General features: G+C 45.2%; 2 protein-coding genes across 7 annotated transcripts; one reads left to right on the forward strand and one right to left on the reverse strand.

Moving 5' to 3' along the window:
• Positions 1-4,034: 4,034 nt before the first annotated feature.
• PFKP (phosphofructokinase, platelet) lies at positions 4,035-81,821 on the forward strand. Of its 5 annotated transcripts, XM_075271616.1 has the most exons (23): positions 4,035-4,345; positions 16,412-16,485; positions 31,177-31,254; positions 32,889-33,078; positions 36,924-37,089; positions 40,961-41,005; positions 41,100-41,208; positions 41,963-42,058; positions 44,096-44,188; positions 44,880-45,005; positions 45,439-45,503; positions 47,814-47,883; positions 53,398-53,544; positions 55,070-55,140; positions 55,297-55,384; positions 57,857-58,009; positions 63,070-63,222; positions 67,091-67,255; positions 67,840-67,901; positions 69,666-69,777; positions 70,818-70,917; positions 74,475-74,580; positions 81,248-81,821. In XM_075271616.1, the coding sequence occupies exons 1-23, from the start codon at positions 4,261-4,263 to the stop codon at positions 81,390-81,392; spliced, it is 2,499 nt and encodes an 832-aa protein (XP_075127717.1). In that variant the 5' UTR covers positions 4,035-4,260; the 3' UTR covers positions 81,393-81,821. The 5 variants fall into 5 exon arrangements, with proteins under 5 accessions (XP_075127717.1, XP_075127716.1, XP_075127713.1 ...); XM_075271615.1 differs by lacking the exon at positions 57,857-58,009 and having other exon boundaries at positions 4,036-4,345; XM_075271612.1 differs by lacking the exon at positions 57,857-58,009 and having other exon boundaries at positions 4,037-4,345; positions 70,818-70,927; positions 74,479-74,580.
• Positions 81,822-83,576: 1,755 nt separating this feature from the next.
• On the reverse strand, positions 83,577-114,395 carry PITRM1 (pitrilysin metallopeptidase 1). Of its 2 annotated transcripts, XM_075271558.1 has the most exons (28): positions 114,313-114,395; positions 112,479-112,581; positions 111,900-112,006; positions 111,162-111,313; positions 103,729-103,843; positions 103,520-103,616; positions 102,065-102,225; positions 101,284-101,410; positions 99,369-99,457; positions 98,430-98,558; positions 97,448-97,561; positions 96,676-96,772; positions 96,418-96,552; positions 94,891-95,029; positions 94,239-94,355; positions 93,990-94,119; positions 93,384-93,504; positions 93,197-93,273; positions 92,782-92,947; positions 92,555-92,655; positions 90,960-91,080; positions 89,336-89,401; positions 87,866-87,978; positions 85,920-86,045; positions 85,693-85,838; positions 84,233-84,335; positions 83,688-83,818; positions 83,579-83,656 (listed from the first exon to the last, which is right to left on the reverse strand). In XM_075271558.1, the coding sequence occupies exons 1-27, from the start codon at positions 114,348-114,350 to the stop codon at positions 83,725-83,727; spliced, it is 3,084 nt and encodes a 1,027-aa protein (XP_075127659.1). In that variant the 5' UTR covers positions 114,351-114,395; the 3' UTR covers positions 83,579-83,656; positions 83,688-83,724. The 2 variants fall into 2 exon arrangements, with proteins under 2 accessions (XP_075127658.1, XP_075127659.1); XM_075271557.1 differs by having other exon boundaries at positions 83,577-83,818.
• Positions 114,396-144,179: the final 29,784 nt, after the last annotated feature.

Raw genomic sequence — 144,179 nt, forward strand, 5'->3', positions numbered from 1 at the left:
GCTGCAGCAAAGAACTGCTTGGTCTGTGAAAAGAGTTGGGTCCAGCCAGCAAGGAACACTGGTGACCCTGGGATCCTACTGAGTTGGGAATCACTACTTAACCTGCATTCTTGATTTTGATTGCATAGGCACAGCTCACATCTGCGTTCGGGTTTCTGTTCATTGTGTCCACTTTGGGAGCCCCTGAACAGAAACCTATCCGCATAAAAAAGCAGTAACCTTAGGAAACCAGGGGACTCCATAGATTATAATGGGGTCTGTGTGGTTTCCATTCGGTTTCTTCATAAAAAATGAGGAGAGAAAAGCACTGCTTGCAAAACTTTTCTCTCCACATATTTCAAGCAGATAGGGGAATGGAATGGCCCGAACACAGTTGTGAACTGAGCCTTAAACTAAGGAGCACTTTTTGTACTGATCCTAAATTACAGCCTTTACATTCCAGAGCTATAGTAACAATCCTGCTGGCTTCAGAGCTGACATCTCCCAGCACCCCTTGCTGGCTAAATGTTTTTAAGTGCAATTTTGATCACAATATAAGAGCTGGCTTTTGAAAGTAAAAAATGTGAGAAAGTCTGTAACTAAAACTAATACTGAGAACTGCTCATGTAGGTTTACAGAACTGGAGATCAGTGTTATAAAAATGGATCGAGGGACCAGATATTTTTATGGACTCCCTGTCATACCTCCTAACTGTCCCAGAATCTGTGTTCCAGCCCCGGATTGCAGGTCCTGTCCCGGATCCCCGTCGGTGGGAGGCATGTCCCGGATTCAACTCCTGACGCAGATGAGTTGAATACAATAGTGAATGAAGCAGGAGCTATCTGCAGACGCTCCCACTTCACCACTGTGCTCCCGTGCACTCCGGCCCCAGGAACTGTAGGCGCGATGTGATGACCACTCATATTGCGCCTACAGCTCCCAGAACACTACGCGGTAGAGGAGGGAGGAGAGGTGAGTATCAGTGTTTTTTATGTTAAACTTTGGGTGCAAATTGCGGGGGAACATTAAATTAGGGGCAGATGAAGGGGGGGGCAGATGGAGGGGGAGCATGAAACGGGGGGGGGGGGGGGGCGTTAAACTGGGGAAAGATGAAAGGGGGCAGATGAAGGGAGGACATTAAACTGGAGGCAGATAGAGGGGGGACATTAAACGGGGTGCAGATAAAGGGGGGACTTTAAATGGGGCAGATGAAGGGAGAAATTAAACTGGTGGCTGATGGAGAGTGGGACATTAAACATGGGGGCGATTAAGGGGGACTTTAAACTGGAGTCAGCTTGAGGGGACATTAAACAATGGAGGTCACTAGATGGCGACATTAAGCTGGGGGCCCCTGGAAAGGGACATTAAACTGGGAGCAACATGTCCGCCTCTAGTCGCCCACAGTTTAATGTCACCCTCAATCTACCCCCACAGTTTAATGTCCCCCTCCAGCTGCCCCAGTTTAATGTCCCATCCTCCATCTGCAACCAGTTTAATGTCCCCCTTCATCTGCCACCGTTCTAATGTCCCCCCATTCATCTGTCACCAGTTTAATGCCCCCTCCTTCATCTGCCCCGTTTAATGCATTATAATGTGTGGGGGCACAAAGAAAAATGGATGAAAATGGGTGGAGTCAATGTAGAAGTGAGTAGAGCTAAATTTGCTGCAGCATGTATAGCGCACATTTTGTCCCTCTTTCTGTTTTTAGAAAGTCGGGAGGTATGTAATACTGTTATCCTGGCGTATTCGCCCTAAAAGCAGGTGATGTGATAAAATGTAAAAAAAAATTGCCATTACCTGTTCCAGCACTGCTCCAGTGGTCCCTGCCAGACTTTATTTACTTTCCTGAAGCAAAGACGTACCATACATCCACATGACCACTGCAACCAATCATTGGCCTCAGCACTGGTGCTTGTATGTACGGCATGAGACCTCTGAGACCAGTGATTGGCTGCAGTGGTCATGTAGGTGTATATGATCTCTGTGCTGCAGAATACATAGACAAAGCTTAGCAGGGGCCACTTGAAGGGAGGAGTTAAAGAGAACGTGTCAGGTCAATTTGAGACACTGAACCACCCACAGGTCCTTATAGAGCCGGGGTTTAGTGTCTTTAATCGTCCTGTTAGGGCTCATTCACACGGGTACAGAGGGGGCGGATTATGGCGCGGAATCCACATCATAATCCGCCCCTTCACAATGGTGGTCTATGGAGATGGCTAGCGTTCTTTTTTCCACTAGTGGCATGTTGCTGTTAGCGGAAAAAAGAAGTGACATGACCTTTGTTGAGGCGGATTCCACCTCAGGAAGGCAATAGAAGTGAATGGGAGGCGGAAACCACGTTGTGTTTTTTTGGTAAAAACCGCAACGCGTTTTTTTACGGTCCATTCACTTTCCGGGAGGGGAAAACCACCTGGCGTTTTCTGAAGCGGTTTTTACCAAAAACAGCTCCAGAAAATGCTCCAAAAATCTCAAGGTCCAAATTCACGTGTGAACTTAGCCTTAGGGTGAGTTCAAACGGAGATTTTTGGTCAGGATTTTGAGGCCGTATCCGCCTCAAAATCCTGACCAAAAAGACGGCTCCCATTGAAATCAATGGGAGTCGCTCAGGAGTAGTTTCCGGGTGCCGGCTATCCCTGTGCGATGTTGCGGCCATGCTTCCGTGACTCCTATTCACTGAATGAATGGGGCCGCAGAAATATGGCTGGTGCACCTGTGCCATTCATTCATGGCTGGTGGCTAGCGCATGGCCGTAAAAACCGATCAGTGGGTCGAGTCCAAAACAGAAGACCAATGAAATTCATCCGTTTCTTTAACAGGCCATTAAAATTGGATGCAAAGGCGATGACATTATGACTCCGAAAACAGAAAAACGGACATGGAACAAAGGCAAAAGGGATTATACTTGGCTGACAAATATGTAAATGCAGTGGCGGATCCAGGGTTTGCGGGGCCCTGGGCAATTGACTTTGGCGGGGCCCTACGCGGCGCAGCAAATTAGGCCCCGCCCACTTTTATGTTGACTCCGCCCATTCTCATTCATTTTTCATGTGATTCCACACAGTATAATCCTCCTACAGTCACCTGTAAATTATATGTCCTCCCTCCATCTCTCCCCATTTCCATATACACCCTTCATCTACCCCTAGTTTCATGTCCCCCCCTCTATCTCTGTCCCCAGTTTCATGCCATTCTCCCTCTTTATCTGCCCACAGTTTCATGTCTCCCCCCAGTCTCTGCCCCAGTGTCATGCCGTTCTCCCCCCTTCATCTGCCCCAATGTCATGCCATTCTCTCCCCTTCATCCGCCCCAGTGTCATGCCATCCCCCCCTTCATCTGCTCCAGTATCATGCCATTCTCCCCCCTTCATCTGCCCCAGTGTCATGCTGTTCTCCCCACAAACCCTGGATCCGTCAATGTATTCAGCTCATCGGCGGACGGACGCCGATGAGCTGAAATCGTGACAGGCAAGTGCCGGGGGGCCCCCAGAGGCTCTGTGGGCCCCAGCACTTGCCCAACTATGCCGAGCTGACCGGGACCATTTTGTTAGGGCCGTAGTCCAGTTGCAGAAATTTCCGGAACAAATCTGCTGTGTGAATTCATGTTAAAACCCTTCTGCAGTGCCCATAGCTATACTGTATACCCTGTGGGGTGAGGGGCTGATTATTTATTATTTAGAGGGTATGTTTACAGCATTTTCCAATAGGCCAGTGACATACAAGCACATGTCCATATATGTCTCTACTAAGCCCTTCCATGTTCCCCTCACAAGACCTTCCGCATTTTGGGAGCGCTCAGCTGAGATAACAAGCGCCCTGTCCGTGTCCCCCTCTCTAAGCACAGCTGACTAGGAAGAGGCTCCAGGGATGCCGGCCCCGCCCACCGGTGACTTCCCGGTATTGACATCACCCTCTAGTCCCCGCCCACTTCTCATCCTCACGTAGCTCTGCTTTCGGTTCCTCTGAAGATGAGGGGCGTGGTTATGCCAATGAAGGGGCGCGGCTACGGTGGCCGTCACTTGAGCCCGGTTGCTGAGCTGCGGGAGTGTCACAGACTGAGCAGAGAAGAAGAGGGAGAGGAGGCGCAGAGCAGCGCAGGCCCCCGCACAGCCCAGGGCTCAGCACAGCGACTCTATGGACACACGCACATTGTCTTAGTGCATTTAGTGGAATGTATATTTATATTTGTAGCAGAGAATTTATTATATAGCTATATTATTATATACAGAGGAGGATATAGAAGTATATGTCTATTTATTACTAGAGTATATAGGGGATTGCAAACATGGCACAGCCACAAAAGTTTTTTGAGAACCTGTCTGGAGCTGGTAAAGCCATAGGGGTCCTGACCAGCGGAGGAGATGCCCAAGGTAAGGTGCAAGAAGCCATTGCCTGCTCACTGCTATTCATGTCTTGCTTCACTATATATATATATATATATATATATATATATATATATATATATATTTATTTATACGTATCTATATACTGTATATGTATACATTATGCAATACATACAGATAGATAGATAGATAGATAGATAGATAGATAGATAGATAGATAGATAGAGATATACAATGTTGTGCATTTAACCCTGGTCAGTGTGCGGTCAGGTTCGCCTTGCACAGCTCATTGACCACCCCTCACCCCCCTCCAAGACTCATAGGAACCCATAGTCTTGGATAGCCATGCTATAACCTTTATCCGATCCCCAGGGTGCATATCCACAAATTTTGCATTTAGCAAATGTCCACAGATGTAGCAGAGCTGTGTTAGTTGTGTGCCTACACCCAGCACTACTGTATCTGCGTGATGTAGATTCGCCCTGTATATTCTCAAGGTCAGGCCTCATCTGTCTACATCCCCTGGCGCTGAGCTGTTCTAGATATTATGTAACCATCATAATCATAATATTTATATATTAGTAACATTTCGCCTTGCTTTACTATGCGGGGTAGAGAGTATATCCAGTGTATCTCTTTAAGAAGACCACTTTTTATCCAGGCCAGATTTTTAGTTCCAGTATATATTTTGCGCACAGGTCATCTCCTTTAGCGTCCTCTTTAGAAGACCACGTTTCAATGCAATTTTTGGTGGTTGTCTTATATAATATCGCGTAGATGACCCATGACCTTGTCCATCACCTCTCACACTGTTCACATTTCCATTGGTGGCTCCATTGGAAATTCTGTCTTATATTCAGGGAAAATGCTATTCTTCTTGTCAATATGATGGACACAAGGACCCATAATAAGTCATTGGGGTTCGGTGGGCGCCACTAGTGTCTCTCCATTTTTTTCCCATTGGAGCCGAAAAATCAGAACAAAACTATGAAAGTGTGAACAGAACCTGATAATGGTAAACACTGACACTTGGGGTCGTTGCATAAAATCAACGGCAATTTATTGATGGACAGTACTAATAAACCACCTTCAGGAACGAGTCAGATAAAGCCCTGCCAGCTGTACCCATGCCAGCAGCCTAAATCTCTTCATTCCACTTACACATTGCAGCCCATAAGTCCCTTGGGGCACAAAATGCTAACCAGTTGGCTGTAGGCCTTGGAAAATAGTATGTGAGCCCTGACAGTAAGATCACACTCCCTTTCCACTTTTCTCCCCGAAGCTACCCATTAGTACATAGTGTGGGTGGACCCGACTGCACATTGCCCATTACTGTACAAGGGAAGACTCCTGGAAAATGGTGGGATTCTCCATGAGATAGCAGAGCAGGCGGGTCACCTATGACAGGAGGCAGCTCCTGGGCTGAGCCGTGCTCTCATGGTGACTCGACGCTGCTGCATTGCAGGGTTTTCATGGAATGACTACTCTGTATCTTCACATCCGCACATTTCTCCACCTCCCACACACTTGGCCTATTTACTATGAGAATCACTACTTACTCTAAGCAACACGTGCTCCTCCTGCTGCTATAGGACTACAAGGCACAGAGTATCTTTACTTGTGATGCTGGTGCAAACAGCAAACGCTGGAAGGTTCTCTATTTTTGGCTCCCGTGGTATTTCCTTTATTATAGGAAAGCTAAAGTCTGCAGTCTAAAACTGCTTCATATGTGTGTGAATGTATCCGTGGGTTATTAGAACCAGTATGTGTAAAATAAAGTAGAGATTATATACTGAATCCCATATACTGAATCCCTTTACTGGTGTGAAAAGGCTGATAACAGAGAACAATATATTGAATCTAGTGTAGATGATGGAGATGCAAATATACGTTATAGGCCCGGTTCACATCTGTGCATGGGTTTCTATACTGGGAGTCCACTTGGGGACCCACCAAACGGATACCTAATCCGCATAAAAAAGCGGTTACCATAGGAAACCCGCGGACCCCATAGACTTTAATGGGTCCGTGAGGTTTCCGCTCTAAAAAAGCGAGAGAAAAGTGCTGCTTGCAGGACTTTTCTCTCTGCATTTTTCATGCAGAGAGGGGAACGGAATGGCCCGAACGCAGATGTGAACCGGGCCATACTGATATACAATCACTGTCTGACTACATCTGACTATAGCTTCAGCGGTCCCACAGAGTTGAATGGAGCTGCAGGGTTACAAAGGGTCTCCATTCTCAGACCTAGTGGTCTACAATGTTTCCCATATCCTGTGCATTGGAGGTTAAGCATAAACCTAAGTAAGGGCTCGTTCACATCTGCGCCCGGTCTCCGTTCTGCAGGTTTCTGTTTCCTGCACAAAACTGAGCAGGAGACGGAAACCTGCAGGACTCTTTCATACCCATTCATTTGAATGGGTTTGAAAGGTGAGTGCCGGTGAGCGTTTTATGCTCTCCGCCGTGAAACCGTTTTTTTAAAACTGGACACAGAGTCGGACATGCAGTACTCTGTGTCCGGTTTAAAAAAAAAACGGTTTCGCGGCAGAGAGCATAAAACTCACCGGTGCTCACGGCCGGACCCGGTCTGACAGCTTTCCATCTTCTGTATGCAGAAGACGGAAAGCTCAGAACGGAGTCCGGGCGCTAGTGTGAACCCAGTGTAATAAAGCTTACCAGTACGTTCCCTGAACTGGATAAGCATTATTAAAAATATATGCCCCAGTCCCTGTTTATTACCTGGGGAGGCCAGAACTCCAAAACTTCTGCTGACGCTCTAACTCTCGGTCACATGACTGACTCCACCATACTCAATGGACCCGCGACCTGTGTAAAGGAAAGTCGGTGACGCCAGAGAGAGTTGGAGCGGCTGCAGGGGAGACAGAGGAGCATGAGTTTTGGCCTCCCCCTTTAGAAAGGTAGTAAACAGGATTCTGGATTGTCGGGATGTAAATTAGTAATTAAGTTTATCCATTGCTGGGAATTCACTGGTAAGCTTTATTACACCCCAGATATAAGCTGGTCATACATATCATGTCAGTGTTAGCTGAGCCCACTAATTTCAGGAATGTCGGGTAACTATTTAATATGTATGAGGACACCCCGACTATTCGTGACGTGATGTTCGGGAAAGTATCAGGCATGTTGAATTTTACACTCCCGATCCTTTTATTCTTATAAGATAAGATATAAGCTGACATTGGAGACGTCTGGTAGCTCTTTACTCTTCCCTCCCAATTCTGAACATGTATACTTGGCCGAGTCGAACGTATAGGTGCATAGGGGGGTTGAGAAGAATTAGGCGTGTTCTACCAACATCCATTGATGTGGGGGACGTTTAGCAGTAAGTTTCCGCACAGTCCTACTAAATCCACATTGATATCACAAATTGTGCCGAATGACAAACTCAACTTTGCTACATCTTGATATTATTGCACATTTGCAACCATGCGATCTAATCTTTCATTCCGTCATAAGAACATTTAGGATGCTTTGTCATCTGTAAGTTGCTATATCATCCTGTATGAGTTTCCATGACACCTGTGATGATGAAGATGATGGCGATGAGGGTCAGCGTGCTGTCTCTTCTATCCTGTAATCCCTCCCTGCTCTCCTTCTCCTCCCAGCCCCTCTGGATGTGTGTACGTGCAGCAGTCGGAGTCCTTGCTGAGCTTCCTCTGAGTCACGTATTCTGGGAGGAAGCTCTTGTGGGCAGCATCACCCTCATCATCTTCACCTCTAAATGTACTTCAAGGTCTCACCAGTGTACAGCACCAGCCTATGTATTGCATAGGACTGTGGGTAAACCTACCAGTTTGAGCCCTAAAGGGTTAACAGCGGCGGCGATGATCATGCATGTAGAGGCAGAGATGTATGCAGCCAGGATATATTTAGATGGAGCACACGTGATCTATCATCTAGCATATACCATGATGATCCCCGCAAATATTCATCGCCTTAAGAACATTATAAATGAGTATTTATGTAGATGGAGCAGAGCTCAATACGACAAGTGCAATAAAGCAGTAGGGGTAACGCTATATTTAGGAAACTTCACACTAAGCATGAATATCTCTGCATGTGAGTGTATAGAAATATACTGCATGCATAGGGGTGACTACCAGGATGGCCGGCATAGAAGCCGCTATAGGGTCCAATATATAGGGGAGCTCACACCTACTCACTCAGGCATATGGGCAGCCTGTCATGTCTCTGGATGATGGAAGGGAACATTTATTTTTGCTGTATTTTTCTCTCATGTGTTTATTTTTCCTGCATGGTGACATCATTAGGTTTTTCTTTGCTGTGCACTGATGTCATAGTATAAGTGCCATGCTTTATGTCTGACTCGTAATATAGCTTCATTGTGTGCATTATAAGTACAGTCACATCACTGTGTGCACGCAAAGTATAGCACTATTGTGATGTCTCTGTGTAGATTATTTCACTTTTCATGTTACTTAGTGTGTTATCTCGTGACATGACTGCGTGCATTACCCTGTACTGCGACATTACTATGTGATTTATCACACTGTTGTGATGTCACTATGTACATTTATTCTGTACTATGACTTTACATTGTACATTGTCAGTGTGTGCGTCATCTCTGTACTATGACATCACATTGTGCATTATTCATGTATTATGGCATAACTTTGTGTATTATCCATGTACTACGACATCACTGTGTGCATTATCCATGTACTGTGACATCACTGTGTGCATTATCCATGTACTGTGACATCACTGTGTGCATTATCCATGTACTGTGACATCACTGTGTGCATTATCCATGTACTGTGACATCACTGTGTGTATTATCCCTGTACTGTGACATCACTGTGTGTATTATCTCTGTACTGTGACATCACTGTGTGTATTATCCCTGTACTGTGACATCACTGTGTGTATTATCCCTGTACTGTGACATCACTGTGTGTATTATCCCTGTACTGTGACATCACTGTGTGTATTACACCTGTACTGTGACATCACTGTGTGTATTATCTCTGTACTGTGACATCACTGTCTGTATTACACCTGTACTGTGACATCACTGTGTCAAATATAAGAGGATTGTGATGTTACTGTGTTCAGTATTTCAGTTCTATGACTTTACTATGTGCATTATCTCTGTACTATGACATCAGCCTGCGCACTATGTCTGTCTGTGATATGGCGCAAATTCAGGAATAATGTTGTCTTTTAATGACCCTTCCTCTATCAGGCTGTGTAACTGCATAGGAAATCTACACAAATCATCTTTACGGCATTATTCACGCATAACTGATGATAAATCTGGTGGGGTTAATGGCTCTGCCCCCTGCATGCCTCCTTTTTGGGAACAAGACGGAAAAAATAAAAGTTGCAGTCATGACTTGCTCAAACAATTGCAACTGCTCCAGTTGGCGGGTCAGATTCTAGGTGGGCGTGAGTTATCAGTCACTGACTGGTGTAGATCTGATATAAGGTTCACCTACATGCGATAGAATTACTGCTGTACCCTCTTAGTAATCCTGACCAGTCATACGCTTGTCGGGAAATCCATTAAGACTGGAATAAGAATCTCCAGTCTTAATAAATTCATCCACTTGTCCCTGTACCGTGCTATCACCTTATTGCCTTCCTATGGGCCCCAAGGGGACATATTATAACATTTTATATTATTATTATTCAGTTTTTCATATTTTAATATCATATCTATGGGTGGAAACCTCCGTAATCCTACACATTAAAATGCGGGTTTGGAGGAAAGGCCTGGTATACTGGTATTATGTATAGCATGCAGTATGGATATCACATCCTTCCCCCTTCCAGTGATTCAGTCATTGAGCCTGTCCTTGAGGGAGTGACATAAGACCGGCCACAATGATGAATTGCTGAATGAACCTTTCTTTTTCTATAGATTGGGAAGTGTAATTGCTATATCATTAGCTTTGGCTGTAGCTATACATAGTCCTATCAGGCCCAGGCGACATATCACTACCTGTTGGCAGGTGCATAGTCATAGTGGGTACAGTGGTAGCAGTCACTACTGGGCCCTGGACTGTAGGGGGGCCAAAAGTCCCTGTGCCACATAAAATATACTACTATTCTAAATGGCACCAGGTAGATAGGGGACCCCTTACAGAGTTTTCATTGGAGCTCAGGAGCTTCAAGTTATACCTCTGCCTATTAGGAATAGTAAATTAGTAAGATGGCTGCACAGTGATCACTGCAGTGAAAGCACACGGACCCCATAGACTATAATGGGGTCCATGTGCTTGCCGCCAGATCTCCGCAGGACTCATGCAGACAGGAAAGCACTTCACAATCTACTTTCCATGCCCGATTCATGCAGCCAGCGCACGGCAAGCACACAGACCCCGTTATAGTCTACGAGGTCCGTGTGCTTTTACTGTATAGCGCTTGCAATTGCGTTTGGTATTCTGTTCGGGGGGGTCCCCATGCAGACTCCTCAAACAGAATACCGAACGCAGATGTGAACAAGGGGTAAGGCTCAGTTTACATCTACACTGGAGGATCTTTTTGCATTATCCATTGCAGATTTGATCACATTTGATGTAAAAAAAAAAAGCACAACACAGTAATGAATCTGGCACAGCAATGTGGGGGCCCTTAATTTAACCACAACACAGATGTGAACAGGGCCTTACATGTATGCAAGTGTCGTGATGAGGACAGATTCACATAGGAAATGTTATTATATTAAGAAATTAAAATAAACATACACTTAGAAAACCGAGTATTCATATTCATGGATATCTTATAGAATCAGTTGTATGTTTGTGGCCACTTTATCTAACCAGTTTTGGGTAAAAAATAAGGGTACAACAACATGCCTTACTCCCTTTGCAAAGAGATGGCGATTATAACTATATAGTGTCACATATTTGCAGAACAGAAAATTAAGACTTAAGAAATTAAGACACAAATAATTACATTATTGACGTAAAGACAGAAAAATGCAATTGATGTCAGGAAGGGTCCCTAAGGATTTAAGGACTGTGAAGGTGAATTGAATGGCGCTGGAAGGGCACAAGTGTGCTTTAAAATAGCCCTGGAGCATCAGGTGTGACCTCAGTCCAACCAAGCAAGGTCATTAGAGGGAATGCATTGAATATTTCGAAGAGATTGCATTGTGGAGGTGGGGCGGGCGCTGTCATTGGAGCCTGCAGGGAAAGATAAACCAGCAGACCCTTGGCTTGAAATAGACCTTTTATCCTCCACATTTAGAATAAGGAATATGGTTCTGTCCTTCAGACTCTGAAGATGTAAGCAAAGGTCCCCAGGGTAATTGTTAGTGTACATCGATGGAGGCATGGCCAGCGTCCAGACAGTGCATTTATGCAATGTACAATATGTAAGTGCTTATTCTCTATGGAGCCATAATCGTACCATAGTCTAAATAAAGAATTCCCAACAAAGTCATATGCAAAATACAGATAATGTACCAGCATGATATGGATAGATAGATAGATGATAGATAGATAGATGATAGATGTATGGATGGATAGATAGATAGATAGATAGATGACCATCCCCTTAACCTCGGCTCCCCTGATATCAGTAGGACATAAAGTTCTTACCTGTACAATCTGTGCATCTAAACACTGCCGAAAGTCAAAGGAATTCTGCAGATATCATATAAAGGAGGCCAAACTTACAGTAACATTTTTTAAATTCTGCATCCATGTGTGTTGAATCACCAGATACTGTGGGGAAAATGATATAAATCTCACCTAGCTTTAATATATGTTATCACAGATTTGTGCTTGTATCACAGACGAGTGTTCATGGCCACCCCCAAGTCTACCGCCGCAAATACACAGCTTTATAGACAACCTCGTACATCTGAAACTGGCCTTAGGATATATTCACATGGCAGGTTTGTTGCATCATTTCTACAACTGAATGGGTCTTGGAGAAAACCATACACATGCTGCAGAAACAACCCCATTCAGATGTATGCGACAAATCTGCCCTGTAAATATATTACAAGTTTGTATCAGGTCTATTGGCATGTCGTTGCATCAGGTCTATTTGCAGGCGTGTGATCTCAGTGACACACAGAGGCTGCATCTGGACCTATTACTTTTCATCACGGAAAAAGAACGATTGTGGGACGGTGATTGGGCAGTGCCAGATAGTGCAGGTTCACGCCTACAGCTGGTAACACCTAATTGTCAATTTATTTATACATTGCTAGGAGGAATAAGAGAGCAATGGCACAACACAAAATATTAAGTAAGGGCTCGTTCACACGGGCACAGAGGGAGCAGATTATGGCGCGGAATCCACCTCCACAATGGAGGTCTATGGAGACCGCTAGTGTTCTTTTTTCCGCTAGTGGCATGTTGCCGCTGCCAGAAAAAAGAATGGAGCTGCCCCTTCTTCAGGCAGAATCCACGGCTGATTCAGCTGCGGCATCCGCCTTGTGGCAGCACTCTCCGGACTAGACCCATTCATTTGTACCTAATCTGGAGCGGAAAGCTGCTACTGGATGCTGTGCACTGTACCAGCATCTCATCACGGCTGCCGCGGCGGAATATGCACACGCAGAAATGTGAGTGAATTTAGCCTAAGATGCCCAAGAATTGTTATTTCACAAAGAATACAATACTATTTACTAAAATAGACATGTGAGGAAAGATGGCACATTCCCTTTAAGGGCTCGTTCACACAGGGGAAAGAGGGGGCGGATTTTGGCGCTGCATCCTCCTCAAAATCCGCCCCCTCACAATAGAGGTCTATGCAGATCGCTAGTGTCCTTTTTTCCGCTAGCGATTTGTTCCCGGTAACAGAAAAAAGAAGAGAGCTGCCCCTTCTTCAGGCGGATTCCGCGGCTGATTCAGCCCCATTGTCTGCTTCGCGGCAGCACCCTCCGGGCTAGGCCCATTGTTTGGGCCTACTCCGGAGCGGAAAGTCGCCACTGTTAGAAGTCGTGGTAGGCGCATTTTGGTCTTATTTTGACGCGGCTTCCCGCGTCAAAATCAAGACTAAAATACGTGGTCCCGTGCCCTGTGTGAACGGGGCCTATGGCCCCTTTATACCTATGGTTTCCTCTGCGTCCACCAGCATAGATATAGAGGGGCGTTCACACTACCGTTGGTGACCGCTCAGCAGTGTCCGTGGTTATTGTCCGTACAAGATTTTAGCAAAGAACACTAGCTGGTCCGTTTGCAATTTCCATTCATTTCAATGGGATTTTATCTTGTGCCCTTTAGTGTCCGTTTACACCCATGTCCTTTTATTTCAAGTGGACGAAAAAATCCTACATGCAGCAAGTGTCCGTTTTTTTTTTAACATTAAAGTCTATGGGCAACGGACATATAATGGGCAGTAACTGATAGCCATCAGTTATTATCCGTCTGTGTCCTTTATGATAGGTGTCCGGTTTTTTTTGTGTGTTTTTTAAATGGACACCTTCTGTGTGAACTCTACCTTATTGACATGCTGCCATTTCCAAAACTGCAACGGTTTTGGATATCGCAGTATTTCCACTGCGCAGGTTGGGGCCCCGGCCTAAAGGAATTTTATCATATCATGCTTCAAATAAATGCCATATAATGAAAAAAATAGATTTATTTTTTTATAGACACAGTAACTTTGTACATTTTATATGTTTTTCCCTTTTGCCTGACATCACACTTTGTATCCTATGAAGCCCCCTGTTATCTTTGACTTCTAATGATGGGTATCTGATTCCCTGTATACTGCTGGACACCTATATCCTCTGTATCCTTCCATGATCTGTATTCTGAGCCTCATTGCTTTATTGGAGCTTTTTGGAGAACACAAAGATCATTACAGTAATCCCTAAAACAGTGACCTAGAGGATTAAAGTGTAACTGATGTTGTAAATATGTGGGTCTGTGGGTGCGTGTGGGGGTGCCTGTGTGTGTGGGTTCATGTGTGTGTTTGCCTGTTTTATGTGGTTGTAATTTTAGGTGTGCTTATTTTAGGAGTGACCTGGGAGGGTCCATTCGCTTTCTGATGAATGAAGAAAACATAAGGCCCCCTGTAAATCCTCTAAGCCTATTACACAGCTATGAAGCTCATCTTCGTAACTACCTAGGATACAGTGCATGCATATACAGGCGGGCAGGTTTACTGATACTGCCTAAGTTTTAGGCTTTTTTGACTAAATGCACACAAACATGTGCACCTGCAGGTTCATGGTAAACGGCGCAGATGGCTCATCGATGACATTCATGTGCTGCTCTTGCCCTTCACGGACCCATCATTCTTGCAGTGAGACCAAGCTGTTAGGGTAAGTTCACACGGGGTTTTTTGGTCAGGATTTTGAGGCCATACATGCTCATTGTTTCAGGCGGATTTGCCTCGTGAATCCGCCTGAAGACACTCCCGACTAGGCCCATTCATTTGGGCCTAATCCGGAGCGGAGTGCACGACTGAATGCCGGTGCACTGCACTGGTATCCAGTTGCAGCTACCCGTATTTTGGTCTGGAACCTGAGGCAGAGGCCTAAAAAAACCCCCATGTGAACTTACCCTAAAGTGGAGAAGAATAGAACCTTTTCTGAGTTTTGCCCTGGGTTCATGGACCCCAGCACGGACCTGTGATAATATGCAGGTTTCGTTATGGTGCCTAGGAAATAATAGTCCAGTGTGCTAGCATTAAAAACTTGGCTAGCACCTTACAAGAACACATTTGTGTGCATGGAGCCTTAGATCTGGTACAAAGCATGTAAGCCAGTTTTTTGGTGCAAATTATATCCGAATTTTGACCCCCTCTTTCTTAGTAAATCTCCTCGGTATCTCCTGAATTACCAGTTTTTTAGTGTCATCTAATGTGACAGCTCTCACAATATCAAGTATTTCCTGGTTGTGAGATGGCCATGAAGGGAGAAGGAACTTTCCACAAAGGCTTGAGCCAATGAAACTGAATGGACTGCTAAGGCTAGAACTACATGGCGACTTTGGCTGCGACACTAGGATTTCAGCGTGCCCGATCCTTTTGTTCCTGGGAAGATAAACCAAAGGGGTCATACACAGTCCAGTAACATTAATGTGACCACCCGTCAAAATCTAGAATAACCACCTTTGGCAGAGCGGACCTCTGCGAGACGTGCAGGAAGAGAGGGGATGTTGTGATGATGTCACTGGGATGTTGAGCCATGCCGACTCCAGTGCCGCTGCCAGCTGCGTTAGGTTACGCAGTTGAGCATCCATGGTGTGAACAACCTGATCGAAGTGGTCCCACAGATTCTCGATTGGGTTCATGTCCGGGGAATTTGCTGGCCAAGGGAGTATGGTAAACTCATCCTGGTGCTCCTCGAACCAAGCACGTACACGGCGAGCTTTATGACACGTCGCATTGTCCTGCTGGTAGTTGCCATCATCCTGAGGAAAAACAATTCGCATGTAGGGGTGAACATGGTCCGCAAGGATAGATGCATACTTGTGTTGATCCATCGTGCCTTCCACAATGATGGCTGATGACACGTGCCTTCTGCGATTGGTTATTTAAGGTTGACGTCAAAAGTAGTCACTGGTCACATTAATATGGCTGGACTGTGTATATTTGCTTTTTCCTCTCTCCCCGTAGAAAACACATGAATGGTCATCTGAGCTGAACATACATGGGGTAGTCGGGAGAGATAGCTGTCAGCTCTATAATGTATCTGGACAGCTTTATAGCCTGATCTCAGTGATTTACTACATTATTGATCCTTCTCTAGATGACCCATCTCTTGCCTAATGAATGTTAGAAGACAGAAGTGAAGACATGTTGCGGCGCCGGCGGCACGCTGATCCATGCTCTGGTGTTGACAATTACATTTCGTCATTTTATTTGATTATTCCTTGTTAATAGCTGCCTGGTTTTATAGATTTACCCCTTTAGGCCTAGGCCACACAACAAAACGGACTTAAAAACAGCAGTGGAAAAAAATTCATCGAAAATATTTGTGTTTTTCACTAAAAGATGAAAACCTAGCAATATATTTATCTCCCTGCTGTTTCTCTTGCCTTTGCCCCAATGCCAGGGTGCTTCCTCCTCCAGTACCCTTTGTGCTTTCTGACCATGGTCTATTGTCATTGCACTAATAAAGTCTGCTTTTTCTTGCAGGTATGAATGCAGCCGTCCGTGCTGTGGTTCGGATGGGAATCTATGTAGAAGCCAAAGTTTACTTCGTCCATGAGGTAGGTTTCATCTCTTCTGTTTGATTTTTATATAATGGATTCTATGGAATCATAAAATATTCTTTCATGTGATCAAAGTCCAGTGATTGTTTAGTATTGCAACACACTTTAATATCTAAGAAGCACAGAGGTTGTGAGTTTGGAGTTCTTGAGATTTTTTTAAAGGGAACCTGCCAGGATTTTTATTTTTTTTTTCATCTCAAATGGACCCCTGAAACTGTAGCGTCATTTATTCACTTTTCCAGATGACTGATAAAACACTAGTTATAACATTATTTTGCATGTTCATATTTTCCTTAATGGGGCTTTCCTAGACTTATTCATTGATGACCTGTTCTTAAGATAGTTCATCAAATAAAGTTTGTCAGGGCTCCAATACCTGAGCCCCGGGCTGATCAGCTGTTTGGAGAGGCTACATCACTCAGGTGATCATTGCAGCCTCTTCCATACTTACTAAGTACAGTACTGCACATTTCAGCAGACGTTGTGCCTGGTGTCTCAGCTCAGTCCATTCACTTGAATACAACTGAACTGCGATCGACAGATGAACATAATGACACATGACCTGTGATGCTCCCACTTCAAACAGCTGATCCATGGGGGTCCAGGGTGTCAGACCTCCACCGACCTTCAAGTGATGACCTGTCCTAAGAATAGATCATCAATTACAAAGTCCCAAAAAAAACCTTAGGCTCAGTTCACACATAGTTTTTTGGTCAGGATTTTGAGGCCGAATTTGCCTCAATATCCTGACCAAAAAGTCGACTCCCATTGAAATCAATGGGAGACGGTCAGTTCTTTTTTCCGGGAGCCGTTTCTTCCGGCTCCTGAAAAAAGAAGCAACATGCTCATTCTTCAGGTGGATGTGCCTTGTGAATCTGCCTGAAGACACTCCCTCTTCCCGACTAGGCCCATTCATTGAGCCTAATCCAGAGTGGAGTGCGCGACTGCACCGTACTGCACCACAATCCAGTTGCAGCTACCCTTTTTTTTGCTTATAAGAGTTACAGAAACAGCGTAGCAGAATCTGCTAAACTGTTTCTTTCCATCCCAAGGTATGGACTCTGTATAGCTTTATGTGCTATGTAATAGAACAACTGCGTCCATGTTTCTTTAAAGGGAGTCTATCAGTAGGAAAAACATGATTAAACCAGCCCCAGTACCTGATAGTGCACAGACTCCTGATCACAGTGCTATACTTTGTCTGCAGAATCCCCACTTCATGTTCTTGAAAAACAGGTTTTTATTCTTATGCAAATGGACTAAGTGCATGGGGAGGGGGTGCTAGAACGGCTGAGCATTGCCGCTAAATCTTCCCCTCGTTCCGTCACCCTCTCAGCAACAATGATGTCAGTGGAGCTCTCCCCCAATTCTAAATTGCTTTCATTGCCAGCTTCAAAAATTTACACTAGCTAACATGAAGGGCAGAACCTAATAAATATATCTGCACACATTAATAAGATTAGTCTGGGCCGCCAGCCAGGAGGTAAAATGATCTTTGATGAAACACTGAATAATTGTGCATTCTGCAAAGCTCAGAGAGATAGGTGATATGAAAGACATTCCATGAGAATAACCGTATGACCACACCAAATGCAGATATACAAGGAAAGTGAGCGCCATACAGCTGTATCTAACAGCTTATATGATGTGACTGTCAGGGTTATACTCTAGTGGCCATAAACAGGCCTATGTCTTATCACCACTGAGGCAACTTCCCTTTCTTTGCCCACTATACATTAATCTTGTACATCTTGCTACCATAACTCAAGCAGTGAACACAGTTATTTCCTGTTTTTGTCAAAAATGGAGGAATCGACGTTGCAGGGATTTTCCTTAATGGCTGCCATATTGCACAAGACTTACAGGTTATTAATACGCCTTGAGGCTGAGGCCCCACGTTGCAGAAATTCAGCGCTTTTCGTTGCAGTTTTTCGTTGCAGATTTTTAAGCCAAAGACAGGAGCGGCTGCAAAAGGAATGGAAGATATAAAGGGAGATGATGGACACATAAATGACAACTAGGTTGCTAACTAATAAACTTTTAGTAAAGTTTTTAACATAGTAAAGCAGTGCACGTTTTGCCTGTGCAAAGGGAGTCTCCTTCTTCATATGAACGCAGGGATGGAGGTAACTGGGAATTGCGTTCATCTGTAGCTCCCTTCATCAACTGAACTCTCCGATCCTTAGGATAGCCCTCTTATTTTGTGTGGTCATTTTCGGCTCCTCACCAGAGCTGGCTCCATCACCATTGTCAGCGCTGTTGGGTCCAAGCCTACTTCATGAGCAAGAGCTTGGTCCTCTTGCCATGTCTCTGGGACCACTAACCTGGTCCACCTTAGGCCTGAGCTGTGATTCCTCTCTGCTATCTGTAGACAAGCTGAATGTGGTTTACCCCAAAGACAATGTGGTCTTCTGTCCGTCTTCCTTTGGTCCCAGCTCCTGCCTGGCCACCAATTCTTTTGAGAACGCCTCCATTTAGCAGACCAGACGTGAGAACTCCACCGCTCATTCCTGATAATTGGCTTATGTGATTATGTTGGTGATTAACTGACAAAACAAACGATCACTGGGTGATCAGAGGATCGCATTTATGTGACACAAAAAGATCACCATTATTGTCTGGAAATCATCTAATTGTACCGGGGGTGATGATCGCCAGTGAATGTTCCTCCACAGTGTAGTTCCGATAGAAAAGGCTGATGTAATCAAGTGCCAATTGACATGTTATATCATCGATCGTTATGTGTGGGCAGCACGGTGGTTCAGTGGTTAGTCTTGCAGTGCTGGAGTCCTGGGTTTGAATCTTGCCAAGGATGACATCTGCAAGGAGTTTGTATGCCCTCCCCATGTTTGCGTGGGATTCCTCCGACACTCCAAAGGCATACTGATAGGGAATGTAGAACGTGAGCCCTATATGGGACAATGTCCATAAAGCACTACAGACTATGATGGCGCTATACAAGTAAGCATGATAAATCAATAATAATAACAATACTCATTGTCCCCTGTATTGGACTGTGTAATAGCACTTTTCCTGTCATGACCCGTTTCACTTCAACATATCCAGTCGTGCTGAGTGGATGAGAAAATCCAATGAAATACCAATTAATTTATTTAGCACAGTTTACTGTAATTAGAAAATAATTGGAGATAAAGAGAGCAGACCATCGTGTACCGAGGAAAAATGGGTCATCTCCAAAGCTGCGCTCTTCATAATATGCTTCATGAGGCTTGTGATTGAATAAGACATTGCATTATTATTCTCAAGACTTGATACAAGGAGACAACTGACTGAGATATAAAAGGAGGGGTAAATAGGAGGCTGGGAGTAGTCTGAAGGTTGCAGGTCACTGTTGAGAATGTAATCTGGACATTGAGGATGTAAAGCATGGAAAAAAACATGCTGAGCTGGTACTAACTTTTGTTGAGCTGGTGGAGGGCTTACGCTTATACAGAACAACTTGCTTGTAAAAGCAGAGCTTCAGTGTAAAGCATTGAGGAGGGTTCTCATCAAGGAATTTTTAGCAGAGCTTAATCTGACTCGGAACGCGGTTCAACAATGATTTCCAAACACTACCCCTTCTAGCAGGGTAGCTGATGTTAGTCTCACAGGGGCGAGACCTAACTCCCCCGATGAGCACCCTTTGTTAGGGAATAACATTAGGGACTTCCTAAGGACAAATGCCCTTGTTAGGGTGGGAGTCTTGGATTCAGTAGTGTAAGGGTCAATATTCGGGTCCCACTACTCTCTATTCCTACGTGCTGAACCCCTGAATTTCTTGGTGACATTATATCCTTCCCTTATATGTGATCATCAACCCCTTTAAGCATACAGTGGGATATACCACAGCCTCCGGTTGGAGCTGTATGTCAGGAAATCCCATGTAGGTTCTAAATAGGATATGAACAAAATGAGCTGTAAGTAGTGTGAACATATTGGCCCTCATTTGCTAATCCTAATGCGCCTATAAAGTGGCCAAAAATGCGCCTCAGCTTGGCACACTTGCGGGACATTGTGCCAGTTTCTATAGGGTGTAAATTTGCAATGAGGTGCACCTACATGTGCAAGAATTACCAAGACGGCAGACCCTTGTTAAGTCTGGTGCCAGTCAAGGAATCAATTAAGATTGGTCTAAGGGCCCGTTCACACGGGGCAAGAGGGGGCGGATTTTGGCATGAATCCACGTCAGAATCCGCCCCCTCACAATAGAGGTCTATGTAGACCGCTAGCTTCCTTTTTTCCATGAGTGGTATGTCCCCGCTCACGGAAAAAAGAAGCGAGCTGCACTTTCTTCAGGCGGATTCCGCGGCTGATTCAGCCCCGGCGTCCGCTTGGCGACAGCACCCTCTGGACTAGGCCCATTCATTTGTGCCTACTCCGGAGCTGGAAGCCGCGACTGTCAGAAGCCGCGGCAGTCCTGGCAGGTGCATTTTGGCCCTATTCTGACGCAGCTGCCTGCGTCACAATTAGTACCAAAATACGTCATGCCATGCCCCGTGTAAACTAGCCCTAAGACTCGCCGGTCTTAATAAATTCCACACATAGTATCTACTGTAGGTAGAGAACTGCATTGTACTCATCCATCAACAAGGAATACCAGTTCTCTTGGACTTGCCTGTTGTATTATCAGATCTCTCGGCCCCCAGCTATATTACCGTATATACTTGAGTATAAGCCGAATTTTTCAGCACAGTTTTTGTGCTGAAAAAGCCCCCCTCGGCTTATACTCGAGTCAGCAAAAAAAAATATTTTTTTTCTCTTTTTTTTTTTTTTTTTTTTTTTTTTTTTTTTTTTAGGGTGGGGGGGGGGGTCTATGACCAGCTGCAATATCAATGTATAGAATCTCCCATAAAATAGTGGAGAGAAAAAAGAAGCTTTAAAAAAAATAAAAAAATAAAAGTTGTAAATCCCTCCTTTCCCTAGAATACATACAAAAGTAGAAAATGACTGTGACACACATACACATTAGGTCTCCCTGTGTCTGACAGTGCCCGGTCTACTGAATATAGGGGATCTGCAGTGCTCCTGCTCTGTCAGGAAGGGGTTAATAGGAGCACTGCAGATCCCCTATATTCAGCCAGACTGAATTCCACGTGGAAGGAAAAACCCCAGTCCTCAAGCTCAGGGAAGGGGCAGACAGACAACCAAAACACCCCCTCCCCAGCACCCAGCATCTACTACACCCAAAAACTCCGACCATTTTAATTTTTGAAATTTTCCAGTAGCTGCTGCATTTCCCCCCCCTCGGCTTATACTCCAGTCAATAAGTTTTCCCAGTTTTTTGTGGTAAAATTAGGGGCCTCGGCTTATATTCGGGTCGACTTATACTCGAGTATATACGGTATGTCATTGTATAAGCAATGTCCTAATATACAGAAATAAGATCACATCAGTGGATCATTTAGTAAGCCTGTTTCCATATTGTTGGCTGTAGAAGGATCACATTGACTTTAGGGTTTTCTAGATTGAAATGTAAGCAAAAACAAAATGCCTTAGTGGGATTGGGTCAGCCAGGGTGAGAGAACAGTAAGAACACACAATCAGCTGTTATAGCCGAAAATGTCAAAGCAGATTAACATTCAGACGTCCAAGCAAGAATAAAATAGGCCATGTAAAATTAGAAATCTGTGTTTGGATGTTACTGTAAATCAGTGTATATGAGATACGTATTGAAGAATGCATTCATGCCTATAGGCCAAAGAGGAAATGCTCCTTCCTGGGGATTTGTACTAGTGGGATATTGTTTTCTTTCTCCGGTTTTAAAGGCGTCTGTCATGTCCAAAATGTCTCCCAGACCAATTATAAACCGACGTAAAGGCCTTCAATAGAAGCAGAAATGTACAAGTGTGGCCACAAACCAATGAAGCAATGCAGAAATAATTATATTTTTAGGAGTATGCAAATCAGCCTGCAAGTGCATTGGAGGCGGGGTTTACAGATAACTACAAGTGTTAATGCCCAACCATTGTACCAAGAATGCATGAATGGGACTTAAATAGGAGTAGTAACATATATGTATGCCAGATTTCCCTACAGACAAATGCTAATTCTCTGATTCTTTAGCCGTGATTGATATTTTCAACCTATGTCTGCATCACAGTTGTCTGTAGGCAAACCTGGTAAGTCAGGTCCCGCCTCTGATGCACATCATCCAGTCTGTCTGGGATTATATGAAGAGATAGAAGGATTGGGGCAAGCCTACATCCACAGAAGATCTGTTCTTAGCTCTCCAAGATGGCGGGAACAACCTCCCTGCCCAGTTCTGCCATAAACTACCTGCAAGTACCGAGAATAGCTGATGGAAGGCAAAGGGCAAAGGTCACACCAAATATTGATGGGATTTAGATTTCTCTCTTATTCATTTGCTTCATTTTGTTAGCTATTAACACTTCTCTTTTTTAAAGCATTCTTACTTTGCAACATTTTTATCACATCTGACTCAAACTTTTGCAGTACGGTAGCTGACCTAAATATAAATAATCCATATAACCCAGAGCGTATAAGCATGGATTTCTGCTTGCAACTTTTAGCAAGGCTTCATGTTTAGACAGAGCTTGGCTCCAGGGCTTACATTCCTAGGAGTCTGGCAGAACTTTACTACTATTGTAACTGAATGCAAATATCTGATATTAGTCTTAGCCGAGCACCTTTACACAGCAATAACCTGGATGTCTGCTTCCTGTAAGGAGATTAAAATAGTCCATGTTATATAAACTATTTACACTGATGTTACACTGAGAATATAACAGTAAGACGCAGGACTGTTGCTGCTTATTCTTCATTTTTATATAATACGTATTGTAGAAAAAGCAACCCTGATGTCACGTGATAGGCGATGATGACAGTGATGATGACAGTGTCTGTAAAGCCCTGTGGAATATGTTGGTGCTATATAAGCAAGACAAATAAATAAGGCTGGATTCACATCTGTGCCGGAGTCTCTGTTGAATACTCCATTGCAGAAATTGAAGAAAATTGTCAGAGAGAAAAGTTCTGCGCGGAGGATTTTTCTGTTCACCACTTTTAGTTTTGAAACAAACCCAACAGACACCAGGCAGACCCCGCTATAGGGTGAGGCCCGGTTCACATCTGTGTTCAGGTTTCCGTTCAGGGAGTCCACTTGGGGACCCCCCGCACGGTAACCTATACGCATAAAAAAGAGGTTACCTAAGGAAACCAATTGACCCTATAGATTATAATGGGGTCCATGTGTTTTCCACTCGGTTTCCGCATGAAACATGCACAAAGAAAAGTGCTGCTTGCAGGACTTTTCTCTCCGCATCTTTCGTGAGGAAACCACACGGACCCCATTATAATCTATTGGGTTTGCTGGTTTGCTTAGGCAACCGCATGTTTATGTGTATAGGTTTCCGTTTGGGGTCTCCCCGAGCGAACTCCCCAAATGGAAACTTGAACACAGATGGCCTCACTGCTGTTGCCGCAGACTGTGAACAGGTCATCATTATGAAAAATCTTTTTGGAGCCAGACATCCCCTTTAACAAATGCAAAGAGTTGGAGTTCTTGTTGGTGGTGAAAGGTCCCCCTGGGCTGTGTTCTTGATCATGTTTCCATCTCATCCTCTGGAGTATTGCATACTGACTACTTTCCTAGTGACGGTTCCAGACTACACTACTTCTCCATTAGCACTGCTGCCACCAATTGGTGACTATTATGGGAATCCTATAGCAAAATCCATACCTCCTTGCAAGGGTTAAGGGTGAGGACCAGGGGATCTCTTAGACTCTGTACCCGCAGTCCTAGCCAGTGCCAACTAGACTATGTTGTGAAAACCCATATATCCTGGACGCCACCCTAATGAGGTTCCCTTCTCGGACTTTCACCCATAGTAATTGTCCATATAAATAATCAACGTGGAAAATTAAAAAGAACCTGAACGAAAACAAAGTCCCATTATACGATAACACAACGTCCTATCTGTATGGAAACAGAAACATTGCAATAGTAGTAAATAGGAGATGGTGTTGACTCAGTTCATGTCATAAACCTTGTAGGCCACAAGCTGCACATTCCCCTCCGTATTTATGAGCATTACAGCCTCTAATGAACTTGTAGGCCATAAATAAGCCGTGTGTATCCATAGCTCCTTGGAAAGGGGGCAGCAGCCACGATCCTCAGTGACGTTGCCAGGCAAATAATTCCCCATACGGAACAACCATGTCTGTGTTTTCACTGTAAAGTTGCCAAGAAATGTCTCAGGAAGATGAAAACCAGTGAAACGGGTTCTGATAAATACAGCGTAAGACTCACCAGTAAGACTGAGCCGTAACTGGAGAACATAAAGGTTTTCAGCACTTCCTGAACCGGTCTGAGGGACCAAACAAAGAGTTGTCTTTGGCATTGTAAATTTTTCAGCTTTGGTTTCCTCACTCGTAGATCTTCTGCTCTCAGTTTTGTAGAAGAATATAGTTGGATCCGCACCAGTTATGTGTGGTTCAGATCAGAGATGTGACTGGAATCTCCTGGACCCCAATGCAAAATCTGTATGTGCAATTTATAATATTCATGTCTCCTTATGGTGGTCTTCGGGCCCCTTGAAGCTTCTGGTTCCGGTAGCAATTTCTCTCACCGGTTCAGATGCTGAATTTAGTGTAGCCTAAGGTGCCAATAGACCTTAGGCTAGGTTCACATCTATGTACGAGTCTCTGTTGTTTGGGTCTGCTGGTTAACAGTGGTTACCCGTAGACTATAATGGGGTCCGCTGGGTGTCTGCTATTTTTATCATGAAACCGTGAGAGACAAAAGGCCTCCGTGCAGGATTTTTCTCTATGCCGATTTTCGCCGGTTTCTGCAGCAGGGTCTCTAATGGAGACTTGGAGATATGTTGGCTGTCTCCAGTGCTCCCATTGAAGTCAATGGGAACAGGGGCATGTCTCTGTTCTCTAGGGGTTTCGGATACTGGATTTACAGTAAAAAAAACCCCATTTTTAATATCATTGAGGGGTCTCAGTGCTCTGACCCCCACCAATCCAGAATGTATCCTCTATCCTCGAGATAGACTTGGAGTTGGGCTGTGAAAAGAAGGAAGAGTCAAAGTCGGTGACTTGGCCTACCAGCTCTATAGGTCTATATCCCCCTCCTGTCCTAAATTAAACACATGCACGCTCGACTAAACTGAGAGTGCACGTGTTTAGGGTAGTTGAGAGGAATCACTGTTGGAAGGTATGGGCACCTTAAGCATACAGTCTGTGTCATGCCAGTCAGATACCATACATCTAGTGTTCTTCTCTAGAACCTCTAGGCCAAATATGGTTTGCAATGTGGTTCCGCAGTGAGTATTGTGCGTCGGGCCATGCCATATGGTGGGACTTTAAAGAGGGCAGAAGCAGAACAAGTCATCTTCTCAGAAACGGGGGACTTTTTAAAAAGATACTGGGCTGTATATAGGGTATACTTTAATGCTTTACTGGATTGTCCAGGGGTCCCCTGTAGTAGGAGATATCTTCTACACTTCTGGCTGAGGATTCAAGTCCCCCACAGAAGGCTCTTTGCAGTCGCCACCAGGCACGTTGTGACATATACATTTCTATTGTTCCCATTGAGATAAGCAGGGACATGTGAAGCATGATACATGTCTAGTCTCCCTGGAGATAACCTTTAAAAATAGACAAGTATGCTATAGGGATGTGCGCTACGTGACCGTTCTTCTGCTTGGACGAGAGGGCTTCTAGTGGGGAGGTCACCGCTCATACACTTCAAGATACTTTACATTCCCAAGTTATTAGATTAATAGCCCTTGTAGTTCACTGTCACTATGGCATCTAATGTAAGAGACATGTACAAGTGTTCTATATCATAGACGGTATATACAGTGGGCAGCCATAGACATCTCTCACTGACATGGACATGGATACTTATCTGCCTGCACCCAGATGATCCGCCATGATGTACAGGGTGGCCATAAAATAACCTCAGGTGTTTGGAGTCGTGTGCAGGCTGACCCAATGGACGGAATTGCCTGAAAATTTGTATGTGTGCTAATCAAGGCATAGGGAAACGGCATGAAAAAAAAATTAATACCAAAACGCCCCACCAGGGGATAATGCGGCGCTGTACAATGAGTGCACAGCGCAAAACCCGTCTGTCGATACTTGGGGATGTCCCATTTGGACCACCGACTAGCATGACTGTTCAATGTGGCCGCCATCATGCATGGTGAGCATGGTCATCTTATGCAGAACGTGCTCGACGCTTGCGTGTAACGTCTCTGGTGAGATGCTGCGCACTTCCAACGTGATGCGGTCTTTGAGGTCAGGCAGGGTTTCGACATTCCCCCGATAAACACACTCCTTCAAGTGTCCCCACAACCAGAAGTCAATTCCGTCCATTGGGTCAGCCTGCACACGACTCCAAACACCTGAGGTTATTTTATGGCCTGTATTAGTAAATATTCATTTATAAGGCCCCTAATAGCGACTTACTGTAATATCAGGACATATTTCTGACATGTATGACACGTATCTTTAATGATTATATTATATTTGTTACGCCACGTTCACCTCTGCACAGTCACATCCCAGAAGAACACAATAATGGACACCAAGGGATGCCTAAAGGACAGAAATGGACCCCATTGACTATATTGGGGTTCTATTGGCATCTGCTTTTTAACTGAAATCTCTGTATGGAAAAGTTGGGCTTGCAATTTCTGCCCTATCTGCAGCAGACGGACACCAGGAGCACATGTACATGTAGCCTTACTTGTGTTATTTCACCAGGATTTTCACCACTGAATCCACTGCACTATTTGATGTGGGATGAAATATCCTTTTTAGCTTTCTCTCTATGTTAAAAATTGGGGTGAAGAAGAGTCACAGTGAGAGGCTGAGGGAGAAGAACCTCAGATACCAATACATTGGGCTCTATAGCATTTAAAACCATGGTTCTGGTGTCATTCAAAAGCAGAGAATCTCAGCTTAAAGGGGTTGCCCCATTATGAATACTTATCCCCTATCCAATACTCATGCGTGTCCCACTCTCCATTTGCTTCAATGGGGTTGCCGGTATTGTACTGTCCTTCAACACCCTCAGCACCAATGAAGTGAATGGAGCGCCAAACTTCTGAGATGATTTTTATAGGTAAATGAGTGATTTTTAACATACAGAGAGAAAACTAAAAAGGAGATCCCCTGCCTGGCAATGGTGAAAATCGCAGTGACTGGTTCCCTTTAAGACTCAGACATCCATGCTCAGTCCATTGTGTACACTGCTGAGCAGTCAGCCTGTGCCGCTCATATCTAATACATTATGTATACAGCTAGACGGCCGTTTTCACCCCCTACTGTTCACCACAGACTGCATGTTTTATTGATAGTTCCTGTTATTAAAGGGAACTCGTCACCAACAAAAATCTTTCTCGTGTACTCTTATTACATGATGTAGCCGAAGAAGATGAGCAGACTGATATATCCTTGTGTGTAAGGAGGCTTTTTATGACTTGTAACTTTTTTTGTATTGAAGTCCCTGCTCTTTCTAGGCTTAGGAGTCCAGTGGGCGGTCTCACTGAAGAATGCATATTGAGATAGCTGTCAATCACTGAGTAGGACCGCCCACATGACTCTTACACATAGAAAGAGTCTGGATTATAATATATAAGTTACACGTTATACTGTATCTCATTACACAAAGTATCTAAGTATCTTAAGTATCTATCTGGGCAGATCCTCTATAACATAATATAATAGTACAAGAAGTGGAATTTTTATGATGACAAGTCATATTGGACTTATTTACACAAAACTATATATATATAACGTGTATACAGTATATATATATATATATATATATATATATATATATATATATATATATATCTGCTCATCTCCTCCTCTATAACCTGCTGTTGAATGATCCATGTTAAGCATGATGATGATGCAGCTTGTATCTTCTGTTGGGTTTCCAACCTCTTTTCTCCTGACCACATAAATCATTCTTAATTCCACTTTTTGTCCTTTATACATTTTTTGGAGTTAAGTTTATTACATTAACCCGCTACCACCATTTTTAACCCATTACCCCCAAGATTTGACCATCTGGTATACCATTTTAGGCTTAAGCCTTAAGACTACTACTTAAGGATGGCGACCCACTTAGTATAAGCGCCTCAAAAAAACGCTACGTTATTTGCAAAGTGAATTTAATTCTGGCTAATGCCATGCACACATTACAGAAAAACATCCTGAGCGGAAAAGCTGTGTTTTCAAAAATAGCAGTATGTCAATAATATCTGTGAAAACTCCGGATTTTTTGTATAAGTATAATAATGACAGATAGTCTTGATTTTTTTGCTCCATTTCGCTATATGGGACCTTAAGGCATATACACTTCGATTATCATTTCGCCAGATTTCTGACGTAAATGATGATAAATCTGGTTGGGCTGATGGCATTGACACCTGCCCGCCTACACCACACCCCCTTTTTGGAAAAGTGGTGGCACACAATTTAAAAAACCATTTTTAATGCCAATAATTGCAACTTTTTACACTTTGTACACTAGAAAACAAAACACAATAAGTGCGGGTTCACTCCTGCGCCTGCTCTCCGCTTTGCAGGTTTCCGTCTTCTGCCCGAGAAACTGGACAGGAGACGGAAACCGGCGGTCAGTTTTCAAACCCATTCATTTGAGTGGGTTTGCAAAGTGTCCGCCCGTGAGCGTCTTCTGGTCTCCGCGGCCAAACCGTTTCTTTTTTAACTGGACACAAAGTTGGACATGCAGGACTTTGTGTCTGGTTAAAAAAAAAAAAAAACTGTTTCACTTCGGAGACCAGAAGACGCTCACGGGCGGACACTGACTCCTGGTTTTCGTCTCCTGTCCAGTTTCTCGGGCAGAAGACGGAAAGCCACAAAGCGGAGACCGGGCGCTGGTGTGAACCCGCCCTAAATCTGTATACTATAAATAGGCCGTTACACAACCATTTTTGCTGTGAATAAGGTTTATGAAAAGTCCTAAATTCTATGAAATTTTGGTACTGACCAGCATTGTAGACATGGACTAATGTGAGCGTATTTTCGTTGTTTTTCTAACTTATAGCCCGCATTGTTACAGAATTGCTAAAAAGTAAAAGTAAGAATATAAAAAACTAAATGAATAAACTGAGATGGTAATAATAGCTATAAAATGCTTATTGTCTCCATTAAAGAAGACGTCGGGGAACTCAGTATCTAAGCTACTGTATCCAGGATCTGGTTACTAAGCAGATAGTAGCCTGTGTTCACACATCTGCAAATTTTAGATATTCAGCATTGCACATTTTTCACTATACACTAGAAAAGACCCTGAAAAACACAAATACGCTGAGCACAATGGTCAATAGTTTTGTGGGCCAATGGAGATCATCCATACAGGTCTGTACTGCATTGTGTATAAAGCAATAATAATATAGTAAAAGGGACAGATGTGTCCGTAGGAAATAGAGACTGGCCAAAGAACGGATATTTTTTATTTTTTTTGTAGATTGTGAGCCCCACATAGAGCTCACAATCTACATTTTTCCCCTATCAGTATGCCTTTGGAATATGGGATGGAAATCCGTGCAAACACAGGGAGAACATACAGACTCCTTGCAGATGGTTTTTTGCCCTTGGTGGGATTTGCACACCAGGACTCCAGCACTGCAAGGCTGCAGGGCTAACCACTGAGCCACCATGTGGCCCCCAAAGAATGGATATTTGAAATGTCCCTCAATCTATTCACATGGGACACTTGCAGACCCCCTTTCTACCTATCGGACCCCAAGTTCAGTAAAATTTCTTTAAAGAGGACCTTTCATCAGATTGGGCACAGGCAGTTCCATATACTGCTGGAAAGCTGACAGTGTGCTGAATTCAGTGCACTATGGGCTTTCCCGATCTGTGCCCCAGGTAAAGTGCTATCGGTCCCGGTACCGTAGCGCTTTATAGTCAGAAGGGCGTGTCTGACAGATAGCCAGGGACGTCCTTCTGCCCAGCAGCGCCTATCGCACTGTGCTGTGTGAGCGGGGAGGAACGCCCCCTCCCTCTGCTCACAGTGCTCGTCCATAGACGAGTATTATCAGGAGGGGAGGGGGGCGTACCTCCCCGCTCACACTGTACAGCGCGATAGGCGCTGCTGGGCAGAAGGGCGTCCCTGGCTAAGTGTCAGAAACGCCCTTCTGACTATAAAGCGCTAAGGTACCGGGACCGATAGCGCTTTACCCGGGGCACAGATCGGGAAAGCCGACAGTGCGCTGAATTCAGCGCACTGTCAGCTTTCCAGTAGTATATAGAACTGCCTGTGCCCAAATCGGTGAAAGGTCCTCTTTAGCCCAGGATCTGATATCGGAAAGTCAAATAATCCGTTTCTTGTTTCCTGCAGAGAACTGCAATATAATAATGAATTTCACAAGATCAGAAGAAAACTAAATAGACATAACCAATTAGGAATTCTAACAAGCAAATTTACTGTTTTCTTATGGGCATTTGTCTTGAAGATTCTTTCCTTGTACCGGTATATACTTTCTGAAAATAGGGACTATTTGATAAATTGGGTCCCATTGGTTCCAGATTAAGAGAATTTTATTGTGTATTGCTTTGAAGTGTTTTTTCAGTGTTTTTTTCAGAACTATAAAACATTACCTATTTAGATATATCTCTAATGTTTGAGTAAAATAAAATACTACTAATGTCTTTTATAAAATTTTTGTTTTTAAGGGTTATCAAGGAATGGTTGACGGTGGAGACAATATTATTGAAGTGTCATGGGAAAGCGTATCTAGCATTTTACAAGTGGTAAGTGGATTCTTTTATATTAATTCATTGTGCATGCATAAAGGCTGGATTCACGCTAAAGCAGGAGACACCGCTGCAGAATCTGCCTAAGGCTAAGGACCCACATTGCGGAAATGCAGCTTTTTTGTTGCAGATTTTGCTGCGGTTTTTTGAGCCAAAGACAAGAATGGCTACAAAAGGAATGGGAGATATATAGGAAGTTCTTATACTTCTCCCTTCTGCTCCCTTCTTCTCCTGGCTTTGGCTCAAAAAACTGCAAAATCTGCAAAAAAAGGTATGTTTCCGCAATGTGGGGTTTCAGCCTTTGGCTACGGACCCACATTGCGGAAATGCAGCTTTTTTTTGTTGTTGCAGATTCTGATGCGTTTTTTTGAGCCAAAGCCAGGAGTGGATTGAACAGAAGGGAGAAGTATAAGAACTTCCCATATATTTTCCATTCTTTTTGTAGCCATTCTTGGCTTTGGCTCAAAAAATTGTTGCAAGATCTGCGACAAAAAAAGTTGCGTTTCCTCAAAGTGGGGCCTTAAGCTAAAAGCGCAAGGAGGACTTTTATCTCCCTGGTTTTTAAGCGGACAGGGTCTCCAAACACTAGTGTGAACCTACAATAAAATGGCACCCATAAAAACTACAGCTCGCCCAACAAAAAAAACAAACAAAAAAACAAGCCATCACACAGCTTTGTCCACAAAAAATAAAGAAATCTAAAATCTATGGGTCTCAGAATAAGGCCAATGTTGTAAAATTAGTAAAACTAACTGTATAAATTTGGTATTGAATAAAGTTACCCGGTCATTTTTACTGCACAGTGGTTGACAGGAAAAAAAAAACAATGGTGTTTTTTTTCCATTCCACCCTACAAACATGTCTTACCGTTATATAATAATATACATTATATGCTATATTAAATGGTAGCAAAATGCAACTCATCCTGCAAAAAACAAGCTCTTATATGACTATATCAATGGAAAAAAAAAAAAAAGTGAAGGCTTTTGGAAGTTCAAGGGGAAAAAAATGGCGGCATCAGGAAGAGAATAAGCTTTAACTAAAGTGTTGTTCTATCCAATGCCACACCAATGGATCATACAGTAATGTCTGTGGTTCTGATACTGTAGACGACCCATAACCATCAATTGCTAGGAGAATTTCTTGGAAACACTGAATGGAAGTGAGATGCTGACAGTCTGGCCTTACCTCAGGAGACTATATATGCTCCTCCTGGGATGTACTGTATATGTCTGGTGCTTTTTCGAAAAATGATGGCTTTATGTAGTGCTTTGGTCTTGCAGGAGTCCCAGTAGAAGCCTTCTTCTGCGGAGTTCTTCTTTAACTCTTCGTGGGTATCTTTTGGATGTACCTACTGACAGTGTCCTTTTTAACAAATGCATTCGTTTTCCGTGGATTAGGAAAAAAATATCCACCTTTCATGACCATAGACTATATGTCGCTCAGTCGCAATACCAGCCAAAGCCTTAGATAAAAGGAGCAGTGTTTGTAGAGAAATGGAGACTTTTTTTAGTCCTTTAAGAAAATGGAAAACGGCACAACCTACTCACACTTCTAGACATATTGATTCCTTTACAGTGTTTTATCCTATAGTCTATTTTGAGTATTCGCTATCGTTTCTTCCATTACAGGGTGGGACAGTCATTGGTAGCGCACGTTGCAAAGCATTTCGTACCCGTGAAGGCCGATTGCAGGCAGCTTACAATCTGATTCAACGTGGGATCACAAACCTGTGTGTTATTGGGGGAGACGGCAGCTTGACAGGGGCTAACCTTTTCCGGGAGGAATGGAGCGGACTTCTGGAGGAATTGGTGAAAAATGGTAATTCAGATGTCGCTGTTGTCTCCATATCACATATCATTGTCTAACCTGATAGTCCACAGACTGCGGAATATGGAATATAATACACACCAGGCAAATGTGATTGTGCAAAGAGCCAGTTTAGTATGGTGAACACTACATCTCCTAACACTTTACATGATACCATGGGCTTTATGCAAAAAGTTCTCTAACAGGGGCACCATGGTGGCTCAGTGGTTAGCACTGTAGTCTTGCAGTGCTGGAGTCCTGGGTTTGAATCCCACCGGGAACAACATCTGCAAGGAGTTTGTATGTTCTCCCCGTGTTTGTGTGGATTTCCTCCCATACTCCAAAGACATACTGATAGGAGAAAAAAATGTGCATTGTGATCCCTATATGGGGCTCACAATCTACATTAAAAAAAAAAAGTTAGAAATAAAAAGTCCCAGTGTCGGTCATGGACAGATTCATGCTTTTATTTTTTTAGCAAGTTTGGAACCAAACAAAGAGATCTGATTGGTTGATATTTGCAACATTGTTATCTTGTTCTAGGAGCGATCAGGGACCCTTGGTCATCAGATTGCTCCATCATTGGAAGGCCTATTTTCTTGGTATAAAAAGAAATTTCAATCCAGAGACATGGGAAGAATATGCAAATCTGACTTCCATGATGTAATTAGGATGTCAGTGCCACAAGTATTCACACCAATAGAGGGCGCTGACTGAGAATGTGCAAGTTTATCTTCCATGATGTAATTAGGAAGACAGAGTCTCAGTCAAGCAAACCAATAGAGGGCGCTCCCTTTAACAACATGCCGACCTTCTCACCCTGTCTAAGCCTCTCACCTCTGCTAGGTCAGTCCTCTCTGCGCCAAGCTGATGAGATGCAACACATTGAAACAGCTGTCCTTGGCTGAGAGACTGTATCTGGTATAATCCCAACATCATTGCAAACAAAGGCCTCTGAGAAGGTCGGCATGATGTTAAAGGGAGCGCCCTCTATAGGTTTGCTTGACTGAGACTCTGTCTTCCTAATTACATCATGGAAGACAGACTTGCACATTCTCAGTGAGCGCCCTCTATTGGTGTGCACACTTGAGGCACTGGCACTTCCTAGTTACATCATGGAAGTCAAATTTGCATATTCTTCCCATGTTCCTTTGCACAGTGGAGCACTCATGGCTTTATAAGACTCCACACACCTAAATGGTGGTTCTCTCCCTATGGAGTGACGATATCCCCTCAATCCAGAGACAGACATATCTTATTTCTGACATCCAGGCTGGGATAAGCTTTTGTAGCTGCGGATATAGGCCATGCCTCCATGGCAGTGAAAGGATTAAAGAGGACCTGTGCCCAGGTCTGAAAATGCCAATGATATAAGTCAACTAATCGGCGCTGTCATCCTCAGCATTTTGATGTTTTGTTTATCCAAAACTATTCAGCCATTCCAGCGCTATAAGCCCTTTTAGTGTTTAGTGCCTATTAGGATATATTAGCCAAGTGGGCAGTAACACTGCAGGACATACAGCAGACAGAGACCCCAACACAAAAAAAAACTGTGTTACCGCCCACTTGTCTAGTATACCCTAATGTGAATCAACACTGAAAGGTCTTATATCTTTGGAATGGCTGAATGGATTTGGTTAAAGGAATTACAGGGGACAGCCATAGGCGGTGTAGCCTTCCATATAGACTTTCTTTTATGTTTTCACCATTGTGTTTCTTGGCTATCATGTCTCACACACATCTGATCTTATTGTTCGCTTGAGATGTCTTTCATGTCCTAATATTGAGCATTAGACAATGAGTTTATTTGCACATCAATGTGAATTCGCCGCCATGTTTTATGATACTCCTTAGAAGTCAGTATACAGCATGCCCCATCTGATGTGATATGACGCCTGAGATCTCACATACAAGGCAGTCCATACGACATGTGCATTACTGATCATAAGGTTAGGACTACGGCTGTATTCACATCACTGTGTTTATTTCTTGGCCATAAAAAATGGACAAATTGTTTCCTTTTTAACATCTGTTTTGTGTCTGATTGTTCATTTTTGACGGTCAAAGGTGATCTGTTTTCCATCTGTTTTTAACAGGCAGTTAAAAATACGGATGAATTTCCATTGGAAGACAGGTGAAAATGGACGATCATTTTTCTGTCTGACCAAAAAAACATATATGTGACTACTCATTCACAAGTCATGTGAATAAGGCCTGAGCATACAAGACATGGGAACAAATATATTTGGAATTTGTGACCTGCGGACGCATTATTGTGTGACTAGTGTATGGTGCGAGTTGGGTGTGATTGAAGTTGACCATACATGCTAGATTTTCCTCGGCCAAAATGGCAGATTTGGCTATTTCGGCTACCTATGTGTTCTATAAATCCTGCAAACGGTTGTTCCCGGTTGGCAGACGGCAGGGCTCAGACAGCCAAAAGCAGATCGGCCATACTGGATACTTTTGTCCAGCTGTCGGCTGAAAATTGTACATGACAGCTGTATGAGATCTGAAGGGGCATTCACACGGAGTAAAATGGCACTGATTCTGTCACAATAGCACACGACAGATTCAGCGCTGATAAAAAAGACTCCCATTGACTTCAATGGGCTCCATTACGCACAGAACACATTAAAATCAATGAGAGGCTTTTTTTTAGCATTGATTCTGCCGCGAGTTATCGTGCCGGAATCAGCGCCACTTTACTCTGTGTGAATACCCCCTAATGTATATGGAAGCCTCAGGCTTTGCAACCACCGTTAGATGAACAACCTGCTAGAAAAATCAGCATCATGCCCTAAAAGCGGCCTAGAGATTTTCCCCATGCTGATATAATCATTGAATCTATGGTACAGGCAGGGGCATAGTTATAGGGGCATAGTTATAGGGGCATAGGTATAGGGGCATAGTTATAGGGGCAAAGGTATAGGGGCATAGGTATAGGGGCATAGGTATGGGGGCATAGTTATAGGGGCATAGGTATAGAGGAATAGTTATAGGGGCATAGTTATAGGGGCATAGGTATAGGGGCATAGGTATAGGGGAATAGTTATAGGGGCATAGGTATAGGGGCATAGTTATAGGGGCATAGGTATAGGGGAATAGTTATAGGGGCATAGGTATAGGGGCATAGTTATAGGGGCATAGGTATAGGGGCATAGTTATAGGGGCATAGGTATAGGGGCATAGGTATAGGGGAATAGTTATAGGGGCATAGGTATAGGGGCATAGGTATAGGGGAATAGTTATAGGGGCATAGGTATAGGGGCATAGTTATAGGGGCATAGGTATAGGGGCATAGTTATAGGGCATAGGTATAGGGGCATAGTTATAGGGGCAAAGGTATAGGGGCATAGGTATAGGGGCATAGGTATAGGGGAATAGTTATAGGGGCATAGGTATAGGGGCATAGTTATAGGGGCATAGTTATAGGGGCATAGGTATAGGGGAATAGTTATAGGGGCATAGGTATAGGGGCATAGTTATAGGGGCATAGGTATAGGGGCATATTTATAGGGGCATAGGTATAGGGGCATAGGTATAGGGGCATAGTTATAGGGGCATAGGTATAGGGGTATAGGTAGAGGGGCATAGGTATAGGGGCATATTTATAAGGGCATAGTTATAGGGGGTGCAGCTGTAGCATTCGCAACCAGGCCTGGGCCCTGAAAGGCCCATCTGCTACATAGCAGACCACAGCGAAAAAGTGTGACGGGTAAAACCATAGCAGAAAAGCAGTGCATATCAGTGACCCTTTTTATACATGTGCTCCATTCGTTTTTCTGACGTGTCTTCTTCTGATCTTACAGTTATGGCTTAACGACTTCTTTTTTTGTCTTTTAATTTTTGTATAGGAAAAATCGAAGCTGCAGCTGCAAAGAAATATTCCCATCTAAATATAGTAGGAATGGTGGGATCCATAGACAATGACTTTTGCGGAACTGACATGACAATCGGAACTGACTCTGCCTTGCATAGAATTATTGAGGTTGTGGATGCGATCATGACCACCGCTCAGAGGTAAGACGCTGTCCAGACCATGTGGTCTTTGGCAAGATGGAATGGTGCTGTGCTAGCATCATGCACACAGTTTAATAAGTATATCGAAAAATCATATCCATATTTACTATAACGTGTAAGTATTGAGATTTAGATAGTTGAAATGAGGATTTTTTTTTTATCTTTAGAATAGGTCCTCAATCTTAGGTCAGTAGGATCCGACACCTGGTACTCCCCCCCCATCAATCAGCTGAATGAAGCAACCACAGCATTTCGACCATCACTACAGCCTCTTCACTGGAAATCTAGCACAGCGCCTGTACAGTGGCTTTGCGTGGTATTGCAGCTCATTCACTTGAATGGAACTGAACTGCAAACAGGCCGCGTGACCGATGAATGTCACATCACACTCACAGATTGTTGCTGTGGCTGATCCGTGGGGGGTCGGAATCTGCCAATCTTCAGTTAGTGACTTCATTGAGGTTGTTTCCGTAATTATAATTGACATGTTGTGATTTCCAAAAACACAACGTTTTTGGAAACTGCCGCATGTCCACTACGTGTATTTTCCTGTACTGTGTGGATAGGATTGCCTACAATCTCATCCCCTTTGCAGAGACTGTAATATGCCTTAAGGCTTAGCCCACATTGCGGAAAAGCAGCTTTTTTGTTGCAGATTGTTATGCTTTTTTTTTTAACTCACCCCTCATTCATATCTGTGTTGGTATTCTTACCGGGGAAGTCTGCATAGGGACCCGCCGAATGGAATTCCAAACGCAATTGCAAGCGCTGTGCAGTAAAAGCACACGGACCCCATAGACTAGAATGGGGTCCGTGTGCTTGCTGCATGCTATCCACATGAATCATGTAGACAGAAAAGTAGATTGTGAACTACTTTCCTGTCCACAAGATCCCTGCGGAGATCTGGCGGCAAGCACACGAACCCCATTCTAGTCTATGAGGTCCGTGTGCTTTTACTGCACCGCGCTTGCAGTTGCGTTCAGTATTCCATTCGGAGGGGTCCCCATGCAGACTTCCCCGGACAGAATACCAATGCAGACGTGAACCAACCCTAAGACTTGAGTGGATTGAACAGAAGGGAGAAGTATGAGAACTTTCCATATATATTTCCATTCCTCTTGTAGCCAGTCTTGGCTTTGGCTTAAAAAAAACTTCAGCAAAATCTACAACAAAAAAAGCTGCTTATCCGCAACGTGTGGCCTCAGTCTTATGATCATTGCTGCCTACACCTTTATATTTGGACTCCGCCACTATGTAAATTGCCAGCCGAGTCCAACAGTCTGTTATTTTTCTGGACATCCATCTGCACAGGGCCAAGATGTATTCTCATACCCGCAGCCAAAAATGTCTTTCACCGTTCTACTGCTTTTAGAAGTAAGGCTAGCAGACACACGTATGAAGTGGAAGTGCTTTCTATTATTGCCATGATGTGGAATTCCTCTAGCACTACCAATGACTCATGTGCTTCAGCCCAAATACTTGAATGTCGCCCAGCTGGCACAGCCGTATACATGTTTGACGAAGTGTTAAATATTAGCACAATGTGACGGTCGTGTCCTGGAGCGTCAGTAATTCCTATCTGGCACCTGCTATTAGGATTGGTACTCTACTGAAAGGATAAGTGATGGTTTCTATATAATTCGGAAGATTTTCATTCAGTGGTGCCAGTCGTCCCAGTGATCAGATATAAGGTTACCGCATGGCCAGTAATAAGGGAAAGCCCAATTTCAACTAGTGCTTTCACTTATTTGATAGCCAGGATGGCCCTGTCATGGAGTTTGGCTACAGCTGGTACATTGTGCGGCAGCGTCACTTGGCTCGGAGCCGTTATTCTCATCTCAATAGCGATTTGCTATACTGGGAGTAACCCTTTAAGCCTCAAGTCATGTTACATCTGTTGTGCGCTCTCCACATGCACTTTATACCAGGAATATCTCCTTATGTAAACTAGGGTTTGCACATAGATTTTGATGGCCAGACGTATGTCAATTGGCTGAATTTTTAGGCTTCATTTACTACATGATTTGACAAGTGTATTAAAACGTGCAGTCAATTTTCAGAATAACTGTATACAAGAAGATATATCAAGCTGTTTATATTTTTATTTTTTTGGGGGCATGGCCAAAGGCATTGTCATCTAAGTCTGTAAATATACAGTATACGTAATAATACTGTAACAGGGGGGTTTGCAATGGTTTTAGCCCACACCATTGTTAGTCCGCCTCTGTTATGGAGACACACTCTACAGACGTCAATATCTGTTGAAATGGAAATGGCCCTGGGCTGTGTGTGCAATGAGGAAAGCTCCATTAGCTAACCAGAAAGGACAAGTCAGGAGATGGTTCTGGTGTTACCGTATAACAACAGGCCCATACACATGGCCTGAATATCAGGATGTCATGTAGGAATCACAGAAGGTAATATCTATGACTAGCACTCAGAGTTTTCTTGCAGGAAACTTGACTTTTATGCAAGTTCTTCAAATTCTACGTATTATTTTGTTAGTCACAGCTGCATGTACCACTAGGATCCTCCTGGTTCCCATAATACGACTTAGAACGGTACATGCAGAGACTATGGAGATATCCATGTGCCTTCATAGGAAATCATAGACACGTCTGGGGTACATTATGGTCATATAGCAGGCTAGGAGGTGTTATAGGATAGAACTAGAATATGACGTAAAAAAAGGACATAAAACTCCCCATAAGCATTGGATAAATGTTGGCCCACTGTACGGACATGTTGTAGCTGGGAGAAAAGTCCTGTTTATGATCAGTATAATGGAGACCTACCAAAGGAAGTGTATTAAAGGCCCTCTAGTGCATCTATGTTGGGATAGAATTGCTTGAGGTTATAGACCCCAAACTTGAGGCTGCACTGCTGAGAGATTTCAATGGTCCCATGCCTCCTTCTGATCTCCGTCTGGTGGAGTGTCGTCATGTAGATTGAGTACCTTGTGTAGATTACAGAAAATTTGTCAGGTATATGAGAAAAAAGCAGAGTAAAGGTAAGTTCACACAGGGTTTTTTGGACCGGAGGCTGCCTCAGGTTCCGGTCCAAAATACGGGTAGCTGCGACTGGATGCCGATGCAGTGCAAGGGCCTAGTCGGGAGGGAGTATCTTCAGGCGGATGTTGCGAGGCGAATCCGCCTGAAAGAATGAGCATGTCGCTTCTTTTTCCGGGAGCCAGAACAAACCGGCTCCCGGAAAAAACTGACTTGCTCCCATTGATTTCAATGCGAGCCGTCTATTTGGTCAGGATTTTGAGGCGGATACAGACTCAAAATCCTGACCAAAAAACCCCATGTGAACCCTAAATCCTGACAGAACTCCTAGGAAAGACAGGGGGAGTCCTGATTACCTCGCCCACATACAGTGATTGATAGGTCTCCCTTTATCAAAATGGATATAGAGAAGGCTGGCATTGTGTCTTAAAGCAGCTTGTCTTGCTTTGTTCTTTGTTCCTGTTCTCGATAGGACAGAAGAAATCACTTGACATCTTCCCTTTAAATTCAGTATCTGCATCAATATCAAAATCCTCACTGCTTGGAACTGGTATGACAAAACTCAGACAAACCTCGTATCCTCACATGTACCTATAAGACATTAGGAGATTATTTTGATAGTGTTTCATACTTCCCAGCAGTCCAAAATGTGATGTGACAACCCCACAAAACAGACCTCAAAATGGTTGGAGGTATATGCAGACTCCACCTAAAACTGGGTGTTTGGGGTATTCTTAGGGGTAGGCTCAAATGGCTCAATTTTGGTGGTTTAAATATTTGATACATTTGCTAGTTGTATGTTGCTGTGATATTACCGGTAGTTGTTTTGTCATTTTGATCATTTTGATATTTTTTTTTTCCAGTCATCAAAGAACCTTTGTTTTGGAAGTCATGGGAAGACACTGCGGGTACGTCATGTTAAGATTCCTACAAACTTCCAAAAACCATAATATCATTCAATGGAGATGATTGTCATAACTCTTTCTGTTTTATTATATACAGGTACCTGGCATTAGTCAGTGCCTTAGCGTGTGGAGCTGACTGGGTGTTTATTCCGGAAAGCCCTCCAGAGGAAGGATGGGAGGACATTATGTGTGGTAAACTTTCTGAGGTAAATGAATATAGATGATGTAGATAAGCCCTTTACCAGTCCACTGTACGAAGTTGCGTCCGGCGCCTATACACTACACAATACACGGCTGGGAGCAGAAAGCTCCTTTCTCTGTATTGCGGCCCAGCACCATCGCTGACTACAATGGGATCTGAGCTGCAGTGAAGGCGCTGGGCCGCTAGACAATGGGCAGAGCTTTCTGCTACCATCCCCGAATTGTGTACTGGATAGGCACAGATGACTGGGTATAGAAGTGGCACATCTTTAGTGCATGGCCCTCATACGCCTCACCTCGGCCTGTCCAATATACTATAATTTATGTTGGAAAACTGGCATTGAGTTATAGCTCAAAACTAGGCCAGGTTTTAGTTCTGGTACATGGGACCACACAAGATGCACAACAATTATTAAGCCTCATAATAATTCTAACGCATTTCACATCATCATGGGAATTGCTTAAGACTAACGTAAGAGACACCAGTCTTAATAAATGGTTGTACAGGTTTTCTTGTAGTTGGTAACCATGTAGGTACATTGCTCTTCATAGGCGCTGTGGACACAAAACACGTTTTCAATGTCGATTTGCATAGTTGCCTCATTTTAAGTTCTAGACAGTTGTGAAAATGTGCACACCCTATGAACTGCAATTCTGTAAGGGGAACCCATTGTTAATGCAGTAATACATTGAGGCATTGGAAAGTGTATAACATGGCGTAACACGTAATGGTATATCAAATTAATTTTACTTTCTTAGAACCGTGCAAGAAGGAAGAGACTGAACATCATTATCGTCTCAGAAGGAGCCATCGACCGCCAAAACAACCCAATCACTTCAGAAAAGATTAAAAGCGTAAGTATCAGTGTTAGATGGGAAATGTGTCAAACTGATACCTTACCCAGAGCCAACTTTTATCATCACAAGTCACATATCAGTGTTTTGCAGTAAGTATACCTCCAGTTATATAGAACTATTATTATAATGTAGGAGTGGGCTCAATAATGGCTCCCTCAATTCATTGAATACCAGATTCATCTTATAAATGGCAGCATGGACCGATCACAGGCCGCACTAGGAGACAGAGCCACCTGCATTGAGTCTGAGGATCCTATATCCAGAATTACATTACATCCTATAGCACCGGTTCCCATACTAGATTTAGGATCCTAGGAGACAATGCAGGACACTCTATCTCCTAGTGGACAGATATAAGCACTGTATACATGTATTTAGAGAAACTATTATTGTGCACACTCCCAGATTATCCGGTAATCACTTTTGTGTAGAATAGGAGCTACAGATTAAATAATATATTCACCAAAAAGGCAAAAAAAAATTAAAATGGAGTTTACATTCTTAAAGGGGTTATCCAGGTTCCCAAAAAAAATCTGAAATACATCCACAGCAGTGCTAACTCTTCACTGTTCCCTTGTGCAGCTTTTTTTGGCTTTATTTTACTTGCTGCTCCTTGTATCACTGTTATATACATTCAGTGAATCTGTGGACAAACTACATTTCCCATGATCCATCTGCCTGCTCTTACTCTGGGTACTTCTGCCTTCTCTAATCTCCCCTGCAATGAAGTCAGGCTCAGGTCACATTTGCGTTCGGGCCACTGTTATTTATATGGAGTGAACCTGTGAACAAACTACATTTCCCATGATGCATCTCCCCTTCAATGCTACCAACTCCAACAATGTACAAAAAGTCCATTAAAGACTTCTCCAACCACCACTGATGGTCCAGAACTATTCAGGACTCCTCATGGGAAGAGATGCTAATTGGGTCAGAGGTTGAGGGCTGTGAACCTTGTTGCTGCAGATAAGACGGCTTGGACACAGCAGACAGGATATATTGCATTATCCAATTAGAATGATGCAGGTGAAGCGTGGTTCAGAAGATGTCATCATCCCATGCTTTGTAGCTATAGACTAAGGCCATGACTATACACTTTCATTAGTCACAGTCTGTGATCTGTAGCTCTGCCCGGATTAGTCATATGTTCTAGAAAGACATTAATAAAGGTTTTTATCTAGGAAACTGTACTGAGTCTCTATCGAGGAAAATACCTGACACATAATTTCATCAGTAGGTTAGGACGGGCTTATCATGTCACGCCATCTGGCTGCCACCACCGAGGAGAATTATGTATAATCCGCACTCCTTAATTAGAATGAGTGCAGTTAACCATTGTGCGGGTTATGTGTGGTATGTAACCACCACGTACATCGCAGCAATATAATCAGTACATTATAAGGCAGGGTATTTTGGACCGGAATTTGATACAGAGGCCACCTCAGGTTCTGGTCCAAAATACAGGTAGCTGCGACTTGATGGCGGTGCAGTGCACCAGCATCCAGTCACGCACTGCACTCTGGATTAGGCCCAAATGAATAGGCCTAGTCAGGAGGAGGGAGTATCTTCAGGCGGATTCGCGAGGCCCTCGACACCAGAAGTCCTGCATCCCACCAAGACAAATTAGTGGTTTCATTGGGCACTGGAGAGCCATCGGTGATGTCACTCACATACGCCACCGAATCCTTTCAGGCGACCACTGAGACCAATTAGTGGTCACATGGGGCACAGGCCTTCTGGCGACAAGGGCTCGGCACAAGACCACAAAAGACTGAAGTGATATTGTCTAACGAAAACAGAGCGCCGGGGACAGGTGAGTATGATTTTTTCTTTTCACACCGTTACAGCATTTCCAACCTCCCCTGTGGTTGGTCCAATTTCCAGACAACCTCTTTAAGATGACTTCCTCTTCTTTATCTCTATCTTTTGTATCTGCATTGATTTAATTCTAAAAACTAAAGAAAAATTGTATGTACAGTATCTATTTATCAGTAAAAGCAATGAACTAACTGGGCACAATGCCTTATTTTTCAGCTCGTAGTCTCGCGTCTTGGATTTGATACCAGAGTAACTATCTTGGGCCATGTCCAGAGAGGTGGAACCCCTTCAGCCTTTGATCGAATTCTAGTGAGTAGTTTGTCTTTGTTTTAAAACTTTTGCATCCACTATCTGTGTATACAGTGAATGGCCACTTTATTAGAGATACCCATCTAGTACACATTCGACTTTCGAACCTCAGAAATTTGTTGTGGCATATCAACAGATCAAGACCCAGAGTGCCAAGAAAACCTTCCCCACCATTACTCCACCTCCACCAGTCTGACCTGTTGATACTTGATAGGAAGGGTTCATTGATCCGTGCTGTTTAACCCAATTTCTGACTCTTTGATTAGTATGGTGCCACAGAAATCTTGCTTCGTCTAATCGGGCTAGGTTTTTCTACTCTGCAGTGATCTAATTTTTTGTGCTCTTTTGCCCGTTGGGTTTTACCTATCTGTTACTCTTAGGGTGAACAAGCCCTTATTCAGCAGTGACTGTATCATTTCCAATGTGGAATCCACACCATGTGGGGCATTTTTTTTTGCCATGGCAGAACAAATCCAGTGCTGATTTCCTACTTTCCTGGAGCAATAACAGATAAAAGCACAACATAGACAATATTTTTGCATATTTATATATGTAGGTGAGCTGTCCAGTGTCCGGTCCTCTTAGCCTTGTCTTGTCTAAGTGCTGTTTATTGCTCTTACTGTTGTATGTTTATTGGACGTATGCTATGTATACCTGTAGCTAACACTTCTGGCTCTTCTCCTGTCTACAGGCCAGTAGGATGGGAGTGGAATGTGTCTTGGCCCTGCTTGAAGCCACACCAGAGACGCCTGCCTGTGTGGTATCGTTATGTGGAAACCAAGCCGTGCGCTTACCTCTCATGGAGTGTGTGCAGATGGTGAGTAGTTGAGCCAGGTATTAGCTAAAGCCATAGGAGACAATCACTGCGTTGAGTTTCAGGACTTGGCAGGTGTTCTGTGCCATGACAGTCTCTGCTGTAAATACTTCCATATGCCACGTGTGCTGTGGGCAAAATAGAAATGCTGACCACAGGTGTAACCTAAAATCCTGGAACAACCACTTAACAATAATGTGACAAACTGGTGGACACTTACCGAAGTATCAAAAACTTATAGTTATCTATTATAAGGGGAACAGTGAGCCAACCTAGGTTGAGGACTGGTTCTGCATATGTCTACAACCCGTATAGCTATAGACTATGATGTGGTCAGTCTGGACAGACAGGAGTGTTTGGCAGAGTTCAGTGACTTTGGTGAAACAATTTTGAGAAGTAATCCAGCATCATATTATGTTTTTTTATTTTTCCGAAGACTCAAGAAGTACAGAAGGCGATGGATGAAAGAAGATTTGAAGATGCTGTAAGACTGCGTGGAAGGTACATTTTATTCCCCACGTTTGTCTGTTGTTTTTTTTTTTTTTTTTTTTTTCATTATCATAAATTAAAGGGATTACTTGACATGTCAGGGTAAGTTCACACCAGGTTTTTAGGGTTAGGGAAGGGAACATCATTAGGGTGGCGTCCAGGATATATGGGTTTTCACAACATAATCTAGTTGGCACTGGCTAGACTGTGGGTACAGAGTCTTAGGGTAAGGGCTCGTTCACATCTGTGCCCAGGTGTCCGTTCTGCAGGTTTCCGTTTCCTGCACAAAACAGGGGCAGGATACGGAAACCTTCAGGAGTCTTTCTCACCCATGAGCGGCGGTGAACGTTTTATGCTCTCCGCCGCGAAATTGGGTTTTTTAATCCGGACACAGAATCGGACATGCAGTACTCTGTGTCCGGATTAAAAAAAACGCTCACCGCCGCTCACAGCCGGACCCGGTCTGTGGTTTCCGTCTTCTTGCATGCAGAAGACGGAAACCACAGAACGGAGACCAGAACGCAGGTGTGAACCTAGCGTCAGTTCACACTGGGTTTTTTGGTCAGGATTTTGAGGTCGTATCCGCCTCAAAATCCTGAACAAAAATACTGCTCCCATTGAAATTAATGGGAGCCAGTCAGTTCTTTTTTCCGGGAGTCATTTCTTCCGGCTCCGGAAAAAGAAGCGAGCTGCTCATTCTTCAGGCCGATTCGCCTCGCGATTTGGCCTGAAGACACTCCCTCCTCCTGAACAGGCCCATTCATTGAATCCGGAGCAGATTGCGCGACTGGATGCCGGTGCAGTGCGGATACCTGTCTTTTGGACCAGAACCTGAGGCGGCCTCCACCTCAAGTTCCAGTCCAAAAAACCCAGTGTGAACTTCCCCTCAGACATCTCGGGTCACAGTGGTGGGGCGGTCTATGGGCTGGAACCTCTATCACTGTCTGTTAATACCTGTCTTTTAGATGAAAGATGGCCACATCCACCTCTTCACTGAAAGTAATGGGGATTTAGTGATGACAACATTGTAACCAACTATTACGTATACAATATATAATTCTAGCTATAATTCTAAGTGGAAACTTCAAAGGTGTTGTCAGGATGATTAAAATGAGTGAAAACAGGCTGAGAATGGTAAAAAGTAATAAAACAAGTACTACTTATATCACCGATCCTCTGTTGGCAGGTACGCTACCTGGTCCCTGGCAACAAAAAAGGAAATACTTCAGTGGTCACTTCCTGCTTTATACCATTCTCAGCCTGTTTTAAAACTTGAGTAACCTACCGCTATAACAATAGTACCATCACCCTTCATGGGTTCTCCAGGACTTTTTAGTTGATGACCTATTCTTGGGATAGGTCATCAATTGAAGATCAGCAGGGGGTGACACCCAGGACCCCCGCCGATCAGACATTGGAAGCAGCAGAAATGCTTCTTCTTCATGGAGGATCCACAGGGGGCCTTTCTGATTTCCAATTGATGATCTATCCTAAGAATAGGTCATCAATTATGAAGCCTGGAAAACTTGTTTAATCCGCCTGGGGAGGCTGCTGTCAAATATATCACAACCTTTTATTTGTAAGTTCATGTGACCTTATATCTGCAATGCTGTTCCCAATCCCAATCATAGGGGGCTTGTTGCTAAATATAAGAGATGATCTCAGTAGAGCCTAGTACATGGTGCTCAGTGCATAACTGATATGATGGCCTTTCTGCTTATGCCCAGATGGCTTTTCCCTGCTGCCCCACTATACTGTCAGTAACTGTAAGTAGAAGTTGCATGGAGGAGAAGGCTAGATCTATATGGCGTAGCCTTAACTCAAAGTATGCTAGGGAAGCATGTTCAGCATACAACGCTACTGTAGTGTGAACTGTGCTGCAAGGTGTTATGCAAAGCTCTATGGAGAAGAGCTTGCCGTGCGGTAGGATCATTGCGTCACATTACATGCTATCATGTCCCATCAACAATGCATTGTGTTGTAGCCGCTGCCTAAAGACAAAGTAATATTTGGTTTCAACCCAACTCTCTGCAATACCATTGAAGAGCTGTTAATGGTGAAATTTGTTGTGTTGGTAAAGATGAATTGTGTCTGCATAAACCTCAGCCGGGAATGTGTTTGGATTTTTTGATGGTAAAACTATTCTGTTCTTTCCCAAAATCAAAGATGGTTCACTTAGGCGGTATAATATGCATTGGATTTAGGAAGACACTGTTATGTAATTGCATTTTTTTTGACCATTTCTTCTCTTCTTTTATTACAATTGTGATCTAGATGAATGTTTCGACGAAAAAAAAATTTAAAATTCTGTTCATATTTTAGGAGTTTCGAGAACAACCTCAATACGTACAAACTCCTCTCCCATAAGAAAAATATTTCCGAACTTCCAAAGGTAAGTGACACTTCTGTATTTGCTATCGTGCTATATTCACATGACTACTACTGTTGTTACGTACCGCATTCACGTACACATATCCTAGACGCACTGACAATTTGTACTGTGTGCATTGTACTAACACTTTTTCTGAGATTTAGTTGTCTCAAAATAACTTTTGCTTCGATATACTTAAAGGGATGCTCCAGAATATTTTTTTAACATGTAGGGAAGCCATTCGGCCAGGGATCCAGCAGAGAGTCTCTGTTTGGGTCCCTGGTTTTCCTAATCTTTGTTGCACCAACCAATAAAAGTCTAAGTAGTACTGAACGGAGACTCTTCACTGGATCACTGTCCAAACTGATAGATCAGTATATATTGTTTGTTATTTTAGGCCACCCTGTGTGTTAAAAAAAATGTACTGGAACACCCCTTTAAGTTGTCTGTGGTGCATCTGTGAGAACATTGGAAAATACAGTACATCTTTCTAAGGGAAGGATACTTTTCATGGACGAATGGACCCTAGAAGCAGACACTGCGGCTACTATGAAGCCCTTATCCGAAGGGAGCATCATATCAATTCCTCGTGGGTGGGGAATATAAAAGGGAGGAGCCATGCGCTGGTTTAGGTCAACAAACCCTAACAGGTTTGAAGAGCCAATCCAAAGAACACACCAGGCAAAGTAGATTCATAGTGTTAGAGAAAGAATCCCACCCCTCACACCCTGCACTGGGTATAACACACTGAATCAGCTTTGTCTGCACTGTTCCTTTACAGGCAGTCTGTTACCAGAACCCAGCACATAAACCCAGCCCTGCAGATAGATACAGTGCCTACAAGTAATATTCAACCCCCTGCAGATTTAGCAGGTTTACAGATTTGGAATTAACTTGGCATTGTGACATCTGGACTGTAGATCAGCCTGGAAGTGTGAAATGCTCTGCAGCAAAAAAGAATGTTACTTCTTTGTTTAATTTTTTTTTAAATTGTGAAAAGTTTATTCAGAGGGTCATTTATTATTCAACCCCTCAAACCACCAGAATTCTGTTTGGTTCCCCTAAAGTATTAAGAAGTAGTTCAGGCACAAAGAACAAGGAGCTTCACATGTTTGGATTAATTATCTCTTTCTCCAGCCTTTTCTGACTATTTAAGACCCTCCCCAAACTTGTGAACAACACTCATACATGGTCAACATGGGAAAGACAAAGGAGCATTCCAAGGCCATCAGAGACAAGATCGTGGAGGGTCACAAGGCTGGCAAGGGGTACAAAACCCTTTCCAAAGAGTTGGGCCTACCTGTCTCCACTGTTGGGAGCATCATCCGGAAGTGGAAGGCTTATGGAACTACTGTTAGCCTTCCACAGCCTGGACAGCCTTTGAAAGTTTCCTCCCGTGCCGAGGCCAGGCTTGTCCGAAGAGTCAAGGCTAACCCAAGGACAACAAGGAAGGAGCTCCGGGAAGATCTCATGGCAGTGGGGACATTGGTTTCAGTCAATACCATAAGTAACGTACTCCACCGCAATGGTCTCCGTTCCAGACGAGCCCGTAAGGTACCTTTACTTTCAAAGTGTCATGTCAAGGCTCGTCTACAGTTTGCTGATGATCACTTGGAGGACTCTGAGACAGACTGGTTCAAGGTTCTCTGGTCTGATGAGACCAAGATCGAGATCTTTGGTGCCAATCACACATGTGATGTTTGGAGACTGGATGGCACTGCATACGACCCCAAGAATACCATCCCTATAGTCAAGCATGGTGGTGGCAGCATCATGCTGTGGGGCTGCTTCTCAGCCAAGAGGCCTGGCCATCTGGTCCGCATCCATGGGAAGATGGATAGCACGGCCTACCTGGAGATTTTGGCCAAGAACCTCTGCTCCTCCATCAAGGATCTTAAGATGGGTCGTCATTTCATCTTCCAACAAGACAACAACCCAAAGCACACAGCCAAGAAAACCAAGGCCTGGTTCAAGAGGGAAAAAAATGAAGGTGTTGCAGTGGCCTAGTCAGTCTCCTGACCTTAACCCAATTGAAAGCTTGTGGAAGGAGCTCAAGATTAAAGTCCACATGAGACACCCAAAGAACCTAGATAACTTGGAGAAGATCTGCATGGAGGAGTGGGCCAAGATAACTCCAGAGACCTGTGCCGGCCTGATCAGGTCTTATAAAAGACGATTATTAGCTGTAATTGCAAACAAGGGTTATTCCACAAAATATTAAACCTAGGGGTTGAATAATAATTGACCCACACTTTTATGTTTAAAATGTATTAAAATTTAACTGAGCAACATAACTTTTTGGTTTGTAAGATTTATGCATCTGTTAATAAATCCTGCTCTTGTTTGAAGTTTGAAGGCTCTAACTTATTTGCATCTTATCAAACCTGCTAAATCTGCAGGGGGTTGAATACTACTTGTAGGCACTGTAGGTTAGGGTCACCTGAATCAAACAGTGAATTCACCTTGAGAATTGCTTCCTCTTTTTCCAAGGTACTGCTGTTTTAGTCAATGTGCAAATGAGCTCTTTGGGGGCAACAAGGGATTTGTCACTTACCTATTTGGAGCAATTACAACTTCCTATTTCTCCTCAAAGCTCATTTGCCTATTGACAAAAAATACTTGCAATACTTTGTAAATGGAGGCAACAATTCGCAACGGGAAAACACCATTTCATTTAGGTGACCCTAAACTATCTGTCTGTGGACTGGGTTGCTCTGCTGGGTTCTAGTGACAAACTCCCTTTAAGTGAGCATTTTAAAGGCATTGTCCAGGAATCAGACAAACTACAGAGGAGCCTGTGAAGGGTAACATAAAAAAATAAATAAAATCATACCTGTCCCCAGGATTGTTGTTCACCATCAATCTCCTAGGCCGCACATGACACTAGAAAGTAACCAGTGAATTATTTGTGTGTCGTCACTGATTCCTTTCTAGCGACCAGTGACTCCTCTGAGTAGCCTCAGGGTTGGTATTCCGTTCGGGGGAGTCAGCATGGGGACCCCCCAAACGGAATACCAATTGTAATTGCAAGCGCTATGCAGTAAAAGCACACGGATCCCCATAGACTGTATGTGGAGAGGAAAGTATTTCACAATCTACTTTCCTGTCTGCATTATTCATGCGGGCAGCGCACGGCAAGCACATGGACCCCATTATAGTCTATGGGGTCCGTGTGCTTTCACTGCACACCGCTTGCAAATGCGTTTGGTATTCTGTTCAGGGGGTCCCCATGCGGTCTCCCTGAACAGATTACCAAACGCAGATGTGAACAAAGGGTCAGTGGTCACGTGGTGTGCGGGACTTCCAGTGACATAGGCATGGTTCACCCCCAGATGGACAGAGATGTCAGACAAAGGAGTGCCCCGGCATTCCCTGTCGTTTGTCAAATTTCTGGACAACTCCTTTAATTTTTTTTTACCATTGGATTTGATTCCCTGGCTCAGCATCCCTTACCCTTATGTGTATGTTGTATTCTTCACATCTAATAGATCACTAACCGATTAAAATAACGTGATAATTTTCTCTCCTTCCTGACAGGACAACCAGTGTAGTGTACGTAATTTATATTATTAGTGCTTAAGACTGGCCAAAATTTCCAGATGATTTGCTTTAATACTGCATGTGTTATGTTTGTGTAGCCTGCACGAGTTCCTACAGCATGAGCGAACTAGACTTGTACTTGCCGTTTCCCTGCTACTATAACAATTGCTAAATCTTTACCGGCTTCTCTTCTCTTTGTTTTATCTTCACTGATAAACTAACACATTTCCTTCCATACACTATTGTGTGGCCATTGATGACCAGGCGTACTATGACAAAAAGAAATATAGAATACAAGGTTAAAGAGAGCGTTCAGCCTTCACAAACATTTTGCTTTTTTCAAGGGAATGTGTCATTGGAAAATGAGCTATTGTTTAAAGGCAACCTATCACCACCAAGTCCATTATTTAATAGTCACTACTGCACCAGTTCTGGCCTAGTTGGTATTTTTTCTCTAGCCCCCACCATTCCTGAGCAGTCAATGCTGTTAGTTTTGGTCCCTGATATACTATTTAGTCTCTGTACTGTCAGGAGGGCGGTGTCAGGCAGGAGTAGACAAAGGGATGTGATTCTGAGATCTGACACTGGCTGACTCTGATTGGAGCTCCAAATCACACCCCCTGCCTGACACCGCTACCCACTGAGTTATGGTGACAAACACCCTTTAAGGCTGAGTTCACACAGAGTTTTTTGGTCGGGAATTTGGTCTACTGAGAGGCTTTTTTTGGAGGCTGATTTTGAGGAGGGTAAGTTCACAGTGGGTTTCTTGTATCGGAACCTGAGGTGGAGGCTGCCTCAAATGTGCTCTGGATCAGGCCCTATGAATGGGTCTAGTCCGGAGGGAGGGAGCGTCTTCAGGCTGAATTGCGAAGCGAAACAGCCCGAAGAATGAGCATCTCGCTTCTTTTTCTGGAAGACGGCTGATTTCAATGGGAGCCATCTTTTTGGTCAGGATTTTGAGGCGAATACGGCTTCAAACTCCTGATCAAAAAACTCTGTGTGAACTTACCCTTAGGCTGAGTTCAGACAGGTTCATTGGTCTAGAATTTGACGCGGAGGCCACCTCAGATTCCGGACCAAGAAACCAGTAGCCGCGACTGCATGCCGATGCAGTTCCCTCTGCTCCGAAATTGGCCCAAATGAATGGGCCCAGTCGACAAGGAGTGTCTTCAAGCGGAATCGGCCTGAAGAAAGGGCATGTCACCTCTTTTTTCCGCGAGTGGAAATGACCGGCACCCATTGATTTCAATGGGAGATGTTTTTTGGTCAGGATTTCCGTGTCAAAATCCTGTGAACTCAGCCATTCACACGGAGGAAAATGGTGAGGAATTTGATGTGGAATTTCAGGACTTAAAAAAAAGCCTTTTTTTTCAGCGCTGAAATTCCACACCAAATTCCTCACCATTTTCCTCCATGTGAATGGACCCTAAGTAACATTATTTTATTACTTTTCATGTCACTACTGTATCTATATCCATGTCTAGATCTGAAATCTTGTAGTATTCCCTCTGTTCAGAAGTCTAATAATAGTCTGACACTTCCTGTTCTGCAGAGTAGTTATTTCTTATTAGCAGCACAGGTAGCAATACAATGAAAGATAACACCTACATACAGATAACATAGGATCCAACATTTATAATAGAAGATAGACAGCCTCTTCCCCTACCTGCACAAGTTACAGAACCCTCATGCATAGAAGTCAATGATCAACCCCTACACTACAGGTTCGGCTTGTTCAGGGAACCAGCTGTCTAAAGTGTACAGTGTTACTCCAAGAGAAAGGACTGCTTTCGTGGAAGGGCTCGCTTGGGTTCTCTTATCACAGACATTGGTTGCAGTTTTTTATACAATAATAGAATTATTGAATCCAGTTTGGCCTTCAGATTGAGCGAGTAGCGGTGCTTTGACTGTGTTGTGGTGATTTGTGTTTTTTGCTCCTTTTCCATCATCTCTTGTTACTGTAGGGTTTATATCACTCTCCATTCTTCTTACTAGAGTAACTTCAACGTGGCCGTATTAAACGTGGGAGCTCCTGCGGCTGGAATGAATGGCGCCGTCCGATCCGCTGTGAGGGTGGGAATTACTGAAGGACACAAGATGTTTGCCGTTAATGATGGCTTTGAGGGATTCGCCAAGGGGCAGGTGAGAATGATAAGTGACATCATGATAAATTACAGGTCCAATGCCTGAGCAGAGACCCGAATGACATAATTTTCTGTTCTTACTTGCTTGTCCCGGAGACCTTGTGAATCTATATCAAATACATGAACATCTAGATCCAAATTATTCTGAATAGTGGTAGTTTTGTGTGTATGTGGGGACAGAAATGTGTCTGGTGACCTGGATTTATAGAGGAAATGTCTTCAGAGCCTCTTTGCAGGCTTTAGGGTCCATTCATATGGAGGAAAATGGTGAAGAATTTGGTGTGGAATTTCAGCGCTGAAAAGAAAGCCTCCCATTGACTTCAATGGGTTCCTGAAAACGAACCCATTGGGAGGCTTTTTTTCAGCACTGAAATTCCACGCCAAATTCCTCATTTTCCTCCGTGTGAATGGACCCTTTGGGTATGGTGTAACAGAATGGCAAAAGCTCATGGCTGAAGCCTCACCTACCTATGGCATTTAACAGTCAAATCATTTTGCAGGCAACACTGGTATAACTTATTCTTACCTGCAAAATGGTGCAGCTATTGGGCACCGCAGGTGGGCAAGGTTTTGGTCTGAATGTGCCCTAAGGACTAGTTCAAAATCCGCCTGCAAAAAAGGCTCCCATTCATTCCAAAGGGAGCCGCTCACTTATTTGTCCCGCTAGCGTTTTTTTTCAGCTAGCGGGAAAAAGAAGCGACATGCCCTATCTTCCCGCGGATTCCGCAGCTGAGTCAGCCGCAGCGTCCACGGTGTGAGACCCACTCCCAATTAGGCCCATTCATGCACTGCATCAGCATCAGATGTGCCTCTGGTTTGTGTACTATACAGTGCAAGGAACCAGAAGGAGTTGGCTCCATACACTGTATAGTGTGGCCAGGCATCGGTACTGCCACTCAGCTCCCATTGAGGTTAAGCTGTTGTACCACATCGATCAGCTGTTCAGACTTGTGTCTGATCTGTGTCTCATACAATGCACAGAGCTGGAAGCAATTGACCCGCTGCCTTGTGCAATGGCTGGGCGCTGATAATGCTCTTCATCTCCCATTGAAGTAATACTACCCCCATCTACTTTACTGAGCACAGAGCAAACTGCTTCTGGCTCTGTGCACTATATAGTACTAAGACTGGAAGCACCTCCAGACAGCTGATCTGTGTGGGCGCCAGCAGATATTTATTACCTATCCTGTAGACAACCCCTTTGATACAAGTACAGGTATATAAATTGTTTCTTACTGGGCTTTTTCAAAGCTATCCATTGATGACTTGGATGGGCAATAAGGGCATGATTGTGGGGAGGGTAGAAATCAATGCCCAGGACCTCGATGATCAGCAGGATGAAGCAACCATGGTGTTGCTTGGTCTCTTCAGTATATTACAGACACATCAGTGCATCTTTAATTGCTGTCAATAGATTTTTGGGAACACCCTTTTATCCCACCATGACACCTTGGCCCTCATGAAAGCTGAGAGTTGGTTTAGTTGCAGACTAATGCAAATCTAATGTTTATGTCTCTTTATAGATTCAAGAGATAAAATGGGGAGATGTTGGCGGCTGGACCGGCCAAGGGGGCTCTCTCCTGGGAACCAAAAGGTAAACTTTCACTGCGGATATTTTCCTTTATACAGTAATAATAATGGTGGATAATAGAGCATTAGTAATAGGACAATATCTGTTTCAGTTGCCTGGCTGGAGACTTGGCCGACAGAACAGCTATACAATAATTCAACTTTTCTTTTCACATTTCAGAACTTTGCCTGCAAAGTATTTTGATCAAATTGCGGACCAGATACGTGCAAACAACATCAATGCTCTGCTTGTGATCGGGGGGTTCGAGGTACGTGTCTGACCATTCACGAATTATTCATTTCTTTCTCAGTTGTAGTTCACTCTTCTTGTTTCTTTCATACAGTAGGTACACAGCTGACAATAAGGGTTCATTCACACGGGGCAAGAGGGGCCGGATTCTGACGCTGAATCCGCCTCAGAATCCGCCCCCTCACAATAGAAGTCTATGTAAACTGCTAGACTCCTTTTTACCGTGAGCAGTATGCTCCAGCTCACAGTAAAAAGAAGCGAGTTGCCCTTTCTTCAGGCAGATTCTGCAGCTGAGTTAGCCCCGGCGTCCGCCTCGCAGCAGCACCCTCCGGACTAGGCCCATTCATTTGGGCCTACTCCGGAGCGGGAAGCCGCGTCAGTCGCGGCAGGCACATTTTGGTCCAATTCTGATGCGGCTTCCCGCATCAGAATCAAGACCAAAATATGCGGTTCCGTGCCCCGTGTGAACGAGGCCTAAGGGTTTACCTAGACAGATTATAGAGCATGGTTGCCCTGGGTGAATCTACACTAATATATCTGGTAATGGTACTTCTAAGTATCTCAATATCTTCTTTTAACTGCTGGAAAGTTCCATAAGATAATAAGGAATTAAAGGGTATTTCAGCCCAGTCAGTTCATTTTATATGGAAGACCTATACACAGGATGGGGTATCTGTATCAGATTGGTGGGACTGCGACACCAGGATTCCTCATCGATCAGTTGATGAGCTAAACTCTTGGGGCTGTGAATAAGGCCAGATGACGCTTTGCACCTATTACTTAAAGAAGAAATTTCACGTCCTCTGGCACTGGTGGTATTCTATACCACTAGAAAGCTGACAGTGTGCTGAATATGCCTAGGGGACATTAGTATCGTCACCGATATCCCTTCACTGTCATAAGGGTGGGCGTTACTGCTCAACATCATCGCTGTGTGATAAGGAACCCTCCCTATAACAGTATAACCCCTCGTTCACATCTGTGTTCGGTAATCCATTCGAGGAGTCTGCATGGGGACCCGTGTTTTGCAGACCATAAAACAAAGGATGTCCTAAAGAGCATCTTGTATTCTGCAGAGTATATTGGAAATCCCTGTATCCCCTTCAGCTTTTTTTCAGAACACTTGTATTGTCAGAAAATCCTGATATTACAATTTTTTTCTGCGATAGACATGTAAGGCATTACCACAGCATTTGCCATAAACACCCGATAGGTGGGGGTTGTAGAAATGGTCCCTTGACCTCCATTTCAAGGTCCATTCACATAGAGTTTTTTGGCGCTGATTTTGCCGCTGAATCTGCGTCAGAATCCACGTGGAAAAAAAGCCTCCCATTGACTTCAGTGGGTTCCTTTTTCTGCTAGGAAAAAAGAACCCATTGCAGTGAATGGGAGGCTTTTTTTCCCACGTGGATTCTGACGCAGATTCAGCGGCAAAATCAGCGCCAAAAAACTCTGTGTGAATGGACCCTCACAGGTGAGATGGCTGCGGCTTTCAGGCTGAGATTGACAGGCAAGTTGGCTGCACATGTCCGTGGCTCGCTCCGTTCTTGTATAAGAGAGCTATAGAACCAGCAATTCACCTTATATATTAGTGTAAGTCCTCCAAAGGTAAACCTGCACTTTCATAATAAAACAATCTTGTGTATATTTCATATGATTTCTAAGAGTAAGTTCTCACAGCAAATTTCGAAGTAGGATTTGCCATGTAAAATCATTGCTGGAAGATTTCCTACTCACATTCACTTCAATGGGAGGTTTGGCCACAATCTGGCCCATGATCAGGCAGGACACTTATATTTTCCACTAGATGATTTTTTTCAGCTAGAGGGAAAAAAAAGAAGCGTCTTCTTCCAATTGAAATGAATAGGCGGTGGATATTATTGCGGTCAATTCTGCCACAAAAATTCCACCGTGTGAACATACCCATACTAGAGATGAGCGAGTACTGTTCGGATCAGCCGATCCGAACAGCACGCTCGCATAAAAATGTAGCCAGCACGCTGGGGGTTAAGCGGTTAAGCGGCCGGCCGACGTCAAAGTGGAAGTACCAGGTGCATCCATTCATTTCTATGGAGCGGGCTGATCCGAACAGTACTCGCTCATCTCTAACCCTTACCCCTTGTTCACATCTGCGTTGGTATTCCATCCAGGGGAGTCCGCTTGGGGGGGGAGGTCCCCATGAAGACTCCCCCGAACAGAATACAAACTCTGATGTGAATGAGGGGTTAGTGAGTAAATCTTTTTAGCTATCTTAGATAGTTACCGTATTGTGTCACTTGGTGTTTCCAGTTGTTTTACTGTAACATTTCTATTTAGCACTATGTATCATTATGTCTCGTTCTGAATGTTTTATTTTACTATGTGTAGTGGTTCCTTCCCAAGTGTATCTGTGTGATGTGGCTCTTCCCGTGGTCCCTTAAGGTCCTTTCCCCCCTCCCCTACAACGATTGTGTCTTCTTTTTCCTCCCTACAATGTGCCTGTGCTTCCCAGGCCTACTTGGGACTGATGGAACTGACTGTTGCCCGAGGGAAATATGAGGAATTCTGTATCCCAATGGTTATGGTTCCTGCTACTGTCTCCAACAATGTGCCAGGTTCAGATTTCAGCATTGGCGCAGATACTGCTCTGAACACTATAACAGATGTAAGTTTAATAAGACTTATTTGTGTGCACTTACTAAACCCTCACATCACTATCATCTCAGGACTGTGGGATTATTTATCAGAGTAAAGAATCCAAATGGGATGTCACAGTGCAACACTATGCTACAAATATAGCCTAATAGGACTCCTGGCAGCGATAGTAAGAGTCCTGCTTACCCCATACACTCACAGAGATATACAACTCCTCTTGTATCTGTGTATCATTCAGTGAGTATGGCGAGATAAGCAGGACTCTTGCAGTCACTCTAAGGCAGGGGTAGGGAACATACGGCTCTCCAGCTGTTGCAAAACTACAACTCCCAGCATGCATACTTGCTCTGCTGTTCTTGGAACTCCCATGGAAGTGAATGGAGCATGATGGGAGTTGTAGTTTCACAGCAGCTGGAGAGCCGAAGGTTCCCTACCCCTGCTCTAAGGGGTCAAGTCAGGATTTCTAAATGTGATACAACCACTTGACTTCCCGTGTTAGTGATCACCTGCAATTTCCATGTAACTATATGTATAGAAACGATTGCAGGGTGTTCTGCTTACTCTGCAATAGACGACTTCTTCTTCTTCACACGACACAGACTTTATTTAGACCCACAAGAGAGATCATTTCTCTCGTGCTTACCCCGCCACCCATGTGTAATTTCGCAACTTAGGATGGCACGGGTGATGTACTTCATAAGTGCAAAACCATTAAAGAAGATGTTACAACACCTCCACCTCCTCTTAAGTCTTTGCATCCTTCAATAGGTACTGCTCCACCGATTTTGACTCAGTTTTGCATCTAATATGCTAATTATGTTCTCTATTGTCAGGTGGGCGGTGCCAGGCTGTCTGCTGTGTTGGGCCTGGGATAGAGCAGACAGCTAGGGACCACCCACCTGACAGTAGAGAGCATGTTTAGCATATTGCGTGCTGAAATTTAATAGCAACGATTGCTCAGGAATGGTATGGACTGGAGAAATTCCATTTGCATTGGAATCGGTACAGTAGCACTTATTGAAGGGTGCAAAGACTTAGGGTAGAGGTGATGGAAGGTCTTCTTTACGCAGACATTTTTATAGTAACAACCTACAACATTCCTGTCCTAATTCTATAATGGGTCAGCCCCATTTTCCATAATCGATTGCTCAATTGGAAATTTAGTTCTTTGCAAACTCTGATAAATAATCCCACAGGTAACAGCCAGTACAGGTAAGTATTGCATGCTGCATGCTGCCTTAATGCTTTTTGCGCTTTATTTAACCCACTCTCCTCCTTGCTGCTCATTTTCACTTCATGACTGCACGTGCCTTGTAGCGTCAGCTTAGTAGCCATCTAGACTGCTGGCTCCTACCTAGTGTTTATATGCTGCAGCTAAAGTGCTTGCCATTAGTAATACCGATGAATGCTGCTCGGTGGCATTCTGCTGGAGAGATCCTGTAAAACCAGTTGTAAAGTAGAAGGGCATCGAGGGAAAAAGTAAAATGTGACATTATTAAGTGACCTGCTCATTGCCACTGTAAACAGCACAGAGCACGGCTTCTCCAGGAGCAACATTACCTTTACCCAGACTGTCTCAATGAAACAAGGTCACCCTATGTGTGACAAGACTCCAAAATGTCACTTGTATTCTTTGTGAAGTAGAAGAGTCCAAGGATCCAACAAGCCAGTGGTTAGATGGGTCTCATCTGTGGTCTTGGAACTGCATTTGGTTTGTGTTGTCCACCTTGTACAGGTATATTCTTTAGCACAGATTTTGTTTTCAGACATTATAGCTACTACAAAGTCTTTTAAGCTGAGGTCCCACTTTTTTTGTTGCAGATCTTGTTGCAAGAATGGCTACAGAAGGAATGGGAAACATAGGAAGTTCTTATATGTCTCCCTTCTGCTCAACTCACTCCTGACTTTGGCTCAAAAAACCGCAGCAAAATCTGCAACAAAAAAAGCTATGTTTCCATAAACTTGAGCCTTAGCCTTAAGGTATCAAGCCTTTAGCTTATGAGGCCGTATGGAACTAGAGGAAACTGCCTTTTCTATAACATCACAACTCTTATCCACAGATTGTGTCTGACATTGCAGCTCAGAATTATTCAAGTGAGTGTTGCTGAGCTGCAATACCAGATAGAGCTCATGAATAAGAGTGGCGTTGTTTCTGAGAAAAAGAAGACCACTTGGCCTAATCCTATGAAGCCTTGTTTAAAGTGAAGATTTCGGGTTATTTCTGCTGCCCCATCTTTAGAGCAGGATATGGTAGAGCAAGAAAAACTGAGTTTTCAGACATATAGGATTATGTGATTTGGAGCATTTCTGAAAAAAAAGCAAAATAATTCCAAATGAGATTCCTAGGAGAGACAATGAGAGTCCTGTGTACCCCACTTACACACAGTGATCAATAGCCTTCTGTGACTATACATTAATACAGGGAGAGCTGTCAATCACTGTGTGTGGGCGGGGTGATCAGGACTCTCAATGTCTTTCCTAGGAGTCCTGTCTGGATTTACTTATCTTACTCAACTTAAATCATGCTCCAAATCATAAAACCTATATATCACAGAGCTCAGCTTCTCTCCTCTGTTATATAACCCTATATATCACAGAGCTCAGCTTCTCTCCTCTATCATATAACCCTATATATCACAGAGCTCAGCTTCTCTCCTCTGTTATATAACCCTATATATCACAGAGCTCAGCTTCTCTCCTCTGTTATATAACCCTATATATCACAGAGCTCAGCTACTTTTAGATTTTGGTAGCTGCAATTCTAAGCTGACTTTTTTAGGGCACAGCATATAACAAATATACAGAAATATAACAAATCCTTGTGCAGTCTCCTTTATAAATCTTATGACAATGCAACTGTATCAATAAAGCGGCGATGGGCCCCTTGTGGTGCCTGATAAGTTGTGTTGTTAGCATCAGCAATCGATACCAGACCTTTCTATGCTCTTACTTCTGCTACTCTACTCATAACATATTTATATATGGATGCAATCTGCATTTATGCATAAATATATAGCATATGGAGGATACAAGAAGAAACTATTCTCCATAATGCCCTTTTCATGCTTCCAAAATTACCATTACTATTCCAACTTGACTCTCAAAAAACAAAATCATTCAATTAAGTTTTTATGAGAAATATTTTTAATTCTTATTAATATGCAATACTAAAATTATCCACATAATATCCTTAACAGTAAAATGTACACTTCAAGGACGAGTAAAGAATTAAAATGTCATGATTGACGTAAACAAGATAGAGACCAGAGGAAGGATTATGTAATAGGGAACCTTGTAATCATTAAAGGGAACCTTTCACCACCTCCCCCAACTCCAACCCGTGACTCCGATGCAGTTGGAATTTTCTCTCTAGCCCTTGTGGTTCCTGAGGAATTAGTGGTGTTAGTTTTGGCACCCGATATGCTAATTAGACTCTCTACTGTCAGGTGGGCAGTCCTGATCTGGAGCAGAAAGCCTGGGACCACCCACCTGCCTAATTAGTATATTGGGTGCTAAATCTAGCAGAATAATTGCTCAGGAATGGTGTGGTCTAAAGAAACAATTCCAAATGTGTCAGAATCAGCGGAGCGGCGTCTACTTAAAGGGATTCTACCACTAAAGCAACATTTTTTTCTAATTATCACGTCGGAATAGCCTTAAGAAAGGCTATTCGTCTATTACCTTTAGATGTGGTCTCCGCCTCGCCGTTCCTTAGAAATACCGGTTTTTAAATGTATGCTAATGAGAAAAAACAGCATTTTAGTGGTAGAATCCCCTTAAGGATATAAAGAGTTGGAGTTGGTGAAATGTCCATTTAAAGGTCATCCCAAGTTGTTTGCTGGGTGTCCCATTATTGGGACTCCCACTGAACAGTAGAATTGGGCTTCTGTGTCCTCCATTTAATTGGAAGTGGACCTCCATCCTCGTGATTGTAAGGCCTCATCAACATATGGCAGACTGCAAATAATTTTGAGCATTCTGTGATTTCTTAAACTTAGTTTTCTTGTTGTTCACCTTGCACTAGATAACAACTAACCAGTTTTTAATAACTAAAGGTGTTGTCTGGTTTCGAAAGTCTGTTTACAAGGTTCTTATACTGGACCTTTATCAGTTATCCAGAGCGAGTTACTACAAAGAGGGTCTTTCTCTGGACAACCCAATACTTCCATGGATTACATGGACAGGCCATTGATTGCAGTGGGCACCATGTAATGCTTCATTTCTCCAGTGCTGGTGCTGCAGAGAAATTAAAGACTTGTTACTATATTCCACAATAGATTTACACCGCTCATAGGGGAGGGCTTGTTATTTTTTTAAGGATATTTTCATATCGTAAGAAGCAGACAACTCCTTTAATTGACTAACTTTGGAAGTAGTTGATCTGACTACATCATCTAACCTGACTATCAATTGCAAAGTAGAATATAACATAGAAAGAGCAGCTTTTAACAATGGGTACAATGGGTGGGCACCTAAAAAAGAGCATGGCCCAGTGTTGTCTAGTGTGACAATGAAGGGTGTGCATTAGTGAAAACGCAGGGTGCCAAGTGTCACCCTGCCAGGATACAACCATGCCAGCTATTAGAAGGTAATGAATGGCGCCTTACAGCATATCTCTTCTCCAAAGGTCTGTAGAAACGGACGATTTTAACCCTTTACTCGCGTCCTCTGTCGCTGCCCACCAGTTAACCAATTATAATCTGATGTTCCTGCTCTCTTAAAACTAACATCGCTTTTCTACTTCTGCTGATCTCTATGCTTAAAACATCGTGACCTTCTCATAAGCATTTATTTTCTGCTCTGTTTGGGGTAGCCTCCTAAAAATTCATTACAGAACTGCGCCAATGCGACCCCAGTGCACATAATATTTTTTTAAATTAATTTGGACCCCATCAAACATCATCAAACTATTAACAGGAATGGAGTCAACATTGAAGTTCCAAAACACCATCTAAGAGATTCCCGTATTCCCATGACTTTTGGGAAGCCAAACCTCCCAGCACAGAGAAGGAGCCACTAACACGCATACATTAACCGTCCGCTAAGCACATATTCATACTGCCACCGCAGGCTTTTGAGAGTATGCTGCAGTTAGCTGAGGCTCGGGGCACTTTTGAAGAATTTTGCATTCCCATGTGCGTTGTGCCCGCCACCATTAGCAACAATGTCCCCGGCACTGACTTAAGTCTTGGCGCTGACACGGCACTCAATGCCATTATGGAGGTAAGATGTCTTGCTTATTCAGACTATCAATTGCTATTGGATGGCGTCATGCACGTGATCATCGCTGAACGCATTTCCGTTATATGAGTCAGGAATGACTTGACTGCAAATGAAATGTAATGTGTTTTTCTGCAGGTTCATTAGAAGAGAGCCTATAGAAACCTATAGCTAATATAGGCTCCGTCTTGTAGAGTTTTCTGTTTTTACGTATTTCGGTAATCTAGAATTCAGGGTGCACCAACAAGCCTAGATCACACGTCAAAGGGTTTGTCCATGGGCTTCAATTTAGCTAACTTTGTCGGGGTATTTATTGAAAATGGACCTGGGGGTTCTGGGCTGGGTACAAGTCACATGATCAAGACCAGCCCCCTGTCCCTTTGGTGAAACGGGAAAGGAGGTAGGAGGGGAAGCGACTGGGTTGATGTGGGCTGGTTCCAGTTTTATGACCCAGTATTGGAACTAGCCCAGATCCTGCAGGTCCAGCTTTAACAAATGCCGGGAGGAAATAAGTTAAAGTCCCTGGACAGACCCTTTAAAAGCAGCTCCCAAGGAAGGTGCCGCGACCGTCTCCTCGATATTTCACAACAGTCGTTTGCTGTCTCCTGAGGGGAAGCTAACATAATTGAATTTGGAGGCAGATTTGGGATGGTTTTTAGAAAATATTTTGAGGTGAAAAACGGCTGCAAATGCCTCTCCAAATTCCGCCCTGTGAATATACCCTTAGTGCGTCCCTTGGCTCAGTATGCTAAGGCACAGTATATTAGGACTGATTATAGTAGTGGGGTAGCCCACGGTCCCAGGGGTTGTACAGCAGGGAAATATTTTTGCAAAATGGGTTACAAAATACCTGTCTATCAATCACTCCACCACTGCCATTCCAGTCCTTAGGCTGGTCTTACACGACCGTAGTGGTGTTTGCGGTCCGCAATTTGCTGATCAGCAACACTTTACTACACTCCAAAAAGTCATTCCGCAGACGTCCGTGTCCAGCCGCACGCGCCCATAGAGTTCTACGGGACAGTCCGTGCCATGCCGTGCTGTGAATTCACAGTCTTTGCGGACCTGCAGTATTCAGTGCGGACCTCGGTCACGGCACGATGCACCACGGGTAAAATATACGGTGGTGTAAGAGGCCGCACTGAATACAATGTGTCTGCAAATGGTCCGCAATTGAGAACCCACAATTGTGGACCATTTGTGGACTAAACTTACTGTCGTGTAAGACCTGTCTTACTGGACCCCACTGGTCTCTACTTCCTGGTATCCAAAATGCCTGTACCCTTACACAGAGACATAACCTGAAACTCCTAGGCCCCAATTGAAAATCCTGGGACCCCACTTATCATTTGCTGTCTGTAATACTTGTGGTTTTTATGTTGTAAAGAGGCCTGTGAGTGCCCTCCAGGGCCCGGTGGCAGCACCTCCTATAGCTATACCCTGCCTTTACATCACCTGGGCAGCTGTAACGCCATGCATGGAAACATTCAGGAGAAGCCACAGAGCCCCTTCACCACAGCAGTCCCAACAGGATTGTGGCTACTGTTATAGGCTTCCACTTGCCCTTATTTACCTCTGTAACCTGGAGCCTGCCGGACCGACTGGCACAAGAAAATGACAGCGGAAGTCTTAATAATCAGTATTGGCTATAAAGACCCGCCATACCATACACTATTATTACCTTCTACACATGTATGGAAATACAGTCAGCATCATTGGGGCAGCATTGACTCAATACAGCACTACGGGCTCCACAAAGATATTATACTAGAGACAATATGGCGACAGAATTCACAGTATGAAGAAGCTGCTAAAAGTGCGATCATGACAAGTCTGCGAGTCAGTGTGTACTGGTGTGTAAGAAAGTGATGAAAGAGCCTGAAATGAGAGAATTGCAGGAAAGTGATAAGCGGCCGGATGTTGTCACAGTGACTCAGACGGTTTTCAGCATTTCATGCGGTTACATCTCGCCTTCCTCCTCCGCCTGAGATCAGACATTCATTCTGTACAACACTGAGGCATTTCCACTCCATTCACATTCCTGTTCTTGTTAGGTGACATTGTATGTGATTTGTAGGTGGTTCATGCTGGAATCTCACAGCTTGCAGCACATTGCATGTTATCTGAATAGTCATAACTGGTGCAGAATACTAGATCAGCCCAGTTCACATTTGTGTTCCTTTTGGGGTAACTTTTTTCCTATTTTGTCTACCAAAGGCCCAACATTAAAGCTGATCTATCACCTCTCCTGACAGGCCTGTTTGAATAAATACTTCACCATGAAAAAATAGGGCATCTGTTCTTATAAGTCTGTGTTAGGGTAAGGTCGCATGGTTTTTTTTGGACCAGAACCTTTGGCGGAGGCCGCCTCAGGTTCCGGTCCAAAATACGGGTAGCTGTGTCCACTGCCAGCATCCAGTCACGCACTCTGCTCTTTATTAGGCCCAAATGAATGGGCCTAGTCGGGAGGGAGTGTCTTCAGACCAATATCATGAGGCGAATCTGCCTGCAGAATGAGCATGTCGCTTCTTTTTCCGGGAGCCGGAACAAACAGCTCCCGGAAACAAAGAACTGACCGGCTCCCATTGATTTCATCGGCAATTGGCCATATCTGCGTCAAAATCCTGACCAAAAAACTGTGAACTTATGCTGTTCCTCTGTTACTCCTCTTAGAAATGTGTGAATAAATTGGAAACCCAGTGCTACCAGCTGGGGGTGCATCTATGTACTTAGACTGTCCAATCAAAGCTGACAGCACCAGGCAGTGTAAGGCCATGTCCCCTTAAAGGGATTGTCCTGACTCAATTTATTTATGGCTGACACCAGTCCCTATGACCGATCAGCAGTACGGAGCCGCTTCTCCATTCACTCCATTAAAAAAGAGACACAACCTTTCTTCCGTCCTGTTTCTGCACTTTTCAGACAGAAGGAAAGGTCCTGCAGGTCACGACTATTTCTTCTGGGAAAAAGATTCCATCTTGTTTTTTTACAAGACATCTAATGGAGACGGAATCAGGAAGAGAGTGCACTGTCCGCATCAGTTACTCTGCTGGCATTTCAGTCTATTGCTCTGATCCTATGACTTTAGTGATAGCAGTGTGAACATTCTCTTATTCGTACTGTGAATTTTATAGGAGGAATAACTGAGGATTGATACAGTACAGAGATAAGATGCTGCAGAATTGTGAGTATTTTGATGGGTGCAATGATACAGCTGAGCTGTTGTCACATATTTGGGCCTTATTCACACATCAGTATTTTGCTTCAGCATTTGTAAGTCCAAACCAGGAGCAGAGACTACACAGAGGTATAATGGAAAGATTTGCATCAGTTCTGTGTTTTCAGCCCACTTTTAGACTTACATACAGTGATCCAAAACAATGATGTGTGAATAAGGCCCAACTATGTAACAACTCCATCATTGCGCCCCCACCGCCCATCAGGTCATTGGTAACTGGGGTTGAGCCGACCTTGAGATTTCAGGATCGATTTTAAAATCCGATGTAAGGATCATTTTCCAGCCGATCGTGAAATTTGCTCGATCGCCAATCGGGATCCGAGTTTGATCACTCAATCCTATTGGTAACAGTTTCCACGAGTGAACTAAACACATCTCCAAGGAAAAAACACAAGCCAATGCCTAAATAAGTTAATTTCGGCATCACTTTGAGACCCCTAGAAATGAATAAGATACAGACGTCGATTTACCTTTTTGAAAAATATCCATGTCAGAATCCAAAACCTTAGACAACGGGGCTGGGATGATGAATAAGGCCAAAAATACTGAAATCTATCGCAGCTGATTATTACAATGTTTCTTGGATTTCTGTGTGACATTGTGATGTATTTGCATACCGTGCATTGTCATTAGACCTGCGATCGCATCAAACAATCTGCCAGTGGAACGAAGAGGCGCGTCTTCATCATCGAAACAATGGGAGGCTACTGCGGCTACCTGGCCAACATGGGAGGCCTCGCCGCCGGGGCGGATGCAGCTTACATCTTTGAGGAGCAATTTGACATTCGTGAACTCCAGGTAATAACAAATATATGTGCCATGATGGGAATAGGTGAAGGCAAAGTATTGTGTCATTTTAGGCTAGGTTCACACTAGCGTTGCGCTCTCTGTCGTTTAGGTCTCCTGCCAGATCCGAACAACAGCTGGACTGATAAAACAGCGGACACTGGCAGACCACGTTCACTAAAATGAGGTCCACCGGGTGTCCTCCGTTTTGTGATTAGGTCATCAGTACAAAAAACCCATTTGGGGGACAGAAAACCCCTTTAGGTCGGGGCCCCACGCTACATATAACAGTAGCGGCAAAGTGGATGGGACTCTGGTTAAACCCATCCACACATTGCAGAAAAAAATCTGCAGCAGAAATGCAGCGATATCAAAAACATTGCATTATTGTAAATCGCAGCATGTCAATTATACCTACGGAAACGCTGGCGTTTTCTGTATAGATGTAATAGGGGCTGAAAGTCCGCAGAAGAAAACGCCTTTCCAACGCATTCTTTTCTGCAGCATTTTTGTACATGGGGACTTAGCATTTTATATTTATTTTTTTCCATAAAATGAATACTTGTATATAATGCTTGTTATATCTTTTCACATAGGCAAATGTGGAGCATTTAACAGAAAAGATGAAGACAAGTATCCAGAGAGGCCTCGTCCTCAGGTACAGACATCACACGCCACTGCATGGCCCTCACAGTCTGTATTAAGGCACTTGCATTTCTTAAACTTTGTCCATCCACGTTCAGTAATCTATTCGGGGAGTCCGCATGAGGACCCCCCCCTCCCCTCCTGAACGGACTACTGAACGCATTGATAAGCGGTGTGCAGGGAAAGTACACGGATCCCATAGACTATAATGGGATCCATGTACTTTCGGCGCGCTGCCCGCACGAGTCATGCAGACAGAAATGTAGATCGTGAAGTTCTTTCCTGTCCCCATGTTCCATGCAGAAAGCAGACAGATCCCATTATTGTCTATGGGGTCCGTGTTCTTTCACTGCACACCGCTTGCCAATGCGTTTGGTATTCCGTTCAGGGGGTCCCCATGCGGACTCCCCAAATGGATTACCGACGCAGATGTGAACCAGGCCTCAGTTACCCAACAGCTATTCCCCAAACTCCTCATACACATGCACACTCGGCTTGCCTGAGCAGAGAAGGGAGTAAGGCATTCCAGACACCTCCATCTTATTTCCTGTGAGAATAAAGGATCAGGCATACCGAAATGTGTCTGATACTGTTTGATAACTTGGCGTGCTTTTACACTGTCTAGTCTAAATTTACGTCATTTATTAGTTGGTTTCATTTCCAACAAAATTGTGGCACAAAAATTTGGCACAGTGGCCTATCATGTGATACAACTTCCAAAATGGTGGTGTAATGTCTGGTTCACTGCCCTGTCCACATGTTGTAAAGGCGCACAAGCTGTTAGAAAGGGTCTAAAACACATAGAAAATGAGGTGCAAAGCTTTTTGGAGCAAATTACTCCATAATTCTGCTGCATGTTTATTGCCGTATATACTCAAGTATAAGACAAATTTTTCAGCACAGTTTTTGTGCTGAAAAAGCCCCCCTCGGCTTATACTTGAGTCAAGCAAAGAAATTTTTTTTATTTTTTTTGAGGAGGGATGGGGGGGGTCTATGACCAGCCGCAATAGTAATGTATAGAATCTCCCATAAAATAGTGAAAAAAGAAAGAAGCTTTAAAAAAAATATAATAAAGTAAATGAAAGTTGTAAATCCCTCCTTTCCCTAGAATACATATAAAAGCAGAAAATGACTGTGAGACACAAACACATTAGGTCTCCCTGTGTCTGACAGTGCCCGGTCTACTGAATATAGGGGATCTGCAGTGCTCCTTTTCCGTCCGGAAGGGGTTAATAGGAGCACTGCAGATCCCCTATATTCAGCCAGACTGAATTCCAAGTGGGGGGAAAAAAAACCCAGTCCTCAAGCTCAGGGAAGGGGCAGACAGACAACCAAAACACCCCCTCCCCTTCCCCAGCAACTACTGCACCCAAAAACTCCAACCATTTTAATTTTTTAAATTTTCCAGTAGCTGCTGCATTTTCCCCCCTCCCCCCCAGGCTTATACTCGAGTCAATAAGTTTTCCCAGTTTTTTGTGGTAAAATTAGGGGCCTCGGCTTATATTCGGGTCGGCTTATACTTGAGTATATACGGTAGTTGCCCCCCACTAGTGTCACTAAGGAGGCACATAGTGGCCAGAATAGGAATTGCCGATTACTTTGACTTCCACAATGCACTTTCTATTATCTAGCGTCTGGAGTTTAGGGATCATTGCTCCTTAGAAAAGCTTCCATAATAATATTTCTATAGTCCGCCCATGTACGTCTTGTATAGTTGTATTCTGTAGAACATTGTATGTTATAGGTTTATTGTATACTTTTATATTTACTCTCCCAGGAATGAAAACTCTAATGAAAACTACACAACGGACTTTATCTATCAGCTCTACTCCGAGGAAGGGAAAGGAGTGTTTGACTGCAGGAAGAATGTACTAGGCCACATGCAACAGGTAACGTATGGGAAAGTAGGGTGAAGTGCATACCGTAGGCTCCAGAACACTCTGCCCCGTCCTCACCCGTCTTTCGCATACAATATGTAGAACTTGCCTTAAGCTTGGGGCATCTGGGGCAGACTGGATCCACTAAACCAGTCCTGTCCAGGCCTATAAGACAGTGACATCATCAATCTACAGTAGGATGCTATCACTCTTCAGGGAAACCTTGAATCCTGGTCACAGGACGTCTCTGAAGATGCCGTTCAGCCAATGACTGGCTGACAATGGTCGTGCTCAGGCCACGGCATCTCAAGATATTTCCTGTGTAAGTCAAGACACAAGGGAACCAGGCATCATCAAAATGGGAGCAGGTACTAGCATAACTGTAGGGGTCACAGCTGCGAGTGGGCCCAGAAGCCATTGAGGCCCACAGGTCATCCTCAACACACTAGGGCCAGATAATGGTTTATTTCCTTTGATAACTGGCAGTCCGTGCATTGTAAATGTATTACCCCTGCCCTCTGGTACTCTGGAGAGAGAAGAGTTATTATGCACAAACTTCCACTGTCAGAAAGAACAAAATGTAACTTTTCATGTCACAAATAGTAGTTCGTTTGCAGCATATAGTTAAAGAGGGATTGTGTGGAGGAGGCTGTAGCATGAAAGGGGGCATGATTACTATGTGGGGGGGCATCAGATGGGAAGAAAGACTGGTTGTGAGCAAGTCTTCATGGTGGTCTGGGCTGTGATACAGAAGAAGAAGGAAATGTAAATGCGGCTAAAACATACAGATGAAATGCAGCCGATGTTTGTCAGAAGTTGCACAAGGGGGCCTAAGCTAAGATTTTGCACCAGGCCTATGACCCTTTAGTTACTCACCTGGCAGTGAGTTAGGACCCCATGTTTGTATCATGGCCAACCCCCAAAGGAAATAACTTCAGCGCAGCTACACCACGTGCCCATGATCCAGGGTCAGTTAATGATATGGTGACTATAGGGCAGTGCAGACACTATAATTCTTACCTTACATTATAAATATTAATGTCTTCCTGTAGGGCGGCGCTCCCTCACCTTTCGATAGAAACTTTGGCACGAAAATCTCAGCTAAAGCCATTCAGTGGATCTCAAGGAAGCTGAAAGAGACCTACAGAAAGGGTAACAGATGGTTAACACTGCATAGATCTATATATACACATAATGATACAGGAAAGTAATATCCCTGGGTAACAGAGTCAGAGGAATCCGATCCTCCTATCCACCTACTAATATATGAATGAATGATAAATGAAATAATGAATGAATGAATGAAATGAAATATATCATAAATGTGAAAGTTTGGATGTTTGTTCTTCAATCACGCAAAAACGGCTGAATGGATTTGGATGAAATTCAGCACATAGATAGATTGTAACCTCGATACTTTTTATCCTAGTAAATGACATGGTTTCATGACTGTATGAATTTATGTTCACATACTATATTACACTGCTCCTGTAGCAGCCTTATTTCAGGTCCCAGGGCTGTTATCTCTCTGTGTAAACACTCAGCTAACCCTCAGTGGATTGTGTACACACATTTGCATATTATCTGATCTGCTCCAGGCAGGGCTGAAAAACTGACATAGGCAAACCCACTCTAATCCATGTTGTCAGTTTGTCAGTTTTAAACATGCCTGGAAAAAGAAAATCTAATTTGTTGGAAACAACGAGAGCTATGAAGGAAGCCAGAGTTCTCCTCAAGTGGAACTAAGGGAGATTATCGATGCCGAAAACATGCTCATTATATGGATTCCCACCGAGCTGCTGAGATGCCGGAACAATCGCGGGCACAGTGCGAGGAACACGTTCAGTGACAGACCAGCTTGATAGCTGTCGAAACACCGGAGCAGGTGGATCATCAACACCAACAACACGCTCATTATATGGCCTCCCAGTAAGCTGCTAAGATGCTGGAACAATCACAGGCACGGTGCAAGGAACAAGTTCAGCAGCAGGACACCTTAAGAGCTGTCAAAACACCGGAGCAGGCAAACCATCAACGGCAGCAATTTGCTGAATATAGGCGGATCATCAACGCCAACAACCTGCAGATGAAGTCGGGGCGGAGGCTAGTTGTCTATAGTAGCCAATCACTTTACATGTGGAAACGATGGCGTGCATTAAATACTGTGTATGGCACATGGGAAGACTATCTGGGGACTATATCTGTATACGGATTTCTTCAGGTCCCCCATCTAGATGTATTATAGATATTCTGCACTGAATGTACCTATATTGCACTGTATATATTTATCATGTTGTATTGCCACATTTTGCTTTGCGTTGTAGAGTGGCTTGGCGCACAGTGCATGCCGCTTCTTTGTAGAACGTAGAGGTATATGTAGCTAAATATACTTTCTTTTTTGCTTTTATATTTTCTTTCATGGCTACTCGGGATACTTAGAGGAAGGTAATGTCTCTATATTACTTGATGTAAATCTTCTCCTTTCACATTCCTGTGATTTTGTTTTACATTTGCTATTTCCTTCCACTAACTAGGTTTTCTGAACATAGAACTAACAATTGCTTTCCTATTATGGTGGGCTCCGTTCCTCACACATACACACGGAAACAGACATATTCTGGGCCCAAGATAAATTCTGCTGGATTATTGGACTGCTCGTAGGATCAGCATGCCTTAAAGGGGTTCACCAGGACTATAAAATGCTGCTGCTAGTTTAGGGGTCCCAAAACTGATGCTCTTGATCTGATGATAGCTTGTCAATATCAGATCGGTGGGGTCTGCCATCACACCATCATACACAAAGAATGATGCAGGAAGCAGACAGCGCTGTTCTCTGTGTAGTGGTCAAACCCAGGTACTGCAGCTTAGCTCCCATTCAAGGAAAAGAGAGCTGGTCTGCAGTAACCTGGTCTCACCACTACACAGAGAACAGCGCTGTCTGCTTCCTGCATCATTCTTTGTGTATGAGCTACGACAATGGTTACTATATTGAGACTACTGGTATTTACTGAAACAGACATGTCAGGAGTGGCGAGAGGACATCTTGAAGCCCAGAATATGGCTGCTGTCTGCTACTGTAGGTGTTGGTGACAACAAGTGTCCTTATAGGGGATGTATCACTGGGTTCTCTGCAGTAACCACCAAATCCTAAACAGGCGGTTTGGTTTGCCTACTTAGAAAGTGTCCAGTGGTAGCCGCAGCGAAAAACCGCAAAACCTCAGCTGTTACCTCAGTCAAAAGATACAATGGCAAGAACGTCTTTATTACATATTGCATCTTGGGGAGAGAAAGTTATTCCCACTTGTAGTTGTAGTATGATTTACCTTAGAGAGGACCTTTCATCACCTCCACTAACTCCAGTTCTTGGCATCTGTTAATAGTCGCTGCTCCATTGTTTCCGACACAGTTGGAATTTTCTCTCTGACCCCCACCATTTCTGAGTAACATGCACAGGTAGTTTTGGTGTCTGATGTTCTATTTAAGCTCTGTAATGTCAGGAGGACGGTGTCAGACGGGGCGGGAATCAGAGAGCCAATCAGAGGCAGCCAGTGTCAGAGCTCAGAATCACACCCCTTCTCTGCTCCTGCATGACAGGACAGAGTCTAAATAGTATATGAGGCACCAAACTAACTGCACTGATTACTTGGGAATGGTGAGGGCTAGAGAAAAAAATCCAATTGTTGAAGGGAACCTATTAAATTATGTAAAGGGCTGGACTTTTTGTAGGTGGTGAAAGGTCCTCTAGTGTCAGAGTGTCACTTCCTGTGTCTGTCCTTCCATGACTATTGTGTTATACAGGGATTAGCGGAGGCAGATCACCGCTAGCATGTAGAGAACATCAGGGGGCCTGCGAAACTTCAGAGAGGGAGTACAGGGTAGTCCTGGTCACAGTGCAGGGCTAGGTTTCTGAGGAGAACCCAGTTTGCTCTCTTGCAGGTTTGTGAACCTGTGGTGATGGTTTCCATAAAGGCGAGGGTTACATGGTAGCACCTTCTATTACATAACTGAAGATCTGTCTGTCGCCCCTCACTAATGTAAGAGAATGGAGTCGCCCTGTGACTAATGACTTCTTGATCAAGCACTACTGGATTTTCTTGCAACTAGAGGTCACAGTTTCCGCCCATCCCCTTCCTCCCCCCCCCAGGTCACAATGTGACTCCATTAGCTTACATTAGTGACGGAGTCATAGGGTGACACATGGGAGTCTCCACAAAGCTGCTCTCTAGCCCTAGCCTTAAAGTATTGGTTATGGATCTGTGCAAGATGTATCTGCTGACTGACTGGTGTTTGCTTGCTTTTTTGGTTTATTTTTAGTAAAGTAGGAAGACATTGCATTTCACAGCCTGCACTGGTGAACTTAGAAAGTAACAGCACCTCCGCAGGCTGTCAGCGGTACTGCACCTCATCAATGTCAGCGCAGCCTAGTATTGCAGCGTATCATGACATTTCCAAGTCAGACAGAAGTAATATTCTGTTTGGAAAAAATAGGCTAAAAAGTCAGTGCTATGGGACCTCTGCTTATGTGATGTGTGAACTTTGCCCTTGTCTTGTGTTTTGCTGTATATCTCTCTTTCTTGATAAGAACGTGTTAGATAAACCATCCAGCAGATCACATTAAAGCCTCAGGATAATGACTAGGATTGACTTCCCCGATAACAGCCCAGGCTGGAGATACAGCGTACTAATGAATATTATTCTACCATTTCCAGGCAGGATATTTGCTAACACAGATGACAGTGTCTGTCTATTAGGGATGCGCAGACGAGCCCTTGTCTTCCAGCCAGTTATGCAACTCAGAGACGAAACCGATTTCAAGTAAGTACTACTGCAATCAAGAAGCCTTCGCCCATCACTAGGCCATGTCTTGGTACCTGCCACCTGCAGGGGTCCTTATACTGCTAGGGTTTAGGGTCCTAACTGTGGTAAAGGTCCCCTTTAAATTACAGATGTGTTCTTCCTTACTATTCCTCTTAGCTCAACCTATGTGGATTCCATAAAGCGTACCTTCAACTACAAAACCAATTTTCATATATGAACAGTACAGGTGGATATAAGAAACTTTGTAATATATCTTATCAAAAATAGATTTCCTTCTTCACTTATTAGTCCACCCTCCACATTCCCTGCACTCAGCCTGTTTATCTGTAAGGAATCTGTCTCCATACTCACCTTACACACAGAAGTCTATGGAGAGGGGAGGGAGGAGGAGAAGGATGTTGCTTCTAGCTATTTAACTTATTTATTGCCTCATTCTGTGCAGTGGTAGAGTCTAATCTTGAAGATACAGCAGTGTTAAAAGAGTTCTCTCACAGTGTAGCAGAGCAGCCCCCTCCCCTCTCCATAGACTTTTATGTATTCCTTCAGATAAGTAAAGGAAATGCGATATATTGCAATGTGTCTTATATTTCCATGGACTGTTCACTTTTGAAGGTGCACTTTAAGGAAATAAGATTGGACACATCTTTATGACATGTTAATACAATTTTTTATGGGTATTTCTTGAGGTTGGGGTGAGCCGTGCTCAGGTATATAATCCAGACATCGAGTGTGCAGGCCGACATAGGTCAGATTATTTTAGTGGCATGCACTAGGGTGACACTCATGGCATTCCTTCCTGCATTTTCAATGGTGGTTCCGTTCCGGGATAAGACCTGCTCTGTAATCATCAGAAGTCTCAACCACACACGAGTCCTTAGTGTACATGTGCCACTGAGTGCAATATACTGGATGTACCGCAGCACAGGAATATAAACACAAAACCTGCTAATAACATGCAGGAATCTTTCAATTTGGGAAAAGCTGCATATCCAGACATACAATGATTTATTTTTCACATAAAGAAGACCTTTCCCCCTACGCCCAACAGCAGCACAACTGGGGTATTCCTGCCCCTATGAGCTGTTAGGACAGGTGGAATTTTTAATTACCTAACAGCTTTTGACCTCTATAAGAGGCCGGAAGACCTGCTCCTCCCTTGTGTTCTGATGTTCTGACCTCCTATAGGGGTCCACTACTCTCCCCCACCGGTACCTGACAGCAGAAGATCTTTTTCTGGACATCCTCTTTTTTCAGCAGAGGTCCCCTTCTCCCGGCGGGGACCCTGCCGGCTCGTGCACGCTCCTGTCCGGCTGGGGCGCCGGGTCGGGGCTTTCCCCTAGGAACGCTAGACCTAGGAACCTTTCTCAGGTTCCTCCGGTCCGCCGTCTAACAGGGTCCGCCGCACATGTGCAGTGCGCGGGCCTCGCGGCGGACGGGAAGAGAACAACCCCTAGACACGAGCATTGCACGGTAGTTCGGGAGGGGGGTCCCCCGGTCCTGGGGACCATACCTGGGTCAGATCCCCCTCCCCCTGTCTTCTCCCCTCCCCTTTTTTTTTTTCATGAGATTCTGGCTCCGTTGTAGCCCCTACCCCTTGGGCGGGGCTCCGGGCAAAACCCCGCCCCCTGGCCTATTTAAGTCCCCTTAGAGCTTCAGTTAGTGCTTGTCGCTCCGGTTGCAAGCACATCAGTTGGTGAAGCTCCCTGGTCAATTTCTGTGCTGGAGAACTGTCTTCATTGACTAAGGTTTGGTGGACATGGCCGGGGGAGGGGGGAAGTTGGAGAGTTGCATCTCTGAGTGCAGTAAGTAGTTAGTGTATCCTTTTTCTTCCTCCTCAGAATGTCTTCTTCTTCCTCCACTGTTCCGCCTAGAAGGAAGGCTACTTCCAAAAGGAAGCATCTGGCGTGCGCTTCTTGTAGAGTGCCGCTGCCTGATGACTCCCAATATCGGTTCTGTCAGGGGTGCAGGGCCCCCTCTGTTGAAACAACTCCCATGCGAGAGATGGTGTCCTGGGTGAAGGGGTACGTCCAGGACTCCATGAAAAGAATGGAAGCCGTCTCCCTGGCCAAGAGGCCACGGCTGGATTGCGAATTGTCCCTGCCGCCTCTGGAAAAGCTGCGCCTCAGGGATGTGGAGTCGTCTTCTAGTACGGAGGAGGAGAAGGAGATTTTTCCCCTGGACAAAATGTCCAGAGACCCTAAGAATCAGAGACCGGGAAGGCGGGGAAGGCTCTAGCCGTAGGTCTCGTACCTTCAGGCCCTCTTCGGAGATGCTCCGCCTGATGGAGGGCGAATGGAGGCACCCGGAGAGATCCTTTGCGCCATCCACACGCTTCAAGGCACTTTTTCCCATCTCTGAGAGTCAACTAAAGGCGTGGGGTCCCCCCGCCAAAGGTGGACGTCGCCGTGGCCAAGTTATCAAGGCGCTCCATCCTTCCATCAGAGGACGGCTCGGGCCTCAGGGACCCCATGGATCGCCGAGTCGAAGGATCTTTGAGGCGTGTATATTCGTCCGCCTCTGCCCAGGCCTCTTTGGGCATGGTCGCGAATGAGGTAGCAACTGGCTTACGCGCAGAACTGTCATCCCTGGCCAAGGACATCGATTCCGGTGTGGATCGTGATGATCTCCTCGCGGCAGTGTCCGACATCACACTGTTGGTGGATCACCTGACAGAAGCTACCCATTTTCAGACCCGTCTGGCGGCTAGATCCATGGCACTGGCTACTGTGGCTCGCCGACCCCTATGGCTGAAGCCCTGGAAGGCTGACCTTACTTCCAAAAATAGCCTCTGTGGTCTCCCCTTTGAGCCCGGACGGCTGTTCGGAAGGGAGCTCGACCACATCATGGAAGGCTGGGCCGACTCTAAGAGCAAGAACCTGCCACAGCCCCTTGAAGGTCGGAGTACCTCCTTTCGAGGAAGAGGCACTCGAAGAGGCACCAGAGGCCAGCGGCGATCCGGGAAAGGAAGAGGTCGGGGCTCATCTCGTGGCCGTAAGAATGCCCCTTTCTAATTCCCTCTCAGTACACACCCCCCCTTCCTACTCCCCCCCCCCCTCCCCTGGGGTGGGCGGTCATCTTTCCCACTATGTGGAGGCCTGGCGGCAGAATATTCGGGACCCCTGGGTCATCTAGATGATCCAGGAAGGTTATAAAATTAATTTTGTTTCCCAGCCGCCAGAGAAGATGGTAAGAACCCGCCCTCTTCAGGGCCCCAAACAACTTCATCTGGAGAGATTGATTCAGGAGTACGTGGACAAGGCCGCACTAGAGATGGTTCCTCGCGCAGAACAAGGCACAGGCGTCTACTCTCCAGTCTTCTTGGTCCCCAAGCCATCAGGCGAGTGGCGTATGATCATCGATCTCAGGTATCTGAATCACTTCATCCGCAGGCTGCGGTTTCGCATGGAAACCATAAGGTCAGTACTACCTTTCATGCACCCTGGAGATCACTTCGTCACTCTGGACCTGAAGGACGCCTACCTCCACGTACCCATCTTTCTGGCACACCGAAAGTTCCTAAGGATTGCCGTAGACATACAGGGGAAAGAGGCGCACTTCCAGTTCGCAGCCCTCCCGTTCGGCATATCCTCCGCCCCCCACACCTTCACAAAGGTCATAGCTCCGGTCGCTGCCGCCCTGCGCCTTCAAGGCATATTCATAGTCCCGTACCTGGACGACTGGCTTCTGAAGGCTCATTGAAAGGAGGTTCTTACCACGCAGGTGCAGACCGTCGTAGCTCTACTAGACAAGCTGGGGTGGCTGGTAAACTGGCAGAAGTCAGTGATGGTGCCATCAACACGAGTTCAGTTCCTGGGACTTATTCTAGACTCTCTCAACATGACGGTCTCTCTACCCTCTCCTCGCAAAAGGAAAATTGCTCGGGCGGCACATCATTTGTCTTCCACACGGAAGGTCACCATCAGGACGGCGATGAAGGTCCTCGGATTGATGTCCGCTGCCCTAGATGCAGTTCCTTGGGCCCTATGGCATATGCGCCCTCTACAGAACGAGATCTTGAGAGTCTGGAATCACAGTCCTTCAGGTTTACAGAAGCCAATCCAGTTAACCATCAGCACCCGGCAAACCTTGCCCTGGTGGACCCATCTGCGAGATGGGAAGTCCTCGGTCCAGCCCGCCTGGACCCTGTTGACTACAGATGCCTCCCTCACAGGCTGGGGAGCTCATCTGGGGGAGACCCCGGTTCAAGGTACATGGAATCAGCGGGAGAGGATGCACTCATCCAACTGGCGCGAGCTTACCGCAGTTCATCGAGCCCTTCTGTCATTTGCACCACTTCTACGAGGGAAAGCGGTCAAAGTAAGATCAGACAATCTGACGACAGTCCACTATATCAACAAGCAGGGAGGAACCAGGTCCCCCTCGCTCATGCAAGTCACCAACCTGATCTTCTCCTGGGCAGAACGAAACCTCTCCCAGCTGGCCGCGGTACATATCCAGGGCCGCCTGAACATCCTAGCGGATCAACTCAGCAGAGGCCGGCCGACCGCAGGCGAATGGTCCCTGAACCAGGACATCTTCCACTACCTGACCAGGAGGTGGGGTCTCCCCGAGGTGGATCTGATGGCCACCCAACACAATGCCAAAGTAGAAAGGTTTTGCTCCCTGTACCGGGAAGACAACCCTTTGGCTGTGGATGCCCTGTCAATACCATGGAGGTTCGAACTGGCATACGTGTTCCCTCCCATCCCGATGATACCGAAGGTATTGGCGAAACTCAGGCAGGACCAGACTTCGGCAATAGTGATCATGCCGTTCTGGCCAAAAAGGGCATGGTTCACCGACCTTATCCTTATGAGTCGGGGGAACTACTAGAGGCTTCCACCAGTCAGGAACCTGGTGTCACTGAACAGTCGGCTGTGCCTGGGCCTAGACAAATTCAACCTCACTGCCTGGAGGCTAACCGCGCCATACGCGCAGACAGAGGATTGTCCCAGGGAGTGCTAAGTACCTTAGCCCATTCAAGAGCAGAGGCAACCAATCAGAGCTACCAAAGGATCGCCCGGATATTCCCAGATTGGTGTACAGGCAGCCACCGCGATCCAGACAGAGATGCAGTCCTAGAGTTCTTACAGAACGGCTTGGAGAGAGGACTAGCACCTGCCACCCTCAAGGTTCAAGTGTCAGCTCTATCTGCTCTCCTGGAGACCCGGTTATCACAAGATCCTCTTGTCAAACAGTTCCTTAGGGGGGCTGCCAGGCTCCGCCCCCAGGTACGGCCCCCTGTCCCCAGGTGGGACCTGGCCGCGGTTCTACAAGGGCTATGTGCGCCCCCCTTCGAACCATTATCTGAAGTGGACTGGAAGTACCTGTCATTTAAAGTGACCTTTCTGTTGGCAATAACCTCCGCCAAGAGGGTTGGCGAATTGCAGGCTCTAGCAGCCTCCGAACCTTTCATAACTTTCTTTCCTGACAGAGTACAGCTAAGGTTCGTCCCAGGATTCTTGCCGAAGGTACCCACACTTCAGAACACCAATCAAGTGATCACCCTACCGGGCTTCTTTCCCTCCCCTGCCACTGAGCAGGAGGAGAAGCTACACACACTGGATCTGGTAAGAGCACTACGTATCTACCTGGATCGTACAGCACCGTTCCGAAGATCAGAGAATCTTCTGGTTAATGTGTTTGGCCACAATAGAGGCGCTAAAGCATCAAAGGTAACCCTGTCTAGATGGATCAGAGAAGCTATCAGCTGTTCCCTACGGGCTCAGAATCTTCCTGTTCCAGATTTCCTACGAGCCCATGCCACCCGAGCAGTGGCGACATCATGGGCAGAGACACGGTTCCTCTCTCTAGAGCAGATATGTGCTGCAGCCTCTTGGAGCTCACAGCTGACTTTTGCCAAACACTACAGATTGGACTGGCGTACGGCCGATGCTACAGCATTTGGGCACTTCGTCTTGGCATCAGCCTGCCAGGAGGTCCCGCCCTAGGGGAGATAATACTTGCTAAATCCCCAGTTGTGCTGCTGTTGGGCGTAGGGGGAAAGAAAGATTATGAATGATAATCTGTTTTCCCTTAGCCCAAACAGCAGCACAAGGCTCCCTCCCTAAGAGGTGCTATTGTACAGATTTTGTGTATGTGTGTGTAGCTTTGGGCATAGATTGCTCTGTATATCATACTTGTTACTAACACAAGGGAGGAGCAGGTCTTCCGGCCTCTTATAGAGGTCAAAAGCTGTTAGGTAATTAAAAATTCCACCTGTCCTAACAGCTCATAGGGGCAGGAATACCCCAGTTGTGCTGCTGTTTGGGCTAAGGGAAAACAGATTATCATTCATAATCTTTCTTTCATGTCCTTGCAGATCAGCGGTATTATATACTGCTAGTAAGCTGACTGGGCTGAATTCAGCTTTCCCAGTACACGCCCCGGTTCTGGAGATATCAGTCCTAGTTTTGTCACCGCTATCCCTCCACTGTCAGAAGGGCGGGGCTGTGAGAAATTCCCTCCCTGACAGTATTCAAGGGAAGGATGTTCCTCATAACCCAGAGATGATGCTTAGCAGTAAGGCCTTCTCTGAAAATGGTGGGATATCAATGCCGAAATTAACCGTGTACTGGCAAAGCATCCAGCTTTCTAGCGGTGCAGAATACAACCCATCTGTACACGGAAACAATAATGTTTCGTTCTTGCTTTCCAAATCTAGACACAGAATTCCCAAGGAGCAATGGTGGCTGAAACTGAGACCTCTGATGAAAATCCTGGCCAAGTACAAGACCAGCTATGACATCTCCGATGCCGGGCAGCTGGAACACGTCCGCGTGCCCAGACCAAAAGAAGAAGGCATCTGAAGCCGCAGACCATCACCACGCCTCGTGTCATAGCCTGTCTCCATCTCCATCGTGTGCTTTACTGCTATATAATGGTTATCCATTCTATCTTTTGTAATTTATATTATATCGTTCCAGCACTTTACGTCCTCACAATTTCCAGGTTATGAGTAGTAATATGACTATTACAAGGGAATTGTATGAAGAACACACATCGCAGTGCTCGCTCTCCACGCGTTATTTTTCTTTCCAGTCGCATTGTCACAGATGTGAATGGGCCGCAATGTTCCCCGTATGTCGTGTGTAATTACGTTCTATGTTTATTACACGTGTATTGGAGATGTTATGGATTCACATTTCTATATGTTACGTCTGTATTTTTTTTTCTCTCCCAGTGACAAGTTGCAGGATACATTGATGTGCTGTAATAAAGTAAGGTTGCAAAACAAAGTCATAGTCGTCTCTGTGTTATATTACTATATCCAGTGCGATAATGTGGAGTATGGTAGTAGGGAGGGTTGCTACTGTCTTATGGATATAAACCAGACACAGGCTCATGGACTGAACAACACACAGGTTACACATGTGGAAATAGAAATTCTGCTGTTTCTACTGAGAAGACTGGAGCTGCGTGCGCCATTATTCTGGCTAAAGGGTACCTCCAAGTAGATTCCATACTGATGACCTATCCATCAGTATATGATCTATGGGGGTTTGATAACTGGACGCTGCACAAGGTGATTTAGTGGGAAGGGAGACACTTAGGGTAAGTTCACACGAGGTCTTTTGGTCCAGTACCTTAGGCGGAGGCCACCTCAGGTTCTGGACCAAAATACGGGTAGCTGCGACTGGATTCCGGTGTAGTGCACCCAGTCGCGCACTCTGCTCCGGGTCTAGGCACAAATGAATGGGCCTAGTCGGGAGGGAGTGTCTTCAGGCGGATGTGGCAAAGCGAATGTGTCTGAAGAATGAGCATGTCATGTGATTTCAATGAGAGACGTCTTTTTGGTCAGGATTTTGAGGCAGCTACGGCCTCATAATCCTGATCAAAACACCCAGTGTGAACTTACCCTTAGAGAGTTGGAGTATCAGTGGACAAGGCAGCAGGATGGTCATTTCAACAAGTTACCCCCCCATCAAGGCTGTTGTGACCTATTAAGAGCAGAGTCTATGTGAGAGTATACATGACCGGCTCCAGATGGCCCAGTAGGGGATCATTTCATCTGATGACAAGTACAAGTAGCTCATTGTTTCGTTGTCCACCATTGACACAGGTAGCGCCTTCATTACCTCCCCCTGTCCATGCCCAGACTATTTCCAGGCACTTAGCAGAATTAAATTTGGTGTCATGGCACCCATCATGTGTCCTGGTATTGACAGCCAATCATTGTCCACTTTATTTGTATTGGTGTTGTCAATGAGAAAACTCGACTGCAATGGACTGGAGCCATATTGTCCATGAATCCAGGTTTTGTTTGGGATCAAACGATTTTTCGGTTCCAGTATGGAGGCCGCTTCAATCCTGCCTTTGCTGTGGAGTGGCACACTGACCGAACTCCTGGGAGGCCATCATATATGACACCCATAGTAGTGATACCAGGGACACTAACAAGTCAGCCATATGAGCAGGACATCCTGCGGCCACGTGTTTCTCATGGCACGACTTCCAATTGGCATTTTTCAGCAGGATAATGCTCACCCCCCACGCAGTATTTTTCAGCAGGATAATGCTCACCCCCACGCAGTATTTTTCAGCAGGATAATGCTCACCCCCCACGCAGTATTTTTCAGCAGGATAATGCTCACCCCCCACGCAGTATTTTTCAAGGATGTCTCGAGCAGATTTTAACACTTCCTTGGCTGTCTAGTTGCCAAATATATAGCCAATAAAGCAGTTATCGGGCTAGCTTGGGCACCAGCTTCAGCAACCTATAAGTCTGTAGGATCTACAGGCCTGGCTGCAACACCAGGCAAGTGAGCCACAGGCTACCATACAGAACCTCTGTGCCTCCATGTCCTACCATATCCTCTTGTATCCAGGCTAGATGTGGCCCCTCAGGATCCTAGAGCCTCCGCTCAGTTGTACAGTTATTCCCCCAATAAACTTCTTCCACTTTAATATTGGATCCATTCTATATATCATCTTCACATTCACACCTTCATCAGACAGGATTACATACAACACAAAGATAAAGTATTCTGGGAATTATTTAATACTACAATTCAGCATTACGAGAAATGTTAATGGTATATAAAATAAGTGCTGAGCAACCCGATAGATGCCGCTATAAATAGAAATCCTTTACAAGGACGAACATGACACAGGAACTCCTCTTCTTTATGAAGAATAATCTCATCGAACAATCCAGGTCGGATCTTTGGTAATACCTGCATTTTCAGGACCCAGAACAGCCATTCCATGTGTACAATGACCGATTGTTAAATATCTGTTGGGGATAGGACAAATGAATGGATTTGGTAATATAGTGGAATAATAATACTATAGCATGTAGTAATATATACCGTATAGTAGTATATATTGTATAGCTGATACTATGCACACGCCTTTCAAATGTGTCAAGACTAGAGATGAGTGAGTACTGTTGGGATCAGCCAATCCGAACAGCACGCTCCATAGAAATGAATGGATGCACCTGGTACTTCCGCTTTGACGTCGGCCGGCCGCTTAACCCCCTGCGTGCCGGCTACGTCCATTCATTTCTATGCGAGCGTGCTGTTCGGATCGGCTGATCCGAACAGTACTCGCTCATCTCTAGTCAAGACTGCACATAATACATCACTATGAGACACAGATTCTGGGTCTTAGTCCGTGAAGCCGGCCTCAATAACACTACACTTACCTGCTGGCGACATTAGTCACATCGGTGTGATTGGTAGCGAACAGCTGCTCCCTATGTTTCTGTCGCATCTCATCAGTTATACCGCGTAGGAAGAGATTCATGCCTGGAACATACAGAGGATCATGTTAAAAGGAGATCTAATGGTAGACCAGTGGCGGTGTAAGAGTTAACAGTATTATGGAGGAGATGAAGATATGGGATATTGTACGGTATTTGCTCAGTGTACTCTACCATATCATTTCATTTACAGTCTGTTCCTGTTATCTCAGAGATTAGGAGCCTGGTTACTGCCTGTATGATGTAATATACTGTGGATGTCTGATAGCGGATCACTGAGATATTGTATAACATTGTCTGATGAGGAGGGGTGGGGGGGTCTGACTGCTGTCATGAACTGTCAGCAGACCTAGGAAAGTAACAAATCTCCTATATAACTATTCATATTCTTTATTTTTCTATTAGTATAATTTGCAACAGTTTTCATTCTAAATTCTTAAAAAGAATGAAGAACGCAGTTACTGAGCGCAAGAAATCCGGTCATAACCCATCTTCAGACAGAATCAGGCAGTGGGAAGTTGAAAAAAATGCACTGTGGTTTTTTAACTTTTTTTTTTTTTGTTAAAGAGGACTAGAGATGAGCGAACACTGTTTGGATCAGCCGATCCAAACAATACGCTCCCATAGAAATGAATGGAAGCACCTGTGACACTCACTTTGCCGGCGGCAGGCGTCACGGGTGCTTCCATTCATTTCTATGGGTGCGTGCTGTTCAGATCGGCTGATCCGAACAGTGTTCGCTCATCTCTAAAAAGGACTTTTCATGACCTCGGACACATGCGGTTTTATATTGAATTCAGCGCACTGTCAGCTTTCCCGTTATGTGTCCTGATGCAAGAGATATCGGTGACATTACTGATATCTCTTCACCATCGGAAAGGCGTTGCTGACAGTCTAGCTGGGCTGTGAGGAATGAACCTCCTGATAGTACTGCCTGTAGCTCTATACTGTCAGAGGGGGCATTCCTTAGCACCAAGTGATGACGTTGGGCTGTGAGGAACCCCCCCCCCCTCCCCCCAGTACTAGTCTATGTCTTCATGTACATGTGGTTTTATATACCGCTAGAAAACAGTGTGCTGTATTTAGTGCACTGTCAGCTTTCCTGTTGTGTGCCTCAGGGCAGTAGACGTCAGTGACGTTAGTTTTGGCTCTGATATCTATCCACTGTCAGAAGGGCGTTCCTCACAGCTTAGTGTCATCACTGGGCGGTAAGGAACGCCTCCCCTGACAGTACACAGCTATGGACAAGTACTGTCAGGAGGGGCGTTCCTCACAGCCCAGCTAGACTGTCAGGAACGCCCTTCTGACAGTGAAGAGATATCGGTAAGGGCACAGATATCTCTTGCACCAGGGCACATAAAACGGGAAAGCTGACAATTAAAGATTCAAGCCCCAAAACTTACCTTTGTCAGAAGGAGCGACAGGAGAATCCACAGCTGAAAATACTGACAATTTGGCTTCATCGAGGTCTTGTATAGTAAACTTTCCAGCCTTGGCCCAGTCGATCGCCTTTTCAAACGTGGACAGCGTGGACAATGAATTTGGATCTCTGTGGAAAAAGCGAATCAATGAGACTGTCTCTTGTGATCCGGGGATAGCAATCCTTACATGGAGGAAGTTATATCCTTACCGATAGGAGTAGAAGGTGAACACGCCATCAAAGCCCAGCTTGGCCCCTCCTCCATAGGCTCCTCCCTTTTCCCGGATCTCCGCATGGAGGAATTTTGCGGTCATTACTCGTGCAAGTAAACGAAGGCTGAATAAAAATATATATACTCTTACTAGGATAAAACTAAAATTTGCAGACATATGACAGATACAGTCCTATGAAAAAGTTTGGGCACCCCTATTAATCTTAATCATTTTTAGTTCTAAATATTTTGGTGTTTATAACAGCCATTTCAGTTTGATATATCTAATAACTGATGGACACAGTAATATTTCAGGATTGAAATGAGGTTTATTGTACTAACAGAAAATGTGCAATATGCATTAAACCAAAATTTGACCGGTGCAAAAGTATGGGCACCTCAACAGAAAAGTGACATTAATATTTAGTAGATCCTCCTTTTGCAAAGATAACAGCCTCTAGTCGCTTCCTGTAGCTTTTAATCAGTTCCTGGATCCTGGATAAAGGTATTTTGGACAAACAATTCAAGTTCAGTTAAGTTAGATGGTCGCCGAGCATGGACAGCCCGCTTCAAATCATCCCACAGATATTCAATGATAATCAGGTCTGGGGACTGGGATGGCCATTCCAGAACATTGTAATTGTTCCTCTGCATGAATGCCTGAGGATTTGGAGCGGTGTTTTGGATCATTGTCTTGCTGAAATATCCATCCCCGGCGTAACTTCAACTTCGTCACTGATTCTTGAACATTATTCTCAAGAATCTGCTGATACTGAGTGGAATCCATGCGACCCTCAACTTTAACAAGATTCCCGGTGCCGGCATTGGCCACACAGCCCCAAAGCATGATGGAACCTCCACCAAATTTTACAGTGGGTAGCATGTGTTTTTCTTGGAATGCTGTTTCTTTTTGGACGCCATGCATAACGCCTTTTTTTATAACCAAACAACTCAATTTTTGTTTCCAAAATGAAGCTGCCTTGTCCAAATGTGCTTTTTCATACCTCAGGCAACTCTATTTGTGGCGTACGTGCAGAAACGGCTTCTTTCTCATCACTCTCCCATACAGCTTCTATTTGTGCAAAGTGCGCTGTATAGTTGACCGATGCACAGTGACACCATCTGCAGCAAGATGATGCTGCAGCTCTTTGGAGGTGGTCTGTGGATTGTCCTTGACTGTTCTCACCATTCTTCTTCTCTGCCTTTCTGATATTTTTCTTGGCCTGCCACTTCTGGGCTTAACAAGAACTGTCCCTGTGGTCTTCCATTTCCTTACTATGTTCCTCACAGTGGAAACTGACAGGTTAAATCTCTGAGACAACTTTTTGTATCCTTCCCCTGAACAACTATGTTGAACAATCTTTGTTTTCAGATCATTTGAGAGTTGTTTTGAGTAGCCCATGATGCCACTCTTCAGAGGAGATTCAAATAGGAGATCAATTTGCAATTGGCCACCTTAAATACCTTTTCTTATGATTGGATACATCTGGCTATGAAGTTCAAAGCTCACTGAGGTTACAAAACCAATTTTGTGCTTCAGTAAGTCAGTAAAAAGTAGTTAGGGGAATTCAAATCAATAAAATGATTAGGGTGCCCATACTTTTGCACCGGTCAAATTTTGGTTTAATGCATATTGCACATTTTCTGTTAGTACAATAAACCTCATTTCAATCCTGAAATATTACTGTGTCCATCAGTTATTAGATATATCAAACTGAAATGGCTGTTGCAAACACCAAAATATTTAGAACAAAAAATGATTAAGATTAATAGGGGTGCCCAAACTTTTTCATAGGACTGTATGTTAATACAGCGAGACAAGAAGGTATGACTTAGATCACGGTGCTATGAAGGATATGCTAATGCAGTAAGCCGTATGACTTGTATAAGTTCTTAAGACGCTGCAGGTATACCAGTGTGTATACAACCTTGGCAGCCATTTTACCTGGCATAGTCAGCATGCGTGTAAGGGACAGTCCTTATACATTCACCAATATAATTGACTGGAAATGGCAGAGAGAAGTGCGTCTTCATCTGACAGGGCTGGAAAGTTGGGTCCTAAGTGTAAAGACAAGATCATTAAGACAAATGCATCACCTATAGTCGGGCTGGTAAGTCTGTAGTCATCCCGTGAAATCTCCCCATTAGTCACCAGAAGGCTGAAAGACTCAACACGGAGTTGACTATATACAATACATGAAAGTGGGCAGTTTTGGTGGGACCAGATGACTAATGTGTATCGGGGTCTCCCAACTCTCCCCAAGTTCTAGTTTGCCCGAAGTTCACATTATGAGGCTGGTAGATATACTGGGTCATGTTATCGGAATCAGTATCCTAGTACCACAGTTTTGGATCCACCTTCTCCCTCCTTTCCGGTGTTCACAAGTACTTACCCATACGATGGGGCTGACCGATTAGGACAAAGCCCCATAGTACAAGTAATATCTGTGAACACCAGAGAGGAGGGAGGAAGAGGATTGACTTGAGTTCTGGTTCCGATCAAATGACACAGCTTTTTTTTGTAGAAACTGTACAATTGCAAAGCCTGGACAAAAACAATGAAGTACAGTTGGGCCTGTATAGGATCTGTATAGGATCCTGCAGCACATTGGCCCATGGATGTTGTAGCTGAGCTTGTAGATCCTGCACACTTGTAGGCTGCTGATGTCCCAGCTGGTCCCATAACTCATCAATTGGTCATAAATTTGGCAAACAAGCAGGCTAAGGAAGTGTTATCTGCTGGAGACATTCCTGGGACACACTGGCTCTGTGGGGGTGAGCATTATCCTGCTGAAAAAATGCCAGATGTCCACTGGGCCAGGATACCAAATAGTCTTCTGCTAAGTATCTAGAAATTGTCTGGGCAGAGACAGGGAAGTGTAATGAAGGTGTTACCTGAGTCTGGATGGTGGACTAGGAAACGGAGAGCTGCTCGTATTTATCAGGGGATCAAACCAACCTCTGGTGTCTGTCTTTCCAACCTGAAGCCTGTTTGCTTTATTTACTTGCACGTAATCACTGCTGTTCATCCCTAACAGTTAGGTCAGAACGGCCTACATGGCGGGCAATTTACTGTAATGACAGTCTTGCGTCCCTCACTTCAATGATGCCCTCCTCCTCAACATCTGTCAATTGGTCAAAACGTCTGAGTCATAGAGACATAGCAGGCAATGATCTCTCACCAAGAGGTACACTAGCCAAATGTAGCCTCTGAGAGCCTTTGTATAGGACAATTGGGGAGGGGTACTTTTACGCCCTCTTATTCCAGTGTCTAGTCAGACCACACCGGTAATCCTGTACACATCTGCAGCAATCCAACAGTACATGTACAATACTAAATCTACCCCATAAGATTAAACTCTATTCCTCTATGTAACATCCACGCTATAGGTAATATGTGAAATAGACAACTTACATTAACTAGCTTTCTGTAGCCATCGTCTGGACCACCTTTTCCAACCAAGGCAGGATTTAAAGGTTTCTATAAATGGGAACAATTAAAAGGAGAGATAAAACCTATAAAGAGCTGGAATAAAACAGACACAGATGCTGAGGAGTGTGCGAGAACCTGCTGTAGGGGAGATTACAATGCCAACAACTGATCCTTATGGGCAGGAAAGGCCCAGTAATACAACTATAATTTCAATTTGCCAATTGGCAACAAAAGCCCTAAATATCTACACCCCTCCTTTACCTGTAGAATATAGCTATTATGGCTAGGATCACACCCGCATCCGAGTCTGACTGACTGGTCGGATTCAATTTAAAACAACAGATCCCAATATACTCAATGGAATCCTATGGACCAGAACAACGGACAACCAGAAGCAGATGTGAAGCTAGCATAAAAGTGAATCTATTAGCAGGAAAATCAGTATCAAATTAATGCCGGTACCTTGTAGGCGGCTTTTACACTTTCCAAAGACGTCTTACTTATTCTATATTGCAGCTCCACTTTCATGGAAAACAGAGGTTTAGTCTTAAGCAACTTTTTTCAAGAATGAGCGTACGGCAAAGGCACATGCTCGGTGCTCCTTAGGACTACACAAGCAAACTGCGCCTGTTCTCGTTCATGAAGAAAGTGCAGAGAAGAGGATTCATTTTCAAAGAAGGAGAGGACCTGAAATGTGGCAGAATGGAGGCAATGACGATGCTGTACTCTGAGCACAGGAGTAACTCCTACTGTGCTCTGTGAGCTGAATTTGCATATCAATAAAAAACGGCCGACAGGAACAGAAGGAAGGAAGGAAGGTCGGACTAGAATACACTTTCTAAAGGCTATTCCAAAATGTGCTAAATGAGAAATGCATAGATCCATGATAGAGGACCTTTAAAGAGGACCTTTCATCAGATTGGGCACAGGCAGTTCTATATACTGCTGGAAAGCTGACAGTGCAATGAATTCAGCGCACTGTTGGCTTTCCCGATCTGTGCCCGGTGTGAAGCGCTATCGGTCCCGGTACCGTAGCTCTTTACAGTCAGAAGGACGTTCCTGACAGTCTGTCAGGAACGTCCTTCTTCACAGCAGCGCCTATCACGTTGTACAGTGTGAGCGGGGAGGAACGCCCCCTCCTTCTGCTCACAGTGCTCGTCCATAGAAGAGTTATCAGGAGGGAGGGGGCGTTCCTGACAATCTAGCTGGGCTGTGAGGAACGCTCCTTCTTCTGACTGTACTCATCCATAGATTTGTACTAAAGGGGGAAGAAGGGTGATCCTCACAACTTAGCGTCATTGCTGGGCGGTAAGGAACACCCTCCTGACAGTACAAGTCTATGGACGAGTACTGTGATGAGGGGCATTCCTCACAGCCCAGCTAGACTGTCAGGAACGCCCTTCTGACATCGGTACCAAAACTACAGACACTGATATCTCCATCCTGGGGGCACATAATGGGAAAGCAGACAGTTCTCAGAATTCGTCTTTCTAGCGCTATATAAAACTGCATATACAGGAGGATGTGAAAGTTCTTCTTGAAGAGTATCTTTCAGTTTTTTTTTTTTTTTAAAAAAAAAGCCTTGGTTTTGGACACTGCGCCATACCGCAACAATATAAGGTCGAATCGGTTTACGCCCTTTTTTACTCCGATGGATTCCACCCAAGAAGTGTTCAACTTCCTTTGCTGCTGTAGACATCTGCTGAGGTGTGGCATTCACAGAGCACCTATAGGGAGAAGAGATGGGACTGGTCACAGGCGTACTGAAATTCATAAAAAAGGGGTTTACAGAAGTTTGGTCCTATAATCCGTAAATACTGATAGAACACGTCACCTGACCATGACGACTCACTGCTTAACTTTTAGAATTTAGGAATCTCATTTTATGTGGTGTCCGAGAAAATACTAAGTTGCTCCATTCATATCTATGGGAGCACCAATGAAGTGGAGGCAGCAATGTGGGCTGCCTGACCCGGCGCTCTATTCAAAATGAGGGTTTAGAACGCACCAGTTCACATAAATGGATAGGGGGAGTAACATTTTCCATTTAAGGATAATTTAAGACTGAATCCGCCTCCAAAAAATTGTCCCAACTCTCCAATTTCTTTCAAAAGAAGTAAGGAAGATTTCCAGCTACAATGTCGATCTTCAGGCAGATTCCACAAAAATCCACCTGCATAAAGCTCTGTGTGAACTAATCCTCATGCAGCATCCGCAGCAGAAATCTCAAGGTATGCCTTGGAATTCTGCTGCAGATCATGTAAAAAGAATGTGGGATTTGCAACATATCAGCATCCCAACCATCCTGGATTCAGCGGGAGATTAACAGATTCTGGGTTCTGTCCCGGCTTCAATTCATCTGTGTCCTCTATGGAGACAGAGGAGTTGAATACAATGGTGAAGCAGGAGCCATGCGCTTCCTGCTTCACCATTCTGCCCCTGTGTGCTCCGGGAGCTGTAGGCGTGATACGATGACATCACTCACATCGCGCCTGCAGCTTCCTGATCTTCCATGAGCAGAGACTTCAGACAGATCAGCAGGGGAGCAAAGAGGGGAGAGTATTTTTTTTTTTTTATGTTTAGTAGGTCCCAGGATAATATTGTGGGGGCAGCTGGAGGGTGACATTTAACTGAGGGAAACAGGAGAACATTAAATTGTGGGTGCACCAGGAGAGGGAGTTTATACTGTGGGGACAATTAGAAGGAAACCTTATTAGGTGGGCGCATATCATGTGAAGGTGACTCTAGGGGTATTATACAGTGTGGGAGACCCAGAAAAATGGATGGGAACGGGCAGAGTCTTTCTGCCCTTTGAAAATTGGGAAGAATGTGCAAATGATGTCATGGACAACACTCTGAAGATAGAATGAGATGGTGCCAAGGGGTTGGGGTAGCATCCCAAATATATGCTTAAGAACCACCACGGCACACAAATATAATGCAGTAGGAGATTTATTATATCCAGCAGCAAAGTGGAAGCGCTTAGATGTTCTCCATTTCTGTCCCCCATCGGACCTTGCTTATGGCCTAATATTGAGGACACTAAGGAAGTGAGTCAGTATGCTATACACAAGGCCATGAGCCAAGTCCGGGAGGGGGCATCAAAGCACTATACACTCTGCTGGACATAATATCAGCTAGAGCATTATATTCCTGGATTTGCAATGTGTAATACATTTACTATATATCATAGGGCTTTACCTTATACTATCACTCAACAGCACGAAGCCCCGGATACGCGACAGCTTCCTTAATATTGGGCTCAAATCGGACATATCGGCAATCCTTTTCATCATTCGGACCTACGGTACAGGAATTTATATAAAAGGAAGCCACAGAGCAAGAAAGACGATAGCAGATCAATAGATTAACCGTTTATGCCCTGAAAGGAATTCTATATTCAGTCTCTTTTCTGGTCCTTTCATTACCTGATCCATGCCATGGAAGAGTTCTTGTAGTTCTCCAGCAGGTGTCAATGTCCGACTTGCTCGTATAGCGGCGTAAGAATGGCCAGAATCTGGAATGCCGTTAGACATCTCCTGTGCGCTCATCCTCACCAACACCCGAAGCCGCTCCTCATCATCAAGATGGGAACTAAGGAAAGATGAAGTCAAAGACGGCTCCAGGGTCAGGTGACAAAATGGTCATAAAGAAGAAGAAAACCGAAGGCATACAGGGAACGCTAGGCTCACACTAGGGTCGGATTAAAGGGGTTGTCCCAAGATACATATTAATCATTTATCCATAGCACAGAGGGTGGGATGGTTTATACCACACTAGATCATGAGAACAGGGGTCCAGAGAACCTCCCCAAAATTCACTGAAATAACTAGATTAGAATACCTATTAAATATCTCACTCCATAGGTGCATCATGTCAGGCAGATTCCTGTCCAAGCAGAGCGATGAAAACAGCACCGCCTAGTGGAATAGAAAAACATAACATGATTTACATGAAACAGTCTGCCAATGGAAACAGAAGGACCAATGAGAGAGAATAGTCACTGCGGTATTGCTGTATATGGGGTCACCTGCTCATAAGTGTCCAAGTTCGAGTCATCTGGTATAATGTGCGGAGAGACAGACATCCCTCCTGTTGTCAGCTCCATCTGCTGAGCTTGTTTTCGGTAGTCATATACACCACAGCCCATCCTGCAAGAAACAACTGCATCAGCCATCACAGCAAAGGTACCACAATAATCACCTAAAGGTTATGGGAAGGGATTCATGTACAATGTAGTATGCAGATGTAGCAGAGCCGATATAACCTATATATCACAGAGCTCAGCTTCTCTCCTCTATCATATAACCCTATATATCACAGAGATCAGCTTCTCTCCTCTATCATATAACCCTATATATCACAGAGCTCAGCTTCTCTCCTCTATCATATAACCCTATATATCACAGAGCTCAGCTTCTCTCCTCTATCATATAACCCTATATATCATAGAGCTCAGCTTCTCTCCTCTATCATATAACCCTATATATCACAGAGCTCAGCTTCTCTCCTCTATCATGTCCTCGTGTCTGGGCCACAAGCGTTATCTGAAACGTTCACTTTAACATTTCACGGAAAACCACGGTCAGCCTGGACATAGCCCAACCATCAGGACAGTATATAACAGGTCACTTACTTAGTTATAACCGAACAGAACAGAGGTACGTATGGCCTGAGCTCTTCAGGAAGAGTATTTAGGCTGGAGATTGCCCGGAAATAAACCACTCCGTTTGTTGGCTGGGCACAATACTGGACAGGAACCTCCCCTGCAATACAACACGTGTAATTATTAATCCCACATAGGGGGGCGCCAACTACGAATCATGGCATAGTAACTGTATACTGTAAACCTCCATAGAACTGAACTCTATGGAATACACAGCACCTGCATAGGCCAGTTCCAGGTCAGTATGAGGGATTGTCGGCTCAATGTCAGATACTTTCAGTGCAGGCAGACTAGACGCATCCTGGGGTTTACTTTGTAGGTCCAATAGCTCTAAACCTGTAGAGGAAGAAATATATTTATTAGGATGATCACACAAATACAGGCTTAAAGCACAACTAAACTTTTATACGTTTCTGGCAGCATCTGTGCCTGTGATATATTTTATTGCAAAGATTTTGGCTCTTTGTTTCTGAATTGAGAGCGGTCACTTATTTCTGGGTGTATAGGGTCATGTATAATGCCAGAAAACCAAGGTGCGAGGGGGAGTAATCTCAGCCATTATAAAAGCTAGGGACCTGAATGGAATAAATGTGAATATGAATTATTTATTTTAAGCCTCCTCTGTGTGTATGTGTTTGGGGGTGCTTGGAACACCCCTGTGAGCTTTCACAAATTTATAAGACAAGTCATGTGGCATGCATGATCTCTGCACATCTTGCAGAGTCTCCATCACCATCTATGATCCAGCAATGGTCATCTACAATACTAAGCCCAGGGTATAAGAAATATCTGCGGTGTATTAACCATTAATCCCATTAGGCTCTAGGTTTGCTAGTGACTTGATGTATATGGATCATGTATTAAATGTTACCTTTCTCATATATTTGCTTTTTCTCTTCTTCGGTCAAAGCTTTAACCTTCTGGTTCAGTTTTTCATTTTCTAGTTGCGTTTTCTTCTCATAGTAAGTTTCATCAGGACTCATAGATAACGTCATTGTGTGCAGATTATCCTGCAAAATAGTACAAAGACCCGTCAAGGGCAATGCCTGGTTCTCTTGAAACCTAGTGGCCTAATCTGGGAATAAAGACCTAAATAGACGATTCCTTCACCCACCGAGCTAGACCTTGCTTTGCACTGATGAGAGGTAGTAACCCCAAAAAGCAATTTTTATAAAATTTAGCACTGATAAGAGCATCAAAACATTGAGCTATGGATCAAAGAGAACAATTTCAACTTTTGTAGAGTGTTTGAAGGATAAGTCACTCAATAACCTGGAACCCCATGGCAAAATTGTTTGAAGGATTAGCAGCTTTCCAATGCACAGGCCATGTGACATCACATTCATTGATCATATGGCCTGTTGGCAGCTCAGTCCCATTCAAGTGAATAAGGCTGAGCTGCAATACCAAGCACAGCCGCTATACAAAGTACCAAGTAGTGCTTGTTTTTATGTGAAGACGTTGAACACTGTGGACTCCTCAAACAGATAAGGGGTCAGCAATTGAAATGCCCAGAAAACCAAAAGGAGTCTTAGGTCGACACTTCAACATTTACTTGTGAATACATTGCAGAATCATCATGATAGAGGTGTTTGTTTAAAATCTAATACCAGAGCCTGCTTGAAAAAACAGAGAGTAAAAATTCAATCCAATATTGGGTCCTACTAGCAAAACCCCAAAGTGGCTGCAAATCTAGTCATCTGGTGACATATCTGAACATGTCCTGCCAGGAGTGAAATACATAACTCATATGACTGGCTTAGCAGCAAGACCACAGGGAACATCACACTACCATGTGCCTGCGGCGCTTTACTGCAACTGCCCTATAAAAATGATGCAGCACAGTCAAGAGTCTACTGGCGAAATGTTCCTTAGGCTAAGGCCGCACGGGCCAGAAATGCCGTGTTAAAGTGCGGAGGGAACACATCACAGTTCTTCCTGCAGCACTTTGATCTGAGTTTGATCTGAGTTCACTGAGTTTTCCCTCTGGTGACTTTCTGTTACCATTATATCTACGGAGAAGCCGCCAGCATTTCTGTAGATATAATTGACTTGCTGCAATTTCCAAAACTGCAACGGTTTTGGAAATCGCAGTGTGTCCGTGCTGCAGTTTTTACCGCAAAGTGGGCATGAGATTCGCATAAATCCCATTCCCATCCACTTTGCAAGTACTGAAAAACGCTGCAATTTTTTCCTGCAGCGTTTCTGCTGCAGGCAAATCGCAGCGTTTCCGGCCCAGGGGGCCCCGGCCTTAGGCAAATGGTTAAAAGAATGTATTTATCAAACCATAGGCCCTTTAACCTATAACATGATGCACAGATGTGCCCTTCCTGCCTTTTCTAAGGTTATATCTACCCCTCAAAAAATAAATAAATAAAAAAATGACGTCCATAAGTACCTGGAAATACTGCTTGACCTTTTCTTGAAGGAATGTGGGGTTTTCTTTAAGGCATTCTCTGAATTTTTTTATTTTTTCTCCAATCTTCAACATGTCGGCAGGGTCGCCATCATGATTCCAAGAAGATGCAATGTACTAGTAGATGTGGAAAAACAATGGACAAGATTTAGTGCTGTGTAAACATTTCGGGTTAGGCCACCCCATATAAATATGGCAGGTTCCATGTCATGGGAATAAGTCATATAGAGTCAGACATACCGATGCTAATGTAAGGCCAAAGCTTGTAGACTGATGCTTCATCTGGATCTCCAGCTTGTGGAGAAGAGCGTCAATTCTTTCTTGCTCAAATCCCTTCCTGTAGTGAAAAACAAAAATTCGGAATAAATCCACAATCCTGCATATGTGAAGGGTCGGCATCTGCGTCACAGGCCAGGTAATGCCAAGAGTGTAGGGGCCGACCTAACAAAGGTGGACTTAATGGGATAGATGGTCTTACAATTACAGTTTGATCAAAATGTAAACACCAACAAGCTCATTTTCATGTATCCCTCTATACAGTAGGTATTTCTGGTAATTTTGTTGGTGCAGTTGCAACTTTTTGTCTTTGTAGTTATCCCTTATCCACTGGATAGGAGAGAACTTCATATTATAGGATTACTCCTGTCACGTCATTGTCCCTCTATAATAAATTATCCCGCATCATGAGACCCTTAGTGATCAGACACCTATTATCTACCCTGGGTATAGGTGGTAAAAGGGGTTATCGCTCCATAATAACTTAACTCCAAATCTGACTTCTATTGGAATGGCATAAATAGCAATTCCTTAATGTGAACCTCTCACAGTCACTTACCAGCAGAAGCATAGCAGTAACACAGCAGGCCCCCAAGATTATTGTGTTTTTATATACCTTCTGCCATAGTATCGAATAGTCAGTCCCTCTCTAGGATTGTATGTGTATCTGGACTCTGAACTTTCACACAGCGACATCCTAAAGCCAGTAATAACCCTATAGCAGTATTCTACTTACTCAACAACCTCATGGATGGTTTTACTGATGATTTCCTTCACGGTTTGGACATCGTCCTTATTAATTCCCTGTAATCCAATGCTGAAGTAGGTATCTCTGGTGTAATTGTTAAACCTAGTAGTGACAAAAAGGAACACAATGACTCCTAACCCAAGCAGGTTACAAATCAGATTCATTTTAAAGGAGACAAACCCCATGTAAAAAAAAAAAAAAAGTGGATGCCGGGCGTTCAGCCAATCGCCCCAGGTCCTAGTTCTGGCACCCCCATCTAATTTTGCCTCAGCCAGTGGGGCATTACACGTATAGGATAGTTTTAATACTACATGGCGGCCATCCTGCTGAACGGTTGTCCATGTAATACAAGGATGGCTCGAGTCCTCCAGAGCAGATATAGGTACAGATGGGCGACAGGGGGCAGTCTCCAGGAATTTGCATGGGGTTGAATTTTTGCACTAGGCCCATGAGTCTTTACTTATGCCCATGCTGTCCTAGTGTGTGGGGACTGAAGGGACCATGATCCACTGACTAATGTATTAGATACAGTATTATATCACACAAAGCGTACCATATCTTTTAATTTATCACTAGATCAGCAGATTTTAACCCTTCCCAATATTTGATGCACATCATAATGTCAGGCAGGGGATAGACAGGGCTCAGGAGATGAGCCCCCTCCATATACAGCAAGCTGTACTATAAAATTCCAGTCTCAAACCCTTTAGAACTTGGTTCCGTCTTTTCAGTATATTGTATGGCATATTAAATACTGCGTTAATTAGATGTAATACTATACTGCAGAAAGTAAGTCCTCCTATGGCTACCTGAACCAAAAAATGGATAATGTGCAGAGATGAAAAGGGCTTAATGATAGATTTGCTCTAAAAACTTTAGTATAGTCCAGGACGATATTCACTGTACTGACTATACAAGAAGGAAAAGAAAAACCTACAAAATAGGAAATTCTGAGAAAACATTGACTTACCCAGTATCGGGAGAGAAATCAGTCCCAAGATTGGCTTCTATTAAGGCTTTGTAGAAAGGAGAATTAGGTCCGTCGACCAACAAAGACGACAAAAGACTCAAGGTAAAGGCTTCATAAGAGTCTGTAATACTAGGAACAGAACACATCATAACCATAGGGATAAAACAATCGTAAGTTCTGGCGTTCTGAGGAAGATGGAAAACTGAACGACACAATAAACATCCAGATACATTCATCACATTGAGTAGATTGTGAATTGTAATATACTTCTATACAGTGAGGCCTCATGCACAGTCAGTATGCCCGCTGTGTTTTTCATGCACACAACTGGGTATTTTCATGGTGCAGTGTATGGGGCCGTGAACAACATTCAGGACGTCCTATTTCTGTCTATTTAGCGGACCGTACCCACTGGGTCGTGGAAGTACGGGCGGCACAGGAATGACATCCATGTGCTGTCCATGCCGTTCAATCACAGCCATGTGCCTGTTGTCTAAATGTGAGCAATGACAATTGTTATATGACAGATACTATCAATGTGCAACCTGTTCACACCACTGTCTAGATGATCATTCATAATGGAAGGATCCTGCTATGAAGGAACCCAATAGACCCCATCGAGTCATAACTGGGTCTCTCAGGGTTCGGTTGATTTAACAGAAAGGACGGCACTGCCAAATTATCTCTGCTAATTTACAATGCCAAATCCGATGTAATGGCCATCACAGGGTCTGACCACAGTCTACTGCTTAACAAAGGCTTATGTAATACTATAGTAACACAATAACTATATGGACTAACGGAATAGAACGTGTACAAATTACACTTATCCTAAGACAGCCCTTATGGCATCTCATTCTAAATCCAAAGCCAGACCAGTCCAGGCCCTACTTGGCAGGAATGAAGGCTAGAAGTAAAGAAGAAATTGAAGCCACTCACTCTGATAACAGGAAGCTCACGCTGACCATCGTCTGTTTGGTTGGGTTTGATGCAAATGTGTCCAGTCCACAAGTGATGTGATGTTCTCTCTGCAAAATATAACATTTTCATTTCTTTTTTTTCTCAACTGGACCTGGCACCTTAAAGGGGTTGGCAACTTTCAGACCAATATTGACAAACAAATGTACAATGGAAAGATATACAATTTTCCAATATACTTTGTGTATCAATTCCTCACGGTTTTCTAGATCTCTGCTTGCTGTCATTCATTCTGTTACGTCTAGAGGATAAAACGCTGACCATGGTCATGTGATGTACAGTCCATGGTCATGTGATGAGCACACAGGTGCACAGCTGATTACCAGGCTCATGTCCGATTACTGTGCTGTGACTACAACGAGCGGCACCTGTGTACTCATCACATGACCATGGACCGTGCATCACATGACCATGGACCATACATCACATGATCATGGTCAGAGTTTTATCCTCTAGAAGTAACAGAATGAATGGCAGCAAGCGGAAATCTAGAAAACCGTGAGGAATTGATACACAAAGTATATTGGAAAATTGTATATGTTTTTATTGTATATTTGTTTGTCAATATTGGTCTGAAAGTGGCCAACCCCTTTAAGTTATTAAAAAACCAAGACAAAAAAAAACAAAAAAAAAACAACACAAAAGAGAACGCTGAGCGTGGCCCTTTCCCCACTCTCACATAAAAGTGCATGACAACCTAACGCTCCATTCAAACACCTTACAGCCATAGTCATGTGACTGGGCGAGTCTTAGTCCACCGTTCAACCAATTGGTTGGACCCGCACCAATCTAGGGCTGAGTTGCCACATGTGTCGGAGACTTCAGTTGAAGTGTCAGGCACAGGTCTGTCTAAAATTACCGGACGAGCCAACTTGTTGTCCCGCAATTTCAGTTAACGTATAACAAAACCTTTAGACAACTTTCGATTCTCTAGAGACATTTGAGTCATTAAGAAATTTTTTCATTTTGCTTTATTAACAAATATGGACTCTTTTCTGTGAAATCCTACATAGTTTCACTCTTTTCCTTGCTTGTCTATTGAGAGCTGTCTCCTGCTTTTCATGGTGTACCATGTACGGGCTGTGTGAAGTGAAGACAAAATAAGGGCGGGGGAAGGGCCACGTCAAATGGCTATAGCTCAGGCATTATAAAACATAGAAACTTGCTTTTGGTGTCATATACAGGTAAAATCCTGACTGTGTTTTTAATCAGTGATATCTCTGGAAATCAGACAGGTAGAACTGTATCCTTAGTGTCATATGAAAGATGATGATGAGAATCTCCTCTTTCATCTGACACCATATAATGCCTGAGATATAGCAGGGGACAGTTGTCAATAGAGAAGCAAGGAAAAGAGTGAAAAAAAATGCAGGATTTCACAGAAAGGAGCCAAAACCTGTTATAAAGTATATTACAAAATTTGTAAACATGAAAACTGCCAAAAAAAGAATCTAAAGAAATCTAAAGTTTAGTCCAGGTTTAAAAGAATGGACCCCGTTACAGTCAATGGGGTCCCTCAGGTTTGCTTTGTACTAGAGATGAGCGAGTACTGTTTGGATCAGCCGATCCGAACAGCACGCACCATAGAAATGAATGGATGCACCTGGTACTTCCGCTTTGACGGCGGCCGGCCGCTTAACCACCCGTGTGCCGGCTACGTCCAATCATTTCTATGCGAGCGTGCTGTTCGGATCGGCTGATCCGAACAGTACTCGCTCATCTCTACTTTGTACCCTTCATAGAACAGATGCTTTTTATGTTCTTCAGGTCCTGCAACAGGCAAGAGACACGAAAACAACTACATAGGTGTGAACCTAGCGTGACGTGAACAGCGTATTATTCTTGTAACCGAAGGGTAAAGTAAGAATGAACATACGGCACCACTCCATCTCTGCTGCTGGGGAACCCCGGTATGAGCATCGATGCGCTCAAATTTGCTCAAGGCGTCTTCATGAATTTGTTTTAAGTGCTGCTCCAATGGAAAATTACCATAGGTAAAAAACCTGAAGGATAAAAGCAAACGGAAACTTGTTTTACATATTAGCAGGTGATATGGATACTTCGATAAATGGAGTTGTCCAAGAGGGCCAACAGCGCCATCTCGTTCCATAGGCTGTGACTGGAAATGCAAACTCATTAGATCAGGGCCTGTTGTGCGACCAAAGATCACCATAGAGCTCAATTCTTCCTCTGGGTTGCAAAAAGATTCTATTCACTTACATCAATAAAAGGCGTTGCAGGGAGACACAGCGATTTTTGGTCATAAAGACAGGACCAGTTACCAGGCACAGCCTGTGGACAGAGTTGGCACCATCTGGGAAAGAACAGACATTTTTCCCTTTGTTGTGAACATTATATCCAATGTTCATGGAGGGAAAATAAATAGAGATGAGCGAACACTGTTCGGATCAGCCGATCCGAACAGCACGCTCCCATAGAAATGAATGGAAGCACCTGGCACGTACACTTTGCCGGCGGCCGGCGGCACAGCTGCTTCCATTCATTTCTATGGGAGCATGCTGTTCGGATTGGCTGATCCGAACAGTGTTCGCTCATCTCTAAAAAAAAAAACTCAAAAGGGGTAAATAAGCCACAATGGAGGATCTTAGAGATGCAGTTATGAAGCTGCTAGACTAATATGGTGCACAATGTTGTACCTGGCATTGCTTGGGTGGTAGTGGGTGGCATGGAAGTGCTTCAGCTGACTCCACGTGAGATCGGGAATGTCTAAGGGTTCTCCCCCGGATACGACAGAATAGGTGTGATCTGGAAGAAGCTTATTCTGTAGCTGCTGTGCAAATACTCTCTCATTATCTGTCTAAGGAAAACAACACAGATCTTATTAAAAATGACCAGACAAGCAATCTCTACCATCATCAAGTTAAAGGGATATTCCAGTCACTTAGAGGGGTTGTCCCTGGAGTTCGGGGATCGCCGATGAATGGATCAAAAGGTTTAGACCATGACAAGACCACCAGGTCATGCGATCTGATTGGGATCACTGGTTATGTAATTAATTGGGATCACTGGACAGCCACTGGGACCCCACTGATCATGAGAACAACAGTCCTGTGTACCACTGTATAAATGGAATGGCAGCTCATGTGACATGTGCGTCCACTAATTCACACCTATAGTACTTCCAGAGATAATGGAGCACTGTCCTCATTGGCGTCCCGTAAAGAGAATGAATAGATTGACAGTGCAAATGTTCAACCTGTCACTCCATTCATATGGGGAAAAAAAATGGACCATCTTTCTTGTGATCTGTGATCAGTTATTCTCTATCCTATGGACCCAATTATAAGATGTAACTATATAAAAACATTCAGTGCTGCATATAAAGAGGCAATATACTCCTCAGTACAGGCCGTCATCATTCACATGAGTCCTAGTCCCAGTGAGGCTCGCAATAGAAATTCCTTGTCTCAAGCACAAATATATTGTAAGCTAGGATCTATTTCCTATAAAGTTACATGGGAAACAGTTTTCCCCAAGAATACAACTTCTCACTTATCCACAAGATATGTAATAAGTGTCTGATTGTAAATCTACAGATCAAGAGGTCCCAGTGGTCGGACCCTCAGCGGTCAGACACTTACCATTTATCCTAAGGATAAGTCGCAATCTCCCCAATATCCCTTTAACCTATTCGGTAATGATCACACACCAGAATTTGTAGAAGTTGAAAATTTCTGCTTGAGGAATCCAGAAGCAAAAATGTTTCCACTTGAAGGGTACGTTCACACGGACACATGTGAACACCTCCGCACGGCTAGCTGCAATGGGATGTCGATGCAGTGCACCAGCCGTGGCATTCTGCTCCGGAATAGGCCCGAAGAATGGGCCTAAATGGGAGGGAGCCTTGCGCCGTGGCTGAGTCAGCCGCAGAATCCGTGGCAAGATAGGACAGCTCGTTTATTTTTTCTGCTACTAGCTAGCAGAAAAAAAAAAAAAAAAAAAAAAGAAGCGAGCGGCTCCCATTGACTTTCCAAAAAACTCTGTGTGAACATACCTGAATAAATCTGCAAATTCCACTTTTCCACCTCTAATTCAGAAAGTGGGAGTTAAAAAAACAAAACAAAAAAAACAAAAAAACAGGATAAACTCACAAATGCGCCCTTCATCTCATTAAATACAATGCCCTTGAATATCAGGGGCGAAGAGGGGTCTTTGGGATTTTCATGCTCTAGTCTCCATCCTTCTTGCCTGTAAGGATTGACAAAAGAGATTCAATAGATAGCAATTATTGCTAATAAGAATAATAAATTTTAAAAAATGAATAAAATAAATTTCAGAAATTAATATTCTTATTTCTTACCAGAAGTCCAATTCTCTCAGGCACGGGAAAAACACGGCATCTAAATATACAGAGAGGAGATTCTGGAAGTCCTTGGCATTTTGAGTTGAGAACGGGTACATGGTGTAGTCGCTGGCTGCAGAATACAATGAGGACAAGTCAGTGAATGTACACGGGTCCTGCTGCTAGTCCTATAGAAACACTGGGCAACAGATGTTGAAATGTATGGTGCTGTATATTAGTAGAGATGAGCGAACACTAAAATGTTCGAGGTTCGAAATTCGATTCGAACAGCCGCTCAATGTTCGTGTGTTCGAACGGGTTTCGAACCCCATTATAGTCTATGGGGAACATATACTCGTTAAGGGGGAAACCCAAATCCGTGTCTGGAGGGTCACCAAGTCCACTATGACACCCCAGGAAATGATGCCAACACCTCTGGAATGACACTGGGACAGCAGGGGAAGCATGTCTGGGGGCATCTAACACACCAAAGACCCTCTATTACCCCAACATCACAGCCTAACAACTACACACTTTACACACTCAATACCACATCTCTGACAGTAGGAAAACACCTTGAAACATGTGTATTTGGCACTTGGAGTGAGGAGAGCTTGTCACCAGCAGTGAATTTGGCCCTTGTAGTAAGTTGAGGTTGGCACCAACATTTGTTTTGAAAATCAGGGTGGATTGAGCCTCTAACCAGCAGAGTTTGGGCAAATTCATGGTGGAGGGAGCCTCTAAAAACCCCAGTTTGGACCAATTCATGGTGGAGGGAGCCTCTAACCAGCCCGGTTTGGACCAATTCAAGGTGGAGGGAGCCTCTAAAAAACCCAGTTTGGACCAATTCATGGTGGAGGGAGCCTCTAAAAAACCCAGTTTGGACCAATTCAAGGTGGAGGGAGCCTCTAAACAGCCCAGTTTGGGCAAATTCATGGTGGAGGGAGCCTCTAAAAACCCCAGTTTGGACCAATTCATGGTGGAGGGAGCCTCTAAAAGCCCCAGTTTGGACCAATTCATGGTGGAGGGAGCCTCTAAAAAACCCAGTTTGGACCAATTCATGGTGGAGGGAGCCTCTAAAAGCCCCAGTTTGGACCAATTCATGGTGGAGGGAGCCTCTAAAAAACCCAGTTTGGACCAATTCATGGTGGAGGGAGCCTCTAAAAGCCCCAGTTTGGACCAATTCATGGTGGAGGGAGCCTCTAACCAGCCCAGTTTGGACCAATTCATGGTGGAGGGAGCCTCTAACCAGCCCAGTTTGGGCAAATTCATGGTGGAGGGAGCCTCTAAACAGCCCAGTTTGGGCAAATTCATGGTGGAGGGAGCCTCTAAAAACCCCAGTTTGGACCAATTCATGGTGGAGGGAGCCTCTAAAAAACCCAGTTTGGACCAATTCATGGTGGAGGGAGCCTCTAAAAAACCCAGTTTGGACCAATTCATGGTGGAGGGAGCCTCTAAACAGCCCAGTTTGGGCAAATTCATGGTGGAGGGAGCCTCTAAACAGCCCAGTTTGGGCAAATTCATGGTGGAGGGAGCCTCTAAAAACCCCAGTTTGGACCAATTCATGGTGGAGGGAGCCTCTAAAAGCCCCAGTTTGGACCAATTCATGGTGGAGGGAGCCTCTAAAAAACCCAGTTTGGACCAATTCATGGTGGAGGGAGCCTCTAACCAGCCCAGTTTGGACCAATTCATGGTGGAGGGAGCCTCTAACCAGCCCAGTTTGAGCAAATTCATGGTGGAGGGAGCCTCTAAAAACCCCAGTTTGGACCAATTCATGGTGGAGGGAGCCTCTAAAAAACCCAGTTTGGACCAATTCATGATGGAGGGAGCCTCTAAAAAACCCAGTTTGGACCAATTCATGGTGGAGGAAGCCTCTAACCAGCCCAGTTTGGACCAATTCATGGTGGAGGGAGCCTCTAACCAGACCAGTTTGGGCAAATTCATGGTGGAGGGAGCCTCTAAACAGCCCAGTTTGGGCAAATTCATGGTGGAGGGAGCCTCTAAACAGCCCAGTTTGGGCAAATTCATGGTGGAGGGAGCCTCTAAAAAACCCAGTTTGGGCAAATTCATGGTGGAGGGAGCCTCTAACCAGCCCAGTTTGGACCAATTCATGGTGGAGGGAGCCTCTAAACAGCCAAGTTTTGGGAAATTCATGGTGGAGGGAGCCTCTAAAAAACCCAGTTTGGACCAATTCATGGTGGAGGGAGCCTCTAACCAGCAGAGTTGTGGGAAAGCAGGGTGGAGGGAACCTCTAACCAGCAGAGTTGTGGGAAAGCAGGGTGGAGGGAGCCTCTAACCAGCAGAGTTGGTGGAAATCAGGGTGGAGGGAGCCTCTAACCATCAGAGTTGGGGGAAATCAGGGTGGAGGGAGCCTAGTATTAGCAGAATTGTGCAACGCTTATGGTGGATGAGTATGAGGATGCGGAGGAATTGGAGAGGTTGAGTACAGAAATGGAGTTTCATGTTGGGGTGCTTTACACAGGTGGGCACAAAAATGAAGGCTCTATCCAGTGGTGGTTCATTTTTATCAAAGTGAGCCGGTCGGCACTCTCAGCTGACAGACGGGTGCGCTTGTCAGTGATGATGCCACCGGCTGCACTGAACACCCTCTCAGATAGGACGCTGGCGGCAGGACAGGACAGCACCTCCAAGGCATATAGGGCAAGTTCAAGCCACAGGTCCAACTTCGACACCCAATACGTGTAGGGCGCAGAGGGGTCGGAGAGGACAGGGCTGTGGTCGGAAAGGTATTCCCGCAACATGCGCCTATACTTCTCACGCCTGGTGACACTAGGACCCTCCGTGGCGGCACTTTGGTGAGGGGGTGCCATCAAGGTGTCCCAGACCTTAGACAGTGTGCCCCTCGTTTGTGTGGACCGGTGAGAACTTGGTCGCCTACTGGAGGAACTGCCCTCCCTGCCGCCAACGTCACATGCTGGAAACATCTCCATCATATTCTGCACCAATTGCCTGTGGCAAGCATTGTTGCGATTGGCCCTCCCCTCTACCGGAATAAAAGACAAGATGTTGTTTTTATACCAGGGGTCAAGGATAGCAAAGATCCAGTACTGGTTGTCCTCCATGATTTTGACAATACGCTTGTCGGTTGTAAAGCACCCCAACATGAACTCAGCCATGTCTGCCACAGTGTTAGTTGGCATGACTCCTCTGGCCCCACCGGAAAGTTCAATCTCCATTTCCTCCTCATCCTCCATGTCTACCCATCCGCGCTGCAACAATGGGACGATTCGAAGTTGCCCGGAAGCCTCCTGTATCACCATCACATCATCGGACAACTCTTCTTCCTCCTCCTCCTCCTTCTCCATTAAACGCAGTGAAGCGGACAGATGTGTGGACCTACTCTCCAGCTGTGACGGATCGGATGCTATCCCTAACTCCTCTGTGTGATCTGAGTTATCCCTGATGTCAATCAGGGATTCTCTCAGAACACACAAGAGCGGGATTGTAAGGCTCATCATCGCATCCTCAGAGCTCACCCTCCTTGTGGACTCCTCAAACACCCGTAGGATGTCACAAAGGTCTCTCATCCATGGCCACTCATGGATGTGAAACTGAGGCAGCTGACTTTGTGGCACCCTAGGGTTTTGTAGCTGGTATTCCATCAAAGGTCTCTGCTGCTCAACCACTCTATTCAACATCTGAAACGTTGAGTTCCAGCGTGTGGGGACGTCGCACAAAAGCCGGTGTTGTGGCACATGCAGGCGTTGCTGGAGAGATTTTAAGCTAGCAGCGGCTACTGTCGACTTGCGAAAGTGGGCGCACATGCGCCGCACTTTCACCAGTAGCTCTGGAACATTGGGGTAGCTCTTTAGGAAACGTTGCACCACTAGGTTGAAGACGTGGGCCAGGCATGGAACATGTTGGAGTCCGGCAAGCTCCAGAGCTGCTACCAGGTTCCGGCCGTTATCACAAACGACCATGCCTGGGCCCAGGTGCAGCGGCTCAAACCATATTGCCGTCTCATCGAGGAGGGCATCCCTCACCTCGGAGGCAGTGTGCTGTCTGTCCCCCAAGCTGATCAGCTTCAGCACAGCCTGCTGACGTCTACCAACGCCAGTGCTGCAACGTTTCCAACTCGTAGCTGGGGTCAATCTAACAGCAGAGGAGGAGGCGGTGGCGGAGGAGGCGGTGGCGGAGGAGGAGGAGGGGGGTGTTCTTCTCGTGTCCCTGCCAGGAATGTTAGGCGGGGAGACGAGGTACACCGGGCCAGTTTGGGAAGCAGTCCCAGCCTCAACTACATTCACCCAGTGTGCCGTCAGTGAAATGTAGCGTCCCTGTCCGCATGCACTTGTCCACGCGTCGGTGGTCAAGTGGACCTTTGTGCAAAGCGCGGAACTAAGGGCCCGCCTGATGTTGAGTGACACGTGCTGGTGCAAGGCGGGGACGGCACACCGGGAGAAGTAGTGACGGCTAGGGACGGCATAGCGAGGTGCCGCAGTTGCCATCAGGTCCAGGAAGGCGGGAGTTTCAACAAGCCGGAACGCCAACATCTCCTGGGCCAGCAGTTTAGCGATGTTGGCGTTCAAGGCTTGCGCGTGTGGGTGGTTAGCAGTGTATTTCTGCCGCCGCTCCAATGTCTGAGAGATGGTGGGTTGTTGTAAAGAAGCGCCTGATGGTGCCTTTGATGGTGCAGGAGAAGGAGATAAGACAGGAACAGGGGAGGATGAGGGAGAAGTCAACAAAGTGGCGGAGGCAGATGAAGTGGTGTCCTGGCTCGTCCTCTGGAGTGCATCGCCAGCACAGTCAGCAGTGGCGTGAACGGCAGGCGGCCTTTGTCCTGCCGTTGCTGCCTGCCACTGATTCCAGTGCTTGGATTCCAAATGACGGCGCATTGAAGTGGTGGACAGGTTGCTCTTCTCAGAGCCCCTAATCAATTTCGAGAGGCAAATTGTGCAGACAACACTATATCTGTCCTCGGCGCATTCCTTGAAAAAACTCCACACCTTCGAGAAACGTGCCCTCGAGGTGGGAGTTTTTCGGGGCTGGGTACGAACTGGAACATCTTGGGAGATTCCGGGTGTGGCCTGGCTTCGCCTAAGCTGCTGACCTCTGCCTCTGGCTACCCTTTTTGGTGCTGCACCTGCCTCAACATCCACACTACTTTCCCCGCTTGACATCCCCCCTGTCCAGGTCGGGTCAGTGTCCTCATCATCCACCACTTCCTCTTCCAACTCCTGTCTCATCTCCTCCTCCCGCACAATGCGCCGGTCAACTGGATGCCCTGACGGCAACTGCGTCACATCATCGTCGATGAGGGTGGGTTGCTGGTCATCCACCACCAAATCGAACGGAGATGGAGGAGACTCTAGTGTTTGAGCATCTGGACACAGATGCTCCTCTGTTAGGTTCGTGGAATAGTGACGTGGAGGGGCAGGTTGAGGGACAATGAAAGGAGCGGAGAACAGCTCTGGGGAGCAGGGACAGTTGGGGTTATTGTTCTGTGAAGCTTGGGAATTTTGGGAGGAAGGAGGACAAGACTGTTGGGTAATAGGAGGAGAGGAGGCAGAGTCTGACTGGCTGCTGGACAATGTGCTGTAAGCGTTCTCTGACAGCAATTGCAAGACCTGTTCCTGGTTCTCGGGCCTACTAAGGTTTGTACCCTGCAGTTTAGTTAATGTGGCAAGCAACCCTGGCACTGTGGAGTGGCGCAATGCTTGCTGCCCCACAGGAGTAGGCACGGGACGCCCTGTGGCTTCACTGCTACCTTGCTCCCCAGAACCATTCCCCCGACCTCGCCCACGGCCTCGTCCACGTCCCTTTCCGGGAGCCTTGCGCATTTTGAATTCCCAGTTAGAAACTGGCACTATATACCAGTAGCAAAAATTGTGGGTGCACGTAACCCCAATATATTCTTTGAATTACCAGTCAGAAACTGGCACTATATGGCAGTAGCAAGAAATGAGGGTATTTGTAACCCCAATATATTCTTTGAATTCCCAGTCAGACAATGGCACTATATACCAGTAGCAAAAATTGTGGGTGCACGTAACCCCAATATATTCTTTGAATAACCAGTCAGAAACTGGCACTATATGGCAGTAGCAAGAAATGAGGGTATTTGTAACCCCAATATATTCTTTGAATTCCCAGTCAGACAATGGCACTATATGGCAGTAGCAAAAATAGTGGGTGTATATAGCCCCAATTCTATTGCTAGGGGACTTGCAGTGTATTTCTGGGGTGAAGGTGGGGGGGGCACACCGTTGGAACGGGTATCGGGGGTATATATCGGGTATACGGGAATACACTGTCAGTGTGTTCCATTCAGGATCCTGGGAAAGCTGGGTTGCGGCGATTGAGCCCGTCAGTGCCACGTTACACTGACAAGCTTCTCCCTGGAATTTAGCTCTTATAAGAGCTGTTGGTTGTCTTCTCCTTCCTATCCTAGCCTGTCCCTGCCTACCCAGAATCTAAGCCCTAGCTAGCTGGACGGAAACCTCCGTCCCCGGTGAATTGCAAGCTCAGAATGACGCGAACCTGGGCGTCGCTGTTCTTTTAAATTAGAGGTCACATGTTTTCGGCAGCCAATGGGTTTTGCCTACTTTTTTCAACGTCACCGGTGTCGTAGTTCCTGTCCCACCTACCCTGCGCTGTTATTGGAGCAAAAAAGGCGCCAGGGAAGGTGGGAGGGGAATCGAGTAATGGCGCACTTTACCACGCGGTGTTCGATTCGATTCGAACATGCCGAACAGCCTAATATCCGATCGAACATGAGTTCGATAGAACACTGTTCGCTCATCTCTATATATTAGGTTTCCTGGAAGCAATACACTGCCCAATAAGGAATAAAGGAGAGGATTTGAATTGGCATTTGTCTTATTACCTCTGTACATTAACTCCTTATGTATCTCCTTTCCTCTCTAGGCATTTGCAGTCCCGATGTATACACAGTATAGCAATAGTTACCTTTATATATATAGGGCTCCCAATCTACATTTTTCCCTATCACTATGTCTTTGGATTATGGGAGGAAATTCACGCAAACACAGGGAGAACATACAAACTCCTTGCAGATGTGTCCTTAGCAGGATTCGAACCCAGGACTCCAGCGCTGTAGTGCCAACCACTGAGCCACCGTGTTGCCCCTTGTTATAGTAAATCTGTAGGACCGAGTTGTACCCAACCTTGACCTCCTTGGTAGCCGCACTGCTCTGCTGACTTTCTTAGAGAGCAGAAAGATCAAAGTGGATCATCTCTTGTACAATAAAGGGAAGTGCGCCAAAGATGTAACAACTGCTCTCACTGTGAATCAGGCGACATGCACTGCAAACAGGGGAGAGGTCACAGGTCTCACATGTGTGCCATGTCCCTCTCCCACATCTGATCAGCAGGGGTCCCAGATGTCGCCCCCCACTGATCTCTAATTGATGACCTATCCTAGCCCATATAGCACCATACACTGAGCTGGTGACAATGTGAAGTCTTCTTACCTGTGAACGCATTCATAAATGTAGATAAGGATCGATTTAACATCTTGAAGAAAGGGTCTCTACAAGGATACTTCTGGGAGCCACACAGAACCGTATGTTCCAGTATGTGAGGGACTCCGGTGCTGTCCAGAGGGGTCGTCCTGAACTGTACACTAAAAGACAAGGAGGCTTTTTGTTGTTTCTGGAGCAAGTGGAGAGTTCCCAAAGTAATTGGTTTAGGGTTAGTTGTGAAGCACCGATGCTTATTGGGTTACAGGGATTGTAGGGATTAGAAATGCCACGGCTGCTTTCATTCATAGACAGCGCCACACTTATTGCAGCTGGAGATAACACACTACCTATAGACAGGCGCGGCACTATTTATAGAAGGGAGCAGCCATGTTTTTCTAGCCCTAGACAACCCCTTTCACATAAAGATGTTATCTCTGCCTATCTGAAGACACTGGTGGCAGCATATCAGTCTGTGACAGGCGACCCCAGACAACAAGCAGGAGGACACTAAAGATTACATTGCCTTGCGTGAGGTTGGACTTCAGAGACAACAGCTGAGACAGTCAGAAAAAATCCTGAGAAGGTTTATTGTAGTTTATGCAGAGACTTGGATACAGATGTGAACAGAGTCTAAAAGTGCTCAGTGTGGACTGTGAAGTTCAAGGTGTATAAAAGGGATTCATGCACATAAAATACACCGTACATGTATATAGTGAGTGGTAGGGTCCCTGCATCTCTATGGGATACCTGAATAAGTTATTGGAGTCTTCCCTTGCAATGTGTAAATGCTTTGCCCCGATGCCTTCATGGTCGAGCTTTACTGACGTTAAAAACAAATCAGGAACCGGAGTCACCTGGAGTGAAACAAAATTATAATAAAAAATAAATGGAAAATATTGATATTTTTTGATAGAAAAAAATCAATTTATTTTTTTGTATTTTGAAGACAATAAATGGTTACACCCCCCCCCACACACACACACACACACATCTGCTCCCAAGCAGCGCCCCCTACGTGCTGTTCAATGTTGCTCCCATAGATCCATATAGGTGACTTGGAGCTATGGGAGTGCTATCAGGGATTCTCGCCATACAGCTCTGGGGCCCATGGATGTTTCATAAAGCAACACTATTAGAGATGAGCGAACACTGTTCGGATCAGCTGATCCGAACAGCACGCTCCCATAGAAATGAATGGAAGCACCTGTGACACTGACTTTGCCGGCGGCCGGCGTCACAGGTGCTTCCATTCATTTCTATGGGAGCATGCTGTTCGGATCAGCTGATCCGAACAGTGTTCGCTCATCTCTAAACACTATGTCTTACCTCCTTCACTGTGAATCCATGGATGGTTTCGCCTGGCTTATATTGTAACGCTCTCTCACTTGCTGAACTTGCCTGCCATCTCCACGAATTCTTAATAAGGGCACTAAAGAAAAGGAATTGTGCAGAATATATGTCATTTATATTATATGTATGGGTATAAGTTATAATACACTTGTCATGTAGCGGCCACTTCAGGGAAAATCAGCAGCTGAAGGCAACGTCTCTTCTCTGAGCTTCTACCACCATTACTAAGGTGAGATTCACACGACCAAGTTTTACCTGTGAAAGTCGGTCCGTGTGTTTGCCGCAACACTATACTGCTAGGAGTCTGGCCCCCAGTGTGATGTTCAGGCCGGTAAAGCCAGTGGACACACGGACTGAGTTTCAAGGATGAAACTTGATCATGTGAACCAAGTCTTCAGCTAGAGTCCCATCTGTGCTGGATTCTCCATCATTCTGAGGTTTGCCGGTAAAACAGCTTTTACCGGCAAACCCCATTAACCGGTTGTTATACTGAAATTGGCAAAGTCCCCTGATTTCTGGCGGTTTCTGCAGCAGAGACTCCAGTGCAGATGTGAACTTAGGCTAGGTGCAGTGCACCGGCATTCAGTCACGGCATCCCACTTCTGATTAGGCCTAAACAGGAGCGTGTCTCAAACTGCGAAATCCGAGGCGAGATAGGTCATCTCACTTCTTTTTTACTGCTACTAGCTAGCGGAAAACAAAAGCAAGGAGCTCCCATTGTAGTCAATGGAAGCCATGTTTGCAGGCGGATTCCGTGTCAAAATTTGCCTGCAAAAAAATTCAGTGTGAACATACCCTAACATTGTAATGTCAAATAATAATATCAAATAATCGGAGTGAGGGCAAGAACTTATAATCTATGAGGAGGTGGGGGGGAGGGACACAAGAGGTCAGAGGGTATGTTTGGTACAATGGTCCGGCTATCTTGTAATAAAACAGGTAAAATCCATTAAAGAAAATTTCACTGATTTCAACAGGATTAGTTCAGCCGTTCAATGGTGTCATCAAATCAGACACAAAGGAAGTATTTTGGTGAGGATACCGCAGGGTGATAGAATTTTGGCGCCGTTGACAGATTTATGGTGGATATGAAGAATCCATTATATACAAATTATTTTAGCATTAACGTCTACAGCTTTAGGACGGGTTCACACCTGCGCCCGCTCTCCGCTTTATCCAATCTGGCAAGTTTACGGCTTCTGCCCCGAGAAACTGGACAAGGGATGGAAACCCGGAGGGCAGTTTGCAAATCCATTCAATGAAAGGATTTGCATAGTGACCGCCATGAGGGTCTTCTGCCTCTTCCTGCTCCCCATTCATTTTAATGGGGATTCCAAGGTAGAGTCCACCTCAGTACAGGTCATGGTGTCTTATCACATAGATGGCACCACCAGATCTATTCCTACATATTTCACATCCACTTTACAGCAGATCTCACTGACCCTCTTGAGCTCCGTACACACTGGCACCATGGCTGAAAACTAAATTAACGTTTTCTTGTTTTATAAAAAAAAAACAAAAAAAAACAACGCAATGGAAACGCACTGTGAGTAAGCAGAATAGCAGATTTCCCATCAGTACTAGAGTACGTGTGTACAAAGCCTAATGGTGACAGAGAAGACTTTACAACTACAAGTCCCAGCAATAGCAGCCACTGACAGGGGAAGGATGGTCATGTACTTGCAGTGCCACAGCCGGACAGCACATGTCACCGCCACAAGGACTGACACAAGTTACACATGACATGTCAGAGATGGCAGCGATAACGCACACACTGTCCAGCACCATACACACTGCACAGATAGCTCACCGGCCCCGCAGCAGCCCGGCTCTGCACTGCCCGATCATGTCCCCGCCAGCACCGGCACTGCCCGGCCTCACGGAATACGGCAGAGGTTGTACTGGAGAGGTTTAAAGAAGGTCACGTGACCGGGCAGGAAGGGGAGGGGCTAGAATGAAGGAGCTAGGAGTGGGTCTGACGTCACGGTCACGTGGTTATGTGTGTGTGTAATATACAGCAATCTATAGAGCAGAGCTGTGTGTGTGTCTATTATGTAGCAGAGCGGAGTGTGTAATCTAAATAGAACTGTCTATTGTCTGCCCATTCTTATTCATTTCTCATGTGCTCCCACACAGTATAATCCTCCTACAGTCACCCGTAAATTATGTCCAGGGCCGCCGATAGGCCAGTATTACTGGTACTGGCGTCAGGGGCCCGCAAAATTGAAAAATGGAGGGGGCCCGGTTTTGGCCCGCCACCGTGTGCCGGCCCCCTTGCACCCGCAGCAGTCATTCAGGGCCGGCATCAGCGCAGGGCATAGTCGGGCAAGTGCCGGGGTCCACAGAGCCTCTGGGGGCCCCCCGGCACTTGCCCGCCCCAGCACTTGCCGGTCCCGATTTCAGCTCATCGGCGTCCGATTAAAGCAGGAGCTGTGACAGCTCAGCTCCTGCTTTAAACGCTGCTGCCCGGCTCAGCGTGTGTAGGCGCGATGATGTCATCACATCGCGCCTACAATTATGTCAGTGGAGTGAGCAGAGAGAGGAGCGGCGGGGGAGCGATGGAAGAGGTAAGTGTAAGTGTTTGTTTTGTGTGTAACATTAAGATGGAACATAATGAAGGGGCCCATGAAACTGGGGGGCAAATGAAGGGGAGGGGGGGGAACAGCATGACACTGTGGAAGATGAAGGGGGTGGGGAGAGAATGGCATGACACTGGGGCAGATGAAAGGGGGTGGGGAGAGAACGGCATGACACTGGGGCAGATGAAGAGGGTGGGGAGAGAACGGCATGACACTGGGGCAGATGAAGGGGGTGGGGAGAGAATGGCATGACACTGGGGCAGATGAAGGGGGTGGGGAGAGAACGGCATGACACTGGGGCAGATGAAAGGGGGTGGGGAGAGAACGGCATGACACTGGGGCAGATGAAAGGGGGTGGGGAGAGAACGGCATGACACTGGGGCAGATGAAGGGGGTGGGGAGAGAACGGCATGACACTGGGGCAGATGAAGAGGGTGGGGAGAGAACGGCATGACACTGGGGCAGATGAAGGGGGTGGGGAGAGAACGGCATGACACTGGGGCAGATGAAGAGGGGGAACGGCATGACACTGGGGCAGATGAAGGGGGGGAATGGTACAACACTGGGGCAGATGAAGGGGGGGAACGGCATGACATTGGGGCAGATGAAGGGGGGGAAATGGCATGACACTGGGGCAGAATGGCATGACACTGAGGAAGATGAAGGGGGGAGAATGGCATGACACTGGGGCAGATGAGGGGGGGAACGGCATGACAATGGGGCAGAGACGGGGGACATGAAACTGTGTGCAGTTGAAAGGGGGAGAACAGCATGAAACTGGGGACAGAGATGGAGGGGGGGACATGAAACTGGGGGCAGAGGAAGGGTGTATATGAAACTGGGGGAGAGATGGAGGGGGGGACATATAATTTACGGGTGACTGTAGGAGGATTATACTGTGTGGGAGCACATGAAAAATGAATGAGAATGGGCGGAGTCAACAGAAAAGTAGGTGGGGCTAAATTTTGTTGTGGCGCGCAGACATTGGTATGTCACAAAATAAAGTAGTTTTAAAATGGCGGGGGGGCGGGGGCAGACACTTGGACTGTATGGGGCCCCAAAATTCCTGATGGCGGCCCTGATTATGTCCCCCCTCCATCTCTTCCCCAGTTTCATATACATCCTTCATCTGCCCTTAGTTTCATGTCCCCCCCCCTCCATCTCTGTCCCCAGTTTCATATCCCCCCAGTTTCATGTCCCCCCTTCATCTGTCCCAGTGTCATGCCGTTCTCTCCCCCCCTTCATCTGCGCCCAGTTTCATGGGCCCCCTACATTATGTTCCACCTTAATGTGTAACACAAACAAACGCTTACACTCACCTTCATCACATTGCGGCTACAAATGCTGGAGCGCAGCGTTAAAGCAGGATCTGAGCTGTGACAGTTCCTGCTTTAAACACCTATATATTCAGCTACGGATGCCGATGAGTTGAAATCGGGACATACCTCCCGCCAACCGGGACTGCGGGACAGGACACCGAAATCGTGAGTGTCCCGCGGAAATTGGGACGGTTGGGAGGTGTGATAGCTGTATGTGAAGTCTGAATAGAACTGTGTATGTGTATTATGTAGCAGAGTTGTGTATGTCTATGGAGTAGAGCTGAGTGTAAACTTAAAGGGATTCTACCATTAAAAAACTTTTTTTTCTAGGTAACACGTCGGAATAGCCTTTAGAAAGGCTATTCGTCTCCTACCTTTGGTTTGTACCGGTATGCTAATTAGTTCTCTCGCAGCGATGGGGGCGTCCCCCAGCGCAGGAGATGCGATGGGGGCGTCCCCATTGCTGCTCGAAAACCGACTCCAGCGGCGCCTCTGTCTTCTTCTGCATCCGCCCCTTCCTTCTTCGGCTTGACGTCGGAAGCCTGCGCAGTACGTTCTGTTCGGCGAACTTCGCTGAACGTACTGCTCATGCCCGCGGACATAGTGCCGACACCGCATAGTGTCGGCACTATGTCCGCGGGCATGTGCAGTACGTTCGGCAAAGTTCGCCGAACAGAACGTACTGCGCAGGCGTCCGCTCCCATCGCTGCGAGAGAACTAATTAGCATACTGGTTCAAACCGGTATTTTGAACAAACAGCGCGGCGGAGATCACTTCCAAAGGTAGGAGACGAATAGCCTTTCTAAAGGCTATTACGACGTGTTACCTAGAAAAAAAAAGTTTTTTAATGGTAGAATCCCTTTAATATAACTGTGTATAATGTAGCAGAGTTAGCACTGTAGCCTTGCAGCGCTGGAGTCCTGGGTTCGAATCCAACCAAGGACAACATCTGTAAGAAGTTTGCGAGGATTTTTTCCCATAGACGTACTGATAGGGAATGTAGATTTTGAGCCCTACAGCACATGGCACAGTGAGACAATCTGCAGAGTGTGAGGAAGAATGGTGGAGCAGTGGAAGTATGTTCTGTACAGAAAGATGTGCCAGCAGCCAGTGCATCGCAGAGCATTGCTATCAGACATTCAGCCAGCCAAGGCATACAGCGTTCTGGACAGCTAGGTGACTCCAAGATGGAATCTTCAGTTGTAAATCTGAAAAGTCCCAAATCAGGCCAGCAAGGTGCACAGGAGCTGAAGCAGAACCCATCACATTCAGGGTAGGTTCACACCTGCGCCCGGTCGTCACTTTCAGGTTTCCGTCTTTTGCCCAATAAACTGGACAGGAGATGGAAACCGGTAGTCAGTTTTCAAAAGCCCATTCATTTGAATGGGTTTGCAAAGTGTCCACACGTGAGCGTCTTCTGCCTCTCTGTGGCGAAATCGTTTTTTTTTAACCGGACACAAAGTAGGACATGCAGGACTTTGTGTCCAGTTAGAAAAAACGGTTTCGCGGTGGAGATCAGAAGACGCTCACGGGCGAACCCTGACTACCGGGTTACAGTCTCCTGTCGGCAGAAGACAGAAACCCGGCCTTACCAGGTGTGCAACTCACATTTCCAGCACACACCACAGGAGGACATCACTGGAGAGACAGACATTGCCGGAGAACCTGCAATCATGAGGTTGCATCCAGCATGGTGTGTACCGGTTGCACAAGATCTTAGTCTGCTGGTGAGAGCAGCAGAAATGTTGCAAAATCCATTAAATTCAAGGGTGTTTTTTGACTCCTTGTTTCTAAAAGTTAAGTTTGGTTGCCGTGACTCAAACAACAAGTCTCTGTGGGTAAATAATAGCCATGATTGGATATTGCCTTTTGCAGAATCTTGGTGCGAGATGGCAGCGGGGGAGATTGACTTGTGCTACCTCCATACCTCCCAACTTTCAAAGAACAAAAAGAGGGACAAAATGTGCGGCACTATGCGCGCAGCGGCAAATTTAGCTCTGTCCACTTTTACGTGGACTACGTCCATTCTCGTTAATTTTTTCATGTGCCCCCATGCAGTATAATGTCCCTACAGTTACCCGTACATTATATGTCCCCACAATATAATGTTCCCTTCCAATTGCCCCACAGTATTAGGTCCCTCTCCTGGTGCCCCAGGTTAAACTGGGGGAAACTAGAGGGGGCATGAAGCTGGGGCAGCTGGAGCGGGACATTAAACAAGGGGATAGTTGGAGGGGGACAATAAATTAATTGCAGCTGAAGTGGGACATTAAACTGGGACAAGTAGAAGCCGACAGGTCCCACTCCAGGTACTTCCACGGTTTAATGTCTTAATGTCCTCCAGTGACTCCCTATTGTTTAATGTCCCCCTCCAGTTGTCCCCAGTTTAATGTTCTCCTTAATATCCCCCAGTTTATGTGCCCCCCTTCATCTAGCCCTAGTTTCATGTCCCCCCTCCATCTCTGCCCCAGTGTTATGTCCCCCCATCATCTGCCCCAGTTTCATGTCTTCCCTTCTTCTGCCCCCAATTTCATGTCCCCCCTCATCTCTGACACCAGTTTCATGCCCCCCTCATCTCTGCCCCAATTTCATGCCCCCCTCTATCTCTGCCCCCAATTTCATGTACCCCCTCATCTCTGACCCCAGTTTCATGTCCCCCTCATCTCGGCATCCAGTTTCATGTCCCCCCCCTCGCATCTCTGCCCCCAATTTCATGTCCCCCTCCATCTCTTCTCCAAGTTTCATGTCTCTCGGACGCAGAACCTGAAATTCTGCCCAGAACAAGGATGTGTATGATATAGTGGTATTCACAGATATTCAGGACATCATTATAGATCATACCCCAGCCCTATGATTTTGGAAGTAGTGATGGTTTCCAGCAGGATGCAGACAGGTGCTTGGCCTCCATCATTCACCACCTGGTTCTGCCTGCATCCTGCTGTGAGCCATTGCTTCACCTAACATCAGGTAGACTTTTTTTTCTAGGAATATGTATACACATAGATGTATGGGTTTTTCTGTCGATGCCATACAGAGTTCACTATATCCTATCCTCTGATTGGAAAAGGGCAGTGTTGTTATACATAGTGGATGGAGCATGATACCATACCTCCCAACAGTCCCAGATTCAGGGTCCTGTCCCGCGGTCCTGGTTGGCGGGAGGTATGTCCCAGATTCAACTCCTCTGCGTCCACCTAAGCGTCACATGGGGCATGCTGTTGTTATGACTCCAGAGCACCCCACATAACTGCTGAGTATAATGATCGGAGACCCGGGGGAATAAAAACATAAAAAAACTACTGTTTCTTACCTGTCCCCGGCTCCTACGCTGTCTTCTCCGCTGCCGTCCCTCATCAATGACGTCGGATGTCACATGACCCGAGACGCAGGCCGGGTTCACGTGACGTCAGAGACGTCAGTCAACTAGGAAGGAGGCCTGTCAGGATCATGGAGAGGTAAGTAACAGTGTTTTTAACGTTCCCTTACCTCTCCCGGTCCGCCAATCATTTTACTCGGAGGTCCGAAAAGACCCCCCCCGAGTATAATGATAGCAGCAGTAGCGGCTGTCACCGGGCCCCTAATGTCCCGGGCCCTGTGGCAGCTGCCTCTGCTGCTATGGCGGTAGTTACGCCACTGTCTCTATGTAAACACACAGATAACACTGAGTCCATTCTGTATAAGCATCTGAATATTATCTGATTGGCTTAAGTGTTCTGAATCCCATTCAGCCAGAGGGAGGAGACAAATACAGGCAGCATGCTGAGACACTGAGATGGGAAAACCCCTTTAATCCAAATTGGCAGTTTCCCAATTTTAAACATGCCAGGAAAGAGAAAATCTAATTTGTCGATAAATTCTCAAAAAATGAGCGCTATGAAGGTTGCCAGAAGTCAACAGACTTCTTCTCAAGCGGAGCTGAGGAAAATTGAGCAAGCTCGGCATCAAACAGCTCTTAGAGCAGCCAACACACCGGAGCAGGTGGATCATTGATGCCAACAACACATGTGAGTTTGTCACAGTGAGCTGCTAAGATGCAGGAACAATCAAAGGCACGATGCGAGGAATAAGTTCAGCGGCAGGTCAGCTTGAGAGCTGGTGAAACACCAAAGCAGGCAGATCATCTACACCAACAAAAAGTTCATTATATTGCATCCAAGCGAGCTCCTGAGATACTGGAACAATCACAGGTACGGCGCAAGAAACAAGTTCAGTGGTAGGCCAGCTTGAGAGCTGCTGAAATGCCGGAGAAGGTGAATCATCGATGGCAGCGATTTGCTGAATGTCAATATTAGCCATTTACCTGTTGGAATAATCCAATGATTGTCATGTGTGTGTGTGTGTGTGTGTGTGTGTGTGTGTGTCTAAGGGATAATTATAGTCTTTGGGGGCACTATGTAAGCGTATTACAGAAAAAAGTAAAAGGAGACTTTACCCCCCTGGTTAATTAAACCCCCCCCCCATAGAATTGGTATCACCACACCCGTAACAACCCCTAAGATGAAATTAGTACTTTATTTATTCTACATGATAAATGCCCCATACCTTATCCTTCTGATCAGTTCACCTCTGAAGAATAAAAACTTATAAAAAAAATTCTGTACCCACCAAATACAAGGTCTTGTAAAACTACATTGAAATAAAATGTAACAAGTTATGAAAGCAGAGAGAGATAAAATGTTACTGGTTTAAAGAGGACCTTTCATCAGTTTGGGCACAGGCAGTTCTATATACTGCAGGAAATCTGAATTCAGCGCACTGTCGGCTTTCCCGATCTGTGCCCCGGGTAAAGCGCTATCGGTCCCGGTACCGCAGCCCTTTACAGTCAGAAGAGCGTTCCTGACACTCTGTATACATGGTTGTATACATGGTATAGAGCTGGAAGTATCTCTGCTAGTATTCAAGTGGATATGAGCAGAGCTGTAGATCCCCCGTGTCATAGTTATATGCTCAGATGTGCATTACATGAGTGAGCTGTGTATGTGTTGTGCATGTATTTGAGCTGTGTGTGTGATTTGTATGCACAGGGCTGGCTTCAGGTTAGTGTGGGCCCTTGGGTGACAGAGCCTCAGTGGGTCCCTTTTGGAGAAGCTCATGTGCACTGCAACAACAAAAAAAAATCAAATTTGGGTGTTTTTTGCTGAGGTGGACCTACTGGAGTAGATTATAATATAGTCCATTCTATGCAAGTAAATAGAACCAGTTCAAACATCGGAAACTAAAGAGAGAACATGTCATGTCCGTCAGCCATTTTCATGTGGCCTAAAAGGCTACAGGAAAATGGCAAACGGACATGCGCTTTTGGCTGAAGATGAGGCCGATGACGGAGAAGAAGACACAAGCGTCGTTGGAGAGTTTTCGGATACCACAGGGGACACTCCTGTGCTGTCTGAAAGCTCATTTACATATGGAAGAAATAAGAAATTTCTCAGGAATGGCGGCGTGGATCAGAAAATGAAAGGTAAGAGAAGAATAGCCTATCTCAAGGCTATTCCGACATGTACTTAGTTAAAGGGATTTTAATGGTAGAATCCCTTTAAGTAGTGTATGTGAAGTGCATGCAGTTGTGCTGTGTGTGTGATGTACAGGTTGTTGAGTTGTGTTGTGCATGTAGTTGACTGTTTGATATGCACAAAAAAATAAATACACAAGGGTGTAGGGAAACTGACTAACACAACAAATGAGTTCGTTGAACGGCTCAACGTGAATGATCTGAACCTACGTTTTACCTCCACTATTGACAAAAAACAAATACCATTTCTTGACATTACCATCTCAATCACGAATGAGGGCACACTGGAGACAACTTTGTTTCGAAAACACACCGCGACTAACTCCGTATTGGCATGGGATAGCCATCATCCCCTGCCATTGAAGCGGGGTATACCAAGGGGACAGTTCCTCCGCGTTAGGAGGAACTGCTCCTCGCTAACGGAATATGAGAGACAAAGTCAATCCCTGTTAGATAGGTTCCTGGCCAGGGGCTACCCGAGAGGCATTCTGGAGGAGGCACGGAGGTATGCTAGAGCTACTCCAAGAGAGTCTTTATTGGTTCCAAAGACTAGGGAACAAACACCTAAGACGATACGGATGATCGGAACATACAACCAACATGCTGTGGAGGTGTCTAGGATCTTTGATAATTATTGGGGGATTTTGAAGCAAGACAATGACATTAAGGACTTATTAACAACACGTCCCTCAATAACATATAGGAGAGGTAGAAACCTAGCTGATATTGTAACCAGGAGTCATCTTGCCCCGATACCTCCTGAGGGCACCTGGCTGGACACAATCAAAACCACAGGGACTTACAAGTGCGGTTCGTGTAGAGCGTGCGCTTATATCAAGAAAGGTATGGAAGTGATGGCATATGGAGTGGGTAGGAGCTTTAAGACACGGCAATTCATAAACTGTAAGAGCGAGGGTATAATCTATGCCACAACATGCTCCTGCTCGGTGAATTACGTTGGAAAGACCAAACGGGAGTTTAGGAGGAGGATATTGGACCATATAGGAGATATAGTCCACAGGAGAGATACCCCAGTAGCAAACCACGTGTGGCTGCACCATGCGGGAGATCCATTCGCGATCAAATTCCAAGGAATCGAAAGGGTACCTAGGTCAAATAGACGGGGAGACTGGGATGGATTGATTCTCCGGAAGGAGACTCAATGGATCTTTAGATTTAAATCAACTAAACCTACTGGTCTGAACGAATCGATATCATTTCTACCCTTTGTCTGAATTGTGGACAGTGGCATTGGGTGGGAGAATATCCTCCAATGACATGTGACTATATGGATTTTCACTAAGTGTTGGGAGCGGGGAGTGGGTTAATATCCAGTGATATAGCATAAATGAGACAGTAGACAGTGGACACGCATGTGTAGAGATCTTCAGCCATGGTGCCCACAATGAGCTGTCACTTATGTAGTTTATGAGTTTGCCTTGACATGGCATGCTCGAACGTGTGATCATTCATGTGGAAATGAGGGATTAAGTAAAGATGCCGATACGTGAAGTATACAATATGACACTTACCCGTAAGAATCCGCTGCTTTGGAGAGAGAGAGACTTATGGGAGGTACTATCCGAAACTGTGACTCTATAATCACACTTTGTTGTGACATTTCTTGATTAATTTGGTAAGGTAGTGACTCAATACAACCAGTGTGTCTAGATCTTAACCTCCGTGGGCATATTGGGATGTCGGGTCTCTGATGGGGACCATGAGGTTGCCCTACTGATATAGGGGGTGATAGTAACGGACACAATGGGATATGTATATTAACATTGAATATTATACTTAACTGGCCTTAGGTTTGAATATGAGGAGATTGGTAAAACGGTATGATGGTTTATGAAAACCAAAAATCAAAAATCATTAAACCCCATGATAACTTCTCCAATATAGGGATTAAGATTTATTACAATCTAGTGTATTACCCATTTAAGTTGGAAGGCTGGGGTGCTGAGTCTGCCCCCTAGCCGTGTTGTGGGTAGATATACATAGGTGGCAGCGGTAGATAAGAGGGTGAATGAACCGGGCACCCTCAGGATACGGGGAAGTCATGCTGCGCTGCGAAAGAAAGGAACTGTGTTTTATTCGCGGCTCGCGCATGTGCGAGCAGCTCTCGGCACGGCCCGGAAACTAACCACGCCCCATGGAGCGGGACTCGTGCCCAGTCGCACAGTGATTGGTGCTTCAGGGCGAGAGGGGCGTGGACGCTGGGCGGGACCGGCTCGTCCGCTTCCTTATATACTCGGACAGACACAGCGTCCAGTGTCAGTCTTTAAGTAGCGGGGCCAACCATCGTGGTCCCGCGAACTGCGGTTTTTACCGCACATCTGGTGCACGGTCTAACTACTCCCCCTGATGAACTGAATGGAGCAGGGAAACGCGTAGGGGATTGTTGTTTTTTAGGTTAGGACCTGGCTAGACCTGGCTAGAAAGGGGATCTATTAGTAGTGAGAGACGGACATGGGGTGGAATGACTGACTGCTATAGTCCACCCATAGGATCAGGTTCTCATGACTACTTAACCCCTACAACTCTTCCAACCAGGCTAACCAGTATATTGATATGCACAAAGTTAATCTGTTTGTGTGATATGTATGTAGCTAAGGTTCGTGTGTATTTAGCTGTATGCATGGACTGTATGTAGTTGAGCTGTGTGTGTAATATACATATAGTTGTGCTGTGTCTGCTGGACAAGGATTCTTGCTGTAATCAAGGTCAAATTACAATTAGAAATCATCCGTGTACTGTCTGGTGCATTGACATAGTACACACGATGCTTCCTGTACTGGCCAACAATGGGAAATATTAAAATTTATGTTATGATTTTCAATCACAATTTCTTGAATTTTAATTTCCAAAAATACGGAAAATAAAAAATGTAAAAAAATAAAATAAAAAAGTTAATAAACTGCAACTTACATTAATAAAATAATTTTGATGACACTTTTCCCATAACAGCTTCCTATTGATGCTATTGTCAAAATCAATATAATTCACATATTGCTGACATCACTGCTGAGGTCTGTGTTTGGTCTCATCATCATGCTCGGAAACTCCAGCGTCATCATATCAACATTAACAGAAAGGTACGAGAGTTTTGGAGCATGATGATGTGCATTTCCCCCACGTGACCAATGAGACCAAACACAGACCTCAGCAGTGATGTCAGCAATATGGTGGACAAAACCAAGAAGGTGACTGCTACAGCGGGACCTAGAACTGGTGCCCTCAGTTTAATATAATTTATGGTTTGAACAGATATTTATAACCATTATAAACTTTTCAGGGCACATTAGATTCACATCAAATTTATTAGGTCCAAAACTCACTTTATACCTGAATCAAATGAATCTGTACAGAACTAATATTCGCTTATCTCAAGCCCTCTTGCCCTTTGTCACTTGGTTTTGACAATAACATGAATAAGAAGCTATTAAAGAGCCCTCTAGAATGCAGGTGGAGGTATTTTTTTTCTTACAGGTAAAAAAAATCACATAAATTGTAATGTGAATAGATAAAAATACAGGATGAAGACGACCGTCTGTAGCTTCGGCTTGACTGCCCCTTTCTTTGAGTGGTCCCTCAATATTTTGGAATCGGGCGGAGGACATTGTCTTCATTAGAATGGGCCCCCTGAGGTGCTTGATATGCAGTTTGGACTCTTCCATGACCTGAAGGTCTAGAGGAATGGTGATTTCCCTGACCCTAGACCTGGTGAGGACTCTGTGCACTAGCACCTCATGGCGAACTGTATTTCTAAGTTGATTGTGATCCATAACAGGGAAAGGGAGTAATATGAATGATGATAATCTGTACAGAGGTGCATATTAGACTCTCTGCATTAGTAGCCCATGAATGGATTGTAAAAATATCAATACGTTTTATTAGCAAACCCTGCCAAAAAGAGCTGACCTGTTACTAAGATGTTCTGAAAGTACTGGCAGCCTCCTACTCAAGGGATAAAGATGTTGTGAAAATTATAGGGAAATACATACAATTATGATGTGAACATTATAAAAATACAGGATAAAGACAACCGTCTGTAGCTTCGGCTCAACTGCCCCTTTCTTTGAGTGGTCCCTCAATGTTTTGGAAAATTGTGGAGGACATTGTCTTCATTAGAATGGGCCCCCTGTGGTTCTTCGTATGCAGTTTGGACTCTTCCACGTCTTGAAGGTCTAGAGGAATGGTGATTTCCCTGACCCTAGACCCGGTGAGGACTCTGTGCACTAGCACCTCATGGCGAACTGTATTTACAAGTTTAGATTGTGAGTCCTAATGGGGACAGGGAGTAATATGAATGATCATAATCTGTACAGTATTGCAAAATATGTTGCTGAAATAAATAATGCTTAGTCTGTATGTGAGTCAACAAGGGTTGGACCTTGAGTGTGATTGACTTACAATGTAATTGTTTAAAACTTGATGTATTCTCAAATAAAACTGTTTACATCTTAATTTTTGTGTTTGAGCTGTATGTGAACACTTAATGTAGCTTGAATTAACACTATGGCAAAAAGGTGTATAAACGTAGTAGATACAACTCAACTTTTATTGACTAATCTAAAACCTCATATATAAGATACGTGATACCGTACAGTAGCATTAGCCATGCCAGTTTCTCCAATCCCTATTCCACATAAAATATACAACTTTTTTATGGGCAAAGGCAGTATTCAATAAGGGAATGAAAACTGTGGCTAAATGTAACAAATTCTACATGTACACCAGTGCACCACATCCAGTCGTGCACTCCGCTCCGTATTAGGCCCAAATGAATGGGCCTAGTCGGGAGGGAGTGTCTTCAGGCGGATGTTGCGTTGCGAATCCGCCTGAAAGAATGAGCATGTTGCTTCTTTTTCTAGGAGCCGAAACAAACGGCTCCCAGAAAAAAGAACTGACCGGCTCCCATTGATTTCAATGGGAGCCATCTTTTTGGTCAGGATTTTGAGCATTTTTTCCCATAGACTATAATGGTTTTCGATATTCGATCGAGTAGTCGAATATTGAGGCTCTACTCAAAACGAATATAGAATCTCAAATATTTCACTGTTCACTCATCTCTAGCGAAGAACTGAAACATACAATATATTAGAGAGTTGTGACATTATTCATTGATACAGTGATTAAGCTTCATTGACCCAGCTTTCCTGGGGCCTGTTTGGCCATTGCACCTTTACAGGAATTCTTACCCAGCTTTTCCAGACTCCTGGTCCTGTATGCCAGGTTAGTAATCCTACATTATGAATAGATGTGGATTTATCGCTGCAGAACTAGGCTGATCTGGCATTTTGCAGTCTGGGAAAGCTAGGTGACAACGTTGGCAGACTTTGGTCAACATTGCAGCTCAAAAAATTCCAGTGGATCAAAAAATAAAATCAAAAATCAAAAAATTTAAAACTGACTGTGGTGGGAAGGGATTAAACTATACATAGTGCCGAAAAGGATAGGTCCTTCAGAGACACTGTTGACTCTTGGCCAAGAGATCCAGAACAGAAGATCTTCTATCTCTGAAGCCCCAAGTAAGTTACACTTTTTATGTTACTTTTTCCGTCAACTTCAAAAATATCAAAATATTTTCAATCTCCCACTAGGTGGCAGTAGATGCTTATAGTTTCATATGGAATTCTGTCTATTGAGATTACTTAAGTAAGCGGAGCTTTGTCTTGACACTTCTCTCTAACCTTGCTATTTTTAATAGATCTGTTTGCAAAAATCTACAAATTGCCGACTTTGCAATTGGAAAGCCCAGGGGGAGAAAAACACATTGAAGTAGCATTTTATCAATACCAGAGAATTAATGGCTCCTGGAAATTTACAATATTCATAGGCCTGAGTATGTTGTAACATCATATTTGTCAAGCGCCTCTACATGCTGCGAGGACTTCATGTTCTGTGCCAAAGACTTCCTGTCTGTTCATTTTTCCCCAGGAGCAGAATTCTTATGAGCTGTTGTCATATACTTATCTCTAATCTTGTAATCTGTTGCTGGTTGTATAATTTATTGTGATCAGGAACATTTCACTTTAACCCAAAATTGTGCAGTGACTTGCCTGTGCATCATCTCCTTTAACCCCCTAAGGACACGGCACAAAAACACCTTAAGGTCACAACCCTATTTTTCAAAACTGAAAAGTGTGTTACTTTATATGGTAATAAGTTTGAGAAGCTTTAAGTTACCCAAGTGAATTTGAGATTGTTTTTTTGTGACACAGTGTAAACTTTGAGCAATATTTTTTAAATTTATTTATTAAAAGAATAGGAAATTTGATGGAATTTGGAAAAATTCGTAATTTTTTAAAATGTAAAATGCTCTGCTTTCCAGACAGATATCAGTCATATCATCCAAATATGCCAATAAATATTATCTACCATATGTCTGCTTTATATTGGTGTCATCTTTTGGTCTTCTTTTTATCTGTTTTGGACATTAGAAGGTTTACAAGTATAACCGTTGTACAGATCTACATCCAGGTGATCGGCCCAGCCCAGCTTATTATTGAGGAGCTCACCCAGGTACTTATAGGTCTTGACCATCTCAATGCCTGTCCGCTGGATGTCCACCAGTTTTGTCTCTGCTTGCTAAAGTCCACCACCATCTCCTTGGTCTTCCCAGCATTAATCTTGAGGTGGTCCCACTGACACCATTCCACAAAGTCCCGCTTTAAGTCTCTGTACTCCCTGTCGTCTCTGTCTATGATGAGGCCTACTATAGCAGAGTCATCGGAGTACTTCTGTAAGTAACAGCTAATGGAGTTGTGCCTAAAGTCAGCAGTGTACAGTGAGAAGAGAAATGGGGCAAGAACTGTACCTTGTGGTGCCCCCGTACTACAGATCACAGTGTCAGACACAGCCCCGGGCTCTCACATACTGAGGGCGGTTTGTCAGGTAGTCTAGGATCCAGTTGGACAGGTGATGGTCCACTCCACCAAGGTCCAGCTTCTCCCTCAGTAGCCCTGGCTGAATGGTGGTAAAAGCACTTGGTAAATCAAAGAACATTATTCTCACAGTGCTCCCGGGTTTCTCCAGGTGAGACAGAGCTCTGTGAGGAAGGTGAATGATGGCGTCATCAGTATGGCTCCCCCTCTTATTCCTGGTTCCTAGCAGGATATACTTTTAACTCAATCTCTTTAGCATTGGTTCCCTCTTATTTCTGGTCTCCGGCATGGTATTACTTCCAATTTTTGGTCCTCAGACAGGTTCTCCACTTCTCAGTGCTCATCACTGGTCCCCCGAATGGCATTCACTTAAATCTTACACAGTTTTCTTTTCATTCCTAGTATCCTGCATAGCATCCCTTAAAATCTTGCTTTTCAGCATGGTTCTTCTGGATCTCCTTTCCATTTTCCTTTTCACTTCTTCACATTTCATAGGCCAAAATATTAACTTGGTAATGCACCAAGAATACCCATTTTGGGGTGGGGGTTACATAAAACTTGTCCCTTTGGTGGCATTGTTCTCAGGATTGTGATAATTGACATGCATGTTTCACACTTCAATGGCTGTGTCCATATTGGTCTCATAGTGTGTGTACAATGTGTGATCTTTTTAAAGGGGCTCTATCACTGGGAAAAGTCATTTTTAACTAATCACATGCTTGCATAGGCTTTAGAAATGCTATTCCACAACTACCTTTAGTATGTAGATTGCCTCAGTGGTTTCTGAATAAGTCAGTTTATTGAATTCCATTACAATCGAATACCATGAGCCAACCCACTAAAAATTCGATTCCCCTCCCACCTTCCCTGGCGTTTTTTTTGCACCAATAACTGCGCAGGGGAGGTGGGACAGGAACTACGACAACGGAGGCATCGAAAAAAAAGTAATTGGCTGGCTAAATTAGGTGACCTCCAATTCATAGGAATAGTGAATTTAAGATCCGGGTCATATGAGACTGTGAACTATGTGACTGTGAGACAGGGATAGATGTACTGGCAGGGTTAACTAGGGATTACCTTTATTTAGGTGGGAATGTCACTCACCCAGCTCTTTGGGGCTCTATCTGGTCTGGATCCCTGTCAGCTTGCAATATGCGGGAGCTGACTTTTTCCCATAGGAATGCATTGACCAGTGTTGATTGGCCGAATGCCATACAGAGTACAGCATTCGGCCAATCAACGCTGGTTCTGCCGGAGGAGGCGGAGTCTAAGATCGGTCCACAGCAGTTTCCATTCTGGTCCAATCTCAGATGTAGCAGTGTTGAGCGCACAGCTCTGCTACACCGGAGATGTAGCAGAGCTGGCCGTGTGCTGAGCCCTGCTACAACGGAGATGTAGCAGAGCTGAGTGTGCGCTGAACTCTGCTACATCCAGAGATGTAGCAGAGCTGAGTGTGTGCTGAGCTCTGCTACATTCAGAGATGTAGCAGAGCTGAGTGTGCGCTGAGCTCTGCTACACCAGAGATGTAGCAGAGCTGAGTGCCGGAGGAGGCGGAGTCAAAGATCAGTCCACAGTCTGATCTCAGATGTAGCAGTGTTGAGCGCACAGCTCTGCTACATCTGAGATGTAGCAGAGCTGAGTGTGCGCTGAGCTCTACTACATCCAGAGATGTAGCAGAGCTGAGTGTGCGCTGAGCTCTGTTACATCCAGAAATGTAGCAGAGCTGAGTGTGCACTGATCCCTGCTACACCAGAGATGTAGCAAAGCTGAGTGTGCACTGAGCTCTGCTACACCCGAGGTGTAGTAGAGCTGAGTGTGCGCTGAGCTTTACTACATCCAGAGATGTAGCAGAGCTGAGTGTGTTCTGAGTTCTGCTACACAAGAGATGTAGGTACGGCAGACCTCAGCGCACACTCAGCTCTGCTACATCTCAGATGTAGCAAAGCTGTGCACTCAACACTAATACATCTGAGATCGGACTGTGGACCAATCTTAGACTCCGCTTCCTCCGACACTAAGCTCTGCTACATCTCTGGTGTAGCAGAGCTCAGCACACACTAAGCTCTGCTACATCTCTGGCTGTATTCTGTATGGCATTCGGCCAATCAACGCTGGTCAATGCATTCCTATGGGAAAAAGTCAGCTCCCGCATATCGCAAGCTGACAGAGATCCCGACGAGATAGTGGCGTAATATAGGTACTTGGGCATGTTAGATGCTTCCCCTGCTGTCCCAGTTGCATTCCAGGGTGTTGGCATCATTTCCTGGGGTGTCATTGGTGACTCTCCTGAGTTGAAGTGTGGCTTCCCCTGAAACAAAGCATTTTTCCCCATAGACTATAATGGGGTTCGATATTCATTAGAATAGTCGAATATTGAGGGTCTATTCAAAATGAATATTTCACTGTTCGCTCACCTCTATTCAGCATGGCTCCCTGGTCTTGTCAAACAAAGAAGAGAGGGGGAAGGAGGATGTATTAAAGCGGTGTGGGGGTGCAGCAGTTTGGTGCAATGGAGTTGCCCTCAGTGCCCCAGACTGCTCCTTTGCATATTGTGAAATAAATGAATATCTTGGCAACTAAAGCACACATTGTCATGGGGAATAAAGTGTTCCATTCAGGTGATCCTGACCTTGCAGGTCTAATAGGCTTCTCCCCGGTGACAGACTCCCTTTCTAGAAATGATTTTAAAAAAATCACATATATTGTATCCTTAAGGGGTTAAAACGGGCAAAAGAAAATTCCCAAATTGCCCTCCAAATAGCCCGTACATGGTGATTGCTATTCCTACATAATTTAGCCCAGCTCTACAAGCTGAAGCGGCTGCTGTGATGTGACTTCTGAAGTGTCGTTCCAGAGCCAAAATGACCATATCTGAGCAGTGCAGCAATAACATTGCATCGCAGAGCAAACCCACCAGCCACAATGATGCCGTTCCATCTCATATTAACAGATGGCGGATATATTACTCTTCATAAATGGCCTCATTTGAATATAAATGTTAACCCTGCGATGTCTCCCTTGTTCTCCGGCTCTGTAAATTAATTGCCACTAGAGCAGAAATCATATGTGATCAGTCACTGCGTAATGACAACCCGTTCCGCTGCAGCGCGCTGAGGATTTTTTCATCACATTCCCTTGTGTTTTACATTTACACCTCGCATTAAATATTTCACCTGACATTACATGGTAACAGTATCTGGCAGACTAGAAGGGGACGGCAAAATATTCCTGGAGACAAGTAGCAGAATGACAAGACCACACTGGGGGTTTTCTTCTAAAGCTTTTATTTTTGTGAGATTTTGCATTTCAAAAATAAAAGAAGTTTTTGTTTTTTTCTTTAATAATGGACTTCCTGTAGTACGGCACATCCGATATGTCACACATTTTGCCACATTTTTGCCCTTCTGGTTTCAGCGTGAACCACATGTAAAAAAAAAAACTACCGCAGCTTTTTTGTGGGTGGTACACCCTTGAGGTGTCAGACACTTGACAGCGGTGTAATTGCAAGGTTCTGGGCTGCAAATCAAAATGGCCTCATTTGAATATAAATGTTAACCCTGCGATGTCTCCCTTGTTCTCCGGCTCTGTAAATTAATTGCCACTAGAGCAGAAATCATATGTGACCCCCACTTACCATGTGCTAGCTGTTACACTTTTGGGCCCCCTTAGGCTACGTTCACATGACAGTGAAAACTGGTGGCCATGTGGTGTGTTTTTTTAACAGACATCAATCGGCAGCATTCATTTCACTGGGAGCTATTCACATGACCGCTATTCACGAAAAAACTGGTGCCCCGTAGTGTCATTTTTTCACGCTCATTTTGCACCTCTTTCGTGTGCATCTAGCCTTAGGTTCCAGGGCCCAGGAGCAATTTTTACCTCAGCATCCCCAATACCTATGTCTATGTTTGAGGCCACCTAAAGAGATTGAAGGTGAAAAAAATAAAAATCCGTACAGACCTGTCCCTGCTGCTTCGGTGCCTCCCAGCATGGTTTGTTCCTGCTGCTCTGCTGCTGTCTTTAGCTGGAAGTCCTTGACGTCCCATTTCCTTCACGAAGGCCGAGTTCAGATGGGGTCTTTTGGGCCGAATTTTGGCACGGGATCCACATCAAAATCTAGCTCAAAAAACCGTGACCCACTAAATTCAATGGGTTCCTCTTTCCGCGAACGTTTTGTTCCCGCTCAAGGGAAAAAAAAGCGACATGCCCTTTCTTCAGGCAGATTCCTCATGGACGTCCACCTCGCGACACTCCCTTCTGACTATGCCCATTCATTTGGGCCTAATCCATAGCGGAATGCTGCGACTGGATGCCGATGCATTGTATGCACTCCACCGGCATCCAGTCACGGCTAGCTGTTTTTTGGACCGGATTTTGAGGCAGCCACCGCGTCAATACCCGGTCCAAAAAACTCCCCTGTGAACTTACCCTAAGCCAGCTGATTGACCTCAGTAGTCAGGTGTGTCAGGGACCTCCGCCAGAAAAAAAACACTGGCTGCCAAAAGTGCTGGATGAAAAAGTCCAACAACTTTTTTCATCCCACGGATTCAGTTAAAAACAAGGACACCATATACAGTGTGTCCACTATTTCTTCAGACAATCAGTCCTCCGATGGACCAGAACAACAGACACCTTGATGCAGATATGATCTTCGCGTAAGCTAAGACAACTATCTAAAGCAACTTTTTAGATATACTTTTTTTTTTCATAGTGTAAGCCGTGTACCGAGGTGGGCTCCCCAGGATACAGCGAAGTCACGAACAAAGGAAGTGAGTCCAATTCAATTTAACCAAGATAGGACTTTACTTAGTTTAGATAACCTCTTTTGTCCAAAAGAAGACTCCCAGGTATTACATTTACACAGCCTAGAGGCTGGGACCCTGGTGTTATACAGCACGGTGCCCACTAGTGTGGCCTTCAATATACTCCAAGCTTTTACCTACATGCAAGCTGCGCCTATGCAGCTGCCTGTTACCTGTTATTACCCTATTACACAGGAACAATTCAGTGTGTGTGACACAGGCATCCGGCGGTGTAACACCAGGGTTTACAATCTTATCACAATACTACTAAATTCCCCCCAAACCAAGTACAACTAAGCAAGTATAATGGTTAGTTAGCTTGCAAGCCAAACAGTGTAAAGTTAAACTAAATGTTGCTCCCAGACTTCCTTACAAGTCCCTCTCTGGGAGATATAACTCTGTAGAAATCCTCTGTGACTTAGTCCTTTTACCAGACAGGTAGATAGTTCACCAGTACTGCAGCCTGGGGTGATGATTATACCGAACTAACTAACTACAGGCTTTTTACTCAGTCCCAGCAATATGGTGCAAAACTTGCAGTGTGGTGCGTGCACGCTTACTTCTGTTGGGTACCTTTTAGTCTCTGTTAGCATCCGGGTGAAGAGGAGCTCCTCAGACAGCATGCGGTCTCACTGGCAGTCTCACTTCTCAGCCAAGTCTCTGACAGTAATCTTCTCCTTAGGATGGTGTCTGGACAAACTCTGAAAGTCTCAAATCCTCAGCTATTCTTGCTGTGGCTTCTCCCTCCAAGGACCCTCTCTGCACAGTGATGTCTCCACAGCTCTCTCTTCTCTAGAGTCCAGCACACTCTGACTCAAAATGGCTCCTAGAACCTTCCTACAACGATCAGGGTCTCCACATCAATCTTCCAGGGGCATACAGCCTTTTTCCTTTTACTTGTTATCTCGCAACAGCGACCTCTTGTGGTCAAACAACAAAATGTCAGGTTATGAAAACACCAACTCAATTACACATTGCACATTCACTACACAGGGGCTGTTTCACCCTCTTACATGCCACCCCACTAGAGGTTGACGTCCCTGGCAACCTTTCCCATATAAACTCATCTTGTGCATAGCGCTGTGGGGGTACCCCGGCATTGGACCTGGCTGTCCTACGCAGAGTCACAGAATCAGGGGCACCCGGCACACCCAATGATGGCTGTTCTGCAGGTTGTACAACTCCCTCCCTGGGCGGCAAACTAGACTCGACTTGGTTCCCTGGATCGGCTGGGGCAGGGACAACCCACCACTCATCGTCTAAGGGGGTTTCCCTGGTAACAATGCTAGGAGCCTGTACCACCTCGTCGGCCACCGAGTGCTCAAAATTGCAGCGTCTTAACATGTTACGGTGAAGGTTCCTTGAGGGTCCTCCAGTCCCTACTGGCTGTACCTCATACACTGGAATATCAGGGTCTACCTTTTGCTTCACAACATATGGTACCGCCTCCCACCGCCCATCCAATTTTCCCTTTGGCCTCTTGGCCCTGACAATCACACGATCACCTGGGGCGTACTCATCCCTCTGCACCGGCCCTGGGTTGGGGTGTACTATTTGTCTCATGCGTTCGCCCACAACCTTATGTACTGCTCTCAGTCGGCGACGGTGTTCTTGCGCCCATGCGGTAGTGCTCCTTGGAGGAGGCTGCATTGGATCTGGCATGTGGAGATCCTCAATCTCTTGACCTGCCCTCCCAAACATCAACATGTGTGGAGAGTAACCAGTGGTGTTGTGTACTCTATTGTTATAGGCCCACATCAGTTCAGGTAGATACTCTGGCCACCGAGCTTTTTGACTATCCTCTAGCGTCCGCAACATCTGTATCAAGGTGCGGTTGAACCGCTCGCACGCCCCGTTCCCCTGTGGATGATATGGGGTCGTGCGAGAACGTTCGATCCCATAGAGTTGATACAATTCACTCATCAAAGCCCCCTGAAAGCACGCCCCCTGATCTGAATGGATTTTCTGTGGACACCCAAACACTTGTATAAAGTGTTTGCAGATCGCTTCGGCAGCAGATTCAGCCGTCTGATCTCTGGTGGGTACAGCTACTGCATACTTTGTAAAATGGTCCGTCATAACCAAACAGTAAGAATGTCCTGAGGTAGAGTACCCAATCTGTACATAATCAATCATTAGAATTTGCAGGGGGGCAGATGTTTGAATAGTTTGTACAGGGGCACGTTGTTCGGGACTTTTACTCAGCCCGCAGGACCGACATTGAAGACATGCCTTGGTCTCCATCTTTCCCAAATCTGGACAATACACAAATCGTTGGAGCCATTGGTACGTTTTGGCACTCCCAAAATGGGCCCCACTCTCATGGGCTTCCTGAGCGGCTACTGGTCCCAATGACATCGGGATGACAATCTGTTGCCGGTGCTGCAGCTCTGACTGTATGTATATGGTCCGACATAGGAGTCCTTGGATGACAACCAGCTTATCCCACTGTCTCAGTAACTTCTGACCCTCTTGGGTTAAGCTAGCCCGCTCATTCGGCCGTGGCCAGATCTTAGTCCGGATCCACTCTTTCACTTTACATAGGTCCGGACAGCTATTTTGAACCCTTTCCCAATCTTCCAATGTCTTCCCCAGCACCATCGCATCCCTGAAGCCACCCCACTTGAATGGGTTATGTTCTGGAATGGCGGTATTCTGCTGAGGTGTGGGATTTCACTGTCTTCTAGCCCTTCCTCTCCACTCTTGGTTGGCAACCCCACAGGGACTCGGGAGAGGGCATCAGCGTTGCCATTCTCTCTCCCTGATCGGAACTGGATACGGTATTGATACTTGGAAAGGCGGGACATCCACCTCTGCTCAAGGGCACCTAACTTAGCGTTCTCTAAGTGTGCTAAAGGGTTATTGTCCGTCATCACAATCACTTCTGCACCCGTCAGATACTCTGTGAATCTTTCAGTCATGGCCCATACAAGTGCCAAAAGCTCCAACTTAAAGGAGCTGTAGTTGTCGGGGTTACGCTCTGACTCCCTTAAGGACCGGCTGCCATAGGCAATCACCCTCTCACGTCCATCTTGAACTTGAGATAGCACAGCTCCCAGACCATGTAGACTTCCATCGGTGTACAACAGGAATGGCTTATCAAACTGTGCATAGGCCAGGATCGGGGTACTGGTCAGAGCTTTCTTTAACCCCTCAAAGGCTTCTTGCTGTCGTGGCCCCCACTCAATGGGGCGATTCTTGGGTCCACCAGCTGTGCCTCTCAGTAGTTCATTTAGGGGGCCAGCCCGATGAGAGAACTTGGGTATGAATCTCCTGTAATAACCGGCCAACCCTAGAAAGGCTTGTACTTCACGCAGGGTTCTTGGTTGGGGCCACTTCTGGACGGCCTCCACCTTGCTGGGCGCAGGTTGTACCCCTTCCGGAGTGACTACATGTCCCAAGTACTCTATTTGCTGCTGGAATAGTTGACACTTCTTGGGCTTGATTTTTAGCCCATGATCACGCAATCGCCCTAGGACCTGCCACAGCTTTTCGAGATGATCTTCAAATGAGGACCCAAACACTACAACGTCATCCAAATATATCAATACCGACTCAAAGTTTAGGTCACCCAAACAGAGCTCCATCAACCGCTGAAATGTCCCTGGGGCATTGGACAGACCGAAAGGCATTCTGTTAAACTCATAGAGTCCCATGGGTAAGATAAACGATGTCTTGGCCTTGTCCTTCACGGCCACTGGCACTTGCCAATATCCACTGGCCAAGTCAAGCGTTGAGAAATACTTGGCATGACCGAGGGAGGATAGTGACTCTTCAATCCGTGGAAGGGGGTATGCATCACGGACGGTCTTAGCATTTAGTTTCCGGTAATCTACGCAGAAACGGAGACTTCCGTCTTTCTTCCGCACCAAGACCACCGGAGCAGCCCATGGGCTCTTACTCTCCTGGATCACTTGATTCTCCAGCATGCTAGCCACCATTTCTTTCACCTCCTGATACATCTTGGGGGGAATCTGCCTATACCGCTCCCGAATAGGCGCAGCGTCACCAGTGGGGATTTCGTGTTCAATGGCGGTAGCACACCCGAAGTCTTCATCGTGTCTTGAAAACGCCTCCTGGAATTCCCACAGAGTGTCCTCCAGAAGCTTCTGTTGTCCCGGGGTCAGAGACCGGCGATCTACTCTCATCAGAGACATGATCACTTGGCCATTCCACTCTGCCGTTGGAGGCTGCCTTTGCTGGACCTTCACAGCATAGGTCCAAGACGACCTCCCATCAGGCTGCAACGTGAAGCTCTTCCGGCGAAGGATGTCACCCCCGGGCACGTGAACTTCAGCCAGCAGGGTATTCCCAGGCACGAACAACTCACTGTCCAGAACGTTGAGACAGCGTATAGGCACACACCCATCCTTCACAGTGGCAAGTGCTCGGGCTACCAGAGGGCGGGTCTGCGTTTCTCCCTGCAGGGCAGGCTCTATCAAGACCTCTAGTCCATTTAATGGTCGTCCAGCCCCCACCGGAAGCATCACAATATTTTCCTGTCGCGGTGGAATCTTCATTGGGGCACTCAGCGGCACCTTCACGTATCCAATGGAGCGCCCTGCCATGGTGCTCTTCTGCAAACTACAGCTCTTCACCATCTGCTGTAGGACCTTCTGAGTCGGCCGGTGTGTGGTGGCCCGCTGCCAGTATTTAGGTCCTTCCTTTGCATAAAGGTGATGATCTAGGTCTCTCAGCACGTTCATGCCCAGCGTCACATCGAGTCCTCTCCTGGACGGATGGTCTATCAGCACGATCCCCTTTTTGCCAATGTCTTGCCCAAACAGCCGGACCCGCATCCAGACGATCCCTTGTACGTCCATCGCACCATTGTTGGCAGCTATCAACCGAATGACACTTCCATCCTCTGGCTCCATCATATGTCCGAAGTGTCTCTCGAAGAACTCCAGGGGCATCAGGGTGCACTCCGATCCAGTATCAACTAAGCAGCGTACCTTCTGGCCCTCCAGCTCAGCTTCCATAACGGGGCTGCTAGCATATAGGTCGCATTCATCACGTACGGGGCTTGATTGTTGGTGAACCGCCACAGGACGCCCCGTTACTGCGGCGGTCGGGAGTTTAAAGCCGGCTCGGGTTCCACCTCCCCCTTACACTCTCTGGCGATATGGCCATACTGTCTGCAACTCCAGCAGAGGGGTCCCCTTGATCCCTGCCCAGCTGATGAGCCTCGGTTGGTGGGTCCTCGGCCACGGTGTACTCTCAGCGGGGGAGAGTAGGACGATGCGGTCATTTCTGGAACCATGGATTGACCTGCTCGCATCTGGGACACCTCCAGTCGGAGTTCTCTCATTTCTGCCCGTAGAGCCTGGACTACATCCTTTAAGGACCCTGGGTCTTCAGGACCTCCTCGGGTCCCTGTCACTTGGGTGCTACTCACAGCCTTCACATTCACAGCCACGGGCGCTTCTTCCCTCTCTACAGCAGCCAGGTAAACATTATAGAATGTCAGGTTGGCATCTGCCTGGATCATCTCTTGCAGTTTATCCTGTAACAACTTATTGGATAACCCTAGGATGAATTGATCTCGTAGCAGCCGGTCCACTTCTTTGAAGGCTCCCATAGCCTCTGAGTCCCGTCGCTGCACTTCATTCAGCATCTCTTGTAAGGCGTTAGAGTATTGCGTTAAAGTCTCACCCTCCCTCTGTGACCGATTGAAGAAGTTGCTCCGCAACTGCGCTACCTTGGCACCCCCTCCCTGAGCTCCCTCTAGCAGAGCAAATATTTTTTCTAAAGTGTCTCTTTCCGATTCGGGCCGTACCATCACTGTCCGTCTAGCGTCACCTTCTAGGGCCCCTAATGCTATCTCTGCACGTAGTTCCGGTATCAGGTTGCTCAGTCTAACTATACTTCGTACCCTTTCAGTCCAGTCCTGCAACGTCATATTATTACCATCAAACTTTGGCAGATGCTGCATTAGTGCCCCGGCCGATAAGTACCCCACTTGGGCCGGCATCCCCAGCGCTGGGGCTTGCTGTGCAGGGGCACCCTGGACCACCCCAGCTGGTGCCAGGGGATTCTCTCCCGCCACATTCCCATCCATGAGGGTCGCTGTATCCTGCCGACTACGCCAAGTTGTAAGCCGTGTACCGAGGTGGGCTCCCCAGGATACAGCGAAGTCACGAACAAAGGAAGTGAGTCCAATTCAATTTAACCAAGATAGGACTTTACTTAGTTTAGATAACCTCTTTTGTCCAAAAGAAGACTCCCAGGTATTACATTTACACAGCCTAGAGGCTGGGACCCTGGTGTTATACAGCACGGTGCCCACTAGTGTGGCCTTCAATATACTCCAAGCTTTTACCTACCTGCAAGCTGCGCCTATGCAGCTGCCTGTTACCTGTTATTACCCTATTACACAGGAACAATTCAGTGTGTGTGACACAGGCATCCGGCGGTGTAACACCAGGGTTTACAATCTTATCACAATACTACTAAATTCCCCCCAAACCAAGTACAACTAAGCAAGTATAATGGTTAGTTAGCTTGCAAGCCAAACAGTGTAAAGTTAAACTAAATGTTGCTCCCAGACTTCCTTACAAGTCCCTCTCTGGGAGATATAACTCTGTAGAAATCCTCTGTGACTTAGTCCTTTTACCAGACAGGTAGATAGTTCACCAGTATTGCAGCCTGGGGTGATGATTATACCTAACTAACTAACTACAGGCTTTTTACTCAGTCCCAGCAATATGGTGCAAAACTTGCAGTGTGGTGCGTGCACGCTTACTTCTGTTGGGTACCTTTTAGTCTCTGTTAGCATCAGGGTGAAGAGGAGCTCCTCGGACAGCATGCGGTCTCACTGGCAGTCTCACTTCTCAGCCAAGTCTCTGACAGTAATCTTCTCCTTAGGATGGTGTCTGGACAGACTCTGAAAGTCTCAAATCCTCAGCTATTCTTGCTGTGGCTTCTCCCTCCAAGGACCCTCTCTGCACAGTGATGTCTCCACAGCTCTCTCTTCTCCTCTAGAGTCCAGCACACTCTGACTCAAAATGGCTCCTAGAACCTTCCTACAACGATCAGGGTCTCCACATCAATCTTCCAGGGGCATGCAGCCTTTTTCCTTTTACCTGTTATCTCGCAACAGCGACCTCTTGTGGTCAAACAACAAAATGTCAGGTTATGAAAACACCAACTCAATTACACATTGCACATTCACTACACAGGGGCTGTTTCACCCTCTTACAATAGTTTTATACAAAAGCTAAACAAGTACCCCAACGGACCCAAAGATGTGTCCCTGAAGAGTGATGATCGGTAATATGAGGGAAGCAAGGAGGTACAGAGGTAAACAAGTAAACAGGAGTAATATACGGGAAGATACTACATATCAGCAAAGTATCTCCTAACATCTGCTCTGAATGACTCACAAAACCTAATTGTGAAGGACACAACCAGAAGAACCAACATCCAACATTGTCACTTCTATTGGTCATTGACGAGCCAATTGGCGAGATCACCACAGTCGTTCCCTAGGTTATGAGCTGTGATATCTCTCACACTTGTAGAGTATGGTGGAGTAGGCGAGTTAGTGGCTGCCATGTAGGCGCTCATCCCCACCATCCACAAAGGTCACTTGATTTCTGCGAATCCTATTTACGCATCAGTGGGAGGAAACTGGAGCACGCAGAAGAAAACCACAGAAACACTTGGAGACCATATAAACTTCATACAAATGATATCCGTGGTCAGATTCAAATCCAGGACCCCAGCGCTGCAAGGTAGCTGCGCTAACCGCTGCGCCGCCACATTCAAGCCGTGCCGTAATACTACTGAGCGTGCACGATGTTCCTAGAATGACTTACTAGTATGGCTCGGAGCAGTAAGGGGTTAAACATTGCTGAAAAACTAAAACACAAAATCTTTTATTGGTTGTACAACGATGTAAGATTATAGTTTTGATACACCAGGTTCATTGTGTCCTCTCAAGAAAGCCACATGAGCAAATTGCTACTCAGCGCAGTATAAGTGCTCTTGTGATTGACCTCGAAGACATTTCTGCTTTCTTTTAGCTATTTACATTACTATTAGCTATTCAGCCTCAGAATAAAAGACGCTGCACACAGAGCTCTATTTACACAGCATTATTACATTTCACTAATAATGTATTTCCTCTCCACCTGCTGTTCCTAATCTGTGTTATGAATTGGGCTTAATTATCTTCCCCCTTCTTTCCGATCACCTCTGTCCTCCATCCCCAGGCTTATTAATAGAGGCAAGCCAGTATGGAGAATAACATATTGCAAAAAGCTTTGGAATTCTGAATAAAGGGTTTATGAAATGTAATTCCTCCAAGGTGCTAAAGCGGCTTTCACACTACAGCTGAGGTCATGCACTGGCGGCTGCAGCGGGACACACGTGACGCCCATATTTACAGGACCATATGACAGGTGATAAGGAAGCAAGAAAAAAACGGAGCATAAAAATCTGCATAAAATCTGGCAGAAAAAAAACCAAAACGCCAAATGTGCATTTTTCGATGCAGATTTTATTGTGCAAAATCTGCAGTTTCCAAAGATTTCATTCTTTGCATTTGATTTGCCAATAGAGATGGGTGAACCTCACATTTGGCAGATATTCGAGATGCATTTGATCAGTCTTTGGCACTCCAGCCATTGTAAGATTACAACTCCCAGCATGCATACTTGCTCTGCTGTTCTTGGAACTCTAATGGAAGTGAATGGAACATGTTGGGAGTTGTAGTCTTACAGCAGCTGGCGTGTCAGAGTTTGCTGACCCCTGCCCTAGAGCAAAATCAGTGAAGGCTCAGGTAAAATAAGCCCTTAGACATATCTTACCTCCCCTCTCCTGGGAAACTTCCAACTTTTCCAGTCTTTGATTGGTCCTCAGTCTTCTTGTGAGGCACGGGGAGCTTGTATTATAGCGTCATGTCGCTGTAGCACCCCCCTTAACCACTGAGGCCCAAAGAAAAGACAACCAAAGTATAATAATGATTTCTGAGCAGCGAACCCCCAAATTTTGAATGTTGTCGAAACTGAAGTTTTTGGAAAATTTGGAATGAACCTGGCTTACCATCCGCCTTGCACATCTCTACTGGCCAACCATATAATATGCATGGGGTCTCCCAACATCCACCATCAGGAAAGGTGAGGATTGAGCAGCTGGATTGCAACTACCTGTTCCTATTAATTTCGGGAAGATAACCGGCTACCAGAGCTGTCTGCCATTGTTTTTCTCCCTTATTCCCATCCAGGACACATGTACCACTTGGCCAAGCTAAGCATGCATATGCAGTGGTGTAACTAGGAATGGCGGGGCCCCGTGGCAAACTTTTGACATGGGGCCCCCTCCTGACCTCGACCGACGCCGAAGACCTCGACCGACCCCCTCCTATGCATTCCTGAGCGCTCTATTATGCCCTATAGTGGCCCCTGCACACAGTATTATGTCCCTTAGTGGCCCCTGCAGACACTATTATGTCCCTCAGTGGCCCCTCCACACAGTATTATCCCCCATAGTGGCCCCTGTACACAGTATTATCCCCCATAGTGGCCCCTGGACACAGTATTATGTCCCTTAGTGGCGCTTTCACACAGTATTATCCCCCATAGTGGCCCCTCCACACAGTATTATACCACATAGTGGCCCCTGCACACAGTATTATACCCCATAGTGGCCCCTGCACACAGTATTATCCCCCATAGTGGCCCCTCCACACAGTATTATCCCCCATAGTGGCCCCTGCACACAGTATTATCCCCATAGTGGCCCCTGCACACAGTATTGTACCCCATAGTGGCTCCTGCACACAGTATTATCCCCCATAGTGGCCCCTGCACACAGTATTATCCCCATTGTGGCCCCTGCACACAGTATTGTACCCCATAGTGGCTCCTGCACACAGTATTATCCCCCATAGTGGCCCCTGCACACAGTATTATCCCCCATAGTGGCCCCTGCACACAGTATTGTACCCCATAGTGGCCCCTGCACACAGTAATATGTCCCACAGTGAACACCCATAAATAATTATTATACTCTGGGGTCTTTTCAGACCCCAGAGTATAATAATCGGAGACCCAGGGGGAGAAAAACATTTTAAAAAACTCTGTTACTCACCTATCTCCCGTCTCCTACGCTGTTGGCCTCCGAAGTAGTCTATCTTCAATGACGTCAGACGACACATGACCCGGGATGCAGGCCAGGGTCATGAGACGTCAGACGACTAGGCTGAAGCCTGCCCGGATCGTGGAGAGGTAAGTAACATTGTTTTTTATGTTTCTTACCTCTCCCGGGCCACCGATCATTATACTCGGGGGTCTGAAAAGACCCCGAGCATAATGATAGCAGCGGTAGCGGCTGTCACCGGGCCCCTAATGTCCCGGGCCCTGTGGCAGCTGCCTCTGCTGCTATGGCGGTAGTTACGCCACTGTGCATATGTATGATGATGTTGGGGGAGATAGTTGTTGGTAGGCTCACAGCTATCTCATGTTTATGGGGTGTCTGTTACACTATATATGCTATGCCATGGTATATCTGTATTATGCCCTTATAGTGTGTTTTTTTTCTAGAATGTGGGAGTGATACATCAAATGGATTCTA

The sequence above is a fragment of the Leptodactylus fuscus genome, chromosome 4, assembly GCF_031893055.1.
Source record: "Leptodactylus fuscus isolate aLepFus1 chromosome 4, aLepFus1.hap2, whole genome shotgun sequence".
NCBI classification, from domain to species: Eukaryota; Metazoa; Chordata; class Amphibia; order Anura; family Leptodactylidae; genus Leptodactylus; species Leptodactylus fuscus.

Excerpts from the sequence above, each read along its gene's own strand:
- PITRM1 (XM_075271557.1), bottom strand. The coding sequence starts at position 114,350 with ATGATCGGGCAGTGCAGAGCCGGGCTGCTGCGGGGCCG. Across the intron at positions 95,030-96,417 it reads AGGTCAAGCAGTATTTCCAG|GATAATCTGCACACAATGAC; the intron begins GTACTTATGGAC and ends ACTATTTTGCAG. Across the intron at positions 86,046-87,865 it reads ACGCATGCTGACTATGCCAG|CCTTCGTTTACTTGCACGAG; the intron begins GTAAAATGGCTG and ends ATTTTTATTCAG.
- PFKP (XM_075271616.1), top strand. The coding sequence starts at position 4,261 with ATGGCACAGCCACAAAAGTTTTTTGAGAACCTGTCTGGAGCTGGTAAA. Across the intron at positions 63,223-67,090 it reads CACTCAATGCCATTATGGAG|ACCTGCGATCGCATCAAACA; the intron begins GTAAGATGTCTT and ends CATTGTCATTAG. Across the intron at positions 67,902-69,665 it reads CAGAGAGGCCTCGTCCTCAG|GAATGAAAACTCTAATGAAA; the intron begins GTACAGACATCA and ends TTACTCTCCCAG.